The 116,370-nt window shown below is 41.0% G+C and overlaps 5 protein-coding genes across 8 annotated transcripts in view; 2 read left to right on the top strand and 3 right to left on the bottom strand.

Annotated features, from left to right (window-relative positions):
• Nucleotides 1-771: 771 nt before the first annotated feature.
• On the top strand, nucleotides 772-22,651 carry XG (Xg glycoprotein (Xg blood group)). The gene is made up of 9 exons (XM_068395287.1): nucleotides 772-832; nucleotides 12,391-12,432; nucleotides 12,771-12,827; nucleotides 16,660-16,695; nucleotides 19,330-19,395; nucleotides 20,291-20,347; nucleotides 21,007-21,045; nucleotides 21,333-21,452; nucleotides 22,635-22,651. The coding sequence occupies exons 1-9, from the start codon at nucleotides 772-774 to the stop codon at nucleotides 22,649-22,651; spliced, it is 495 nt and encodes a 164-aa protein (XP_068251388.1).
• An 11,961-nt stretch (nucleotides 22,652-34,612) lies between these two features.
• GYG2 (glycogenin 2) lies at nucleotides 34,613-45,243 on the top strand (the record flags this gene model as incomplete). Its single annotated transcript, XM_068395286.1, has 8 exons — nucleotides 34,613-34,761; nucleotides 36,518-36,692; nucleotides 37,324-37,486; nucleotides 38,050-38,176; nucleotides 39,086-39,308; nucleotides 40,469-40,609; nucleotides 42,832-42,942; nucleotides 44,859-45,243. Coding segments are annotated over 8 exons (1,251 nt in total), but the record flags the coding sequence as incomplete, so codon positions are not given.
• An 8,367-nt stretch (nucleotides 45,244-53,610) lies between these two features.
• On the bottom strand, nucleotides 53,611-74,734 carry LOC137675984 (arylsulfatase D-like). Of its 2 annotated transcripts, XM_068422406.1 has the most exons (11): nucleotides 74,649-74,734; nucleotides 73,657-73,726; nucleotides 72,625-72,765; nucleotides 71,692-71,813; nucleotides 70,647-70,769; nucleotides 68,697-69,120; nucleotides 67,489-67,625; nucleotides 65,520-65,654; nucleotides 62,321-62,483; nucleotides 61,144-61,265; nucleotides 53,611-54,391 (listed from the first exon to the last, which is right to left on the bottom strand). In XM_068422406.1, the coding sequence occupies exons 2-11, from the start codon at nucleotides 73,707-73,709 to the stop codon at nucleotides 54,021-54,023; spliced, it is 1,791 nt and encodes a 596-aa protein (XP_068278507.1). In that variant the 5' UTR covers nucleotides 73,710-73,726; nucleotides 74,649-74,734; the 3' UTR covers nucleotides 53,611-54,020. The 2 variants fall into 2 exon arrangements, with proteins under 2 accessions (XP_068278507.1, XP_068278498.1); XM_068422397.1 differs by lacking the exons at nucleotides 73,657-73,726; nucleotides 74,649-74,734 and adding an exon at nucleotides 73,049-73,230.
• Nucleotides 74,735-80,029: 5,295 nt separating this feature from the next.
• On the bottom strand, nucleotides 80,030-98,261 carry LOC137675559 (arylsulfatase D-like). Of its 3 annotated transcripts, none has more exons than XM_068421702.1 (10): nucleotides 98,175-98,261; nucleotides 89,393-89,542; nucleotides 88,161-88,282; nucleotides 87,162-87,284; nucleotides 85,240-85,663; nucleotides 84,219-84,355; nucleotides 83,871-84,005; nucleotides 81,859-82,021; nucleotides 81,072-81,193; nucleotides 80,030-80,612 (listed from the first exon to the last, which is right to left on the bottom strand). In XM_068421702.1, exons 1-10 carry the CDS (start codon nucleotides 98,177-98,179, stop codon nucleotides 80,245-80,247), a joined length of 1,749 nt encoding a protein of 582 aa, XP_068277803.1. In that variant the 5' UTR covers nucleotides 98,180-98,261; the 3' UTR covers nucleotides 80,030-80,244. The 3 variants fall into 3 exon arrangements, with proteins under 3 accessions (XP_068277803.1, XP_068277811.1, XP_068277796.1); XM_068421710.1 differs by lacking the exon at nucleotides 98,175-98,261 and adding an exon at nucleotides 94,342-94,402 and having other exon boundaries at nucleotides 89,393-89,491; XM_068421695.1 differs by lacking the exon at nucleotides 98,175-98,261 and adding an exon at nucleotides 94,342-94,401.
• An 11,830-nt stretch (nucleotides 98,262-110,091) lies between these two features.
• LOC137676068 (arylsulfatase D-like) overlaps nucleotides 110,092-116,370 on the bottom strand; it is a 16,057-nt gene continuing 9,778 nt past the window's right edge. The window contains exons 6-11 of the mRNA XM_068422585.1: nucleotides 114,556-114,979; nucleotides 113,683-113,819; nucleotides 112,276-112,410; nucleotides 111,479-111,641; nucleotides 111,080-111,201; nucleotides 110,092-110,462 (exon numbers count right to left, since the gene is read on the bottom strand). Coding sequence (XP_068278686.1) covers nucleotides 110,092-110,462; nucleotides 111,080-111,201; nucleotides 111,479-111,641; nucleotides 112,276-112,410; nucleotides 113,683-113,819; nucleotides 114,556-114,979 — 1,352 coding nt within the window. The remainder of the gene's footprint in view (nucleotides 110,463-111,079; nucleotides 111,202-111,478; nucleotides 111,642-112,275; nucleotides 112,411-113,682; nucleotides 113,820-114,555; nucleotides 114,980-116,370) is intronic.

Genomic DNA, 116,370 nt, shown 5'->3' with positions numbered 1-116,370 from the left:
TGACAAGACAATGTTTACCTTGTGAAGATAAGCATCTGCCAGGGAGCTGAGCAGGCTTCAGTTCAGTAGTCTGACATCACATTTTAAGTTTATAAAATTAGGGTTGTTTGTCATCCCTCTGTAGACAATTCCCAAGTCTCTGCAAAGCAGATTCTTGGCCACCACTTCCCTCACTCAGTGTCTTGAGTTAGCAGTTAGGACTCTGACAGGATTGCCTTTATCAGAAGTTACTGCTCAGCCAAAACTTAGCAGGGAAGCAGCCCTTTGAGGACTGAGTATATCCAAGAGATTTTTTTCAAGTACGCTTCAGAGAAGGCCGGTCTCCTCTCACAAGCTGCTTGAGCTCCCACAGTACCACACCCCGCTTTGAAGGCGAGGATGTCAAACAGGTTGGCTTTCCCTCTGGGAAAGAGGTGGGTGCAGGGCGCGCTGGCTCCCTCCTCATTGGGTGCTGCTGCTGGTTCCCCAGCTCTCCATGCTCCCTGCCTGGGCGATAAATAGATCTCAGAGGGTGGGTGGCACCTACGGTGCTGCTCACGGCTTGGCCGTAGTGGGATCATCTGCTTTCGTTATTTGTCTTGTACAAGAAGAGGTTTTTAGGCACTTCTCTCTCTTCCTCGGTGCTTGAGTGTAATGGTGAGGGAACTCTTTGGACAGAGCTGCTGATTCCAAGCGTCTCCCTCAAACCTTGACACTGCAGTTGCAACATCTACATTCCAACATTGCTTGGAAAACACCAACCTGTGCAATCAAGGCAGTGCATAGAACACCATGGGGAAATTCAGAAGTATTCTTCTTTTGTGCCTTGGCTTTCTTCTAGTCCATGTAAGAGGTAAGTGACCTTTGCGTTGGCTTATTTCTAGGGCATGATTATTAAAAATGCAAACAAAAAAAACCCTAAACCTCAATCCCTAAAAAAATACACTTGTTTATTTAGAAACACTTGCTGGTGGTTTTTTTTTGCTACTGTTTCATAAGAAGCATTCAAGAGTGTTTAGATAAGTACTTCTGCAGTTTCTGAAGCGATGTGTACCTTTTGGATGATTGCTCATAATAGTCATGCTAGTTGGAGTTGCTTGTTATAATTTCTTATTTTCTCTTTAGTGTTGCTACCCTAAAATTATTCACAAGCTTGGACTTGAGAATAAACTTTTTAAACAGAAGCTGTAAAATGACATCTTCCAGGGGAACTTTGGAAACTTGTCCAAAGAGATCCTTAGTCAAATACTAACTTCTTTTTTTAGAGCTTTTCTTGGTTAATGATATTTTGAAACATATTAGTTACATTGTAAAATCCAATTGTGATTCATTTTAAAGGTGCTCATGGTTTAATATTGGTGCTCATGCTTCAATAACTGTAAATTAAGAATTTATTAACCTTAGCCAACATATTCCTGAATATATAAAATCCACACACAAGCATACTTTTTTTTTTTTACATGCAGGATTAATGAAGAATTGAATACATTTTGTATAGATGTTTTGACAAATGAATAGCAGTTGGGATAACGTCCTTTTGCACTGAGTCTCTGTTCTAACATAATTTTCTTTTAGTAAAACATTCTGTAAAACTTTTTTTGATACCAAACCAAATAGGATCATCCTTGTGTGCATCTGCCATGTAGTGTACTTGTAACCTTTTCTTTTTTGTATGTTAGCATTACTTCAAAAACTTCTAGCTCATTGTTTGGCTGCAGGAAGAAAACAATCATTAACCAGTAGTTCCAAAATAGCTGCTGCTGCTCATCCTCCCACCACCCCCGATTTAAATGGAGTCCCTAGGAGGTCTTGCAGTAATGAGCAGTGAAAAAACCTTGCCTTAGATTAGTGCTACAGTTCACTTTTAACAAATGAGGAATTATTTGGAGGTCTTCAGCAAGTAATGTGACATAGAAACAGCAGAGCAGCAGGACTGTGCTGGCCTGGCCTGTAGTATGTTGTGAACAGCAATGATTCACAGGGGCTCTCATCACTGGCACGCAGACTTTCTTGTTCTGGAGGACTCTTGTATGTTGAATATTTCTGTTCAAACAATTTGAGCACGGGCAAGCCAATCTCCATATACTCTATCACTTTAATTACAAGGATAGTCAGCGTAAGCATTCTTGCTTTACACATGTGGTAATTTAGAGCCAGTTCAGACCCTGCTCTGGGGGAGAAGTCATTGCTGAAAGCTGCTGTGGGCTTTGGGCACAATCTTAGAACTATGGAAACTATTTAATCCACTTTGAAAAGCAAAATAAGTATTTTAAGTCTGTGGTAACAGCTACTGAATTTTATCATCAAAGTATTTGCCATCTTTCAGGGGATATTTACAGGAACCACTTCTCAGTTCTAATCAAGACATGATGTGAGAAAGGCTTAGCCATGGTGGTGAAAAGCTGGTCCAGCTCCTTATGATAGGAATGTCTATGGCATGATTTACCGTTTTATATGCAGCCTTAATTCTTATCTAAGCTGTAACTATCTGTGATGATAGCTCCTAGAAACTACCATGCCACCACGGCCAGGCCAGATCACATCACTCCCCTTACCATCTAGCATTTCCTTTATTCAGTTAGTTGGCTAGACTACCTTGATGGACACATCTCAATAGAAGCACGGCATAACCAAGGACCACATTGCACAAGGAAAGTGAGACGTGATACAGTTCAGAAACTTACATGCTTACTGCAGTTTTCCATACTTTTAGCTACGCCCTTTGGCTTTTGTTATTTCCAAGCTTAGGCAGGTTGCGTGAAGTCTGCTGCAACAACTAATTGTCTGAGTGGCTTTTAGCCCAACCCAAATGAAAAAAACTTCATAGAAGCTTCTTCCACTGAAGTTCATGCTAACGTCCCACATCAGTTACTGTGGCTCAGCTGACCTGTGACAATTCAGCTTTGGCTGTGTCTACACTGCCCACTTAGGATGTGGTAAGACACAGCTTAGGTCCTAGTCCCCAGTAACTGAGATCATGCACCTGTTTGAAACACATTGTAGGTCCAATTTGGGCCATAGACCTCAGTTTTGAAACATACTGCAGGTTCCATTTGGGCCGTACGTGTGTGTGCATACCTGCAGAGGGAAAGAAGTGCAACCTGAGGGCTTGCTCCTATATGGAGCTGGAAAGCAGCTGAAACTCTCACTCAGACCTGACTGCTCAGAAATGCTCCTCAGGTTCCCAATATAGATATATTCTACGTATCCATGGTCTTAAGACCAACTGATACATCACATGCTTAGGCAGTAACAAAGCGCAAAGGTTGATGATGTTTAAGACACATTAACTTAACTGCATCAAGTATTGCATGATATGCAGGTAAAAGGAACAGCATTTATTGCTAGCCAGTAAACCATGTACCAGTGTCCAGCTAAGGCTTACAAAGATGTTGACTCAAAACTAATTGTATTCTCAGTTAATTAGCTAGGCACTTTACGGGGAGAACATTACAGACCTGTTTGGATTTGAGACACTATGTGACTTAGTTTTATGAATAATGTAGTTTTTTGTAGTTAAAAGACAGAATGGGAGAGATTAAAAACACAGTCCTGTTTTTCTTATACTGCTCCATCAAGCTCCAGTCCTTGCTGTCGCTCCGTGTGAGGTCCCTGTGTACGTGCTGAAGCACTTGCGGTATCAGCAGGGATATATCAGACAATGAATTCTCTTGTTGCTGGGCGCCAAAACTATTTCACTCCCAATACCAGAGCTGCTATCATCTGTAGGCATGTCAGCGCTATGACCCAAGGGTGTGATGGCAGCTTGATAAACGGACATACCTGGCTGAAAAGCTAACAACAGCAGAGCTGTTGCAACATCAGAGCAGCCTGGGAAGAGCAAACAACCGGTATGGTTACTCAGCTTCTTGGGTTCACTTTTCAAACAGTGCTGCCACATTTCAAGCCTGGTAGCAGTGCCCAAACTGCCTGTTTTCAGTATGTATTCTTCCCTCATTTGCATCAGCGATTGACAATCCCTTTCCATCCCATTGAGGCTAATAAACAAACAAATAAATGTCATAATTCTTTCAAGATTAAAAATAAATAAAAATATGCCTTTCTGTGGCATTTTGCCTCGTGGTTAGGAGGAGAGAGATTCAGATTGCTTTGATCAGTCTTCCTTCATTTCCACAGTGGGGCTGCCATCTATGAATGTTATGGGAAAATACTATATAAAATCTGATATGTAGTACAATATCTCATGAAGGCAAATAAGCCATCCCATTTGAAAGAAAGGGCTTGAATGGGTTATGAAAATATAACAGTCCCACTTCCACAGTATAAGCTTTGCCTGTCATCAATGCATTTTTTAATTCCTGAGGAATTTATTTAAAAAGGAAAATCACAGCAATATATTTTCAAAGGGCAACAATGCTCCAGATTAAATGAAAACAAAGGCCAGAGTAGGCACAAAGATTAGCAGACAAATTAAAGCAAAGTTCTTCCTTACACCCCAGGTCTTATAACATCAGTGGTGGAAGAACCAGGGGCATGTAGTCCACAGAGGGAACAGTCCTGAGTTAAGAGCAATGAAGCTTCCCGGATCACAATATATATCACATCAAAACTGCAACTCTGCCTTGAAGGTTACCATCTGCAAGGAGCAGAAATTGAGATACAAGCCAGATATTTCCATTGACAAAGCCAGTACAGACCATTTTGTTTCCTATAACAAAAAGATGGCTGGGTCTTTGTTCAGAAAGATTTGCAGAGCGTTGTGCATGCCAAGACTCTTGGTTTCTGTTCCCTCCGAAGGCTAAGCCTCCAGATCCTCTCCTGACCCTCCTGCTTTTGAAGTTCCGATACCAACTGATGCTCTATTACCCTTTGCCCACGGTCATTCAGAGAGGCTTCTCTGTGCACTCCGGCAGCATGTGCAGAGGCTTCTTCAGCTCTGCAAAGGGAGCCTAATTGCTTTTCTCATTTAGGCCAAATGTAATGAGGTGGTGGCTTCTGAGACTCCGCAGAGACTTTGTTGCTGAGCAGACCTGCTTGCTGATGTCCTGCAACTCTTTCCAGCATTATTCTTTTATAGAAAACACGCTCTTAGTGGCATAAGACAGAGAAGATGCAGGCTTTGCTTCTTTACTGTCTTGTATTGTAAACACGCAAGCAAAGAATGTGTACGAAATGCCCTGATCATCCACTTCGACTTGGCAGTATTACGAACCCCCTTGGAAGCAATATAAATAATTATGCCAAAGGGCTAGCATGACTTCAGGGGGCACAGGGTTAGTTACACAACAGAATTTCTGAAACAAATTCAACTTGATGTTAGTTACAGAACAGCACTACTGAGATCTGTGCTACCCATACTGAAGAGGTAAAGGTTATTTTGCATGTATCTTACCAGCATACTTGGGATGAAGGTGCTCACTCTGTGAGCAACATAAGTAAAAAAGCCTGGCATCTCCCTGACCTCCTCCATTACCTTCAGCTCCCTCTGTTGTCTCCAAACTACCAGCTGGGGAAAGTGTGGATTAGCCAGCTGGTACTTAGGCAGTGAGTGGTCACCCAGAGAGCCCAACACAGCTGTTGCTTGTGCCATGCTATAGGGTTTCAGTAGGAACACTCATACAGGTCTCTTGTTTGAGCCTAGCTACTTCTACAGTTCTCATGTAACGTGACCACCACTAAGCCTGACAGCCTCAGACCAAACGGCTGAAAAGGGCTGACAGCTTCACGAACCACACAGCAACAGAGAGCAGCTTTGGCTGAACAGCCCACACCGTGGCCTAAGCTCCACTTCCTCGTGACACAAAGCTGAAAATCAAAGTTTCAGTAAGATGCGTGGGCATATCATGCTGCTTCATCCGAGATCCCAACTCTTTTGCTCTGCTTATAATTTTACAGCACACACCAGCTTCCTCTGCACTCACTCTGAAGCAAAATATAGAAAATCATATATGTTTTATTTTAGGTATGCAGGGCATATCACATCATAAAGAAGAGCAGCTACCTTTGAACAGCTGTTGTTTGGCCACAGCAAAGCAAACACCATTGAACTAGAAGATTTTCTTTCATGTTTGATGAGACCATGCTGCACAGACCTAAAGCAGACTGCCACTCTTGCTTTATTAGTCCATCTTACTTGCTGGTAATTATTTAAATGTGTTCTTGTATGAATAAGCGAGAGAGACCTTTTCACTTCCCTTGAATTCAAACTATAAACAGAAGTGGCCTAGAAAAAAACATGAAGCCAATAATCAGGTCCATATGCTGTGGTCTATAGACTGGAACTTAGATCTTAATTACAGATTTTAAAGCATACTCATTTTCCACCCTAGCATCAGGAGCTGTAATGGCAATTGTTTACAGAACGAAAGGGCCATGATGGAAAAAAACAGCTACAGTAACCTCACCAGGAAACATGGATCATGAGGGTATTACATCAAAGAAATAGTATCCACTCATTGAGATTTTGTCCAAAGTGTCTGTTCTGGGGTGTAAACCTTTATGTTCACCCACAACTTTTCTTACATGAGTAATTTCCTTTTAACAAACATAATTGTTTCTTCCTGAATAAAGTTGGATCAGTAAATGGGTATGTTCTGAATCACATGCCTGGGAGAATACATTCCATTTTCTCATTACAGGGGAAATATGTCTCATGATTGTATAATAATCAGAAATTATCTGCGCAAAGAATAATTTACCAATTCAGCTAAAAAGAACATAAAATGAGTCCCATGAGCAATTTTGATAACATATTGTTCCTTCTTAGAAAAATTTTGTTCCCATTTGTGAGTCACCCACTTCTTCCTCAGTCACTGCCAGCTTCATAATGTTTTAAGCTCATTGTATTCACAAAACAATTCTTACTTATTTACACTGAAGAAATAATTTTTGGTCTTGTTTTTAAATAGTGTAAAATCAACTTATTTTCCCTTTCTATCTAGCTCATATTTCTAAGTTAGTTGCTTCTGATTTATTTGTAACACAGGTAATCTCATCCCAGTCATATGACTGCTAGCAATGAACTCAAAGCCCATTAATTTAATCATATTAATGACAAAAGGATTTATCTAACACACATGTGCATGTATGCATTTAAGATCACAGAGTCATAGAAACACAGAATCGTTTTGGTTGGAAAGGACCTTGTCCTGGTTTGGCCTAAACCAGGCCGATTTTCCTTTCAGTGATCATCGAGTCCAACCATTAACCTAGCACTACCAAGTCTACCACTAAACCATGTCCCTAAGCACCACATCTACTCGTCTTTTAAATACCTCCAGGGATGGTGACTCCACCACTCTCCTGGGCAGCCTGTTCCAATGTTTGATAACCCTTTCGGTGAAGAAATTTTTCCTGATATCCAATCTAAACCTCCCCTGGCGCAACTTGAGGCCATTTCCTCTCGTCCTCTCACTTGTTACCTGGGAGAAGAGACTAACACCCACCTTGCTACAACCTCCTTTCAGGTAGTTGTAGACAGTGATAAGGTCTCCCCTCAGCCTCTTTTTCTCCACACTAAACAACCCCAGTTCCCTCAGCCGCTCCTCATACGACTTGTGCTCTAGACTCTTCACTAGCTTCATTGCCCTTCTTTGGACTCGCTTCAGCACCTCAATGTCTGTCTTGTAGTGAGAGGCCCAAAACTGAACACAGTATTCAAGATGTACATCCACACACATGTATATACACATATGAACACATTTTCTCATGCATCTTAGCTTCTTTTTTAACATTACACAGTGCATATTAAATGCCTGAGAAGTTAATTTCATTTGTCGTATAACCTGATTCTCATTTGGCAATGTTCATGCTGTCTTATTTAAATGTGCGTCATTTTAATGGCCACAAGCTATGTTCATATGGATCCAATGCAGGACTGAGCCTACTTAGGGAGATCAAAAATTGCAGAGTGATGCCACGGTAGCCTTTTGTCAGAAAACTTCTGACTACAGTCATAATGATGAACGGGTAACATCCACCTGCAGAATCCATCCTTGTTCCTCATAAATCCTCCTCAAAAACTATGGGACCTTGGACCCTTGTGATCAATCAGCTATACAGCTAAAGGGTGATGGATCCATTTAACATTTAGGTCACAAATTCAACCATAGGCAAAAGATGCTCCTTTCTCTATTTTAGTGACTGAATATTTCGGTCATATTTTCAGAAAATTAATATGGGCAAAAGTTTGTGAACATTAAATGCACGTGTGCCTGAGAACACGACTTTGCAGGGGACAGCTGTGGTGGGGTAAGATGATGTCAGCTCCATGATGCTTCAGCAGGATGTGTCTTATGTTCAAGGGAACTTACTAAAAGCTGGCTCAGTATCTCTGTGGCAAACAGCAATCATAACAGTCTCCGTAGTAGAGCAAGTGGACTGACGTGGATTTTGTATCACCAGCCTTCCACACATGATAATAAAAAGGCTCATAGAACATATGGACATTAGTGAAAGCAAATGTCCTACCTGGAAGATTCATGCCTGTAAAAATAAATGTAGTAACTTTGATATTTAAGCTACTATGTTTTGATGCTGGGCTTTATGGGGTCTATTCTCCCCTGTCTGGCTGCTACAGAGAAGCCTACTGTTAGCTATGTAGGTCAGGTCTACACTTCAGATTTTTACTGGCACAGCTACATGTGTTGGGTGGAGATGAGGGAATTACATCTCAAATAAGGCTGGCTGTTAGTAGTCCTGCTGTTAGTATAGTTCATTGTGTTTGAGCAACTAGTATAAACATAATTAAAGCAGGTCCTTTCACGATACAAACTGTATTATCCATCTGGAAAGCTTGCTTTCTTAGCTTAGCATTTTCTCTTTTGCAGATAAGGACTGTATTGTGGTGTCAGGCAGGAGTTTATAAGCATTTTCTCAAATTCTCTGTTATGAATCATTGCAGACCACCCAAAAAAAAGCACTATTACAATAATTTTATTTCTATGTAAAACCAGGGATAATCCCAGGAGACAGGCTAGAAGTGATGCCAAGAAATAGCATACTAGCCCAAAGCAGCATAACAGAGATAACTCTGAGATAATGCCTCCTGCATAGCTAAACCTCTTCATAACTCTATCCAGGTTAAAAAACAAAACAAAACAAATCAAACCCAACAAAAGCCACACACAAAAACCCCCAACCAAATAAAAAACCCCAAAGGAACAAAGCTGTTTTCTCCCCACTAAAATTTCTTTCATTCTTATTTTCATCAGAATATTTCCAGCTCTTTCTATTATGGAAGCTGATAAAAAAAAAAGGCCATTTTTATATGTGCAAAATTAATTTTTTTCAGTCTGTTTGTTCTGTGAAGAAGCTTGACTAATTTATTTCTGTTGTAATTTATCTTCAGAGTTCCCTGAAGTGACTGCAGTTCCTATTGAGCTAAATATTCTCTGAGTCTCTAATGTGTTTTTGTTTTTAGACCCACCATATTGCAGATGAAATCTGGGCTGTTCAGCTATTTAACCATCTGTTATCCTCCCAAATTAGATTCTTAAAATGTCTAGGTGCAGCCTCAGAAATGGTAATGAGCATTTAAAATTCTGCTCCACAAAATCTTACTCCTTGAGGTCATTTGATGTTGTTATTGGAGGAAGTCGGGATGGAAGTCCAAGCAACCTTTTGGTTTATTGGAGTGTCGTTCACCATGCTGCACAGATTTCCACATACAATCTGCCTATCTGCCAAGCTTTATATTTACACAGCCAAAGAGATTTCAGCGTAGATTCCTGTCTTACTCCCAGTCAGTCACTCTGTGTTGGTGTCTGTTTATTTTATCACTTGGTTTATAATGAGAAATAATTAAAGAAAAAATAAATCCGAATAATTTCTGCAGGGGATTTTCAGGCTTCTTTTTTTATCTTCTTAAAATTTCTATAGTTGTCTTCTATTTCTCCTTTGCTGTCTCAAAAGAACACCTCTTGTCTTTTCCCACTTTTTCAGTAAGAGAGCAGACATGCAACAGGAGAGGGAAACCCAGGTATTGTCCAGGAGAAGGGTAGATGTTAGTAACTGTTTCAGTATGCTGTTTTGCTTTGGTTCTCATGCAATTGGAAGCATCTGCATCATCTTGTTTGAATTCCATAATCTCTTTTGATTAGATTCCTCCTTCTGGTTTTGTCTTTTCCCTAACTTCAAAGAAATATTATACCTGGAAGTTTTCCAGAGTCTTCCCTCAGAAGATGATTTTGTCACCTTCTCTTTACAGCATTAGGACCTTGGTAGCTGCTTTCCATACAGTTAGTTCCTGCGTGTCAGGACCTGTAACAAAGGAGACAACAGCTCTTTGGTGTTACAAAATTATTCCTGATGACTCACTCTGATGAGAAATGGTTTGAATCCTGCCGGCAGTATCCTGCAGCAGCAGGGATCAGGTCAGACAGCCTCCTTCGGCACTCAAGATGCCAAGCAAGAATGAAGATTTATCCAGAGGACAAAAGCAAAGGACAGTCAGACTTAAGTTGCTCGTATTGTTGGCACTGAAGAAACGCTTCAGAAAAATATAATTTGACCATATAAGTTGAGACCATGCCAGGATGTCAGCCTGCGGGTAGGGCTCTGCATCCAGATCAACTGGTCCCACACTGGGCAGCAGCATGTCTGTGACAGCCCACAGGCAGGGCCTCAGGGCCAGTAAGGGCTGGTGATGTCCTCAGGACTCTGGCAGGGAATATCTTCTGAGAAAGTCACTTGTTAATTTTATGTATTTATGTATTTTAATGGATTCATATTAAAAAAAAATAACCTGTCAGGGTCTTGGAATATTATCCATCTAAGGACCCAGTCCAAAGGTTACTGGACTTAGCTATGCTGGCTGAGCGGCCAGGGCAGGGGAAGGAGAGGTGGTCAGAGAAGGTGACACTCCAAGATCAGTTCAAATGATAAGAGCTAAAATACTACTCTAATAACATTAACAGGAAAGCCTTAGGCTGTTATCTGCTTTTCCTTTCCAAACACAGGTTTGTCATAAGATTTTATGGGGACAGTTTTGCTTTAGAAGCCTTTCACTATTTTGCATTCCAGCCTCGTTTTATCTTTTCCATCAGACACCAGCTATAATTAAATTTACAGATTTACGTGAAAATCCTCATGGGAATCAAAATGTTTCAGCTCCTGTGCTGATTTTTATCTGAAGATCACAGTGTTTTACCACTGATTAATAATCTTTCCAGGAGCTCTTTGACACAGGGGAGAGCTGTTATTCAGGAACAGTGGTTAATGTGAAGAATGCCATGCAGACGCACAGCACCTGTCGAGAAGAGAGAGCTGAGCTGAACCCAGAGTGCTGCCGTGCTGGAGAACCTCTGACGGCCTCTCTCTGTTCCTCAGTTTCCCCACTTGAACAATGATGCCTTTCTTGCTGTGAAGTGTTCAAGACTTACCAAGAAAACCACTTCACCGAAGAGTTAGTCATTAAGCCTTTTAGACAGCATAATAAACAGATGCAGATCAAGAGGCTTACTCAACAGAGCACAGAGTAAAATGTTTCAGCTCAGGGAAGCCATGGCACGTCCTGACTTTTTGCGGGTTTGTGCAGGTTGATCTCGTATTTGGTGTGCAAACACAAGGACGGTGAAGTTTCAGTCTGAATGAAAAGTAATGGATACACACTCTGCAAAGAGGTGATTCATGAAGGCTGTGTATTAAAAGGAAAGTGGCAGATTGTAGAGAGTGGAAAGTAAAACTCACATGAATAACTGTGTTTGTTCACTTCAAAGTCGTATGCTTCAGTTTAATACATTTTAAACATTTTCCAGTTTTACTTACCTGCTAACTTCAAAGGTCAGGATGCTAATTGCCCTGCTGTGACATTTAACGACATCACTGTCACCTAACACAGAAGAGGAAGGGTTCTTTTCTTCCCTTTCATGTTTTTTAAGGGAAACAGCAGAAACTAAATTAAGTCAACACATCTTTGTATCTTTTACTGCTGGCACATGTTACAGGAAGAATTAAAAAAAAAAAGTTGATTCATGTTACAAGTGATCACAAGGCAGGCTTGCCAGGAAAGCTGCTCTCTGAAGCTGAGCTGGTAAAACAGTAATCAAGATATTAAAATTTCTCTCCTAATGATTCTGATTTGCAAGTACTGTGCTGAATGCTACTTTCAGCCACCTCCTAGCAATAGCCCTCGTGTCCTGTAGCAACCTGTGTTCTTCAAAGCCATGTTTGCACAGTGGCTGAATACGGCTAGCATGAGAGAGAAGCTTCTCTTTGCGCTACCTGAACAAATAGCTTCTTGGAATTAAATGAGCCCATCTCACGTGGTCATGCAGGACCGGACAGCGCAGGGACAACAGCTGACAGCTTGCTCTGCACCTGCTCCTGTTCGGATGGATTTTTCTTTTGCCTCTTACTGGTGTTCCGGCTCTGTCCAGAGCCCTCAGACATGGAGGTCATGGAAACCTGCCCACTGACTTAGTCCCTTTCCTTCTGTCACCTTCCTTCTAGGTCAACGTGATTTTGATTTAGCTGATGCTCTCGATCACCCAGGTAAGTAAATCTCCTATCCTTATTTTACCATGGCATCTAGACCCAATAATAAATCTTAAGTCCTTTTTCTTGAGGACTGGAACATGAAGTGGCTAGTACTTAAGTTAAAGATATACAGAACTGGGAAATGTTAGATTTCAATGTTTCTGTCATAAAATTAGAATTTTCCTTAAAACAAAAAAAAATGGTTTTGAAAACATATCCCTTCATGTTTAGCTTCAGTCGTGATACGTAAAGATTTATTGAACGCAGCTCTCTAGATTTGCAGATACCTTCTTTTGATAAGTTGAACAAGTTTAAGCTGTTATTGTTTATTGGTATGTCATTGTGTCCCACAGATGACATAATTACCAGGAACCCTATAGTGATCAGAAGACCGACAAGGCCTGTGCTGAGTGAGTAATGAAGACAACAGGTCATAGCTGATTTTAGATACGTAGAAACTGTCTCCCATGAGATTCTTGATCACATTTGCTAATGTACTGTAGCTGAGGTCACTTGGGTGAACACTAGCTGTCTTCTGTATGTAAAGTAAGTGGGTTTTGGACAATTACCAATTACATGTCTTTACTGCTTCCAGTAAGGCTTTAGAGCATGACTGGCCACTGATGGCATTTTATTTCCTTCTTCACAATTTTCCAGCCTATACTGAACTCCCTGGGGAGTATAACCATGGGTAACTCTTGCTAAAAATGGGTAACAGTTCTTCTACTTTTTTTTCCATTATCTTTTCTTTTAGCATAAATATTCATGATGCTTGATAATGGACTTGGAAAAGAATCAGAAGGAATTTGGGTATTCTTTCCTCTCTCTGTGTATTTACTTACTATTATGTAGTATTGATTGCTACAAAGACCTGTGTCAGAAAGGAAAAAAGGCTCTGAACAGCGGAGAGGACCAAAAGGTTTTAGCTGTAGTCCTGAGGATGACAAAGAATGATTTCCAATGAACACTTGTTATTGCTGAAAAAACCCAAGCCCCAAACAACAAAACTACACATGCATTTATGATGGAACATTTTATGATAACACAGAGATTTTTCAACTAAACTACACTGAAAGAAATTTCTGGCTATCAGACAAAATGTTTGAATCAGGAAATGCTGGATAACATTAGCCCACACAACAACTTTCATTCTTTTTCTGGATAAACGTTGCAATAAGTCAACAGGTACATGAAAGCAGTTACATTTTCCACACAATTCTCTGGCTCCCTCTTTGAACAAACAGGGCAGCATTTTGCAAGTGTGGTAGCTGCTAAATCCTGTAATGGTTGCATTCTTCCCTCCCACTGAATTTTGCAAAGAAAGCCTGTGTTTGGCCTAATTAGAAGTGTCTGTTGTAAAGTCCTGCTAAGCCACTGCCCTCCACTTAGCTAGCTGTCCTGGCTTCCTTTAAAGTCAGTGGAGAGAAATCAGCATGTCTAGGGATGGTTCATATCACCCTAAATGTGAATTTGTTCTCATCCTAATATAGACATTTCTAGCAGGCTACTTGAATCATGCCCTAAAAGACTCTGTCCTCAGCCATGTTTAAAGATGACCTAGGGATGCCAATATCTACAGTGAAGCTGCCTCAGTCAGGTGAAAGGAATTTGATTTTTAGGGACTCCTAAATCTGTTAGAGATATGACAGTCAGATGATTATCTGTCTTACCTGAATCAACTTCACTCATTCTTGGGAATTAAGAACTCCATGTTTTCCAGAGCATTCTGGAATCTCTTTCAGGACTGAAGACGGTTGCAGGGAGTTTAAAAAAAATTAAAACTAATTAAAAAAAAAAAGTGTTAAAAATAAATTACTAGATTTGGAAACGTACAGAAAGATGATACAAAAGTGTCTCCTAACATCTGCCTGATGCTTCATCTTAACCTCAGGGTTTCCTCTATGTCTCATTCAGCCAGTATCATTGAGAAATGAGGCTGGCTGACATGATGATTTTGATTGAGCTGGGGCCAATTACTGTACAGGCCATGCCCTCTGGGCATCACTTCCCACACAGAAACCTCTGCCTGAGTTGAAGCTCTGCTATAGGCACCTCCCATCTCACATAAAAAAATTCAACACAAAATTTAATGGAAGGAGAAGACGGCATTTATTTACAAAATCTCTTAATAAGGTGATTTTACCCACTCGCATTCATCCTGCCATTGATTTAATTCAGCCATATGCTCAAACTGCGTACTCATAAGCACCAAGACGGGTGTGATCTGGTGAGCATCATGTGCAACATGGGACAAGGTACGCCAGCTATTAAGTCCTCATGCTGTCTCTGTGGTTCTTATAGATCAGAAATGACAAGCTAGTTTACGTACAGATCTTTTATACCCTTTAGGAGTCACCAGCTCTTATGGAGAGGTCCTTTGCCTCATAACCTCGCTTACTTCAGTCTCTCTGAACCCTAGGCCAGGTTGCTGCCCTCTATCTGGTTTTGCTTGTTTGGGGTACACAGACTACGTCTACAGTCTATTTTCTGGGTGGGCAAACAGGAAAAGTAGTGGAATAGGTGATATGCTGCAACCTTTGGCTTTAAAGTGCCCTTATGCTTTTCCTCTGCTGACAAGTCAAGATCTGTGCTGTCTTCTTATCGGAGCTCAGGTCTGCTGGTTTTGACAGAAACAACACATTCCTCAGTTTTACTGCTGGGAACAGTGACCTTTATTGTCTGTTCCTTTAACCCTTTGCTCTGCTGTTTCTTCTGGTCCCTGCAGACACACTCATTTCCATTTGCATTTCATTTGTATCAACCTTAGCATTTCTGCCACAAAGCTCTGCATGAACCCTCTAGAGTGTAACGCTGCCTTTTAATTGAATTCTTCATCTCAATAATAAAATGAGTCCAGTTTATTGCTTCTTACAGTGTTAATATTTGACACATAAAGGTATTTTTGAAACGCAACTCTCTGCTGGCCGGACACAGAGAGGATCAACACCTGGCTTGACAAGAACAAACTGGTTAGTGTAGTATGAATTCAATTATTTTCCTGCCAGATTTCCTGGTGACATCAAAGCATTTCTGAGTTGTTACACAAACGAGACTAGATACTGTGCAAAAGCAGCTTCCACTCCCTCTGGGAATAAAGAACACATGAAGGCACATTTCTGCATGGTGATACATTTGGATGGATTTTTCCAGGTTTCGGAAATACTGACACAATTATAATGGAAAAAAAATATATTTGAGTGCCTATCTAATTTTCTGTGGCAATAAGCATTGGTATCAAAATTTAGGTAGATTTTGCTGTCCCTTTTGATTCATTCCACCACTCCACATTTATAAGGAGCAAGAAAGGGATCCTTGGAGTTACAACATCCATCTAATGTATTTCTGCCTGTTACTCAGTGACTTTTCAGAGCTCATTGTCATTCCATACACACCCTAAAACATCACCCACATACTCATATCCGCACCTGCACATTGGAAATAGAGTTCCTCTTGTTTATGCATCTGCAGCTCACTGACAAACTGTTTATTGGAAGGAAAATTCCATCCCAGGTACAGCAAGATACGTGTACGGTGCTGGGGGAAACAGCCTGTTGATTCACTGCATAACATGGACACAAAGGCATTTAAGTATATTTTAAAACCTTTATAGCTCAGCCAAAGAAAAACAGACCACCACCCAACCTCAGATAGGTGCGTATGATCGCTTGAAGCAAAAATTTTTATGTCATCATGACCCTTACATAAATTAGTTTATACAATACTCTCTCCCTAGGTAGGTTTATTACTTCCCAGTATTTGTTCTTGAAATGGGTATTCAGGTTTTTGCAGTTCAACAAATTACACTTGAGCCAAATATGCATGTACCAGTTTTAACCACAGACATAAATGTTAATAAGGAAGTATATTTTAAAAATAGATACATTTTAATATGTTAACATAGCTAATTTTATTTATGTATTTGCAAATATATTAAAGAGGTATTGATCTATTGATCTTGATTCCATTATGAGATTTATTCTGAGCTTATTTAAAGCAGGAATAAATCTTTTGTATTTTGAGTAGAAAATACTGTATCATTTTTCAATTATTGTGTGGGTAAATATTAAATTCTATAAGAGCTTTCAAGGAAAGTGTAATACCGTATTTGAGCTTGTGGGACTGATCTGAAAAAGCTGCTTGTCAAACATTCGGTTGTACATTTTCTGTTAAAACTAACATCTCACTTCCCTCAAGAATTGTGTGTAACTCACTTCTCTACATCTTCCTCCTTTTCATTTTTAGACAATGATCTGCATTTAGGAGATGCTCTTGGTGGGGGTGAGTACTCCCTTCTTTCCTTCAATATAATGGTTGGGTTTTTTCATAGTCTTTTGCTGAAGTCTGCCTAATTTGTGAAAAGAGATTTCAAGACTGTAAGAGGAACTGTACTAATGGGAGTCATTACAACTCATGTACATGCAGCCCTTTTGCCAGAGGCCATCATGCAGAGCAGGGACAGCAGGATGGGCTGTGTCTGGCTGCCAGCTATGGCTGGCCTACCTGTCTGAACTAAGTCAGCTGTGGATTACATTACCATGCCAGGCTACTGCAGTCATGGCTGGGGAGAGGATATACTGCTCATTCAGCTGTGATGGTTCAGGGTGGTGGCCTCTGGCAGAAGATTGAAGACAACAGGTGATGGTAGAAGTCTCCTCAGCTCCCAACAATGAGTCTGCCTAAGATTAGGAATCAGAGGTAACAATGGATAGAGAGAGGTGTGAGCTTGTTGTTCCTAAGATTAGGAATCAGAGGTAACAATGGATAGAGAGAGGTGTGAGCTTGTTGTAGCTCTATTGATCCCAAATCAGAAATGCAGGAAGGAATGTTTCAGAGATGAGTACTGATGGACATGATACAGCTTAAGCTTGAAGCAGTCAAGCTGTTGTAACCTGCTATAACTGCCAGGTATTTCTATAACATCCAGAACTGACTCAGGAAATGTTCACTATAATGTGCTGAGCTGTGTAGACATGAAATCCTTGACTTTGGGAATTTTTGCACCACATTTTGTTAAGTGTGTTTAGAGGTATACCAAAGATATTAAATACTCTAGAAAGGATCTTGCACACTGAAAGTATCTGAAATGCAAGTAGTATTGAATCAAAGCCTAAAATTTCACTTGAATCAAGGCTACACAGAAGAAAAATTACTTCTCAGCCCATTGCACAGAACCTCTGAATTACGACTCCAGTCACAGTGGTCTGGTTTACTCACGTTTCAGTCTTAGAGAATCATCACTTTTATATTATTCTTTCCCATTTCCAGGGCTTTCTGCAATTCCAGGTTCCCCTGTGGCATTTCATGCCTGTGTTCGAATGACATGTTAGCCCACACTTCATAAAGTTGAATCTAATTTTGTTTATAATTCCCATGTTCATACTGTCTTTTCTTGCCCATATTAATTGTTCCATTCCTGCGAGTTTTTAATGGGTACTTTTATGAGAGGATGGGTTTAGTATGTTGATTAAATTATTAATGAATAGCTTAAGTATCTTCACTAACACCCACCTTTTCATTCAGAGGATGGCAAATGATGTTTCCCTCAGTTTTTATTTCTTTGTTCCATTTTCAGTTCAGGTTCTTAGTTGACATTCATACATGGTATAATTAGATTAATGATAGGTACCTCATTATCAATAGTTCTGAAGACACTGTTTTTTCACTAGCTATGCCACAGAACATATCTTATGCTTAGAGAAGACTGAATAAGTGCAGCATCATAACAGAAATTAATAATGGAATCAGTAGTTTTCTGATTTTTTGCCATGCTGAGTCTTAGTTCGTTACACACAGCTCTGGAACAGAACAAGCATCTTCTTCTATTGAATAGAATTAATTGGGCAAAGTCTGATTCAGCAAAGCTTTAAGACTCTACCTAAAATCCATTGACTACAGTAGGCTAAACTCGCCTAAAGTTACAAATGTATCTAAATAATTTGACGAATCAGAACCTAAATGTTACTCACAAACAGAGGCATTATATTTAGCAGCTAGGCAAGAAGAAAACATGATAAAAGGGCATCTGATGTGTATTTAAGGTGAATGAAAGATTTAAGGAGAGGGAGGGAAATTGGTATTTATTTCTGTGTCCTAACTTTGATTTACTCAGAACTAAATTCACTGTCTGGCTATGAGGACAGTTAAATATGGGACTGAACTGGTTGGAGAAAGGAGGGCAAGAGGGGACCTACCCCATAGACACAGAGCAACAGCCCTGGGCATTAACTTTGGCAGGTTTTGACCTGAGTCAGCTCTTGCTACTTCAGCACTGTACATGCAGTTTGGAAACTGCTATTAGTCATCAGATCTCCTGCTCTATCCAATGCACCTCTTCCTAATACTTCTGCAAAAATTAAGGCCAAATACCAGCACAAAGTCCTAAACAACAAAGCTGAAGTATGAGTTCATTTTGCACTGTTCAAGAGTAGAAAGTTCATCATGCAATAGATGAATTCAACATTTGTTAGATGAAAATAATCTCTAGATTTTAGTAATACCTGCTGATGGCACAGAGATAATCTGTTACCTTCTGCCCAACCCAGAACACCAGCTTCTCTGTCGGCTCTACAAAACTGCACCACTGACACCTACAGTAACACACTGTGCTTCCCAGCTCTCAGCATTAAACAATGTTAGCACTTGCCAGAAATACATGAAACATTTTTCTTCAACATTTTTGTAAATTCTTCTCTCATTTTAATTTTGAAAATATTCCCTTTTCACTATCTAGTTAGTTTTAGTAGCTAGCTATTTGTTGATATAGTGCTTGAGACTTAACTAGTGACAAGGTCCTTTTCTTAATTCACTGGAGGACAAATTAGAAAAAGGTGTCAAATCTCAGGTTATCATAGTCCTTATTTACAGCTCTCAGTTTTGCCTGTCTGACCATCTAACAATATTAATTATCAATAGGTGACATCCCAAGAAAACCTTTATACCCACCTCTTCCACCACGACCGGGAAGCCACAGTAATTCTGGTAAGAGTATCTTCTACAAAAATGTAGCACTATGAGCTGTTCAGAGCAGATATTTTGAATAGTTTACTCTTTTATTTCTTTATTAATAGTCTTTATCATCCCTTCCCTCCATCTGCCTTTTGTAATCACTGTTCCTGACCCAGTGTTTGGAAAGTTTTTCTGAGATTTAGTGTTGGTACCATAAAGCTTTTCTGTCTGCCCAAAATGTGGGATGTGGACTCCTAAATGGCATGAGACTAACACTCATCTTGTTTGCCTTTTCATTCTGGGTATGTGTACACTGAATCATGCTAAGGTTCAAGTCTGACATCTAGCCACAGGGTGTGGATAAGCCTATGTTCAGATCCATACTGAGATGTGCATCTGAGATGGCCTTGGGTCATACAACAAGTGGGACTGGGGAGATGGATGTAAGCCTGTGTTGCTTTTGAGTGTGGTCCCAGATGCCCACTTAAATAAAGGGGAAGTGGCACATCTATCCCAGCTACCACCATGTATCCCGTATTTACTTCTGGTGTGATTGTAGTGGTAGTCCTTCTGGAGTCTTTCCAGGAAAGGACCCACTGACTTCCTGCTCCAGGAACCACTGGGATTTGAGATGTCCATATTATATAAGGATTTGTGCTACTGAGAGCTCAAGCCTACACATTCCACAAGTGCCAATACGGATGCAGAACAGGTAGACACCAACAGTTTTAGTACTCCAGCTTCCAGGTGAATTTGAATAGGTGACCATTCGGTGCAAGACACCTGACCCACCTGCCATGTCAAAGTTGACATTTCGAAGGTCCCTCACCCCTCCCTAGAACATTACAAAAACACTGGACAGGGGAGCTGAAGGGGTTACCATCGTTCAGACAGTTTTGCAACAGAAATCCTAATCTTTATCTTGCAGGAGGCTTTGATGACTCAGATCTCCTTGATGGGAAGCCTTTACCACCGCACATAACAGGTAGTATTTGCCAATTCTCCTTGCAGCTTCTCCCTAATGCTTGTAACTCGGAGATGGCTGGTTTTCTTTAGCGGTAATCTATTTGTCACTGAAGGTATATGACAAGACGCTGCTGTTTTTATTTAGATTAGTTATCCTTCTCCACAAACCATGGCTTTGAGCCTGAAGCTCAAACTTGAAACATATTCCTAAACATTTTGTAGCGTTCTGGCATACGCCAGAACCTTGCAGGATTAATCCCTTTGAATTCAGATAGGACAGTCCCAAAGCAAGGGGCTTCTGCCGAGAACTGGAAGTAGATGCACCGGGCCTATGATCTTAACTTAAATTGTTGATAAATCATCTGATTGTCTGGCAGTAGAGAATAGCCAGAGTATACAGGCCTCCCACTATCTGCGAAATCAGCTTGATGTAGACTGCTAAGTATTATCCTTTTTTTAGAAGACAATATTCCTCTCCAAAAATGAAGTGTCAGGAGGATGCATGGTTATTCCTGTGGCCACTACAGCTGTCAGTCAGGACTGGAAGGGATGCTCCTCTCTCACAGTCCTGCTGAGCTTCCCCTTTTCACCTTCTGTATGAAATCACGCTGTGCTGAGTAAAGACTTTGTTGTCAAAACAAGATGAAAATCTTAATGAAACTTCACCCTCTGTTCCAGGAGAAGAGGATCATCATTTCAATCAAGGAGGAAACACGGGTACAGTAAATAATTTATTCTATAATTTGTTTCCCATCATCATAAAATAGTAAGAAAATGTTAGCCTTATAAAAGTAGTATATATACTAAATAAGGCTTTAAGACGCCATTTTCACACCAGCTGTAACGTAACATAATTTCTAGTCTTCTGCTTAATTCTATTTAATGAATTTCCAATGCTTCACCAAACAATTCTCATAATTCGGCAAAAGCAAACCTTAGTAGAGAATATGCTTAAGTCAAACCATTTCAGTGCCTCTGAAAAAAATCTCTCTCTTTTTCCACAGATTCAGGATTAATAGCTGGAGTTACATCTCCTATAATTACTGCTTTTGTAATATTAGTTGTTGGATCGATAGCGGCCTACTCCGCTTATAAGAACAAGAGGCTTTGTTTCAAACCACATGGTAAGACCGCATTGGTTTCCAGCTTTCCGAGTTGATTTAGTGCTGGAGCAGATGGGAACTCTACAAACATTTTCAGTGGGGGCAGAAATAGGTCAGGAATGAGGGCATTTGAAAATCTCATCCTAAACAACCTCACTACTCTGTAAGAGATACTGGTAATTAACGCTCTTCATCAAGGACAAGTATAGGAAGCCATAACATGCCCAGAAGATGGATGTACGTCACTTTATGAAGGAAATTACATGACATGAGGTCTCTGCCACCACAGAGGTGACTGACTGTTGTGGCCCCGTGTGTGGAAACCAGCCTGCGTGGCCCAGATCAGCCTCGCCTGGGGCATCCCCATGTATCCTCTGGACGGGGCTCCCATTTCAGCTCTGGCCTGGGTGGGCCTCGTGCTCCGGCCTGTGCCACATCCCTGGCACGCCTGCCCTGGCCATCAGCCCAGATGGCTGGCTGGGTTTCCTGGCTTGGCCTTGGGTGGGCTGGCTGCTTTGTCTTCATCTCACAATGGCTGTCCCATCTGGGGCCTGTTTGCCGTCACTGCCCCTCTGTGCGTGCCTGCTGCCGGGGAGGCGATAGCCTGGACTCCCCTGAGGCTGCCCTCGGCTCCCAGCTCTTTGGGAACAGCCCGGCCCTGGCCCTTAGCTGCCACAGGGCTCAATTTAAACCTCTAATTCATGTTATTTGTTCCATAATGGGACTAACAACTAAGACATGAGTGAAACGCAGGAGGTGTGTGGAGAAGCTTCTGAGCATTTCTGGGCATTTCTGAGAAAGCCTCGGCCTGGGGCTGCCATAGCGACTCCAGGGCCACTGCTGCTGGCTGGGCGCTGCGGAAGGCTTGGGCAGGGTTACACAGGGGAGATCCAGCCACAGCACAGCACGGGATGGCCTGGCGGAGGCTGGTCAGGGCTATTAAGGCTGTTTGTGCCCTCAGGGTCTGACAGTCACTTATTTTCCTCTGTTTCTATGGGTGGGGTGTAACTAAAGCAGCAGGTCAGTGATCCTGCATCCCTCTGGAAACAGGGAGCGAGACAAATGGGGAAGGCTTGCTATATGTCTGTGGGGATACAAGGTTCCCACACGCTGCCTCAAAAGGACTGGAGCTAAAAAAGCCTGTAAGAGCTGACAAAGGGCGTCCATGGTGGAAATGCTGAATGTTCAATCTTCATTTTTCAGGTGGGGCTACAGTGTAAGCCGCTGAAAGAAGAGTTGCCCTCTGATCACAGGCTCCTTTAGTTGGTGACATTCAGCCCACAGATTCAACAAATTTTTCTACTTTATCATTCTGACAAAAAAAAATCTTCCTCTAAGGAAAGTTATGTTGAGACTTTGCAATCCTACTCTCTTTTAACTGACGTTGCTCTTGTACCTTTAGCTTTACATCATCAAAGATGTGCTTAAAACATCTGGGGATGGTATTGAACTATCTGACCTGCATTCATAAAGGTTGGATACGCATTTTGATTCAGAAGTTATTTTAAACAACAAAGAAATCAGGTTTAATATAAGCTAAAAATGGAAAGATTTTGGTTTGTGAGCATTTGAGTCACCGAGCAATTTTTTTTCCTCTTTTCAAACTTAGCCAAAATACGTAATCCTTCTGATAGAATAGGAATAAGGAAATTGCTGTTTCCATTCATACATGTTGGGTTTCTTTCGTATATTTCTGTATTGCCTACAATGTTTAAGGAAAACATTAAGTTGTACAAAGGATTAAAAATGTTAATGCCTTTACTTTGTATATATGTCTGAATTCTAGTAAAGTGAAAGGAACTATAGATGGAAAATTCATTCTTAATTTTAAAATATAGCATGAAAAGAACATGCACGTTGACAGATCATTGTTTACAAAAAAAATAAAATGAGAGGAACACATGCTGATTTTATTTATTTATTTATTTATTACTGAAATGGTGTTTAGCTCTTCTCAGGAACTGGAATTTGATGTAAATTTTGTTTCTCTTCTTGAAAACTTAGGTCCTGCTGTAGGAGCCTTTAAAGGCATTAATCTGGCAGGCTTTTTTTTTTTTTAAGAACCATATTATTCATAATTTCTGTAAAGGGAAAATAGGTACAAGTTTTCAGAATCATTTAGAATGAGTCTGTTGACACTTTGTTCTATAAAATCTATGTCACACCAACTTTTAAACTTCATACATATGCCGAGATATGGTTGATACAGTTTTGCTAGCAAGGCTGTTTCATCTTTTTCCCTTGTTTCTGATCAACCTTGCTGTGCTAACAAATGTCCTTATGCAGACAAATCTATCAAAAAAAACTAACACTTTTCCAGTCTCTCTGCCTTCATTTAGCTAACTGAATACCAGCAAATGAATGAAACGCAGATGAAAGCTGCCAAAACTAGTAGTTTACTGACATAATTCTGCAATAGAGCCATTTTAGCTAACTCTTTAAGGCATAGAGGAAATCTGGGTGTTTTTGTCTTCATCTTACATGTGAAGCATGCTTTTTCTTACTGAAATTCCATGTAGATGGAGGTAAACATGATTTTGTGTTTATTAAATTGTTGAGAGAAAGACATCAACTGAAAAAGTACTCTTGTCATAAAATATCATACTATTGTCTCTAAATTATGTTTGAAATGGATATATATCAGTTGCTGAAGAGATTACCATAATCTTTATTTTGATCCTGAAATGATAATGTACGTCAGTTTAAATACACACAAATGAATGAGCACCTTTGTGGCTATCACTTTCAACCTATGAATAATAACATGTTTTTAATATGGTTTTCAAGGACACTCGATATTTCTTTAAAAATACTAATTTTCCATGTTAATAGTTAAAACACATTGATATATATTTTGCCAAGTGGACATAAATTTTGGATTAATGAAATGTTGAAGTGTACTGTGGTTACCACTTCAGTTGTTTAACAATGAAAATATGTATTTTGCTTCTTTCTCTTGAAAATTTTCAATAAACACATACTATGTTTTATCTAAGTTGATCTGAGTTTTGTTTGTTTTGTTTGTTACTTTCTGGGACATATGCCGGATGATACTTTTTATATATAAATTCATCTATGTCCCACTAGGGAAGAGAAAGAAATGCTTCAAATTAAAGACTTCAGGGAGAAAAAGAAAACAGCTTAAGAATGGGGTTTTTTTCAGGAGCAGTGTCCAGAGAAGGATCTATGTGCATTACTAACATTTTTGCTTTTGAAATATTATTACAATTTATTTAAATTTGTTCATAGTATTTTCAAAATAATTTCTTACTTGTGTTAATATTACTAGCCAGAAAGCAGATTTTATTACGGAGAATTTGAGCAAAACCCATGAACCTGAATTGGTAATCCCCCCCCCCAAGTGTTTAACCCTCTGAAGCTCTTTAGTCTAATTACATCAACATACGACCAATACACTGGTGTGCAGGTGCACTTTTCGGTGTTAATTTCTCTTTTAACTAGGATGATGATGATAATCCTGTAATTATTGTAATAATAATTAATTATTATTCTTTCAGATAATTGGGGGGTTATGTAGGGAAGCTCTAATGTATTTAAACCTGGAGGGGAAGGAATATAAACTGGCTGTTAGACCACCAGAACTCTAGCTTGTATTATTGGCTCTGACACTTAAAATCTATTCTATACTGGAAAAAAGTTGCTGGCGCACCAGTAAAACAGAAAATCATCTAAACGTAGACATCACTTTTATTACCAAGAATTGATTATAAAGTCCCACAGCTGAAACAGATCTGCCAGTAAAATTATCATCTACAATACCGATTTTGCTACTCATAAGCATACTGCTTCGTTCACCCGTCTATATAAGCAGATGATTAACACAGTTCCTGAGAATTTTGTTTCTGCAGGATAAGTAAAGCCTAATTTCCTACACATTTATGTCCTTCCTTCCTTAGAACACCTCGCCACCACCAGATCAATGACATCCTCTTCTCCGGTGCACCTTTAGGATACTGCCAGTATGTGAGAGGACAAATCATAGAATCATAGACTTGTCTTGGTTGGAAAGGACCTGTAAGATCATGAAGTCCAGCCATTAATGTAGCACTGCCAAGTCCACCACTAAACCATGTCCCTAAGCACCACATCTACATGTCTTTTAAATACCTCCAGGGATGGTGACTCAGCCACTTCCCTGGGCAGCCTGTTCCAATGTTTAATAACCCTTTGGGAGAAGAAGTGCTGCAGCTTGGAGTGGCAACACCGATCACTTGCAAATTGTTGGAAATAAAGGTTTAAACAGTTGAGTGGTGTGTGCATTTTCTTTGGTGACACACTGTCTTAAATCGTTGTCCTCTGCTAAGCAGTTACTGATGTTCATAGAACAGTTAGATGCAACAATGCCTCGGCTGAACCATGTCAGCCTAAAACTACCTTGCAGAGACATTGTGTGGCTGAATCACATGCAACCTCACTTCTACGTTACTGGCAAAAACATGCTGTGCGAACATATGTGCATTTATACGTATATTTGTGCAAATATATACAGCACCCTGAATAGCACAAGCTCTCTGAAAACGTTTATTTATTTATCTGGGTGACAAGTTATCAGACTGTGTGCATCCATAGGGGTTGTGGTGGCTCCAGAGAAGTTATGGGCTAGACTCCCTTAACTCGCGGTGAATCTCGTGTATGTGGGTTACCATAAGCCACGCTGGAGTCATCGTACTCGTGCTCAGAGATTTTTCCACACTCTGCCATCTTCACCATCGGAGACATTGACGTTTCCCTCGGGGGGCTGCACGGCGGAGCCTCCCCCAGCTTCTCTCTCTTCCTCTCCGTTTCTGCACAGGAGTGCGTGTGGCGGGGAGGCTGCGTTGCGATCGAAGGAGCACGGGTGATGGGACGCGGCCCACACCGCCCCCGTTTTGCCAACCTGCCGCCGTGACCCCCCGGCCCCGCAGCTCCCCACACCAGCGGCCGGGCCGGGCGGTCCCCGCTGCCGGCGCGGCGGGTGCGCAGCCACGGTGCGGGGCGCTCCGTCCTTCCCACAGGGGCTGCTCTTCTCTTTAATGCCGACCTGAGCCGCCGCGCAGCTCCGCAGGGGCCGGCGCCCCTCGCCCGGGAGCCCCGAAACAACGGCGCGGGGTGAAGGTCCCTTTCCTTCCCCAACGCGCCCGGGCAGCGCGCAGCAGCCTGCGGGGCGGATGGCCCGAGAGGAGGCGCCTGAGGGAGGTCCCTGTGGAGGTGCCGCCGGAATCCAGAGCCCCCGAGCGCAGCGCGCAGGGGACGGGACGGGAGGGAAGAGGAGAGCAGGGGAGGCGAGGCGACGCCCCCGACCCCCGCCATGACGGGGTGCTCCACGGGGCGCCGCCGCGGGCGGGGTGGGCGCTGTGGTGTGGCGCCGCCAGGAGTCGCCGTGGTGCTGCCGCCGCGCGTGGGGGAGTGGGGGGCGGCGGGCGGGCCTGGCGCCCCGGGCAGGTGCGGGGCTGGTGTCAGACGGCGGCTGCAGGGGCCGAGCTCTGGGCTCTGCCCTGCCTCGGGGACAGGGCGCTGCGGGGGCGCACGGCGGGGCAGGGGGCGAGAGGAGGATGGCCCCCTCGCAGTAAAGCCCGCGCCGGGAACGGGTGGGGCGGGGTGGGTCGTGCCAACCCTCCCAAATGGGCTCTGCCGCTAGTGCCGTGTCTGTGCTGCTGCGCAGGAGTCCCTGCGAGCGCAATTCACCCACCACTGTCTTCAGCAGGGAAGAGGCTAATCCCGTTCCGCGGTGTACCGGGCCCGCCGCCAGCAGGTGAGGCGGCGGTAGAGGTGGGCGCCGCGGGCCTGGGCCCTGCCCCTGCCCCTGCCTGGCTGGCCCCCGCCTGCCGCAGGATGTCCGGTGAGTACCGCGGCTCCGGCCGCCGGGCCCTGCCTGTGGGGCTGCCGTCGCGTTTCGCAGCACCCCGCTTCGTTTGCGCTCCGCTGCCTCCCGGGGGCGGCAGGGCTGCACAGGCCGGTCCCCCCGGGGCCTTCTGCCTGCTCACAGCCCGGTGAGGGCGAGGGTCTCTGCTGCTTCGTTATCGGCGGAGCACCGTGCTGTGGCGGGCAGTCTCAGATTAGGATTTCAGCCGTCTGGCTGGTGGGGTGGAAGAGCTGAGCTCGTTTACGCATTCTGCTCGTAGGTACAGACTGGCCTGGCCAGGCCTCTGCGCGCTTTGCCGCTGGGTCTGCAGGGCGACAGGCTGGGGTGGGCTCCCGCAGCCCGAGGCGGCTGCAGAGAAGCCTTCTTCTGGCCCTGCTTACGTAGCAGCGGTAGTCCTCCGTTCAAAGTTATCCTTGAAGCTGTGAGGGACTGGTTTAGGGCGAACCGTACAGGGTGGGTAAGGGTCCTGTTTCGCTTCTTGAACGTGCTCGCAAAACTGAGGAAAAAGTTGGGCGGCAACGCCCCAAAGTTGGGTTTGTTGGACCGTTTGAAGGGTGTCGCAGACGTCCCTTCCCCAGGCATTTGGCTTGGTGGATTCCGAGTTTGAATTCCTGTATGTGGCACCTCAGTGCTGGGGGAAGATGCAGAAAGGGAGTCTGCAAATTAGATTAGAGGATCGTGAGGGTTTTTTTGTTTTGTTTATTTTGTTGTGGAAGGAGGGTGGAAAGACTGGAAACAACTAACTTAATGTATCAAGTCCTCTGTGCTGTCTTGGGATTGCTTCAGCAACTGTTACTCATTTTTTTCTAACTGGAATGTTACTATTGTGGGACCAGCTTTGGGTACTATGCGTTATGCTTATTTGCATATTATAATATTGTTGCATTTGATGTTTCATAAAGATCATTTGCTGTCTGTTGAATAACAAAATTGTAGGGTCTTAAAGCAGAATGTAACTATTCTTAACTGAATGATATATAGTAAAACTAAACAAAATGAGAAACAAGTCCTCCTTCTGTAGCCTCCAAGATAACAGACGTAATCCTGTCTACTAAAATTCAGTATTGTTTTAATAAAGGATGAGAGAGAATCTGGTTTTGGATCAGGCAGAACTTTGTTAGATTACGAGAAATATTTCATGCCATCAAATGTCAATTTGTATTCTGTTATAGAAGGTCTATGTAAAGGTGTTGGTTGTGCCATCTTCATCAGTAATGTAAATGTTTCTACTATTGGACTTAGACCGAAGAAGCATGGGAATTAAAATTGCCAGCTGTCATTTGTTTACTACGGCAACAACTGCCTCTTTGCTGAAAAACTTGCATAATAATTTCTGATGGTGGTCTGACATAGGTTATTGGGTGACGTCATTATTCATTTTACCTACTTAAAACAAAATACTTCTTGACTGCTTTTAAGGTTGCGGGTGTCAGCTGGAGCAGAGCTTTCTGTTCCAAGTGCTTCTGATACGGTTGTGCCAGGTCAGAGAAGTGAGAAGGCCTGTAGCTTTCTTTATCTTTGCAGTAGTCTAACACATCTTCACGGAGACATGCTTCTCAGGAAGGATGCATAGGGACATATGTGTGGGAGAGAGAGTAACAAAATTGTTGTTAGAAAACATGATGTGAGTTGGGGTTGTGTTATGTCATTGTCGCTTGGGATTTCAGAAAGGTGCTTTGGGCTCAGCGGGCACAAGTCCAGGCTGCCGCCTGCCCATCCTGCAGATTGTGTCTGGAGTAGACGAGGGGAGGTGACAGAAGAGCAACAGATGGTAGGTACCAGGGAGGAATTTAAGAAAGCAATGATACAGCATTGGTTCGTATGAATGGCAGCACCTAGTGGGGACCTAACCAGCCTATCGGAGGCTTTTAGCTATTGTTTTATCTGCTCTTATTTATATGCATGAGATGACAATGTGTTATTTAGAATATGCTTGTAGGAAAGTTGTAGCATATGAGTCTTTGGTCTCCTATTGTAATTTTGGAATGGGCAACTTGGCAAATTTGAGTTGTTACTCTAGGAGCTGCAGCTAAGAGCACATTTATCCTTTCTCTGTCTGTCAAAAGAAAGACTGAAATATGTTTAAAAAGCCATGTCTAGTGGATTACAGAAAAAAAACCCCACCCTACTTAAACTTGTCTTGAATCTGTCAGGTGCATGTGGTTAGTATCATAGAATCGTCGAACAGTTTGGGTTGGAAGGGACCTTTAAAGGACATCTAGTCCAACGCCCCTGCAATGAGCAAGGACATCTTCAACTAGATCAGGTTGCTCAGAGCCTCGTCCAGCCTGACCTTGAATGTGTCCAGAGATGGGGCATCTGTCACCTCTCTGGGAAACCTGTTCCGGTCTCTCTCCACCCTCATTGTAAAAAAATGTCTTCCTTATATCTTGTCTAAATTTACCTTCTTTTAGTTTAAATCCATTACCCCTTGTCCTGTTGCAACAGACCCTGCTAAAAAGTTTGTCCCCATCTTTCTTACAGGCCCCCTTCAGGTACTGGAAGGCTGCTGTAAGGTCTCCCCAGAACCTTCTCTTCTCCAAGCTGAACAACCCCAACTCTCTCAGCCTTTCCTCACAGGAGAGGTGCTCCGGCCCTCTGATCATTTTTTGGCCCTCCTCTGGACCTGCTTCACCAGGTTCATGTCTTTCCTATGCTGAGGACCCCAGAGCTGGATGCAGTGCTCCAGGTGGGGTCTCACCAGAGTGGAGTAAGGGGGAGAATCACCTCCCTTGACCTACTGGCCACGTTTCTTTTTATGCAGCCCAGGATATGGTTGGCCTTCTGGGCTGCAAGCGCACATTGCCGCCTCATGCCCAGCTTTTCATCCACCAATATCCCCGAGTCCTTCTTCTCAGGGCTGCTCTCAATCCCTTCATCCCCCAGCCTGTATTGATCCTGAGGATTACCCCGACCTAGGTGCAGGACCTTGCACTTGGCCTTGTTGAACCTCATGAGGTTCACATGGGCCTATTTCTCGAGCTTGTCCAGGTCCCTTTGGATGGCATCCCTTCCCTCAGGCGTGTCAACCGCACGAGGGTGTGGCACCACTCAGCTTGGTGCCATCTGCAGACTTGCAGGGACCTCTGAGGGACACCACTTGTCACTGATCTCTATCTGGACATTGAGCCATTGACCACTACCCTCTGGATGTGACTTATCCACCAAAGAGTCCACCCATCAAATCCATCTCTCTCCAATTTAGAGAGAAGAATGTTGTGGGGGACTGTGTCAAAGGCCTTACCAAAGTCCAGATAGACGACATCTGTAGCTCTTCCCTTGTCCACTGATGTAGTCACTCCATCGCAGAACGCCACTAGGTTGGTCAGGCAGGACTTGTCCTTGGTGAAGGCATGCTGGCTGTCTCAAATCCCCTCCCTGTCCTCCATGTGCCTTAACATAGCTTCTAGGGGGATCTGTTCCATGACCTTCCAGGCACAGAGGTGAGGCTGACAGGTCAGTAGTTCCCACGGTCCTCCTTTCTACCATTTTTAAAAATGGGTGCAATGTTTCCCTTTTTCCAGTCACCAGGGACTTCACCTGACTGCCATGACTCTTCAAATATCATGGAGAGTGGCTTGGCAACTACATCAGACACTTCCCTCAGGACTGTGGGATGCATCTTGTCAGGTCCCATAGACTTATGTATGTTCAGGTTCCTCAGGTGGTCACGAACCTGATCTGTTACAGTTGGAGGGACTTTGTTGCCCCAGTCCTTGCATTGCAGTCCATCCACTCGAGGCGTGTGGGAAGAGAGGTTGCCAGTGAAGACTGGTTCATTCAGTGCTTGGTATTAGGAGTCACTCCTGATTCTCAGCGGGTACCTGGTGTTTGTTCATTCCCTCTCTCTTTTTTCTTTGAACATCAAAGTCAGCACCACCCTGTCTGCTTGCTGGTGTGGATTCTAAGTTAGGCTTTTAGCTGCCCTAGAATTGGTTTTCAGGCCTGTTGAAGAATTTTGCTTCTGGCAGTGTTGTCAGATGCACTACTGCTATGAGTAAGTAGCATAAGAAGTTGGTGATCTCGTCTAACAAACTGTAACAAGTTTCACATAAAATCACCCTGACTGCAGCATTACTTTTGCTCTTTTCTGTGTTGCTATCTGTAGCTGCAGAGCAGGCTCTAAAATAAGTCACCAAAGTTATTAGCTTGAAAATACTTGGTTTGTTCTGAGAAACTACTGTTAGGTGTTAAAACTGAGGAGCCATTGCTCACGATAATGATTTCTAAATTTGCATCTGCATGTGCTGTGTGGTAATCCAGACAAGAGAAATGAGCAGATTTATAAATTCATACAACATGGTTTTAAAGTGATTCTAATCATACACCTCCTTTTCTCATAATTCACTGAGAGTCAATGGTATTAGACATAGGGTTCCACAGCTTGAAAACAATTTGCCTGAAAACTTAATACTGTTCACACTGAGTGTTTTCCTTGAAAAATCCTATTGTCATTCAGCACAAAATTATGCACATTCATTCAAAGTTATGCATAAAGCCACACTTGACCCTTAAAAAAAAAAGAAATCCAGTTTCAATGAATTTTAAATACCTACACCCTTGGCCTTTAAACTTAAAAGATCAAATCTTCTTTTGCAGCTTAAAGTCAGTTGGTGAAACCCTGTGTACATCAGATTTAATGCAGCATTGTTCTTGATTTCAATTAAATGAGAATTTTCAGGTAAAGGGTTTACTTTCATAAGTTTATGCGAAAATCTGATCCTTAGTTTTCAGTTACAAAAATGAAATATTTACTTGTAGGGACAGAGTTCCAAAGAACTTTCTAAACGAGGCAAGTCAAGTCACACTTCTTCCTTGAAAACAGGGATTAGATGAAAGAACAGGTAATGATATAAACTTTTGATTTTAAACCCCCTATAGATCCTTAATGGATTAGTGATGCCCCTGTATGATTTATAAAAAGCTTCTTGCTTTGCACCAGAAATATTTTAATATTGCATGGTTTCAGTCAATAGTTTGATTATCTATCTAATAATCTCTGTAATGATTCACTCTATTAAGAAGGCCATAATATGTATCCCACATCTGATTCTCGGAAGAGACAATTGGTTTCTTTTCTCTGTGAGGTATTAGCAAGAGTTTCTTAGAAGCTGTATTTGTTTGGCAGTTTGCTTCCTTGTGATTCTGGCCACAACTTTAGCCTGAGAGTTACAGGGCATGAAAGCGTATGTAGGATGTGGTAATTTGCCATACCAACTTGCTGAACTATTGGATGAGTAGCTTGTACATTTTTAGCTGTATTATTTATGTAAAGATTCAGGTTCTGTAGCTAAAAGAATTTGCAGAAGCAATAAGAAGATTATGCGTTCAGGTTTGTGGTTGTTATTTAAAACAGTATTTTAAGATCTAAACTCCCACTGCTTTCCCAGTTTGCTTTTTTTATTAACCTACCCCCCCACGTTCCTCTCAGTAGTTGTTTTATTACCTTTATTTGGCTAAAGATGCCTGTTGCCTAACACAAAAGTGCTTTTCTTTGCTCACTCTTTGTGTCTTTCGAGAATAATTTTATTGCTAAAGTAGCCTTCAGTGTTTTTTTGTTTTGTTTTTTATTTTTATGTATGCTTATATTTATTCATTTAACCTCTCGGAAAAATGCAGTAGTTTCCAATTCCTTTTGGAAAATTCACTTGCACAACTGTCCTTGTAAACCACTCCATGTAAGCAACTCGGTATTCGTTTTCTGGAACACCCATAACTTGCTCGAGCTGTTATGATAATGGGAGATTTGAAAGCTCCTTCTTTCATTTGCTTCTTCTGGAAATTGTGTTTAAAAATGTTATTGGAGTTTGCTTAGCTGAAGGATCTGCTATTTTAAGTTTGGATGGATGATTCAGGTTTTTTGGCCAAGTTAACACTACTGGGATTCTCATGAGGTGCAGGGATCTGTTGCAGTGTCAGCAAATGTAAAGTGTATGTGCTTGATTTGAATTCAGGTCTGGCTGGAGATGAGGTAGGGCAAAAAGCAGGGAAGAAGACAGCACACCAGTGAGTCTGTGCTTTGCTCTGGATTTGGAGGACACGAAAAATGAAAATACCTACTACCTGAGAGCTTGTCACTGGCACCAACCATACTTCATTGCATACCTTGTTGTTAGGTTAGAAGTTTGGACTCATTCATTTTGGCAGCCTCTGGCTGAGGCAGCCATGAGGTCATTTGTTGGGTTCTCTGCAACTAGTTCTGTGAGATTCTTTCCTACTGTCTCTCACAGAGCCTGGAAACTGTATGACAGGGTGTTTTTCTTGTTGTTATTCTTTGGTTGTTTTAATTTATTTAACATAAGTGCTTGTCCCTTAAGATGATGGTGGTTTTAAACAAGTAGTTCAACCCAAGTATTTATTGAAGCTCTGTAGAGCTCAGTGGAATTCCTCTCATCTGTGTGACCTGCTCTTCTTGTTCTGGTTAATTTTGCAGCCTAGAAAGCTGAGGTCTTCCTTCTGCTCTGAGGATGCTGCTCACCTTGCTGAATCATAGGTTCTGGCTCTCCCCAGGTGAACCCTGATAACTCTGGTTCTGTCACAGGGCAGAGCTGAACAAGCAGCCCCTGGTGATACTGTCACAGGCCTGGTATCTCGACAAAATACATGATGTCTGCTATTGTGCAGGAGCGCAGCTTGCTTTCTTTTTTTATTGTAACTTTTTTCCTATGTGTTTCTTGACAAGGAGAGACATTCCTAATTTTCTTGGAGTTACTTGAGGTAGAGATCCTTAGCTTCTGGGAGGTGTACCAATCTCAGTAGCAATTTATCTGCATGTGTTCAGCCAGCACCAGTTACTCCTGTGCAAAGAGGACAGATCAAAGAAGAATGTCTGTTAGATTGATTCAGTGAGGTCATGGAGAGAGGGACATTTCTGGCTAGGACTCAACATCCTGTTTTTTTTCCTTAGCTTTTGGTGCTGTATAAACAGGAACATTTTCCTTGTCGGTTGTATTATACTATGTTAGTTAAATGTAAAATCTAAATATTTACAGATCGGCTCTTTTGATTGACATTATGTTTAGGCAATAACACTTGGGGAATTATTTGGTTAAGGCTAGTCCAAAAACTTCATACCTGTTATTATGTAAATCAGGCAAACAAAAAGTAAAAAAAATTGGAAACATCCATTCTGCAGTCATGTTCACTGGATTTTCTATTCAGTTGTGTCTTCTGGGGGAGTTTGGGAAAGAAAAGAGCTTATCACAGGAACTGCAGGTTGTTATAAGCTTCAGCCTGTTGGCTAGCTGGAGGAGGGAGATTGTAGGAACCTGCCAAAAGAGCTTATGTTAAAGCTGTAAAGTGACTCTTTGAATATTTGCTCACAGTAACAGATCAAGCCTTTGTGACCCTTGCTACCAATGATGTGTACTGTCAAGGTGCTCTGGTGCTCGGACAGTCGTTGAGGAACCATGCAACATCTAGAAAATTGGCGGTACTAATTACACCAGAGGTTTCCAGTGGGATGAGGTAAGGATTCTTGTATTTTCGGACATTGATAACACAGAAGAATAAACAACAGCATGAAAGATTTTAATAGGCTTCCTCTGGATTTCAGAGCATTATGTCTAGAAGCTCCCCCTTGGCTAGTGATTTCTGAGACGAGTCCCAAATAACATCCATGATAAGTTCATAAGCCTAGTAAGAATTCACTCACAAAAAGTAGAACTTGTGACTGGAAGTTGTCTTAAACCCATAATTAGGAACATAAACTGAAAGTTTAGGAACTAAGGTTTTTTAGTGTCTTGCTTTTGAGCCAAAATAAAGGCACTGCTGTTTTTTTCTCCAAGTGTTTCTCTTTTAGAAAGAGCAAGATATGTGACCACCCGTGACATCAGAACTCTCCAGAAACCTTAGGGGCTCAGTTTCAGATGTCTAATCTTAAAATACTGGTGCACAGCTATCAGGATGATAAATTAATTTATTTTTGCTTCTCTTTTTTTTTTTTTTTATCACTTTCCAGTTTGGGTTGTGATTCTACAGGCACTACAGAATTGCATGTACAGAAATCTCATTGGATCTGTTGAACTCAAGCCCTGTTATTTGGAGGACTGTGTTGCTTATTAAAAGGAACATGACATGCCATAGCTCCTTAAACTCTTAGTTCTGCTATGGTTTAGGAAGTGTGCAAGCTCCTGATTTCTGAATACCGTGTGAAAGTATTTGCAGTGCATCTGGCTCAAGAAGCATATTTTCCCATTTCTGCTGTGATTAGATGTACAGAAATCTGTTTTTACAGGTTTTTTGAACTATGGATTTTTGTCAGAAAACTGTAACCTTCCTGAAGGAATACTGTATACATTTGACACCTGGGTGGATACTAAGTCCATCATTTTTTTCATCCCCATTCAGTGGGGGGAAAAACCTTTATAATATATTTTTTTTAATCAAGGATAGCATTTTTAAAAAGTACATCACTGAACTGTGCTTCTAAAAATCTGTACATACTCTTAATTCATTCCCAGTTAACTCCTGTACCTTGAAAATCAGTCAAGTAAAAGCTAATGAATCTGAAATCCAGATAATGAGCACAAGCTTTTATTTTTCTGTGTTTGTATGACATCCAGGACTTTGTCGTTAATAGTGTAATGTAAATAAATAAGATGTGTTTAAAAGACTCTTTTCTTGTGTATTGAAGGAAAATTACCTACTTTGGTATCACCTATAAAATTCTCATGAAGGATATGCATAGAAAAAAGATGTCTTCCTTAAAGTCTCATTTGAGATGATTTGTAGTAGTGAGCAAGTATATATTGCTTGTTTTAAAAGGTGCAGTGTTGAAGCTGCGTTTACTTGGGCATAATGGGGGCAAATGACTCTGCTGACAGTGTGTGCCACATCCTGTGCAATGCACAGGGAACGCAGTATGGTGCGGTTCTTCAGAGACAACTGTGCAGGATGGAAGCTGCTTCAATTTCTGCTGGTGTTACTATAGGAAATTAAGTAACTAAAATAAGGATTGGTTTCTCCTCCATGCAGCACGTGTCGTTTTTGAGATGTGCTGGTCCCGTAGTGGAAGAGGTGATGGTTTATGGCCTGATAGCTGCCACTTCAGCAGACAGTTTACAAGGACTTTTCACTTTCATCTTCTCATTCTAACCAATCAATCTAGCCTTTGTTATTGTCATAAAAATGCTGTACTGTGTGCCACTGTTTTCATGCCAGAAGTGAACTCTGATGAACCTCTCTAAATTCCCTTCTTTCTCTCCACTGCTTACTCTGGTAGGTCTGTCCTCCGCAGTGTGTTTGATGAAGTAATTGTGGTGAATGCGCTTGACAGTGCTGACTCAGTCCATTTGGCTCTGATGCAGAGGCCAGAACTGGCTATAAGCTTCACTAAACTTCACTGTTGGACTCTTACTCATTATACCAAATGTGTCTTCATGGATGCAGACACTTTGGTGAGTAGACCGGGAGCCATGGAAAAGTTTGTGTATGTCTTAAAGAACTACTCTGAGTGTGGGATGCTTCCTTGTCAGGCAGCCTACTGGCCTATGAAGTGACCAGATTTGCTGGTGGTCACAAGATTGCAGGAGCTCCAGCTGGCATGTTTTGGCAGTGCTCACAGTTTTGCTGGCTGCATAGAAATAAATGCTGTTCTGAGAGTAGCTTCAGGACTGTCCTCAAAAGAGATCATAAACACACTCTGTGCAAATGGGCTTCTGACAGATGTTTACAATAGATCTCTGTCATATACTTTTGTTTGAACTTATTCTGGTCAGGAAGGCAGGCCAGTTTTAAAACAGAGGTATTTAAAGGGACCTTCTGCCATGTGTCTGAGGCTCATGAAGTAATTTCACAGGGTTTGTGCTTTCACCAGAGAAATCATGGAGAACCACAATTAATGTTGTCTTATTATATTAAAAATAGAGGTTCTAACCCCTAGCATATTTTGCATTGCCGCTGCTTTTATGCTCTGCAAGCTATATACTTGGCCAAACTAGCAATTTACTCCATTGGTACTGATTTAGGTACTCATGTTCTAGAAAAACATTTGCTCTAACAAGTGTTTTTTTTCCTGCTGTCTCTAAGGTGCTTTGCAATGTTGATGAATTGTTTGATCGAGAAGAGTTTTCAGCAGCTCCTGATTCTGGCTGGCCTGACTGCTTTAATAGTGGTGTATTTGTATTCCAACCTTCTTTGAAAACTTACAACCTACTGCTCCAGTTTGCTGCTGAACATGGCAGCTTTGATGGTAAGGGGCAAGGCATAAGGAATAAAGTGCAAGACATGAGATTCCTTCTCAGTGAGCTGTTTTTCCATAGCTTCCATGCTATCTGGCAGAATGGAGGAAGGCAGGAGTTCTCTGGCTTTACGTAATTGTGCCCCCACAAAAATTTAAGGTGCAGGCCTTTGCCTCTTACACTGTACTTACGATCTGTTGACTTATTGTGGACTGTGCTTCCCAAAAAACTGCAATGAAGGGACATTGTGTCTGAGGCTCTCTCAGTAAGTTTTAATTTTGCTGTCTGGTTTAGGAGAGAGAAATACATCTGATCGTCAATCTTCTGCTCTGAGGGAGACCAAAACACTTTCCTACTCCTTTCTTCATATATTACAATAGGACTCCATTTACACTGAACTTGCATCGGAGCAGATCAGGTATTATTCACTTGTACCTGCTCACATGGCCATATTGTCAAGTCCAAGCTGCAGTCCCACGAACACACCAGTCTCACTCCCATCCATGGACGTGAAATTTTGATGTATATTTGAGTGTACATGTAGTTATGGTAATACTGTTTTATATATTTTTAGGAGGTGATCAAGGCTTGTTGAATAGCTTCTTCAGCACCTGGGCAACAGCAGATATTGGCAAACACTTACCTTTCCTCTATAACTTAAGCAGCAGTGCTGTATACACCTACGTTCCTGCTTTCAATCAGTAAGTAGTAACACTTTTGACTGACTGTAAACCTCTGTAGTTTAAAAAACATTCTATTATAAGAGAGAATAATAGTGGCACATTGTGTTGATTATAAATTACAGTAGTCACAGATGATGTTATGTAAAAATCATGCAGTAGAAGCTTAAATGCAATATGAATGTCTTGCATCTGGGTGCAGAGAGAGTCCCAGAGCTGGCTACACTGTGTCATGTGTTGTTTCAGAGAAGCTTTTCTCATGTTTGAAAAGATGTAGATTACTTTAGCAATAGGTTCTGAGAGCTTTACTTTGAAAATTATTCCCTTCTTTTCCTGTCAGTTCTATGGGAAGCAGTTGTTTTTTTTTTTTTAATTTTTTTGAAACCATTTCTTAGGTTCTTCTGTGAAACAAAATTTGTGCTAGTAATTATATGACTTCAGACAATGCAGTTAGAGAAACTTTTCTGGAAGAAGACAAGTTGGATTTAAGGTGTCATGAATTACTGTTCCAGTTGCACAAAGCACTCTTACTGGAAGGTGAATGTAGGATGATGTATTTATTAGCAATTTTTAATATGGGATCAGTAATAACCAATTTTGTTGATTCTATGTTTGAAGTGGTATTTATTTGTGAGCAGAGTATGCAGAACTGGAAATGGTACTGCATGAGCCTGTCATTTTCCTTCATGAACTTTTCTGCTCGAGTCAGCAGCTGGAAGCAAAAGGCAATGCAGCCTTTTGTTTTCTGTATGATAAACTAAGATACCTTCGACTAATAAGATAGAAAACATATTAATATATATACTCGTATTGAATGCGTTGCTGTTGCAAAATGTTGAAATTACCTCACCAGTGAGAGTAAGCTTGTTTCTTTAGCAGTTTATATAGGCTAAAAAAATATGTATAGACCTGTATGTTTAATCTGTACAGTTTTGGTAGAGATGCCAAAGTTGTTCACTTCTTGGGAGCAACAAAGCCCTGGAACTACACATACAACCTTCAAACAAAGAGAGTTATGCAGGATGGCACCACCTCTGGATCTTTTCATCATCTGTCATTTCTCACCCTCTGGTGGAATATATACAGTGCCAGTATATTGCCTTTGTTAGAAAAACTTCAAAAGATGGAAGAATCAGAATCTGAGGAATGCAAGGTAACTAATAAGGAGTTAGTGGGAATATGCTGGAATCACAAGAAAAATTCTGAAAATGATGTGTTTGTTAGAGGAAGGAACTAGATGAAGAAACACAATATGTGTTAATTAGTAGTAGCAGTGATTGCTTCTAGAAGCATCTAAACTAAAGCAGTTTAGGAAGGATTTTCAGTACTATTGGCTTTCCAGAGATTTCCCCCAGCCCCCTTCTTAATTGATGAAGAGTTTGTATGGGAATGTAGTGTATAGATTCTGCAAATTAAACACAAAGTAGGATACGAATTAGCCAGAGAAGGTGATATCTGGCTATGAAACAAGTTGACTACTGAAGCTAAGTTGATGTAGACCATCAAACTAGCCCTTGAACTATAGTAAAATTTATCTTTTCAGAACTGCATTATAACTTATTTTATGAGGGTCACAACAAATAAATCAGATTTGCAAAGACAACGTTAATTACACTTAGGATGTTATATTCAGTACGTGTATGTATGTCATCAAGCTTTTACTGAGCTCTTCACACTTTTTTTCCTTCAAAGGAAATGCAGCAATGTATGGTTTCCATGAACAGAAGAAAAAATCTGTTGATAAATAGGTGATTTCTTGGAGACCAGCAGCATAAAGTAATGAGTAGGAGAAGTACAATTTTTAATTTTGTATCCAGACATGACAATTTAGATCACTTTTATGCATATGTAAATATTTTCTTATTTTTTTTAAATGTTAGACTATTACCATCATTGAACTAATTGCATAGTACTGTAAGATTGGTTGGACAATTACCATCAAAGCCCCAGAGAGGAATATGGTTTGTTAACCTCATGACCAATTGGAAAGCAGAGGAAGGAATGGGTAGTTTTTGATCTCATACTTTAACATGCTTTAATTTCTAAGAAATTGTGCAGTAAAAAAATATTTCATCCACGGTAACATGAAGGTGGAAATACCTGTTAGATTTACTTCCTGATGATGCTGGCATATTCATGACTGCAAAAATCTAAATTGCAACAGGCTCTGAGTCTGTGACCACAAACTTTTTTGAATTTATTAACTTATTCCTTTAATGCTGAGATCCCTGTAAGGAAGTGAAACTGTTGTAAATAAGATATTAATTTCTGCAAAATTGCATTTCAGTGGTGAGATGTTCTTTTTTTTGTTAGCACACTTTCAATGGAGTTGAATTCACAGTGAAGAAGGTCAGTCCTTATGTGGCCAATTTGCTGCAAATACCTGTGCTTCCAGAGCAGACATATGAAATCTATCCCACAGCATATTCACCTGAGGAACTTGCTTTCAAAGCTGTAAGTATGTTGTATATTACTATATGCAGTAACAAAGTAAAGTAATATACTAAAATAAGTTTTTTTAATTATAATCTCTCAGATCAGAAGCATATCTTCTTCAGTTTAGCTGTAGCTATTGAATTTTCTTGCTAGCATCAGAAATAGTCTAGAGAGTATTTATTTTCTTTAATCTTTAGTCACGCATGCACAATGTGTCTGGAGGTTGAATGAGTTTGCATTGAATTTTATGAAGAGATTGCTTATTGAAAGTTGTCAGGTACTTAATAAAGTGTGATATAACAAAATTCTGTTACCAAAGTAATCTTTTGAATATTAATACTCTTGTGAATGAATATATTTAAAACTAGAATCCTTTCTATCACTCCTCTGTAGAAATTATCGTTTCTTTTCCGGAAGCGTAGATTTGGAAAACTCTTCCCCAAATTTGTATGACTTGGGCAACAAGGAGTGTCTTAAAAGAATCCACTGATGAACATCGCAGGGGTCCTGGTTCTTTTGTCACTCTTCTTGTATTCGGGTGTTTCTGTTGCACTGACTCCCCTTATTTTATGCAGGAATTGAGTTGGGCATAATAACACAATGTTTCTGCAGGTGCAAGTCATTACGTGTTGTATGATAAACCATGCTACAGCAAGGTACAATTGGAAGAAAATAAAATTAATGTTCTAATGGCATCTGCTACTGTAACTTGTGGACTACTCTCTAATAAGATAGGGTTTTTATTATAGAATGATATCATAGAATGGTTTGGGTTGGAAGGGACCTTAAAGATCATCTAGTTCCAACACCCCTGCCCCGGGCAGGGACACCTTTCCACTAGACCAGGTTGCTCAAAGCCCCATCCAACCTGGCCTTGAATGCTGCCAGGGAGGGGACATCCACAACTTCTCTGGGCAACCTGTTCCAGTTTCTCACTACCCTCACAGTAAAGAATTTCTTCCTAATATCTAATCTAAACCTACCCTCTTTCAGTTTAAAACTGTTACCCCTCATCGTATCACTACATGCCCTTGTAAAAAGTCCCTCTCCCGCTTTCCTGTAGGCCCCCTTCAGGTACTGGAAGACTGCTATAAGGTCTCCCTGGAGCCTTCTCTTCTCCAGGCTGAAGAGCTCCAACTCTCTCAGCCTGTCTTCATAGGAGAGGTGCTCCACCCCTCTGATCATCTTGGTGGCCCTCCTCTGGACTTGCTCCAACAGGTCCATGTCCTTATGTTGGGGGCCCCAGAGCTGGATGCAATTATGTTCAGTGCTTCATCCCTTTAGACTATAGTTACTCCATAAAGTAAAACTGTAGTCTTCCTTCCTTTCTTTTCCATCCTGAGTGTGGAGGGGCTGAAGGAAAATTGCAAACCTTCCAGCTCTATATCTTAAGAATAATTTATTTGCAAAAGATATGTTATCTTATGTGTGTCATGCATCTGAATCCATTGGCAATGCTGAAACCAAATAGGGACACATTTTCAAGACGTTTGTTTGGGTTAAAAAAAATCATAATGTCCACTTAAAGTAGTGTCATTCAAATTTAAATTTGTTTTTTCTTTACTAGGATTGGTTTATCAGAAGATCATATTAATTAGAAATGAATAGCCTGATTTCTTTTCTTACTTAGGAACACCATCATTCCACTTTTTGTTGCTTAGCTGCAGTAGTCTTGTGGGATTCTTTTGTTTTTTGTGGAAGAGACTTCAGAATGGGGTCTGTCTACTCATTTATGTTTTGATATCTGCCAAAGGCAAACATTTGGAGCAATATGTTTTGGGCAATCTATTTTACCTCTGTTTTGGAATACGTTGTTCTGTTCTCATTCTATGCATATAAAAAGCTCATGAGTTATAGAGCAAGCTAAAATGAGCATTTTCTCGTTGAAGTTTGGCCTTGTGAATGGTAGGCATCTACTGTAAGCTAGCTTTTTGGGCTGTGTCTGTAGTCACTGAAGAATGACAGCCACTCTTGAACCTCTTTTAGGATGAGATGAGCTGCCCTCTGGAGGTACATATCCTATATTGGTTATAGTAGGAGCTTAGATTCAGTGCCATTTTGACAGCTAAAGCTGGGTGAGACGAATTTTGTCCTTGGTGATAACGTGTTTTGTTCCTTTTCCTCCTATCCACTGCTTTCCCCTACCCCAAGACTGAAATCGATTTGTATTGTGTGAATTCTCATGATAAGGAAACTATGAAAAAATATGCTCCTAATAAAACTTCAATGCTGTATTTTAGCAACCTGTACGTGAAGTTGAACAAAGCAGTTCTAACGTCCATCTCTCTGAGCCTGACAGACCTTCAGAACAACTTATATTTCATCCTGCGTTTCAGGAAACCTCGGAACCGGTACATGTAGCTTTCTGTATTGTACATCTGTTGATAATTGCATGCATGTCTCTGCTGCCGACATAATTTTGGGAAATCTCAACTTATTGTAACGCAATGTGCAAATAAATTCTTTGATCTTTTAGCTATGTAATTCCTTAACTGCTTCCAATACTGGGGTATGATCCCTTTCTAATTTTCTTTTTAAAACTTCTAGTTTTTAAATGCATATTTTTCTGTGCTAGCCCACAAGTAATAAATGCATGGTGTTAATTTTAGCTCTCCAGTACTAATACAAGCAAAGCTGTTTGGGCTTTTTTGTTCTGTTTGTTTTTATTTTTTTTACCTGCTGAAGTGATGTTTCCAACCAAATGGAAAATATAACGTACAGTGAGTCAGGCATGGAGTCTAAGCTACTGGGCTGCCCTTTGTGATCTTGCACTGCATTTCTCTCTGGGCAGTGTGACAGCAGTGCCAGACTTGACATTGATGGGGTGCCAGGGTGTCAAGGAGTTGTATCGTGTAAGGTACACAACACAGCCGTTTTCCTCATGAGGCCTTTTGTTTGATTGTGAAACACTACGGTGAAATACTTTTAAGACTGAGAAACAAAACTAGGTGGAACTGTAGCTCCTGTGCAGCCAGGGGTGTTTGGACCCTAGCTAAAATTCTTCATTTCTAAATACATGATGATTCCTGTCATCTTGTTAATGGCATCCAAAGCTGTTGATAAGGCTTGCCAATGGTAAGGAAAGGAATCTTCATGCATTACTGCAGTTATGTGTATACAAAGCCTGAAAATTAAATACCAAGTATTGTTGCATATTTGCATATATAGGGAGCAAGCATGCTCTTTAGAGTATTTATTCATGTTTCAAGCCATGTACAGAGTGGGACCCAGGTGGGGATACATATGGAAGGATGCAGTTGCCTAAGCATATAGTGTCATGTTGGCTATTTGAAATACCTTACCTGGTCTGCAGGTGCAGGTCTTGTGCAAGTCCTGTACCTTATCTGCCCCAAATCGGCAGATGCAATGGATATTCCAGGGCGTTTAAGCAGTTTAAGCCACCAATTCCTGCCCATTAAGTTCTATTCTGAAACATTGTTATATTGAATTTGTGAGGGCTTCACTGGAATGTCATTCTGGTTGACTTCAATTTTGTTTATAACATGAGATAAGTTGTTTGTCTTGGACTAGTACTGAAAGCAGGTTTTCAGTAGCTGCCTTGATTAGTCCTTGTTATATTTCATCTTCATTACTGGTTATAATTGTTGGGATGTTCTGGTTTTACTGGCATCGCACAATCATGGACACAGTTTTTCTTTTATGTGGTTGAAATTATCACTAATAATGTGTCTTGCATTTGTGTACCTATGATAACTTGATCTTGAACTAGGATTCACAACTTTGGACCATCATTCAAAATGAACTAGTTATTGGTATAATGAATAGTGTCAATCTTTTGAGTTAATTTATATGGGTAATGTGTCTCGCATCTGCTAAATAATACTGATCTCCCTGGAGATCAGATAAAACAAATGACCAAAAATTCTAGGAACTTATGTTCATATGAAAGCCTGTTGAAGACAAAATTTGCGTAGATACATGGTTGCACTTTATTGTAGGAGAGATTCTACTCTAAACAGGCTCTATTTGTAATATTCTCATTATTTGTTCCTGGATATGCCAAGGTCTGAGTTAAGGCAAGTACAATAAATGTTTGGTATGTTCAAAGATGCTATGACAAGTAGTAAAATCATGGGAAAATGAGATCACATATTCAAAACAAGAATGAATGTTTGAATACTGTTTGTTTTATTGTTTTAACTGGGACTTTACAAAGCAGAAGTTTGACATTTAAGGTTTAACTTCACAGCACTGAAATGAGAACAACCAAATGACTGTCTTCCCGCTGTTGTGCTTCCTCCCCCAGAACGAGGTTGCACAGTCTGTTTCAGAGCTGTCTATTCACTTCAAACCAGAAGAACCAAGTCCAGAAGATGAACGGAGAAAATGGGAGGAAGGGCGTATGGACTATATGGGGAAAGATGCTTTTGAACGTATCAAAAAGAAATTGGATGCATTTTTACATTAAGACAGAGTGTACTGTAATGACCATCATGATCTATGTTGCTTCTATAAATGCAGTCCTTGAATACTTGGCTATTTTCATAGTTTGATTGACACCAAAGTTAGAGGTAGATATAGATCCTCATATATTCTGAGGGAAGATTAACAGATACAGACTCTTGTTTTATGACTGTTAAGTGTGTCTCATCTTTATTGTTATGTGTGTCTCATCTTCATTGTTCTCCCACAGTGCCTTCTGAAGTATAATGAATTATATCCTCTGAGTTCAAACTTTCTTATTTATCACTCTTCACTGTTCCTCCCCATAGCATTCTGCAGAAAGAGTCATGTGTGTGAAACATGTTGGAAGTTGAGATTATTTCACAAATTGAGATTATTTCAAAACTACTTTTACCTTTTAGAAGATGCTATAAAACTATTTAAATGAAAACCATATTCTTGAAACCAAGTTAACACTTCCAAGGGCAACCATAGTTTAGACTTCAATATGAGAAAAAAGTGAAGACATTAAATCCTGGCCTCATAGAAGTCTGCAATAAAACTTTTTAATTTAAGTATACTTGGGATTAGAGGAAATTCAGACTTTGTCTGAGATCACTAGTGGATATTCTCCCTATTTACAGGAAGCTGCTCAGTTTCATCACTAGTGTGTAAAATTCTTAAGATAGACTGATAATGTATATTAACCTTTTATGTTGTTGCTATAGGATACTGTTGTTTTTTAAATATTGTTAGCTTTACTTGCATATTCAGAGTTGCACAGTCAGGGAAAGAAATGCGGACACTATGGTGTAAACCTGGTGCTTTATATCAATTTGTTTACAGTACTCCAAACTGCAGTTGACAAAGGCATTCTTCTCTGGCATGGTTGCCCCTTATTGCTGGCAGTTTGAGGGCAACTGAAAACACAATTGGCACTTGTTTTAGTAAACAGGCCCTTTGAAGATCTTTTAAACAATAGCTGTGTGGGGGATCTAATAAATCTACTGATGAGAGCCATTATATTAAGGATACTTGTGGAGGATTGCTTTGTGACTTTGGGTATTTAAATTTGACTAATCTCAGCAAATTTGTCTTAACAAACTAGGAAAAAGAAAGCTTTGAAAGAAAGAAGCTTGACAGGCATGCTAATATGATAACAGATTTCACACAGTTATTTGTAATACCACTCTATTAGAATAACAATTCTGCAGTGCTGATGCAGGACTTGAAACACGTTTCAGTCTTAATATGTCACCAATTTTGGTACCGATATACCTAATGAAATAACTTGCGAATTCTGTTTAAAAAGCAATGATGTAATGTTATGCATCAGAGGGATTGCCATAGATGCTAGTGGAGAAAAAGGCAGGGTAGGAGGGAAGGAATTTTTGTTTCTTTTTACTCCATCAAAAAGGCGGTGGGGGGCGGGGAATAACTTGCACAAATTAGGAAAGGAATGAAAGAGTCAAAAGGTCCCTTAAAGGAAGAAAAATTATCTTTGAGTATTTTAGAATTACTTTCTAATATTCAGTATAGTGGATTTGCTTTTGTGGGGTATTTCTGATTTTATCTAGTTCTTTATTTCTCATTTATTCTAAGCTCTCTTAAAGTGAGAAGCTCTTTGGTGGGTCTGCTGAATTCAAGCTTCTAGTTCAAGTTAGATGTTTAGGGTTTCTGAAATTGAAGTGAGATACGTCCAGAAGATGATTCTTCTCTATTTCTCCATTGATCATAAAGGGACCCTTGATAGCCTGCCCCTCCTGGGTAGGTACCTTTGCATGTTAACACAGGTCAGTGCTTTCTGCCTCTTGCTGTGGCCCAGTGCAGCACTATGCGGAGATTACAGCAGCTGCATCGTGCTCTTACTTGTGTGGCATTTGGTCTGCTGATTACCCCTGTTTCTTAGTGAACCTGTGCACTTCTGAGAAGGTTCTTTGTTTTATAAGCATTATTGCAAATATAATACAAACAGTTTCTCAAGACTATATAAAACTGTAGTCAACAATGTGAGCTCATCCTTCATGCAGCTGTACTTTTTACAGTAGCTACTAGATTTTACTGGGTACATTAATTAGATCATGGGAGAAAAATTATTGATGCAAAATCAGTAACCGAAAGGTTTTAAAATAGTCATATGAATGTAGTAAAAGGAGCTGTCATGGAATACATTTGAAAGTGCTAATATGTAAAATGGTACTGTGTGTGGATTATACAATGTTTTGCAAAGAACTGTAGTAGTACATTAATGTCATGGAAATAAAATAGAAATGGAAAAGACATATGAAGTCATGTGCTTATCAGATGATGCAGAGTTACAGGTTGTTTATGTTGTGCCAGAGAGTATTATTTGTGACAGGCTAGTTACTTTAATATGTTTTTTAATTTTATTAAATTGCTTTTGAGACATTAGCACTACCTGCTGAGCAGAATTAAAAGGTATGAGTTATAATCATTTCTACATACATACATAATTATAAACTTTAGGATCTCTCAAGTTAGCACAACAGTAGTTGGTCTATTGTATTTCATGGAAAAGTATAGCTGTGGTTAAAAACCTGGCCCGAGTTTTTTGTGTACTGTCTTCACACAAAAAATGTTGAACTAGTTACAAGTAATGTAGTGTCACAGTGGATTGTAGCACAGTACTGTTGTCACCAGGGTGTGAGAAGGGAAAATCTTGTGAGTGAACCCAGAATTTGCAAATGCTGTGCTTTGGGCAGCGTTCTTTGCTCTTGTGGACATCATTCTGAAATCCTGGGGCCACGGGCAGGTCTGGGGGGTGTTACGGGCAGCATGTTGCCATGAACCCACAGGGCTGAGGTTTGCTAAGCCTTGGGACTTAGCAAACTTGGGGAAAAAAAATCTTCACCTAGAATTTCTTCCACATTAAAGTGTAATACAGCCTCAGGTATTTTTAGGGTAAAAAAGTTAAGAAATGTAGGCTTTTTGGCAGCACCATTCCTCCCTAAACAAGACATATTTTCACTTTGGCAATTTGGAAGGCACTGTAGAATAATAACCTCAATGAAATATAAGGGGAAAAAAATGGCATGGTAAAATGAGAACCACCAAAGATCACACAGCTGGTCTGTGTGAGTGTGTGACTGAGAGTTTTGTCAGTATTGTTTAAGCCCTAGTGACCTAGAGAAGCGGCTGTAAGGATTTTGAAAGGCCAGACTCTGACCTATTGCTGTGTGGCAGACTCTGTATTTAAAGAGGACAGCTTGTGTTTAAAACAAAACATGCTGATTCTTCTGTCATGTGCTTAGAGTTATTCACAGCTAGACTTAGAGGGTAATTTTATATGCCATACAACAATTTTATTGGGTGCTCTTCACGTATAAACAGGATGTAGTGTGGGTGTGCCACAAGGAAAATTCTTGAAAATTTTAGACAGGTGGGTTAATGCACTTTCCTAGCCTACAGGAGAAGGAGATTGTTGTTCTTGAAATACCACTTTACTCACTGCCTGGTGTCTTGTGAGGACCTTTCCAACTCGTTTGTTCTTGGGGAAAGAAGTTGTTCTCTTTATTTCTCTAGTTCAGTCAGCTCACTTGAGTTGTTTTGTAAGGCTGGTATTTGAAAAAAAGCTTAGTTATTTTTTTTACCTTGTTTTTTCTGTCCATGAATGGGAGTCTGGGTTCGTCGCAGGTGGCTTTATAGATTTGCATGTCTACTTGTTCGACAGGAACAAGTCTGCAGCATGCCTGTTTTTTCCTTTATGGGTCTGATTCAGTTGTTTTGCTAATCTAAATTGTTTTGATTCATATGACTTTGAAAACAACATGAGATGGGCCTGTTTTCTTAATTCATATCTCTAATATTTTTACCTTTATATAAAGGTATTTAGGTCAGTCTATGGAAAAAATGTCTTACACATTTTATTGTTTTTTTTTTCCCCCTGGTTTTCTCTTCATAATTTTGGGATTTTATTTCTGTGGTTTTATTTTTTTTTAAATCAGCCTTATAAATGAGATTAAATGCATAGCAGGCAATTGTTAAATAGCCTACAAAAATACATGCCAGTTAATACTGGTCATTGAAATAGTCTGCATTTTCAGTCTCTTGGTTGCAAAATTCTTCACCTGAAATTCTATTCATCCTGAGTTGGCTGGCTCACAATTAATAGTTTCTTTGGTGCTGACAGTTAAAAGGAGTGATGCTTGAGCAATACGTTACATCCTGATATAAACTTTAAACTTGTTGTAATAATAGCGTACCATAATTTTAGCAAAGGTAGTTAAAAAAAGAGACAGTGATATATAATTTACTTTAAAACATTACAAAAACTAATTGTTAGAAGACTGGCAATGATATACTATGAATACAGTTCATGATATACTAAAAAACACAGTTGCAAGCATTTTTCCTGAATTTTACTTTGACTGTTGTAAGAACCCTTTCAACTTCAAGAAACTGGAGGGGAAAAAAAAATAAAATTCCAAGAGAGCCAGGATCCAGCTTGTGATTATTTTAATACTTTTGCCCCTTCGGGATACGGGATGTTTACTGCCTTGGAATAGTGGTTGTTCCCTTCTGTGGTACTGTACAGCATTCTGAACCATAATAAATGTAGGTGGTTTTCCTTTAGATGTGTTATATCAGAAACAAGTGATTTGTTTTATTTTAGAGAACTATGATTTTCAAAGCCTTCTCATAGTATTAAATACTTGGAACAAAACTGATTGCATGTGATGGGTGGGCACCCATTTTATGTTTTATTTAGTTTAAAGACTTTTTTTAAAACCTCCTTAAATTTTTTGTGTTTCCAAACCTTTTACTTACAGCTTTTAGACAAATGGCAGAACAGAAGCCAGGGTCATTTGGAACCTTTATTATCCCCATTTGTCTCAGAAATGTAGGGGTTTTTTGTTTTTTTTTTTAATATTTTTTTCCTGCTTTCAAAAAATCGTAGTAATGCAGTAGTACGGTAATTCAAAGAGAAACTAGGTTTTAATAATTTTGATTTTTACAGAGTGGTTTAAATGTAACATTACAATCAAAACATTCTACAAAAATCCTCCAATGTTTTATTCACACACTGTATATATGTGTGTGTGTATTTTAACCCACAGTCTGGCAGTGAGCAAAAGTTTTTTGATATTTACTCCTCCTTTTTTGTCACTTACGTAAATGCTTCTCAAATATTCTTAGGAATTTCAAACTGGATAAACTTTGAGCTCAAATTGCTTTTCTCAGTTTATCTGTTACACAATTATTTTGCATCCTCAAATGATGGCATCTTGTGATCCATGTGCTGGCATTCCCTTGGGTCCCAGCAGAGAGCAGAGTGATGTGTCTGATATTTAAACATGGTGAAGTGAGGTCTCTTAGAAGGTTATTGTCTCACTACTGTGAGACTTGACAATTACTTTGTTGAGTCAGTCTAATGCAGCGATTCCAAATGTCATTTAATAATGATCAAACTATTTAGATGAATGTCAAACATTTATACAGTTCAGCCACAGCTCTTTCAGTAAAAAAGAAACTTCATTTGTTATGGACTAACGCTTCCCTCTCTATGGCGTCTATATTTAACCATGTCTAGGCACATTCTCCTGTGGTTAACCCTGGCTTGGAGATTTGCCAGTTGTCTCAGGTTTTCTCAACAGGCCATTTTATGTGGTGTTTGCTCCCTTCTATGAAGGGGGAGACTTCTATGAAGGGGGAGAGACCATGAGAAAAGAAGGGAGAAAGCATACAATTTAGCTTTTATTCTTATATTTTGCAAAAGATCATTATAGATGATTTTTCAAGCAAACCTAGGTAACTGACTTAAGAGTTTATTTCTTTCAGTATTATTCAAATGCAAACAGTTTTTGTAACAGCTTTTTACCTATTCATGCATTTTATGTGGAAGTGTGCACCAGGACAACTCTTAAGTACGATGTTGGGTTGGCCTGCCTTATGAGGAATATACATTTCCCAGGAGATCAGAACAATAGCTTGTGCAGAGCTTATATGCTCTGGTTAGGGTGTGTACAGACGAAGAGATCAGCAACCACTCCGTGACGAGGATCTGCAGGAAACAGGTAACATAATTTACCTCCTTCCCCTGCTTACCACTGTCTCCTCAAAATTTACATCTTTTAAGATACATTTAGCTTTAGACAATGAAAGGAATTTAGGACTGAAAATAGCCTTCCCTCCTGCCCCCCATGTCTTCTGAAGTGACGTTGTATATCCTGTTCAGTGATTTCCCATGACTTTATTCTTGTCACCCGTGGATTACCTCTGTGTGTACTGTCTGCCCTCTTCCTCTCTCTCTTTGTGGGGAGAGCCCATTTCCCTGTGCCTGGTTGAGGTCTCTAACAGTTACTTGACAAAAACCAGTTACTCTATGCTGCCAGGCCTGTTTCTCCCACCTGCTGCCCAAAAGCCCCTCTGGCTTTCCACAGACGCCAGCCAAGGTGTGTTTGGATGTCAGGAAGGCAGCACATACATTCACGTGAGTCCTTAGCGTCTGACTCTATGGCAGTTTAGTGAATTTACCTTTCAGAGGAGTGAGGTGTCGCACAAATGTTTAATGTTTACTTTTATATGGGTTGATTTTTTTCCTGTGAGGGGAAGTGCAGGCTTGCATGATGGATATGGTATAAGCCAATCCAAATGCACTCTGCTCATGTTGCTAGCTCTTAGCCTGGCTTTAAACTTGGGTCAAAAGCATTCGTACTGTGCTTGGAGATGGAGTTCAGGGGTTTTGCTGATGTACTGGACTTCCCAGTCTGTCAACAGGAGCTTGGACCTATGCTTACATGCTGCGTGGGTGCTTGAACACCTTCCCGTCTCCTGGTAAATGCTCTAATCGTAGCCTCGTCTGTGACTGGGCATGTTCTTGTGTATAAAAGATGGGGAGGACAGTGAGGTGAACTGAGAAAAATCTCATCCTCATGCTTAACGGACAATGTAGATGTTACTGAACTGACCAGCTTGACTCTAGAGAACAGCTTTTGGCTTTGTTGCCCACTGAGCTATAAGATTTCTCCTCCACCTCTAAATCGGCCAAACTGGCATTAAAATTCATGGTCTTTTATGCTTTTCTTTCTGCATGAATCCAGCGAAATGCAGCTGCTCTGGTTTCAATCACTGTCAGCCACAGAAAAATGTCGAATCTTCTGACAAGTTCTTAGGAATGCTGATGTGGATTTAAATCCTATGAAGCAGTAAGAACAAATGTATTTTTAGATACTTCTGTCAAGTCTGACATTGATGTGTCGTATCAGTTCATTGTCAGATTAGCCCTTTGATTTATGTGGAATAATTTCCACATAACTTGTTTGTTGACCTTTTAGAGGAAAGGTAAAATGGGAAATAACCTGAAGAAATGCCCAGTCAGCTTTTTGGAGGCTTGTGTTTGGTGCTGCATCACGGTCACAACCTGGGCTGTTTAGAGCAAAATAACACAGTGGCTTATCACACCAGTGACACATTGCGGGGGTAAGTCAGGAGTTTGCCTGAAAACACTGCAAAAGGTGTATAGTCCAGGCACACACACTCTTTTGTCCCGAGGCTGGTGAAAAGTCTGGGACCTGCTATTGCAGTTCAAGAGCTGAGAGAGCAGTGAACTGCTCTGGGATTATCAGCTGCTGTGGGCCTTCTTATCTCCTCCCGTTTCTAAAAGGCAAAAAATGATACACAGACAACCTTGGTGCTGAACAGAGCTGCACTGGCGTGGTTCTGCAAGGCGGCTAGCTTTAAGGAAATAAGTCACCTGAAGCACCTGCTGTGCTGCTCTTACAGTCCCTTGTTACTTTTAAAATCTTGGTGACCTTTAGCTGTGTGGTAGGAGTGAGTATAACAGTGTTTGGGAAGGCTTAGAAGTTTGGATCTGAGTCTCTGGCACATAATCTACTTTTTTTTTAAGCAGAAGATGCAGGAACCTCCGCTTAAAAATTAGATTTGGCACAAAAACCCTGCAAGAGCATGGTTAGGATTATATATTGAAAGATGAATTTATTTAACCTGCAGGCAGCAAGAGAGGATTAGATATTTTAATTCCCTCCCTTTCCCTACTGACTGTACAGAGTGCTGACACTTGTTTGGCTTGGAGATGACCTGTATACTGCAGTGATTAGTGTGCGCAGGGAATTTTTAACACCTTTTACTGAAAACAAAGTGCTGTCTCACAAAACAAAGCACGCTTTTCATGGGGCATAATAGCACTCTTATGAAATCAGAAGCATTATCGCTCAAGTGGGACACGCAGCTTAGGAATTGGTCTCACAAGATTGTGAAATTTGGCACCTATCTTGTCAAGGCAGCTGGGCGATGATTTTCAACGCTCACACAAGTGAAGTTACTTAACAACGTGGAAAGTGTTTGTCAGTAGGAGTTGTTGTGGTTTAGTATTTCAGAATAGTTAGATACTTCACTGCTGAACTTGATATTATAACTTTAGCTACCTAATTTTTAAAACAAAGTTGTCAGTTCCTTTTTTCCTAGGAATTCTTACAAGATAGCTAAATGAATGGACAGATGAGGCAAAAAATTGCTGTAAATTAGTAGGTATTTATTTCTTAGAGGCCAATGTGTTTTGGAATGTTTCCAAATTAAATGTACTATTGTGCTTTTAAACACAGAAGAGTTTTTTCATTAAAAAGATAAGGCCTGAATAGAGATGCCCTTTTGGGCTCAGTCCTGTTGCCTTAACAAGCATATTACCTGTATCAACAGCTGTAATTAAAGTTTGCTCTCTTATCATTCATAATTTACCTGAATTGAAAATCGGTAAGAAAAGAAATTTTGATCATTTGTTTGGGTATTTGATCCAGAATTATGCACTTGAGGGACAGATTATACAGGTGACCCATAGGTGGAATATTGTTTGGAGAATTTTTTATTTTCTTAAAACTAGAGGCTTATTGAATTTCTGTGGGTAGAAGAAAAGGTTGAATACAAAGCATCAATAACATCCCTTTCAGTCATTCCAGTGTAATTTGACCTGTATCTCTGTATGACTGTAGTCATGTGAATGTGAAAACTATTACCTTTTTTTTAAGCTAACTGTACTTTGATTTTGGTATTAAACTATGCCATCTGCTTTGTTGTTTTCCTCATCACACCAACAGAATGGGAACACGCCACAGCATGGCTGCAGCCACGGCTTCCATATATTATTGTAAGGAGACAGCTGCTGTGGGACTGGAGTCAGCGTCTTGTGATGCTCTTCTACAGCTACTCCTATTCTTCTCATTACAGTGTCAAACAAGGGCTCAGTGTCAGCAGACAAAGGATTTGCCTCAGAAGGGTCTTGGGAGAGATCAAACAGCAGTGGAGGGTCATGATGGGTTACACCATCCCCGAAACATGGGCAAATTCCTCTTCCAAAACAGGCCCCAGAGGCTTCTGGTTGGAATACTGGAGTAGCATAATGAGCTTTCCATATGGAGCCACCTGTCGCAGAAGAAGCACATTTGAACAACTTAATGGCATTAGGAGTCAGGGGAGGTCCCTGAAAGACTGGTTCACGTTTTAAATCACCTGCTCTGTCATTCCTAGGGCTTATGTCGTGGTTCTCACATATGGGCAAAAGGCTCTTTTGGGAGCTGGCAAGGATTCAGAATGGTTTTCATGGCTCATGGGCACACCTGGGCTCTGGGTATGTGCAGGGCCATATACACTAGGTGGATGGTTAGGTCTAATATTTTGGGTGCAGAGGAAGTCTCTGCCACTTTCTCGTGTCCATTTAAAGCTCTACATGCCTCTTGGGAGGGAATAATGGAGAATGTAGCCCTCAATTTCTGCATGCAGGTACTGGTAGGTGGTTCTTCTGTTGGCTCTGTACATCTGAGCCAAGAAGAGCGCCTGGGCAGAAACTGATCACAGCTCATTTCCATGCACAGTTTCCAGCACACTTTCAAATAGTGTGGTAGTTGCAGGCCATGAAAACAGTAAAATCTGGAGTCTCATTTTTAAGTTAACATGAGGAAGGCAACTAGTTTGTAGCTTTAGAGCATGTACTTTATCAAGCTCTTGTCCTGACCACTGGCTAAGGTGGAGGTCTGTAACTTGTGATGAAGAAATGATAAATGACTAGGACTAAATCTGAATGCAGTTCAACAGGAGATTTTCCTTCCTTCTCCCTCCTCTTTCCCCTATTCCTCACGCTGCATTTAGAAAGCACTATGCTGAACTCAGAGGCAAGGATGTGCCCAGCAAGAAGACAGCAATTAGATACGATATCTGAAAAAGGCAGAGGAGAAGAAAGGGGACATTCAACACTTGGAGCCACTTCTGTAATGCATTGAGCACAAATAGCTGACAACTGCATTGTCCCTATGCGGCATTGCCTTTTTGGTTCAATGGAATCAGCTGAACTTTCCTTCCTTCTGTAGTCCCTGGAGCTGTTCTTCATGACTGGGAGTCTCCAGCTTTATTCTTCTGTCTCTGTCGTGTCACTACTGCTAGAACATATTTTGTTAATAAATAAAATTTAAAAACTTCTTAAAAGTTGAGGAGGAAAAAATAACAGATATTAAGGCTCAGATAATCTTTTAGCTTAAAATCTCCAGTTTCTGTCTCGTTGGCTGGCTGGCTATGTATTTCCACCCCACGGTTTCCATGTCCTGCTAAGCTACGCTTCTGCGCTTCTGTGGAGGGATGATGTCTCAATGGATTTGAAATGTTTTGGTATAATACATTTAGAAATGTTACAGATTTTAGATATCTCCATTTCTGAAATTGTGAGAGAAAGGATGCAGAAGGTGGATTTCTTAAAGGAAATGTGCTCACTTCCTGATGGCTTACAAAGGACAGGTATTCCTTAGCTCTCTTTGGGTGTGTGCTTTGCTGCTGGCTGGGATGTGCTCTATGTCCATCTACTTTTCCCTGTCTGGTGACTAAAAGAGCATTTGTCTCACGACAAAAACGCAAGTATCCTCTGTCACACTGGGGTTCCCCAAGCATGGGATTTGGGCCCTGTGTCTGTTGGTCAGGGAGCATAGATACTTGTGAGAAGGAGTTAAGTAAGTGCTCTCTGGGGCGTATGCATTTTCTGATTAGCTGGCTCCTGTCAGAGTGCTATCGGGATATTGCTAAAATGACCATTTAATAGATAAATATGAGATGGACAGGTAGACTTACCTAGCTATATGTAGGAATTTATGTGATCAGTGTTCAGAAAAACCAAACTAAGTAGTCATTCTTTTCCATAAATACTTGAGCTGAGTTCCGTGTAACTTATATACCGTACAGCAATTTGGAGTAGTGAGCATAGAGTGTCTGAGGAGAATTGTTATCATTCTGCAAAATTTTAACATTCACTTTTCACAGCTGCAAATAATTACTGGAGTTGCAGAGTGGGAGAAAGCCAGGTCCTTTTTAGTTCATTCGGAAGGATACAGTGAGGCTGATTGTAATTAACCTGTGTTGGTGAGATGAGTAGACAGCTGCATTACAGAAGGATAAAAGAAAAAAAAAATCAGCACTGATGGAAGCAGCAGGGGTTTCAGTCATCTCCAAGAGGCAAAGAGGGATATGCAATTTGCTACTGAAGTAGCTCTGACAGAATTTGAAGGATGCGTGTGAATTTTAGGGCAACATGTTAATATAATATGTCCAAGGGAAAGGAAACCTGCTTCTTCAATCCAAACATCTCTCAAACCCATCTGGTAACAATCAATCAATTTAACGAGCAGAAAGAAATGGCCTGTCACTAATAAGCCTTATTGTGCTGTGGTAGAGAAAAGGACTCTTTAACATACGGACAAAGGATTCATTCTTCTGGCTTCGGTGAAGGGCTTAATTGATGAGTCCTGCCTGGGTGACATCAAGACACAATAACTTCATATCTAGCCTGTCCAACAGACAGAAGTAAACAGGCAATAAATATGTAACACGAACGTGATACACTTGTAAATGAGCTAAAACAGACTCTTAAAAGTCTGCCAGCCCAGAAAGAAGTAATGGCAGTTGGAGCAAAGAATCAGAATTTCTGGCTTGGCTGAAAGCTGAGCCACAGGGCAATACTGGATTTGCCAGTCTTTCATATTCTGAGCATCCCATTGTTTTCAACTCCCTTGCCATAAGCAGTTGTGGCTCCATGGGAAAAACTGTAGAAAGGCATGCGCAGGAGATCTAGCTCTGCGTGTGGCTTCCTAGGAACACAAAATAATACACCTTGCATCTGCGTATTGTATCTGTGTTTATGTTACAGGTAGTGTGACCTATTAGAAACTGATCTGTAGAGCAGAACAGTTATTGATGGCTTGACATTCATGCTGTGTTTGGCTGAGGGTGTTTGTTTGACTGGAGGCTAACTCTTGTCTGGTCCATCTAACAAATCTCTTAGTGATGAGAGCATATTAGGTATGATCCTAGAGCCTGTTATACAGTTTAGTTTCATATAAAGTCATGATCTCCAAGCCTACTCCACAATGCAAACCAAAGCACAATGAGTGGGTATGCTCAAGAGGGTTTTGCTTCAAAAGCATGCTTCTGATCTGAACTAAAATTGTGGTGTAGACAAACCTTACATAGCCTAGGAGAACAAAAGGTGAAAGCTAGGTGAGGAGAACAGCAGTTCTTCAAACTAAAAAGCAGTTCTTCAAACTCATCCCTTGATGGAGTATGCATTTAGCCTTTCATTAGGGAAGTGCAGCATGACTCCTCCAGCAGGAATTTTCTCCAGGAGTCTCTGCAGTCAGACAAAGCTTTCTCTGCCCAGAAAAAGTACGTATTAAAAAGAAATGAAGAGAGATCTCTAAGAAAGAAATGAAGAGAGATCTCTAAGAATAGTGATGGATTTAGAGGCATAGGAGATTTAAGTTTCCGACTGCTGTTCTGCTTTAGGTACTGCAAACGGGTGAATGGGCTCAGGGTTAGATGTGATCAAGCCTGGAGCTACTGGCAGCTCTGAGGTGGGAGCAGCTTAGCACGAGTCTGTGTCAGGTGAACTGTGGCCTCAAATCTCTAGTGGCAGCTCCAAGAGCTGGACTGTCATTGTCAGCCTCTAACTCCCTGGTCTGCTGAGTATTGCATACAGGGGGAGAGAGTTTCAAAGCGGTGACTCCCGCGGTTCTGTCTGGTGTAGGCTGGTGCGGGCTCCAGGCGCAACAGTGCGGCGCTCCTTGGGGCACAGGCCATGACCCGCTCTGCTGGTGTGCTTTGGCTCAAACCTTTGGCCTGGAGCTCAGGGTGTGCTTCAGGTGGGCACCAGCGGTGACAATGCTTTGGAAATGAAGCCACTACACACGGCGGGGGCCTGGCGAGAGCTCCCGGCGCCGTGAGCCCGGCTGGGCCCGGGGCTGCCCCCCGCCTCCCGGGGGCCCTGGGCAGCGGGGGGCCGGGCCACACTCCCTGTGCATGCCCACAGGCGTGAGCGGCCTTTCACACAGGGCGCCTCGAGATGTGAACTGCAGAGCGGAGCAGCCAACCGCGCCGAGGGGCCGGGCAGATTGCACTTTATTTTTCACACCCGCCTCCCCGCAGCGTTCCCGCCGCGGCTGGCGGGCGCTGCGGCCGGCGGCGATGCCGCGCTGCCCCCTGGCGGCGGCCTGCCCTGCCGGCTCCGCGCTGCCGGGGCGGGGAGGCCGGCCCCTCCACCGGCGGGCCCCGCTGCCTGCCCCGCTGCCGGGGCGGAGGGCCTTGGGGAGCGGGACGGTTTGGGGAGCGGGGGGTGAGCTGCACAACACCACGCCTGCAGCGTTCCCCTGCGAGGCATTTCTCTCCGTTGCTGGAGAGAAATCCCTACCAGGGAAGGAGCACACCAGTCCCTCCTTCTGTAGTGCTTTTTCTGTATTTTAATCATGTTAATGTGCTTAATAAAAAAAGAGACCATGACAGCAACGGAGGGAGGTGATAACCTCTAACCAAAACCGAGTGTTTAAAGTGTTAGCTTGTGGGGTTGGTTCAACTAATCTTGATTTATAATTACTGCAGAGGCCCCATTTCCACAGGAAGAGCAAGGATGGAGAGTAGTAATTTACACAGGTCACTTAGAGAGGATGTATTTTGATTGTACGCAAACGGGGGAAGAATTGAGATCTGGTCTCCTTAGATAAGTAATTAGTTGGCCTTGAGCACTTTAAGTGTGGTTCCCTCACTGGCACCACCTCGTTTCATGGCCATGGTGGTAGCAGGTCACTCAAATCCCCAGCCCGGGGGAAGCAGCAAGGCAGAGAGCTGCCAGAACCAGGCCCACCTGCTCGTGGCTGCGCCAAGCACCAGCTCTGCAGCAGTTCTGCCCAACTGAGGCAGCCCCGGTAGGGTTGTGAAGGCCTCACCCCTCAGCTACAAGGCAGAAGATCAGCAGTTGCAGCACTATTTCCCTTTTCTTTCTTTCTTTTTTTTTTAATGAACAATCCCTTTCCTAGTTCTTAGACAAAAATGTTATCAGCATTTGTATCTCTAGAGAAAACAGAGAACGAAGATTCCCAAGAGAAACTAAAAAAAAAAAACCTACTTAGCGTTTTCTACCATACAGCTCCTTCAGCAGTGTGCAGGTTGCTCTGGATCTCACCATGAAGGGATTAGCTCCTCAAGTACTGTATGGCTTGTATAGCTTACACATTTTTCCTTGAATGAAGTACCTAGATTTATCGTTGGGGATCAAGAAGCTAAAAATAAAATTCTACCACAGCACCTGGCATCACATCCTCACATTTAGTCCTTAGTCCCTTTCCTCCATGTTTCCTGTCAGAAGAGTGCAGTGACTTCCTGCCCAGGAGCCATGCTTCTGTCGAACGTGGTATGACTACACGGGCACTGACCTCAAGGTTAAACTGGCAGCATGACTGAAAGTTTGGTGTTGCAACTCTGGTATGTACTTATTTATGCCAAAAAGAAAGACAGCAAAGTTCTCAGCCATTATCCTGATACTCTCATGTATCTAGGGGAGCAGAGAAGTCAATTTCGAAATATTTGCAAGTACAAGTAAGTTTCGTAGTCTTCAAGTGTTCACTGAGCAAGCAGATTCTTGGCTTGATACTAGCTATACTTGGTACTGTCATTGTATCAGAAAGTATCATAAAGGAAATGTAAATGGGCACGAGAAAGATCACCCAGTTAACACTGTGACATAAGAAGGATGTCCGGCTGGGCTGCCTCAGGTTATCTCGCCCCACGGCCCGCACTCAAAGTGCTCTGCGAACAGCCAGTCCCTTATCAACGCACCAGCTGAACGTGAACAACTTCTGCTGGTGGAATGCCCTGGCATTTGTAACTGTTATCTAATTGCATCCTCTCAAGAATTCTCTCATCATTCTTCTCTCACTTCACAGGGAAAGCAAAACAAAAATTAAAGGGGCTCATTCAAGTTTCTAAAGGATGGGAAGATGAGTGGGCACAGCATACTCCATTGGCTTCTGCATTTTTCCAGCTGTGCAGAATAAAAAAAAACTGAGAACAGTATCCCCATGAATTCGTCAGCTCACTGTCACATCATCTAGTCACAAAAGGCGCAATTCATCTCAACTAACAATATGAGGGTGTTTTTTATATCTGATATAGTCAGTCGCAGCTCCCTTTTTAGTCAGTGGAGAGAAACAAGCATGACTGATCTAGTCCAGATGTGTCAATCAAGAGGTGAATTGCACTCTGTAAACATCTGCATCTCTTCAGTGACTATGAAATAAGCAGCTCAGATCCAGGCACCTGCGTTTGGTTGCACAAACGCCATCCTCCGTTCTGAGCAGGAATAAGGACACAGCTACCAGTCACTGGCCCGTTCTCTTTTACACTTTAATGGAGGGTGACATCAGGAAAGATAGGGTGCTTGTCGAAAGCCTGGGAAAGCATTACAGCTGCAGTCATCTTGCCTAATGCCACAGCTGACAAAATGAAACAAGTAAGATAGGCCTATTGAAAACAAACTACTGCTTAAAGATCGAGACCTTACGCGTGCAGTTCCTTTTTCTTTAGTTTTTCACTAAAGCTGATACCAAACGCTTTTGCAGCAAAAGCAATAGAAACACTGCAACGACAGGGAGATTCCTGAAGCTATGGTACCCAGGAAGCCAAAGCCTTCATCTCGGGCAAGGCAGGACAGCTGACAACAGAGTCTTTCTGCACCTTGCAGAAGAACTGAGAGTTTGAGGCAATAAACTTACTCCAGTTATATGTGTGTATGTTTTTACGTGATACTCTATTAGAAGCTGGAGGTCATAACATGACCTCTGATCTGCAGGAGGGAGGATGTTTATACTCACTGTCCTTTTGGTGCCACCGCACTGCATGCAGAAACACACCACAGTAGTGAAACATGAACTCGTGCCCAGAGTGCTGAACTGTCCCCCGCAGCAAAGGCAGCAAGGTGTGCCCATCGATTACCCTGACGGAGAGGACAAGAGTCACCAGACTGCTTAAGATTTTCAGTCTGCAGCCAGAGCATGAGCAGTGCTCACTCTCCGTGTATGCAGCATTAGGATTTCAAGTGTCATTTCTAAACCAAGCTACTGTTTAGCTAATGAGCCCTGAGATTTTTAATTGTGTGGATGGGTGGAGACCAGTGATTAGCAGCTACTAGCAGTTTTTGCAGTTCACACACCCTGCCTGGGGAGATAAGTTACCATTACTGTAATTTTCCTGGGAGTAAGTGATAGCCATAGTGAAGGCATGGTTCACAGCTTTTAATTTTGCTCCCTGAAATGAAAGTCACTGAAGTCACTGATAGCTCTGTGAGCTCCAGGCTTCGTTTAAAAAAAAAAAAAAAAAAAAAAAAAAAGAAAACCAAAAAAAGCAGCTGCTGACTGCATTGACTAACAGGTGGTTTAGTTACACACCACCAGTACTTCTATGCTTTTTGCTCAAATGGCTTAGCCACCCATGCTTTCTTGTGTTCTTTAGAGGAGTCCAACATAGATGCTACAAACTGTTTACTATTGAGGAAGCTACTTCTCTGTTACTGGCAGCCAAATGCAGGCTGTGTGCCATTTTCTCTACCTTCTCTACTCACAAAGAACCAGGCTTTCTAGTCTTGGAAAGGGCTTGTCCTAGTACCCTAACAGGACCAACCAGCTTTGTGAATATCTGTGGATTTTTCACAAAAAGTAAGATTAAAAGAGGGTTTTTTTTTTGTTTGTGGGGGTTTTTTTTGTTTTGTTTTTTTTACAGTCATCCCAGTGTCCCAAATCAATCAGGTTGCCTTTTAGTGATTAGAAAACTGAATTAGCTAAATGACCCTTGATAAAACATACTGTTTTCCTTTGCCTTTTCCGTATAAGCAGACAAAATTGGGGAAAACTACACAGAAAGAAAGCTAGAGAATTGCCTGGTGAAGAAACAAACAGAATTTAACCTGTGGCTGTTAGGATGCTTGACATATATAGTCAGATTCTATCTAAATCAATAAAAGAGCAAATATGGTTTATGAAGCCACCTTTGTACCTGTCCTGAGGCACTGCCCCTCCAGCCAGGTGAACCACTGTTGGGAAAATGTCCATAAGGCTTGTCAGTTCATTGGTAACCGTCCCTGCAGGCAACACTCCTGGCCATCTAACTATTCCTGGGACACGGATCCCTCCTTCCCAGCCTCCCATTCCTTTTCCACCTGTTAGAGAGGGGGTGAAAAAGTACCAAGAGAGGTGAAAGAATCAAAGATATTAGATGTTGATTATGCATGTAAAATAAAAGGTTTTAAAACTTTTAGACTATTCAAATAACTTGGATGAAAACACACTAAATCCTGGAAAACAGTAGAATGACTACAATGCAAATTCCGTTCTTCAAAAGTACATATTATTAACCTATTTTACACTACTTTCTTGGGTAGCACATATAGCAATCCACTACTAAGCAGTATTGTTGGCAGAAGAGGAACAATTCCACCCTCTGACACCTGAGAAGACATTCTGATGCATAATTTTAATTGAATGTCATGTCTGAGAATAATCTCCACACTCCCTAATAACATGCCCAAGAAAAAGGTCTGTTATTAATAAAAAGCAAAATCTGACTTGGTGTCAGTGGAATAGAGGTGCCTGAGGAAAGGGGATTAACACATGGAAACCTGGTTGTCAGACAGTTCACAATCAGAGGCAGCAGGAACATTACAAAATGATTTGCAGTCCTGGAGAGCAGTGAGGGGAATTAGGACAATGTTTGGTCACCCTCCAGGAGTTTACAGTCCCAGGGATGCTCTGAGGTGGTCCCAATTGGAAGAGTGCAGAACCTGTGCAGTAAATAGGGGAGTGCTCTGAATATGCTGCAGTGATGAAGACTTTCCACCTACATTTCTGTTGAAGTTGTCTTGAGGCAATCCAAAGAGTCTTTCTTAACTTGGTTTCTCTTTCATTCCTCTAGTCTTCTTCTAAATTCTCTCCTCCATGCATTGGCCCTCTTACAAGTCAAAATATTCATTGTTTTGAATAGTATTTCAAAGTGAGAACCATTAACTAATTACAGATATGAATTACAGATGTCAAGGATGGCGATATTAATGAAACAATGTGTTTTAAAGACAGAACTCTAAGATGAGGGTCCAGTTAGAAAACAAAAATTGCAAAATGTTGAAGCTCAGGTACCTGTATGACTTTTGCTCTGTTATTCCTCCTATCAAGGGCAGAAATGACAAGTCATTGCTGGAAAGTGTTGTAGGAAAATTGGCAAACAAAACTTGAAGCTAGCTTATTAGCTCAGCTAATAAATCAGCAGCTGAATGGTAGTTTATACTAGCCTGTGGCTTTGCTAAGTAATGTCAGACTTTGCTGTGGAAGAGGTGTGCTCATAGTTACAGCTGACAGGCAAGGTTCCCAGAGCTTGGTTTTAAAGGCTGACAAGGTGACATGATGGATTATAAACAGGGCAAGTCCAGCTTCTTGTGCAATAATCTTTGTGCTATGTAAGGTAACGGTATCTCATGTTTTGTTATTCACTAGCAGACGTTCTCATTATTCATATGTGTGGCTTATCTATCTTCTTGTTTTTAATGTCCTGTTAGCAATAGCAGCAGAGTTCTACAGATATTTATGAATTAAACTAAATTTTTTAATCTTGTGAGTTAGTTTCACTGGGATGTCCCCTGTTCTGCAGTATGTGGACATAAATGGGAATGCCTTTCTGTTATTAATACCTAAACTGATATTATATCTGCTCTTGTCTCCTCTCTAAGCAGGCATGATTTCATCATTGTCCTCTCATACTGAAATCTGTCTAATCACATTCACCTTTCCTCTCCAGACTCTCCTGTTACTCATATACTTGTGTTAGGCGAGTAGAAGTGAATTCCCTAGATTAGGTTCTGAGCTATTCAAGTGAGCCCGTTGGCCTTTTTACATCTGTTACTGGTACAGAAACTTCATCCCCAGAACTGAAGGCTAATTTAGCATTTAGGACTGTTCCTGGGTGAGAACCCAGCTGTATCAAACATTGCTTGTGTGGCTCATCAAGTAACCTACTATGTACATTTTGATGCTGAGCAAGGTCAAGGCACCAAATCTTCTGTAGGGAAATAAGTAATGGGAGCAGTTTTCAGGCTTCATTTTACAGTAAGTGCCAAGCTGCCCGAGCTGTCACAGTGGCTTTTCAAGGCTTAGCGATCTGGAGCGAGCATATGCAAGAGATAGATACCATAAATCTTCATTTCCATAGAGCTTTTGACACTGTGTTGCAAGCCAGTCATAGAAAGAGAGTCTAGATGAAACATCTATATGACAGATGAGAAACTGGAAAACTATATCAGGAAAATAGTCATCATGATATCTGCCAGTGTTGACATAGATAATAGTCTACTGTGAAAAACAGAAGGATGTTTCAAGTGAGACTCCAAACAGTGTGTTCTGGATCTGCATCACGGGAAGCTCAAACTGGACATTAGGAAAAGGTTCTTCTCTGAGAGGGTGGTTGGTCACTGGAAGAGGCTGCTTGGGGAAGTGATCATGGCACCAATCCTGTCAGAGTTCAGGGAGTGTCTGGACAATGCTCTCAGTCATATGGTTTAGTTTTAGGTAGTCCTGCGAGGAGCAGGGAGTTGGACTTGATGATCCTTATGGGTCCCTTCCCACTTGAGATATTCTATGGTTCTATGATACTACAGCACTTTCTAGTGCTTTGGGTTATGGATTAGATAGTATGCTTACAATATTTAAAGACAACATGGAACTAGAAGGGAGTACAAGTGTACTGGAGTCTAAAGAAAGGATGAATGAGGGGGAACATAACAGCATTGAAATACATGATGACCTTGCAACAACAAGATGTTGCAAGGAAGAAAGGAAGAATCTCTTCTCTGTAGATTGGTGAACAGGGCAAGATCCGTTGCTTAAACTGCAGCAAGGAAATCCAATGTAGGTACCAGGAAAAAAATTCCAGTAGCACAGACAACGAAAACTGGATTTTCTGGGGAATCACTGAAGGTCTTTAAGGATAGGTTAGACAATATAGCTTTCAGGAGTAGCTTCAGTGAAAGTGATGCTGTCTGAGGGCTGAAAGATGAATAGCTGATGCTCTGCATTTGCTCCAGCCCTGCAATCCAAGATTATCATCCCAGAATATAGCTTAGTAAATATAGTCTATCTGGATGTATTTCATTCTATCATTTTCTTTTTAAGAGGAAGTCTTGTGCATGTACACACTAACAACATTTTACCTTTATAGATCCCATTCCATCCACCCAATTGAGCATTTCCTCTGTGAGCCTCTAAGGATCCTCCATGGTCAGATGCAAAATAAGTGAATGTGGTATTCTTCAAGCCTTCTTTGTCAACAACATCCAGAAGCCTGCCTGTAAACAAAGCAAAACATCATAAGTATGTCCAGAGATGCAGTCAGATTTTTTAGGCCTTGACTCAAAATTCAGTGAAGATCAAGTCTTTCCATTTACCTGAATGAGTTGTTATGAGCTACAACAAGCAATGCAAAGAGTAATCCTGAATTACAGAAATAATAAGAGCCCAACAGAAAGCTGCTGAATGTGTCCAAAATTTGTTTGTGGTGTCTATAAAAACAGGAAAATAAAAAATAAAACCAGCTGGAAAATAATTTAAATGAACAATTCTTTTATTCAAGCTACTCAGAATACTCTGTCAGCTTTATGCTGTAAATTCTGAGTCAAGGACTCTATCCATTGCACAGCCTCAAGCATCCTGAAAAGCTTAAATAATAGTGCTGCCTAGATTCCTAATCATAGCAAACTGCTGTGTCTCACCAGGAACTGAACAGGGATTCTGAGATCAGGCTGCATACTATCAACCAAAGTCTTCTCCTGATGTCAGTGGGAAAACTCCACAAAGTGCAATTCAAACCTAACTTCATAAGGAATGTTTTCAGTACCAGGAACATCAAATGTTTATACAGAATATGATTTATCTTTGATTGCTTGTCCTCATCACCTGCTGCATCAAATATATTCACCAAGAACAGCTTCCACAACTACAGAAGCGGCAGCAAAATCTGAAGTACGCAAGGAAAAAGCATAAGCCAGCGATTGGCTCTCTTGCTCAATCTCTTCTCCTTTACGGACTTCCTGTGTCTCCTTAGTCAAACTACTTATTGAACTTACCTAAAAATAGACACCTGCCCTCAAAAAAGAGTTTAGATTGAGTCTAGGCATCTTGGATCTGAATTAGACCCCAAATCTCTTACTTAGCTGTCCAACCCTGGAGACTTCTGTCTTCACTAGCTGCCATCCTGTTTGGTCTATGCAAAGCATGTTCCTTACGCCATAGGACTTCTGCTATCCAGCTCTGCTTGTGTAGCTTGTGCCTGAAGGGGACTGGTGCCAAAAAGTTGCAAGAGGAGCATGGCAGAGTCCTCTGGTTCAACTGGATCTCGCAGAGGTTCTCATCCTGCCCATCAGAAGCAATGGAGCTCCTCTCAAAATATAACTTTATAAACATGGTTATTGGAGGAAGGAAAGGTTCAGGGATTGAATCTTGGCCTGGACAGGAGGTAAATACTTTGTCAATAGGGTCTTCAGTTTTAATTAAATACAAACAGGAGCTACCTCCCTCCCACTGAAGCAGAAAGGAACTACTAAGTAAGGCTTAGGTCTAAATCTAGGCTCTAGCACTCAGAGCCTAGATTTAGACCTAAGTGAGACTTCATGATATACTGACTTCACACAATTTATTAAGTGAAACTCCATAGCTTTTTAACGTGGCCTTTTGGCTACGAGGGAGTTCTGGTTTCTGCTCCAAGGATTAGTCTTTGATGAAAACAAACAAGTACACAAAACAACCACTGTATAATGTAATATTCATCAGCAGCACCAGTTATCTCTTCTCAGACTAGAGAGAGCTGGAGAAATGTCATACATTTTGATTAACAACATGATCAAGCACATATTTGATTATTTGAATGCATTTAACACTGCAGCACAGAAGTATGGCAATTAAAAAAATAAAAAGAACAAATATTCGCAAGAAAAGTTTGGGCTTTCATCTTCAGAAAGAAAAGAAGTGGTGTGGTAATGGAATGACAATCTCTGGAGCTAACTGTGTATCCAAGGCAGGTTCACTGATTTTTGTCATATGCAAAAAGAGAGCTCTGTGACCACCCTTTTAATTTCTTTTCCACGTTCAAATAAATTAAGGCTTTTCTTCAAGAAGACCACTTACCCACCATCCAGTCCATCTCCTCTATGTTATCTCCATATAGGCCATGTCTGCTTCTTCCCTGAAACTTCTCTGTGGTAATGAGAGGGGTGTGAACATGTAAAAGGGAAACAAAGAGAAGAAACGGTCTATGCTTGTTTCTGAAATAAAAGAAAACAATAGTCATTTCTCTGCAAACTGTCACTTAATCCAAAATGTAACAGTGGCATGGTAGTGACTATCTCAATAAAAATTATTATTGGGGTCTAAAATAAAAATTTTTGATTTTGACATCTTCTCATTTTTAAGGTTTTGGGAGACAGAGGGGATTAAAACACTCCTCAAACATTTTGGTTCTGTATTAAGATAAAAACAGTAATGGGCCTTTTCTTTTTCTGGTTCCAAATTAGACATGTAGTCCATTAAATAACAAATTTCACAGCCAAAAGACTGACACACTCTCAGAGGCAAGGAGAATAGGACTCACTTGCTTAAACTTAAACATGGATGTCACTGAGCATCTGAGACATCCTCATGGAAGAGGCAGATATGACACTGCACCCACAGGGGAACCATATCCCTTCAACACGAGGTCAGGCAAGATATCCTGGGAACTTGAGATTATCTATGCTCAAAGTTTTACAGAAGGGATTTATTTTACCTCCAATTTCCCTTAAAAAACCCAAACAACCAACCCCTCAACACTGAGAGAAATAGTATAATCTTATTCAGGGATATGCCCAGACTTGACACATGAATACTTTTAAAGACTTAGTGGCTTGTTCAATGCCACTTGAGGCTACTGATAGTATTGTAAATGAAGGACACCCTTGAAGAACAAAACAAAACTCACTGTCACCCTCCTCTTTGTAAAATATTAACTTCATATGACACTTTCTATGACAGTCCATTTATCAAACTAAGACAATTTTTCTGTTCCTACTGGCAGAAGGCCCAGTCCTTGGCCAGGACTCCTTCTTATTAGGTGAACAAAACATAAATACACAGAAAAAAAGTCAACTTCCTTTTCTTGAGGAGATGACAAGGTATGTATGAGACAAACGACAGCAGTTGGATGCTGACAGGTAGGAGGATGCCAGAAAACAACAAATTACTGGCCAGCATCAGGACGGGTAATTCAGCATGCCAGCTGCCTAACGTAGTGGTGTATGACACAGTAATCATATTATTTTTAAAAAACCATAAAATGCCATATAATTTTTGTTGGTTACCTTTCAATGAATGAAACTGCCTCCTTCAGCATATTAGAAGCAGTTTTTTCTAGATTCATCGGTTGTTCGGTGATATCATGGTTTCTCATCAGGATACAGTTCCAGTACTTGGTGAAGCCATAGCTGGAGAACCAGGAGATGAAATACAGGAGACCACAGATGGCCAGACATATGATTATTTTCCATTTTACTGAGAATAAATTGGCAAGTTTTCCAATCAAAAGAGTAAGCACTGCAAGGATGATCATCTGTGTGTAAAGCCAGTATGTATCCTGCAAAGACTTTGCCAGTTCAGGGTCATCTGTGCCTTGACACTCATTCAAAAGGGTAAAAGGCATGCCGTAAAAATAATCAAAGCCATGATTTAAAGGATGGTGGCAGTGGTCACGGCGGGATTTGCAGTTCACACCCATATGCCACTTCCCTGAAAATATAAAGCAAAGATCTTAAATCCAACATCGTTACCCTTGGATGTGTCTGCCTGTATTTCTAACAGGTTGGCTGTACTCCTCAGTTAAGGTGCAGCCGCGGGAGGAGCTGGTGTGGAATGGGGACAGACTGTCAGGAAACAGATGTGCACTGGCACTTTATCTGCCTAGAACAGCTGCTTTTCCTCACCTATCTGTTAAAATTCCACACAGGGCAATGGCCCAGCTCAGACACCTCCCTGAATAAGAAGAAATGGAGTTGCAATGGTTGGTGCTTATTATTTTTCACATGATAAAGTACCTATTCATTAATGGGTAGCCTGATGGGGAGAAACTAGAGAAACCCTTGTGCCAAAAGAAACAGATAAGTGCAAAAATATGAATTAATTTACACACAAGTTCCATCTGGCCTTCACAGCCCAAGAACAAATTTCAGGAAGAAGGTGTACTTATTGGCTCTGTGTGTCTATATTCATCCAAAAATAAGTAGCAAAAATAGGCCATTCCAATTATCCTGTACAATTGGACACATCAGAATATGTCATACACTGATAATGAACCTTAATGAAGTCATATTACAGAGCAGTGTAATTATCCTGACATTGAAGGACAGACAGTCTATAACCATGGGCCTAGAGGCTATTAGCTAGACAAATAACTTCTGAGAACTGCTAACCAGCTCTGTGCTCACGTACGTGAATGGAGTTCACAGTACAAGCTATATCAGACTGCAGTGAGCTAGGGAAAGTTCACCCCTTTGCACAGGCTTGTGTGCTGTCAGTACATCACTCAGACTCAGTTCAATTTAGGAACTAAATGACACCGAAGTGTGCTGGAGCCGAGCAGAGGTGTGAAAATCACAGTAATTACAACTAAGCACAGGATACCTTTCACTACATCAAAAAGAGGTTAGAAGTGAGAGATGCTTGAAAGACACATCCTTTAATTGCTGTTCAGGCAAAATTAGCAAAGAGGTAATAGGATTTTCTTTCTTGAACATGTATTCTGATCCAAAACCCACTGAAGTCAATGGGACTCTCTCAGCTTTTTTGCAGAGTTGCTTTTGCAGAAAATGAAGGCGCTTCTAGGGCCTTAACTGTGATAATAAGCAGAATGCATCCATAACAGAAAATCTAACCACCAGATACAATTAAGACCACTGTGGTGTCTGGGTACCAGCTGTCAGACAACATTTTTCTGTTCTAATAGATCAGTGAATATCTCTGTTGGTTCTTCCTAAAGCAATCTGTACTGGGCAAACAAGATTCCTTCCTTTACATTTACTTCTGTTTGCAGTGTACATTTATGTATTCCATACATCATTTTGGATTGATCAGATACACTGTGCTGACACTGGGGCTTCTGGATGACATTCTAAAAACCCTGCTGATTTTGAAAGTTATGCATACAAGAAACTCTAGTTTAACTGATCCTAGACATTTTGGCAAAGAAAAATACTTACAGAAGCAGCCTCATTTGAATAACAAGCAATGAAAAGGTGGCAAGTTGCTATGTCTCATACCTACAAGTGCTGTAGAATAACCTTGCTGGTGCAGTATTCTGGCGAAAGTAGTTTCATTTGGTGGGAGCCCACCAGAACACCCGTTCCAAAAGAGAACCTGCCATTGAGTGCCGGATGCCATGCCTAGAGACCAATAACAGTCTTTAAAATAAAACAAGTCAGATTTCAGATTTTCAGTCTTCTCAGATTGTTCTTGCTAATGAATTGGACTCAGTTGCCTAAGCCTAGTGCCCTTTTATAAGGCATTTAGTAAGCTCTGGGATATTCTGATTGACCCCCAGAATGATGCCTCCTCCAAGTCCCATGTCATCTGCTAGTCCAATGCAGATGCCTCAGTCATGCTGGGGTGTCTACAAATGGCACTAAGATGCCTATGTTTGGACATTAGGCAACCTCTTACAACCAAAGTTCTATCAAAATATAATGTTAAAAAAATAAAAGGGAAAAAAAAAAGAAAATAAGTTTTATATAGAACAAAAGGCTTACAGAGTCATGTGTACACACTCCTGAAACATACAGTTCATGATTAAATTTCTCCTTTAGGAAGTCAGAATCACATCAGGGGAGCTACACTGATTATTACTGCCTTATGCAGTGGCTGAAGTTTTCTATAATGAATTTACATGGCGAAGTAAATCTGTTTTAAAACATTATTGTTGAGAACTATTCCACAGTCTGACACATTTCACTATGAAAAAGTTTGCCAGGATATTCAAAATATTACACTTTACTTAATATAACCTTTATACCACTGAACATACAGTGTTCACACAATTTTCTTCTTCATGTTTCTACCTCTGGGTGCTTTGTGCTGTTTGGATTTTCATCCATTTCTGAGTTATGATTTAGCCACATTAAATGTACTTTATGTGGGGATTTTCCCATAGAAATCAATCACTAAATCTACTCATCTTTATTTTTGCCCATCTCACTGAGACCCCCAAATCCTTAGATTAACTAGTCTTTAAAATGGTTTATTTAAGGGGATTTTTAAGAGCAATAATGGCTAGACAAACTGCAGTGAACCATTACAGAGAGACCTAACCTGATCTGATGGGGTATCTGCCAGTCAGGAAAGCTGCTCTGCTTGGAGTACAGACAGCAGCTGCAGCAATGTGCTGAGTAAGTCTCACTCCTTCCTTTGCCAGGCCATCAATGTTAGGGGTCCTAAAGAGAAAAATCCCATCTCTGATAAAAATGTACTACACAGAAGTTCATGGTGTCCTGCTCCTCCTAGTTTTGTCAAGGATATCACCATCAAATATCCAAACCTCTCTGTTTATCTACAACTCAACTAGGAAAGCTCTGTTTTATATTTTTGAGATACCTTGACCCCTTAGAAATGAATTTGCCATGGATAAATGTGGTTTTATTAATAACTAAAAAGAAAAAAAAGAGAAAAGGTATTTCAGATCTATCCCATATCAAAAGCTCATGCTGCAGAGTGAAAAATGTTCCATTAATAGATACAGGCCAACAAAATTTCCAGGACTATAATAGGTTAGAGTAAACACAGGATATACATACAATCATTCTATCAATCAACCTATATACAGACTGATAACTGCACTAGGGATGAATACATCACATAGACTGAGCTGTCATTTCATAACAAGCCTACTAGAGTTGTTAGTGGATATTAAATCCTAATCTCAATCCTTGATATTTCAACCATGGAGTTGTGGAAACTTATAAATTATGCACATGCCTGACAAACACAGTGCACAGACACATTTGCAAAGTTCTGACTGTATATGCTGAAAATCAGAAATCCAAGGAAGTTGCTCAAGCATGCCTGTGTAATTATTACTCCAGTAGGAATTACTGTAAAACATTCATTTTGTACATGGTTTGAAAAGAAGTGTATCTAGATAAACTAATCCATAATAACGAATTTTCTAATACTAAGTGTCATCAGTGGTTTTTCCACTGAAATTCACCAGGAGGGGACAATTTATTTCATAGAATACGTTCGTACCTTATTGTATCATTGCCATAGCAACCCACATCTCCAATACCAAGATCATCAGCCAGTATCAGTAAAAAATTGGGTTTTGAAGGATTTGATACACAGGTTCTTGGAAACAAGCATAAAATTAGCCAAATGTTTAGGCAGCTCCTGAAATTAAACGTAAAGAGGTAATATTACAAGAACATTTGTAAGCTTTACAATAGACTTTAAACTATTATTCTTAAAGTTTTACGAGGACTCAGTGCAAATGCAAACAGCTACCAAATACTGCCAGCAGATGGAGCTCCGGAATATTTACAAAAGTTCTTGAGTTTTCTAAAACTAGTAATATTTTTTTATTCGCACAGGAATTTTGTGTATGCATTTCTTTATTGAGATTTGCACTGATCTCAGCAGATGCTTCCAGCAGAATGACTGGTCGGATGGTTGCAAGTCTCCTGAGACACCCCTCGTATAGGGGTGCTGGACACTCCTGAAATGAGTGGGACAGGAGCATGGAGGTGGTTGGTGTGGAGACACGCTGGTCGTGATGACAATGGCTTGACTATTGCATCTACTGCATCCAGTGCTACACACAGCATCTGGAAAGTGCTCCTTCAGCCATGGGACCATCTGCAAAATCAAGGTTGCAGCAACAGGCTTAAACTCTATTATCTTCCTAGAAGACCCTAAGAATATCTCAGCACGTATCTTAGTTGCTCAAAGTGTTTGCAAGAGGCAGCTTGCAGATGTTCACCTTAAGTAAAATACATATGTTAGAACGTATCAACTGACTGCTAGTTCATTAATAGATACTACAATGTGATAAATGCATAGTAAATGTACTATACTATATATTATATTATATATATTCCTAAACCTCCATGTCCTATAAAAGTAGGATGAAAGGCCTTGAAAGACTAATAGTTGTAAACCTGTATTAACTGCTCTTAGATTCTCAATAAGTTTCTAAAAAAAAAAAAAAAAAAAACAAACCCAGATCTGTTTAAATTTTCTTAAGCACAACAGACAAGACTCTCAGTGAATGTCTTCCCTTACCATTGTTTTCCCTGGTAAACTTTGTGGCTTCCCCATGTATGAAACAGGTACATAGTTGGTTACATAAATCCTGGTGGAAAAACAAAATAATAATTAAAAAAAAAAAAATCAGAGCCCAGTAGTTCTGGTGATCTTGTCTGTGAGGTTAGTCATTAACTGCCCTGCATTTACGGCCATCCTATTGCCACTGCCTGCGGCTGGCTACAACAGCGGTGGGCTGAACTACTAGGGCTTGATTACCCAGGTCCTACATTCCTGAACGTGTGCTTGCAGAGCGCTGTTGAAGTGACACTGCGAGGCAGAAAGGGCGCTTCGGCGGCCAGGCCAGGTCAGACAGCACGCCACACCGTTGTGCAGCATCTGGACTGTTCCCAGGCGCCGATAACTCCAGGGGAACTTGTGAGCGCTTGGCAAGAAGGCTAAATGCCCACAGCTTTAAACAAGTGTTAAAGGTGGCAGTTACTCAGTACATGCACAGAACTGTTGGTGCTCACTGAAAGGAAGGTTTTCACCATTTTACAAATGAGGTAATGATAAGTAAAACTAGTATCTCACTTTTACTTAACCTCAAATTATCTTTAAGTTCCAGGAAAACAATCTAACCCTTACTGTGAGCTTAGAAATTACAAAAAATACCTCAAAGAAAAGCCATCCTGGAAATTAATATTTACAGTGTAATTCTTAGGGAAGAGACTAACATTCTTAGGTTTGGATGACATCTAGTACATTCAAGGAGGTGTTTCTATCTGAATGTTTCTAAAACCTGTCCAGAAACATAAATATCATTATGATTATTTCCTCAAAGACTTAAAAGCTTAATGTCATTTATAAATTTAACAAGACCGTTTTTCTACCTGCCAACTCTATGAACTCAACTTGGACTTTAAAAACCTAGAAATAACCTTTCAGTTTCTAAATATTTGCTTTTGTCTGGCCAGGCAAATTTTATGAGTGGAAGCAATTTCCTATGCTTGCTGAAACAGAGAGCACACCTAGTCGCTTTGGACAAAGAATGGCTTGGGAAATGCACTCCTTTTCCTTGTGCATGGCCACAGACTAAGGGATCTGCAGAAAATGTTGCACTGGAATCGTGCAAACCGTCATGCAGAAGTACACGATAAAGCAGCTCCATCAGGGACTGGCATACGCTCGTCTTCGTGGTGTGCACTGAAATAAATTAGAGATGACATTCATTCCTTCACTGTGAAAAGAGATAAAAATCCGAAACATCCCCTTCATGCAAATCCCTGTTTGTCCCACACTTCTTTCCATTTCAAACCAGCACAAGAACGAAGATGTTGTCAGCTCTATTAAGGAACGGATTGAAGCTAATAATATTTACTTTCTGTAACAACTAAAAGCACGTTTGTAAACATAAAGTCACTTCTAAACACAAAGAACTGAAAAGTTCCATGTTAATGAAAGACTTGTGTTGGGTTTGGTTTTTTTTTCCCGACCCCCAAGATTAGCATGTTCTCCAGTTGGAAAAAATAGCATTTTCCATGAGAACTTTTTTTCTGCCTTTTTAGCACGAGTGTTACAGTTACCTTGAATGTCTGAGGAATACTAAACTGGCCAGAGCAGAGTATAAACATGCCCTATGCATTTCAAAGAATGAGCCATAGGATAAAAAAATTTGCAGATGCTGTTTTTCTGACCAGGAAAACAGAGTCAGAACCTGGGGTCCATTGATGATTTTCCCAAGTAACATCTAGGTGCTTGTTTGTGGCTGAGACAATATGGCTAATAAAAATTAAAAAAAATAGTAATAAAAAAAAAGCTTGATCTCTATAGATGTGGAATTTTCTGTAGGGTTGATGACGCTTCCCCTCTCTATTGGCAAGATCCTGAAGGCAATACTGAGAGCTCATCCTCCCTGCCCACTGGCTGAGTCGGAGATTAATGGGAAGCAGCAAGATCCCTCTGACCTAGTGCCTTGGCTGTTTGAAGCAAGACTTTACTGCGAATGCAGATGCCAGAAGCCTAACATCATGCTTTGAAAAGCAGGCTGTATTAATGTGAAGCAAAGGACTTACTACTAGGAGCTCAAATCTGTTATTTGTATGGCTGTAGTGCCTCAGAACCACAGCCTGGGAGCATTTCCCCCGAAGCCCTGATGAACTATAGCCCCATAGGACAGAGCTGAGGTGATGATCAGGCAAGTGCATAAAGGCATTAACCTGCAAGAAGGAAGGACTAGCAATGGCTCTGGTCCTTATCTATAATGGGAGCTTCTTTATGGTGCTTTAACAATGGAGGCAGAGCTCTGTCCTCCCAGCACCTGGTAGGCAGCGTTGCATTTAAAGGGCTTGGGGTACATGATTAAGCCAAAACTATTGCAATGAAAATGTTCTCAGCCTATGCCGAGTAGCTGAGGATCGTCACAGCCTTTGTGAGCTGTAGCGGAGCAAAGGAACCAGACAGATCTGGACATCTAAGAAATCCCTTGGTTTCCCGTGGGCGTTGGTAAGCTTTCCAAGCTGGTACAACTGCTCTGCTGCCTTCCACTTTCTCCACACAGGTTCATGCAGCACAGCCAGCTGGCGATGGCAGGCACACTGGTATTTAGAGAGAGACTTTGTACAGCCCCTCAGGAAAGCTGTGAATTTCGAACCAGGGAAGTGCAGTGGTGGTATTAAAAGATATTTGGGTCTTAATACCATTGGCTGTGGTATGATTAAAATTAGTGCTTCCTGATTGACTGCAAGCCATTTTAGGAGCACTACCCTTACTGAAGGACTAGAAGAAGTACCAAAATTGTTAAAAACAAAATCAATTTAAATATGCATATTCACATTTCTCTATTAGGGACTGATTCCTTCTGAAAGCAGAGCTCTCACTGACATCACTAGGATGTGAAGAGCCCATTACTGGGCCCTAGGATTTGTCCAGTTTCCTTAGCTGTTAAATGAAAGAAACAATTCATAAATCTAACACCAGCCTCTAGAAAGCAGCAGAGTTACTTACAGAAATCCAAGAAAACATCAGTAATTCCCTCTGTAAGCCAGTACGCCACAATAAATGATCATCAAGATTAATAAAAAAGGCCAACCCCTTTTAACAATATGGAAAACAAACCCTTGTCTCAATTACTCTTCTTGCTTTGAAATCCCTTTTGCTCCTTGGTGTGCTGAGCAGTCCTGATCCTCCAAGACGTGCATGGGAGGAAGCGAGCTGGGACTTGCTCCTTCTCCTCCCACTCCCCCTTCCCCCTGTCTCCAGCACAGACACCGCCTGGGATCCCCGCCAGCAAACTGGAACCGCTGTGCAGGTTTTACACGAATTCCAGGCAAAGTACAAAGTCCTTATTCTTGCAATACTGGCACAACATGGCTACTGCCTTTCTTAGATTCCCCATCCAGTTAATTCTGCACAGATTTGTATAAAGCCTGTCACTGCTCTATTTCAGTGCCTCAAGAGAGATGCTATAAATAACAACAACAATAACAAGAGATGCTAGAAATAATAACAATAGCAGCCCTAGGGTTTTGTTTCTCCCATCCTGCTTTTCCAGCCTTCCAGGCAGGGTAACAGGACTAGCTTGTCCTCCCCTCATTTCTTCTGTCATGTTTTCTTTTCTTTTTTGTTGCATTTTCAGGAAAGGAACACCTACCTGTGCTGAAGATATTGATTGTACTTTCATCCCCCACTCCCAAGAACTGAAAGTTTAGTGTCCCCCTGCTTCTTTCAGAACTTACCTCTGTTATAATGCATTTTACCCTTCAAAAGGTCTTGAGCAATTACGTGGAGGAGCTCTCGTCTATTCATTTGCTGACATTTCAGTTCTCCAAGTTACTTGAATACAGTGAAAGCTGAATATCACACTGTGTAGCGAAGTCAGTAGGAGTCAGTGAGGCGGAAAGATGAAGCAGCTTAAACTATCAGACTCACATAACACATTGGCAGGGATAACCAGGGTTGGAGGCAGTTTTTTATTTGCTGATCTCCTTGCACTTACGACTATATTCAGTTATTTTTATAAGAAATAAGCTGTCAAATTGGGCTACTTTTACTCATACCTATTTGACTATAATACTAATTTGTATGACTACTTAACAGCTTGTGATGCTTCTGGTGCAAAGATTTTCCTTGAAAAAAATTATATTTCTCAAAAATTACATCATGTTTTGGGAAAGGTGGATCTTTGAGAGTTGCCAATAACATAAGTATTAATTGCTACCTGTCTTGGTCCAAATTATGACTAAACATTTCTTTCAGCCTTTCGAGACTGTTTACACCTTTCTCACCATGTGATCACTACGGAAGATGTGCTCATGCTGCTGCTGGCATGCCTTAAAAAAAACAAACTCCAACCCCCCCCCCCCCCAACCCCCCCACATTTAAATTGTTCCCTGATAACAAAACTCTATCTGGAAGCGGAGGAGGAATTCTGCTAGCACAGACCTTGCATCCTGTTCCTCACCACTAAGTTAGAGACCCAATACAGAGGTAACAGCTGCGATTACTTATTGTCTTCAACAGAACTAAGCTTTAAACCAAGACCTTTTTTTTTTTTTTGAAAAAGAGCTTTGTAACAATGAAGCAGAAAGGAGATTATTTTTATCTGCATTTTGAGCCCTGCAGTATTTCCTCCTCTTCAGATGTTTTTTTTCACTGCACCTGAGCACGGGAAGCTGCTGTTTACTCCCTGCTGCGTACAGGCAAAGTCTCTGCCAGCAAAAACTTAATGTTTGAGTGATTGTGTGCTTTATACTGCCACTTTCTATCTGTCTTTTCGCACATGTCTGATTACTAAAAGCAAACACTGGCTTTGATGTTGTCCCTTCTATCTTTTACAAGTTTTCTGAGTGAACTTAGAGTAGTGAAGAACATAAATATTGAAATGACACAAACAGAAATTTGTAAAGTTGTTTCTATGTCACAATTAGGAAAAACCACTAAGAGATAAGAAGAAAAACGTTGATCAACTAAACTGGCCGAGTAAGTAAAATGTTTGCAGGGGTATTCAGGGTGGGGAAAAACAACAACAAAAAACAAACTAAAATAATCTTTTTCCATGTACTAAATTCAAACCCCAATTTCTCTAGAGTTCTAACAGCATGCTTATAATAAACTCACTTCATCTACTCCTGCAAAAATACAGCCGTTAATACAGTTCAAAGCCCTAAAATCTCTGCAATTTCACTGCAAACTTCAGTGCAAAGTCATGTCTCCTTAGAAAGTCTGGCTAGGGTCACACCACTGCAGGGATTTTTGGTTTTGTGATTTTTTTAAACTAGTATTGGCAAGATCCCTTTTTACAAGTTGTAGTTCGTAAACCTATATATATTGCTACCAAATATTTTTGAACATTAAATCCAATGTGACTCTCAAATGAACCTCGTTTTTCTAGAAGTGATGCTGAAACAGTGCAATCTATTAATCCAAAGCATTTTTTATTGGCATCTTCTATGCAATAAAATTACTTTTACTAATTTAGTATGCACCAGAACCTTTTTCTGAAGAGCAAAATGCTTCTCTCTCTTCTGTAACTGTTGCAGAGGCATACTGCACATGAACATTTTTGTACTTTGTACTGTCTGTGATACATGATATTGTTACCGAGCTAAAGCTGCACACCTGTTCAAAAAGCTATTCACAACCTGAGGATGATTCCACAACTAAATCAGATTCACTCTGTCTCAGGTGTTGCTCAACATCTCAACAAGATTACTGCAGAGATACCCGAGAACTACAGGAAGCAATAAGGACACAAACTACTATGTTTGGATAGAGTACAGCCATGATTTGCGGACTACAGGGGCGCAACTGTGAATCATAGAATCAATCAGATTGGAAGAGACCTCTGGGATCATCGAGCCCAACCATTGCCCTGACACCACCATGACAACTAGACCATGGCACTGAGTGCCATGTCCAGTCTTTTCTTAAACACATCCAGAGATGGTGACTCCACCACCTCCCTGGGCAGCCCATTCCAATGTCTAATGACCCTTTCTGAGAAGAAATGCTTCCTAATGTCTAACCTGAACCTCCCCTGGTGAAGCTTGAGGCTATGTCCTCTTGTCTTATCGCTAGTTGCCTGGCAGAAGAGGCCGACTCCCACTCTGCTACAACCTCCTTTCAGGTAGTTGTAGACTGCAATAAGGTCACCTCTGAACCTCCTCTTTTCCAGGCTAAACAATCCCAGCTCCCTCAGCCGTTCCTCGTAGGTCATACCCTCCAGACCCTTCACCAGCTTGGTCGCCTTCCTCTGGACTTGCTAGAGTTCTGAGTAAGTCTAGTATTTCTTACTGCTGCCTGCTCAGCACCATAGACTAGGCTCTCTGCAGAGTTCTCCAATTCTCTTCTTTGAGCAGGTATAAATTCGGCAGAGTTTAGGCATATACCTCTCTCACACACAAATCTGCAAAACCAGTGTCCATTCAAGCCCTTTACCACACCAGACAGGATTTCCTTAGACCTTTGGCTAGTGGTGAAGAATGAAGGGGAAAAAATCTCTCACCACATTCCTTTTCTTTATTTTCATCCACTGTGCTTCCCAGAGAGAGAAAGGATACAATTATTTTCTGAAAGCTTTGTCAGCAAAGGATTCAGTACCACAGGACATGTTAGTAGACATCCATGTCAAAAACTTAGTGTGCTGTCACCTTCCTTATCACACCAACAGAATGGGAAGGTCCCACAGCATGGCTGCAGCCATGGCTTCCACATGATGTTGTACAAGGACAGCTGCTGTGGGACTGGAGTCAGTGTCCTGCGATGCTCTTCTATGGCTCTTGCAATCTTCCTTATTACAGTGTCAAAGAGGGGCTCGGTATCAGCTGACAGAGGTTTGGCTTCAGAAGGGTCTCGCGAGAGATCAAACAGCAATGGAGGGTCATGATGGGTCACACCTTCCCCAAAACATGGGCAAATTCCTTTTCCATAACAAGCCCCAGCCCCAGGTGGATGAAAGACAGGGGTCACATAATGAGCCTTCCAGATGGTTCCACCTGGCAGGAAAGAAATCTCATGGCACAACTACAAGACAATAGAGGAAAATGGAAAGTGCCTTCAAGCAATAGAGTACAGCTGTTTATTGAGGAAACCTCTTCTCACACACCCTGGCATCCCCTCCACCACAAATCAGATTCTCTCTATGGAGTACTGTTGTTGAAGATGAAAAACACTAGAAATATGAAGAAAACCACATTAAATTTCTGGTGTAGTAGTAGACAGCCTGTATGCCCATCACACCTCCTATAGGTTTGTTACTTACAAGTATTTCTTTGCTCTAAGACACGTCCAGCTAGCCAGAGTCACTGGTATGTCAGGCACAACAATTTCAAGAATTTCCAAGATCAGTACTCATAAACACCCATCATGCAATAAATTTGTCAATTAGCAAGATGACTATCAAGAGGAGACAATCCCTGTTTTGCAGTTACCACGGAACAAACATTTATACTTACTGTCCTTTTGGTGCCACCGCACTGCATGCAAGTAGGACCCACAATAGTGAAACAGGAATTCGTGCTCCGACTTTTGAGCTCTTCCTTGCAATAAAGGTACCAAGTTTCGTCCATCAATCACCCTAATGTAACAGGGAGAAGCGTATTCAGGCGGCAGCAAACCTGACAGTGAACCACATACTTATCACTGCCTTTGCATCGGCTGCACCAGCGCTTGAGACAGCATACGGAATAATTCGGTCACAGATTTAGAGCAGCCAGCAGACTGCCAAGCAATATTTAAATCCCTAGATTTTTTTTTTTTTTAAAATAGCTGGGTTAACTCATTCCACTTAGCAATATGTATACAATATTTAGAGCTTGGTCTAGCAGAAAAAAAAGTAACTTATTCAGGAAATCAATACCAATCTCAATTGTTTACATTTTGCAATTTTCAAAGGAGCTTAAAAGAAATCTGTTGAGCAAGGATGGGTTTAATCACTTTAGGAGGTATTTGTAAGTGCCCATAATTCAAGTCAGTTAGTACCAAAACAACATCAGCCTCCAATTCTTTCCTGAATGAGGATGAATCTGTGTTTGAAACTAGCACACAGTCTTTGGCAGAAACTCCTCTGGCCATGAGCACACCTGTGGGCATATATGGGAGAGTTTGTTCACTAGTTTAAAACCTCAGACCAGGCTTAAGGCTAATCAATATTTGTGGGATCTCCAAGGATGGTAAGAAACACAGTAAATTCTTAGCAGTTAATTCTTCTATCAATCCCTCCTGTTGAAAATATCTCTATACCTGTCTTGTGGCAATGTTCCTCCAGCCAGATGAACAACTGTGGGATAAATATCCAGAAGACTCGTAGGTTCATCAATAACCGCGCCTGCAGGTAACACCCCTGGCCACCTAAATACTCCTGGGACACGGATTCCTCCTTCCCAGCCTCCCATGCCTTTTCCACCTGCAGTGAAATGAATAAACATATGGCAGTTCAGAGGTAAACACAAACCTCTTCATTGGCTTGTTGCATTTGAATGTACGGAAAAAGATGCAGTAATACACTGCTTATCCAACAGATTTGACTCTTCATTTGCATTGAACTTCACGTACTTTAGGAGGCCTCAAAATGTGACACATAACTCATCCCAACTTAGGAAGATAGGGGGAGGCAATCTGTATTTAAACTTTGACCACAGGTGAGATGGAATAATAAATCTACTTTTGAAAATCTATGTTCAGCAACAATAAAACAGCTTCAGCCTTCTGTTATCCTCCATTTCATGGGTTGCCTGCATTCACCTGTGTTACTGCAGAGCTTTCCAGCAAAAGAAAAGAGGAGGAACTGGAAATTGGAAAGACTCACAAGAGTGAAGAAATACTTGATATTCTCTTTAAACCTACACAAGACTTACTAATTAGTATCCTATTTTAATAAACAGCTGAAAAAAATTCTCTTTATAGCCATGGATTCCCTTCAAAATATGTGTCCTTAACACTTATATTTCCATATGCCTTATGCATCTCTTCCTTTTTTTGAAATTGAGATTTGGACCTTACTCTCCCAGCACTTAATGCAACATCTTTTTACTCAAAGCAAAAAATCTGAATCTATGAAATTGTACCATATACACTTTACTTCAAATGGCAGTGAAACATCTTTTCTCAACTTGCTACTAACAGAAACTAACCTAATAAAGCATCCTGATGCTGGGTGTATGAAAACAATATTTACCTAACTGCCAAAGCAGAAATCTGTTTTAATTCATATATTCAATATGGAAAAAAAAAACATTGTTAGATCCTATCAATCAGGCTTACGAATCAAGTCTTATAATCCACAAAAAGCACTTTCTCAAGCAAAAGCAGGGAGTGAGACGGAGGATGAACAGACTAACTGAAAGCCCTTCCCTTTCACAAGGGCCAGCAACAGAGCTCAGCAGCAGAGCATCCACCTCATGGGAACCAAAATCCCATGTCTTTGACCTCTGCTGTGCCCTGTGGAGCTGCTCAAGAAGGTTTTGAAATGGAAGAAACCTGTTTCAGGAAAATAAAAACATCAAAAGTTTGGGCAAGAGATGGATGGTTCATTGGTGATAATAGAGGCTAAGCCCTGACACATGTTCGTGACAGGTCACAGATGAGGTGGTCTGATGACACGGGGCTGTTGGGGGAGGTGGGAGAAAATGCAGTGAATGCACATCCTTTTGGCTTGAAAAAAGCCACTGCACTGCTCAGCAGGTTGAAGAATGATTCATAGCAGAAAGGAATGAGCAGGAGGTAAAGAGTACGATCCTCTTAGACCACCAAGGCCATTTGGATTTTATGCCAATCACTGATTTTGGGTGGAATATAAAAGCATACGGGGAAGAAATTGTTGCTGCAAGTCATGACGCAATGTGCCCTTACCCTGTTCTGTATTGATTAGCTGTGCAGCAATGATTTCTGGCACGTAATGAGAAAAACAAACAAGTAAATCAGGAAAGAGTCCTATTGAGGAAAGAGGCCAAAAAGCCAGAGAGAGAGAGAGAGAGTTCAATATAGAGAACTATCACATTTTTTTCCAGCGCCTTTTACTTAAGAACCCCAAATAATTTACAAGTGTCAAGCTAGACAGTACCTTTGTCAAGGAGATGTGTAATAATGCTTGCACTTTCTGAAAGCAAAGGTGACTTTATGATTAAAGCACCTCTGTATGTCACCTATATTTCAAGCTAAAAATGCAACTCATTCCAGCCTTGATAGCTTCAGCCAGGCAAATTCATTATGTTTCCGCTTCTAATGTTCATGTGAAGTCATAGTGTTTTTCCTACCTTTATAAATACCATTCCAGCCACCTAGCTGGGCAGATCCATCCTGAGCCTCCAAGTGTCCTCCATGATCAGAGGCAAAGTATGTGAACGTATGATTTTTCAAACCTTCTTTGTCAAGCGAATCCAGAATTTTGCCTTAAATTTAAGAAGAGAGACAGCAAGGTTCCTATTAACCAACTAGAAAGATCAAGCCACATTTATAATGGTTCAATGATAATCTTTTGCAAGGGCCTGTAAGAAGTTTTTAATAGCTTAGATTTCTGTAGGTATTTTGGCCTTATTAGTTTTCCTGCTTTAAAATACACAGGTGTACATGTCTGAAACAAATCCTTCATGAAGAATACTTACCCACCATCCAGTCCATTTCTTCTACATTGTCTCCATATAAACCATGATGGCTCTTCCCAAGAAATTTTCCCGTGGTAAAGAGGGGAGTGTGAACGTGTAAAAAAGAAACAAAGAGAAGGAATGGTCCATGCCTGTTTCTTAAAAACAAACCAAAAATAATAACACTTTTTGTTGTGTATTTGGAATATTTTGAAAGATTTCATATTCATCCATGCACAGACACATACATTGGGTCTAGACTGTACCCACATCTAGTGCATCCCCATTGATCACAGTTGACAGTTTCCTTTTTGTATGAAATATGGGCAAGAAAGATCCTTCTCAATCAGATTATTTTCAAATTCCAATGTGTAAACAGGCATAGCATTTGCACAGTGCTTAAATGAATCAGATACCTAACTGATGCCTTTTTAATTAAATGCCTTGTGGCTTTTCTAAGATGGCCACTTACAAGTTTCAGTATATTTGTTTTCACAAACTTTAAGAAAATAATAGTTATTTTCCCTGTTTTACAGAAAGACACTTGATGCACAGAAATATTACAGAAGGTTGTACAGGCAGAACTCGAATCTAGAAAATGAATGATCTTATTTGGCTTCCTCCTCAATCCATAAAAATAGATTGAAAGTGTTTTGAGATTTTCACATGAAATAATTTTGTGCATCACACACATTTTAGCTACGTGTTTTGTAGGGTTTATGAAAAAGAGCACAAATGAGGCTTATAGAGTGAAGAGTAAAAATTAGGTGGTAATCTTAAAGCAAATATAGTAATTACAGATTACGGGGCACAGTGAGAAGGTCATGTATCATTTGGTTAAAACCCATCTCATTTTCTGTAGCTTCCAATGTGAGACAGTTGCAATTAACATTTAAGTGCGTTGGGTTTCTAAATAGAGAACCTGGATATGAGTTTCAAAGCAGTTATCACTATACAGCTACAGTTACTGGAGAAAAATACTGGATTCCAAGCACCTAGAACATCCCGGCCCCTTTAAAGAAAACTACAGACAATCATTTACCTTTTGATAAATGACACTGCCTCCTTCAGCATGAGGGAGGCTGTTGCCTCTAACCTCATCGGCTGCTCAGTGATGTCGTGGTTCCTCATGAGGATACAGTTCCAATACTGCACAAACCCGTAACTGGAGTACCAAGAAATGAAGAAAAGGCTGCCCGCCAAAGTAAAACAGGCAATTATCTTCCACTGGATGGAAATCAAACCAGTCAGTTTTCCAGCAGTGAGAGTGAGCACAGCAAGAGTAATTATCTGACTGGAAAGCCAAAGCTTAGCTTGAAGGGCTACATCCAGCTCTGGAGGTTTGTTTTCTTGGCAGTTGCTTAGAAGTGTGAAAGGCATACCATAAAAGTAGTCAAACCCATGATTTAGAGGATGATGACAATGATCATTGAAGGATTCACAATTTACACCTTGATGCCACTTTCCTGAAGGTTTTAAAGCATGAAAGAAATTAGAACGTTAAGGTAGACAACTCAAAAGGAGCTCAAGGTACATCGTCAGCGTCTATTTGGGAATTAGGTGAGTCACTCCATTTTTCAACAGGGTATCGATGCATTCTCCTAGTGCACAGTATGCTGGGTGAAACCAGCGCCTGATCAGCTGAATGTCATATCGTAATGGGTGATCCCCTAACAGACACAGGATAAACAGAGAAATTTGCAAGACTCTCAGCTACTTAGCTAAGAGTCACGTAAGGATGGGATTTCATTACCTTTCAATGAGGATCACGGAATTAAGGTACTCTAACTTGTGGGCTGCTTTAATACATTCCCTTCCTTTCAATTGTTTACTTGCAACTTAATTTTAATACAAGGTTACAAATTTACTGGAATATCCAGTAAACTTTTGGCCAATGTTAGCAGGTATCCTGATCACCAGACTCAGGAAGATTATTTCTCAGGCATGTCCCTACTCCATATGAAAAGGAGAAAAGGCTGTAAACCAACCTTTCACTCTATCCCTGCCCAAAATAGAGCAAGTAGACAGATGCTGTTGTCTGCTTAGAAAACGTGCTAAAGGACCCTGAGGCTTGCTGGGTTACGTGATTGCCAAGTAATTACAGATACAGCCAGGAAGACTACAGTTCATTAGCTCGTGATTCAACACAGCCACATCTATTTCCAGCACCAGGATATGACAATGAATTTGGCACAGCTGGCCCCAAACCCCCTGGCTTTAAGGGACACAGTGCTTACCCTACGTACACAGGTAGGGTGCAGGGATCCATTGCAGGAGTGCCTGTCACTTGACAGTAATAAAAGCAAATGGAAGGGAAAAGAAAGACTTTACCAGTTGATTTTAGAGATATTTGGCAAAAGAATGACGAATCTTGAAACTGTTGAGGTCTGACCAAAGTCAGAAGGTGCTCTGGGACAGTGTTTCCATAGCACCTTTGCATTTTGGCTTCATCTGAAGAAACAGCCACCACATCATGCCTCTTTGGGACCTCACAACCTCATCTGTGAGACACTTGTGCTTCATCTTCTCCTCCATGGGTACAAATGTTGTTCCTTTCTCTCCCTATCCTCCTTTGTTTCTCTGCCTCTTGCCTCCTAAAGGCAGATGAAATACTTAAAGATATGGTTTTGTTGGAATCAATCTCTACATTAGCAAAACTCTCACAGTGGACCAAGCTTTGAAAAAATCTTAGGCCAAGTAAAATAAATGGTCATTCATTATAATCATGAGACAGCTTTTATTCTTCCTGTTTCGGGTGCCCTGTACAGACATGACCATTGTCACAAAACTCTTTAGATTGCAGTATTTTTAGTCTTGCAAATAAGAGGGGTCCCCACCCCCTTCAGTCTTTTAGAGAGGATTTGTACCTATGACTAATGGACCATTTTGGGCAAACACAATCCCTAAATTCTCTTCATATAATTAGCTCATTCTTCAAGGTCATGCTGAAACATTTCACCTTACCTATCAGTCCAGTGGTATAGCCTTGCTGCTGCAGCAGTCTGGCAAACGTCGTTTCATTAGCAGGGAGCCCTCCTGACCCGGCGTTCCACTGCAGCGCTCGGTACCTGTTGCTGGATGCCATCCCTGACAGAAACAGCTCCGGTCATTCCTGTGGGCCTTCCACGCTCTGCTGGCAGAGGCTGGGTGCTCCTGCCAACCTCCACGTCAGGTGCTCAACCTGAAGCCAGAGTCCCTCACAAGACATAAAACCAAGCATATCTTGTAGGCAGTCACGTGAGTGTGCCTGAGTACTTCAGGTAGTATACAGTAGGTTTTATTTTCTGCCTTTCTGAGTAACTGTGATGATTTAGTCTCTCTGCTTTTCATCTAAAATGAGAGATAACTGTTGCATTTCCCTCCATCAGAGGGATGTTGTATCAGGTTAGGTGAGATACAGTTCACCCAACATACACACCGATTCTGCACTTACTGCTCAAAGCAGGCATCTAATTTTCCTATATAATGTCTGGTGAGAGATGAATATCTATAAAGTTGTCCAAGAAGCGCCTTAGGTAGGTGGGGAATGGATCCGACACTCCATTTTCACCAGCATTTTGTGACTTTCTGCACTATGTTGGCAATGAACTTGCCCAGTTCTCTTGGGAGCCCTGTTTCAACCCCTTACCTCTAACCATCACCATTCAAGAGGAATTCCGTCAGTTTGCCCCAGGCTGCATTGCTCTAAGGAAGTGACAGATATCACTGCTGTTGGCATTTCTCCATACCTATCTATTTTCATAATATAGATATCCCACATCCTATAAAGTCAGGCTAAAGCTCTGTCAGCTGGTGAGGCAGTGGTTCCCATTCAGAAGTTACATACAGCAAGTTTGAGCCTCAAGCACTGTATTTTGTATCTCAGGTTGAGGAAATAGCTGAATTCTCCTGTTCCAATATTTATAGGCTATTGTAGTACCTCAGCATTATGCACAGAAATTTGTAATTCAAAATGGGTCCAACCTGATCTAATGGGGTATCTGCCGGTGAGGAAAGCTGCTCTGCTTGGAGTGCAAAGCGGAGCTGCGGCAACGTGCTGAGTAAGTTTCACTCCTTCTCTTGCCAGGCGGTCAATGTTTGGGGTCCTAAAAAACATTTTAAAGTTTAATAGAAGCAAGGTAATCTGAAACTTATTAAAATAAATTGCCATAGAGAGCACTTGGCAACATTGAAAAGAAACCTAGGCATTGTTCGTACTGTTTATTTTGAAAATAAAACTGAAACAGAAAGAATTATCTAAGAAAGGCTGATAGTTTTCTATTCCAACACTTCCAACAGATCATTTTTGCCAGCACATTTAGACTCTGAATTTCAAAGCTCGTTGAGCCAGGGAATCTCACACTGTGTCTGAAGCTCCTGGAACCAAGACTTTCTGTTACAGGTTTTTAACACGTGCTATTTATTTGATAACATAGTGATATCTTTACATAGTTATGCTTGCATGGGAGCCTAGCTCTCCCAGAATAATGGAGTACAACACCACAAAGAGTGAAAGAGGCCTCCTCCCTGTCTTCACCACCAGCAGAGGAGGACAACAGAGTTCTGCAAGCACATTCCCATTTCTCTGTACAACCCCACCAGCATCATGTGAGGGAGATGCACCCAGAGGATGCCAACAAAGTGTCTGTGCTCCACTTGGAGGACATGAGTTGAGGCTTGTAAGATGTGCTCCCAATGCCCATTCAGTTCTGCTTTGCCTTTTTAGTTTTGAACTAATGTAATCACTAGTTTTGAAGGCACATTATCATGTAATAAATTACGTGCATCAGTTCACATGAGTCTGGATTGGAGTGTTTTGGAGGAGATGCAAGCAAATGGATGGGGATTCTGGGAAAGCAGTTGGGTGGATAGAGTAAGGCTTAACTATGCATGAAAAGAAACAAAGAAAGAGAGAAAGCAGTAACTGTAATACTAAAACAAGTGCGCCTGGGGAGTTAGTGTGTGGAGGAGGGGATGGGAGGAATTCCCAGAAAGAACTTCAAAAACAAGAAGAAAATTGGTATTTTTTTTTTCCTTTCACTGCACACTGTTTACTTAGGCCCCAATCCTGTGTGCATATATACAAGTACTTAAATACACAATCACCAGAGCCTTGGATTAAGAGGTTAAGAACATTTCTTATTTTACAATTAGGCTTAATTACCCAGGATATGTGTTCTATAGTGTTAAATATATTGTACAGAGAGATCTTTTACCTTATGGTATTGTTCCCATAACAACCTATATCTCCAATGCCAAGATCGTCAGCCAGAAACAGAAGTATATTGGGTTTGGAGTCCATAGCTGCACTCAAGCTAAACGTGTTCCAGAATAAACATGAAGTCAGTGCCATTAGGAGGTACCTCCTGGAACATAACAAAATATCTTTTTACATACATGACTTGTAAGGATTGGAAAATGATGGGAAGCCTCTGGCAGCAGATCTGAAGCATGAAACACAAAATAGTGGGAAACCTAGTTTCCCAGCCCCACTTTCAGTGGGAAGAAGGACAGAGTTTTATTGGTTCCATTTCTTCCATCTCTACCACCTAGATCATGTCAGAGAGGCTGTAGTAGCCTTTTTACAGCCCAAGAAGCAAGGACATAAGTGAAGGCTGTCATCTTACCAGTCATCTTGAATCAGTTGCATAGATTTCAAAACATATCAACAACTTCAGAGCTGAGAAAAATTAGCATTTGTGTTTCATAAATTCTAGGAAAATTCATGTTATGTTCCAAAGTCACTCTGGCATTTTCTGAATATCTTGTCTCCAGTGAATAAAGAAGTTTTAATTATATTTGGAAGTGAAGTGGAAACACCTAAACAAACTTTCCCCTCCAATTCAACCACACTTGAACTTGAAGCCATCTCCTCTACCACTGTTCTAAGATGCCAACCAGGCCCCATACCAGCATCAACTATATTTAATATCTGCAGAAAACAGAATTTACATTTTTACACATACATACCATACTTTTTATATAAATATGCCTAGAACATTTGAAGCTATGTGTTCATCCAAGTAAGTATTGCTGATCAATAGTCTTAAAACCTAATCCTGGATTGATTTTTCAGTTGGACAGAGTTATTGTTACAATATGCACTAATTTTGCAGGACATGGGGCAGCAGCAACTCTCTAGCACAGACTGAGAAAGCTCCTGCAAATCATTCCAGGATTTGCAGTTTTGGTGTGAAGATCTTGTACACAAATACATGCTTTTGAATGAACAAGTAACCACCACCTCTAAGAGGGAAACACAACACACAGGACTTTCTGTAAACAAGACTCTGAACTCCCAGTTGTAAATAAGTAACCAGTGGTTATGGTGATTTAATTACCCAAGAGCAAAGTTCCAGCTGGGTTTTTTTTTTTTTGTACATGCTACTGCTAAGTTGCAACAGTGATTTAGAGAGTTGTGGTGAAACCTTGCTTTAGAAGCACTGTGGGCAATTTCCAGCTCTATAGTTGGATTACTCATTTTAAGGAAAGGAGAATTTTCTATTTGCCAATGTTCTATCTCCTAAGAGTTACAGGGCATTATCCTAGTATAGTGAATCCTTTCAGAGCACTAATACATTCAGTTAGAGCTGCAGGGGAAGGTCTCTAAAGGACCCTGGAAATAAGCGGCCTCCAACAGCCCATTTCAGTCACTCAGGCATTCTTCTTTCCAAGCTGGGGACAAGACTAGTGCTATCCACCTCTTTCTGTTACATTAAGAAAAAAAAAATAGCAAATGATGAAATCTGCTTTTACAGATGTCTGCAGCCCCATCCTAGCACTTGGTTTTCTCATGGTGTTAAGTGCTGGATATCTGCTGATCCCTGAGGTAATCCTGCTTGTGGATCAATATAGGGTCAAGGACAAATTCCATCTCAGGTAACCTACTGCTTATAGTTCCAAGTCTGTATCCTACGTTGTCATGTAGCATTACTGTACATTGTAAAATAACTGTGCTTAGAGCTCTAAGTGATCATCTTTCAGCAATACACGGAGGAAGAGTGCAAGAATGTTTAGTTAAGAAACACTGATAAATCTTGAAAGCAATAGGGTTGAAAGACAGTAGAACATAAAACATGCATATAGGTACATATGTATAATACAAACCTTTTCAGAATTACCTAGAAAGCTATTTCTGGAAATGATAATGTTAAAGGCATAGCCAGAGACTTCCACTTGGGAGACAGATCTCACTGATTAAAAAATGAGGACATTAAAAAACTATGTAGTTAATATGGTCCTAAAAATCCTTTGGCAGCTAATCACAGAATCAACCAGGTTGGAAGAGACCTCTGGGATCATCGAGTCCAACCATTGCCCTGACACCACCCTGTCAACTAGACCATGGCACTAAGTGCCATGTCCAGTCTTTTCTTAAACACATCCAGAGACAGTGACTCCACCACCTCTCTGGGCAGCCCATTCCAATGTCTAATAACCCTTTCTGTAAAGAAATTCTTCCTAATGTCCAACCTGAACCTCCCCTGGTGAAGCTTGAGGCTATGTCCTCTTGTCCTACCGCTAGTTGCCCGGGAGAAGAGGCCAACTCCCACTTCACTACAACCTCCCTTCAGGTAGTTGTAGACTGCAATAAGGTCACCTCGGAGCCTCCTCTTCTCCAGGCTAAAAAACCCCAGCTCCCTCAGCCGTTCCTCGTAGGTCAGACCCTCCAGACCCTTCACCAGCTTGGTCACCCTCCTCTGGACTTGCTCCAACACCTCAACATCTTTCTTGAAGTGCGGGGCCCAGAACTGGACACAGTACTCAAGATGCGGCCTCACCAGTGCCGAGTACAGAGGGACGATCACTTCCCTAGACCGGCTGGCTACACTATTCCTAATAGAGGTCAGGATGTCATTGGCCTTCTTGGCCACCTGGGCACACTGCTGGCTCATGTTTAGCTGGCTGTCGATCAGCACCCCCAGGTCTCTTTCCACTGGGCCGCTTTCTAACCACTCTTCCCCCAGCCTGTAGCGCTGCATGGGGTTGTTGTGGCCGAAGTGTAAGACCCGGCACTTGTTCTTGTTGAACCTCATGCCGTTGGTCTCGGCCCATCTGTCTAACCCTTCCAGATCCCTCTGTAGGGCCTTCCTACCCTCCAGCAGATCGACACTCCCACCCAGCTTGGTGTCATCTGCAAATTTGCTTAGGGTGCACTCAATCCCTACGTCTAGATCATCTATAAAGATATTGAACAGCACCGGCCCCAGAACTGAGCCCTGGGGAACACCGCTAGTGACAAGCCGCCAGTTGGACTTTGCCCCATTCACCACCACTCTCTGGGCTCGGCCATCCAGCCAGTTTTTAACCCATTGAAGAGTCCACCCATCCAAGCCCCGGGCAGCTAGTTTGTCTAGGAGGATGCTGTGGGAGACAGTGTCGAATGCCTTACTGAAGTCTAGATAGACTACATCCACAGCCCTGCCCTCATCTACTAAGCGGGTCACTTGGTCATAGAAGGAGACCAGGTTGGTCAAGCAGGACCTGCCTTTCATGAATCCATGTTGGCTGGCCCCAATGCCCCAATTGTCCTGCATGTGCCGTGTAATGGCACTCAGGATGATCTGTTCCATCACCTTGCCTGGCACCGAGGTCAGGCTGACAGGCCTATAGTTCCCTGGATCGTCCTTCCGACCCTTCCTGTAGATGGGCGTTACATTTGCTAATTTCCAGTCAGCTGGAACTTCTCCGGTTAACCAGGACTGCCGGTAGATAATAGAGAGTGGTTTGGCAAGTTCATTTGCCAGTTCCTTCATTACTCTGGGGTGAATCCCATCCGGGTCCATAGCCTTGGGTGTGTCCAATTGGCACAGCAGGTCACTAACCATCTCCTCCTGGATCCTGGGAGGTTCACACAGCCCCCCGTCCCTAACTTCAGGCTCTGGGGGCTGAGTCTCCTGAGGACAACCGGTCTTGACATTAAAGACCGAGGCAAAGAAGGCATTGAGCACCTCTGCCTTTTCCTCATCCCCTGACACTACACTACCCTCCTCATTCAGCAAGTGGTGGAGGCTCTCCTTGACCCTCCTTTTGCTGTTGATGTATTTGTAAAAGCTTTTTTTGTTATCTTTGACCATAGCAGCCAAATCGAGCTCTAATTGAGCTTTGGCCCTTCTAATCTTCTCCCTACACGACCTGGCCACGTCCCTATAGACCTCCCAAGTTACCCGACCCTTCTTCCACAGCAAGTAGGCTCTCTTTTTTTCCTTAAGTTCTAGCCTAAATTCTCTGTTTAACCAGGCCGGTCTTTTTCCCCGATGGCTTGTCTTCCTACACACTGGGACAGCCTGTTCCTGAATATTTAGCAATTCCCTTTTGAAGCATGTCCAGCCTTCCTGGACTCCTTTGCCCTTCAGGACCAACTCCCAAGGGACTCGGTCCACCAGCCTCTTAAACAGGCTAAAGTCTGCCCGGCAGAAATCTAAGGCAGAAGTTCTGCTCTTGCCCCTTAGTAATATAACTAAGTGATTCTACAACATCTGCTTAATGAATCAGGTAAGTGCAAAACATTAGGAAAATACAGGCCACAAATTATGTAACTTTTATTTACAAGACTTAATATGGATTTACACCATAATTGAGCTCCCATAGCTTTATTGACAACTGTCTTCTGAGGACAGGTTACAGACCACTGGCACAGTCAATCACATGTTGAAAAAAACTACTGAACTATAAAACTTGGTGCCTGTACTTGCCTTAGAATTATTTTCTAAGATGATACTGCTGTGCTTAGTGCATATCTAGAGAATTATGAGCTTTATGAGATTATAGCATCTTTCTGTTCAAGAAATCTGCTCCTCCCACAAAATTTCACAGGGAAGTTATATCTGTGTAAGAGTCTAGCACCTTAAACTACTTCTCTGAGGGCTTGTACAAAGGGAGACACAGCTTTAGAACAGTGTGGGGCTCACATCAGGGAGGAATTAAAAAAAAAAAAAAGGCAGAGGGGAAAGAAAATTATGACATGATTTTTAATGGTTGAATTTCCTACATGAGGGTAAGGAAGGGAACAACAAAGACTTAAAGCAAATGAAGCATCAGGAAAAGTGATTCATTTGAGCCCACGGTTGCTTGGGAAAAAAAGGTGGATCAATTCTAACAATGCAATTTTAATTCTGCCAAGTAGAAACAAATACATGCAGAGAGGAGCCAGAAATGTGTTCACCTGAATAGAATGGCAGCAATGGCGTTGCAAGGTAGCATTGCAATCATCTCCTGGTAGGCAGCAATCCTGAAAATAAGTTAAGCTTATAGTAAGCAACAAATTGAGCACAGTCACCAGTGTGATGCTGGGGGAAAAGAACTCAATTAATCCTTATCTGTCTTTACAAAGGAGGGACTACAGAGATTATTTTACCTCAAAGACACGAGTACCGATGGGATCAAACTGTGTACTGACCAAAAGTGGACTGTTTTCAAAGTGAAGTTTAAGAACTGGAGACGGGGCAGAAAACCACATATAAACAATTCAAGAGTGGGAAAAGATGTTTTATATTGAGAGAACAAGAGCTCAATCAAGAACAAGACACTAAAACATTAATTAGTGCACAAATTCATGGGGAGAAAACACAGGTCTTAGAAAGCTCATCAATTTTGCTGAGACAGAGCCAGTATTTGGAAGATGAAGCCAGACAAGCAGAGCATGCATTTTCTACAAGCAAAGCTATTTATTAATCAATCATGTTTCCAAGCAGAGTGCAATATAATCATGATCATGTACCTTAAGTGGAAGAAAGAAAAGTATTGTAAAGAAACACAAGTTATAGGACTCCTCCAAAGAGGCGGTCAGCTGAAATTTAACAGTTCACAGTAAACGTGATCAGAGCAACAATCTGATATCAACTCCATAGTATCTTCCCAGCAGCCATTTCATGAGGCATCTTTTTCTAAGCTACTTAAGGGAGTTCAATTAAAGCTAATTTTAAGACTCTTACCTAAAGAGTTCAAATAACCCAAAGAAAGTAGCCCTCGACTTGAAGAAACTGCTTCTCATCAAAACATTCCTTTTAATTTCCAGGTTGCTCTTAGTTCTCACACTAATAAGCCTCCCCACTATATAAATTCTTCTGGTTCATATAAACCTAAAGTAACCTTAAAATACTAATTTTATAGATTGATTAGTCTTTGTATGGACAAAGAGAACTCTGAATATATGTGATGATACTAAATTATTCTCAGCAAAAGTCTCCCCAAACAAAGAATCACTGGAGGCAACTGTGGATTGCCCAAAGTCTAATTGAGCGGATTATTTTCAAGCTGATAGCAAGCAGAGTCTTGCCATTTAGCACTGCTGTTACTGCTTAAGTTCAACTGATGAGTTCTCAAATGTCATTATTAACTAAAAACATTGTTACTTCGTTTACAACCAGAAGTACACAGCATCAGTTGTTCCGCCTGGTACCTCCACATAAAAAGTCATAGGACTCTATAATAATTCAGTCTAAACATTGCTGCAAAATGTGTCCAAATCCTACAAAGCCATTAACAGCAGGAACCAGCCAGCACACATTTGTGTGGACATATTCCCTGTAGTTAAGCAATTTTAATTGTCTGTAAACCTTATCCAAAACTTACTGTCTTCTGCAGCTGATACTACACATGACTGCCCTACCCCTTCCAAATTTCTCAGCCATTAACAAAGGTTTAATCAACTTACAATACAATTCATTCAACCTGCCAGGAATGCCACAAAGCCTGCAGCTGCCTCAACAGTCACTTGAAGAGATTTAGCAAAAGAAGCTTTTGCTTGGTTTATTAAGTGGCTGAATTAGGTGGACCTAACTCAAATGTATTTGTAGTAACTCCAAGTAGTGTTATATAGCTTTTTCTAGCCAGCTGCCTTGTGCAGACCCTGGGTTTTTTTTCAGCTTTGCTTTACAGAAAGCAAGCTGCAAGCCTGAAACCCCTAAGAAAATTACCCTTTCTTCCCCTACTGCAGCTTGGCTCCAGGCAGTTCCCCCACCTTCCAAACATTTCACTTGAATATATTCCCAGATTAGAGTCTTCTTGAAGTCTTACATAGAAGAAAACAGACAAACCTCTGCTTCAAAAATATCTGTCCGTGGCTGAAATATTTCTTGAAGCCAGGCATATCTCACGTTTTACCCTCATCCCCAGAAGACTGGCAACACCACCACTCGCTCTGGGAATCCACCAGAGCTAAAAGGAACTTCTCACTCTTAAAAATGTTAAGAGAGGCACAGCTCCAATAGAAAAATTTGGAATAAGCTCTTGTCAGTTAAACAAAAAAGTCAGTAATTGGACACAGCAAAAGAATTTGCTTTATTTTTGCTTTCTTTATCTAACTTCAGATACTGAAAGAAATTATTTGCACACTGAAGCAAAACCAAAACCAAACGAAACCCCAACCCCTTTACCACTTTAATTTAAATATAACAAAAGTGAATTATAAGTATTAGGACAAATGTTTTCAAATAACATGTAGAGGTATGTTGCTGCCTAGCTGTCACCCAAAAATAAACACTTGCTTTCTATAAAAGTATACTACACAACAGGTTAATCACATTCAACAGTATATTATAATGTAATTAATGAATGTTAATTTCAGCTTGCATTATGGCTTTGGAAGAAACACATGCAACATACCATATACAACATACTGTTCCACCTTGTTGTCCCTTTCCTCCCTCTTTCCCACATATTCTAGGCATCCAGATGTTCAGGATGGGAGAGGCAACAAGTGAAACAAGGAAGAAAAAGCTTCCAGCTGGTGTGAACACAGTCATTTGCTCAATACTTGCAGCTGGTGAGCCAGAAACAGGTGCTGTTCATCAAACAGAAAACAAGGGATGTCCTTGCAAGAAAGCTAAAAGCCAAACGTCAGGAGCTTCTCAGTGGTTTATCTTTTTTCCTATCTATTCTGCATTCTCAAGAGAATCAACTGCAACAGTGCTCACTGGGGGGGATTTAGTTCGTACTGACCTGGATAATATCAATACTTGTTATCTGTTACCATGATTATAGCATTGTATTACCATTTAGTGTTGTGCATTGTCAGTAACCAATCCTCTAGTGGCACGCAACCCAAGTTTTTCAATTTATTATGGCTACCCTGTTCTGGCCTTGCTACTGCACAGCAGCACCCTGCCTTCAGAGCAACAGCAGCAGGGAATAGTCGGGCCCTAGGCTTTAAATTAGCTCATGCGTTTTCGCATCATGATTAGCACTCCCTCATCTAAATGATCTAATTGTGCCTTCTGGCTTCAAACTACTCGGCTAGGAACCGGCAGCTTTCCTTTATGGCTGGGACAAGAGCAATGCACAAGGGTGGAAAACTGGAGACAGACACAGGTAAAGACAGATAAAAAGAGCAGCACATGGGAGCACAGCTGCTAGAGGAACAGTGCAGATCACACGGAAGCAATCTGGAGGCAAATTATTCTTTTTGCACGCCATTGTAAAGCCGCGGTAACTCTAGCAATAATAATAATAACAAAAGCAGAATACCGGCCATTCACCACCTAATCCTCCAAAAACTGGAGTCTGGTTTGAAACACTTTAAGCAGGAAGGAAAACGGGGATTGTTAATTATTGTGACTCCTCCTCCTGCCACGCTCCAACCCGCTCACAGTCGTTTTTGCTGTCTATGCCGCGGTAGAGCCGCCCCGCTGGCACAGGCCCGGCCGCCCGCTGCGCCGGGCTCCGCGGAGGAAGATGCCAGCAAGAGCCAAGGACAGCACAGCTCTGCAGGGCGAAGGGCACTGTTTCTGCACGGCTTCCCCGTAACGCCTCGCAGGAACGGGGCTGGATGCCGCCCGGGGAAGCCCCGGCCCGGCCCCCGCTGCCGCCCCGAACCCCGCCGGCAGTGCGTCCCCGCCGCACCCGGTACCGGGGCTCCGCGCCGGGGCAACGGCAAATGCGCCCCCCGCCCGAAAGGCGTGTCAGGTTTGTGTAAGGGAGGGAGGAAAAAGCCCTCCCCGAGGGAAAAACAGAGGAGACTTTTTTTTTTTTTTAAAAAAAAGCTAATCTTTTACTTACTCCATGGTCACTCACTGGAGGAGCTTTGCTCTCGCTTTCCTCTTCGTCTCAGGCTTCCTGATCTTTGCTTCTGAAGAGGGGGTTTCCAAAAGCACGGCTTGTATTCCTATCAGAGCAATTAGTGGGTGTCGGTCTCCTTTAAAAAGCTGGTCAGAAGCGTTTCATCCCGCCCCTGGCAGCAAGCACTCGATAAGGAAGAACGGTTTTAAAGTAGAAGCTGGAAATGCAGCTCCAGTAACAGCCAAGGCCAACAGAAAGAGCTTTAGCGGTAACTGAGTGGAAGATCACAAATGACGCGCAGTGAGACTGCAGGCCACATCATGCCGTGTGGAGAACCACCCTATCATAGAATCGTTTTGGTTGGAAAGAACCTTTAAGATCACTGAGTCCAACAGTTAACCTAACACTACCAAGTCCACCACTAAACCATGTTCCTAAGCACTGCGTCTACTCGTCTGTTAAATGCTTCCAGGGATGGCGACTCCCATCACTTCCCTACGGGTAGAAGCAGGATAGCTGTGGCTAATGAGAGAGTGAGCCAGCTAGCCCCCTTGAGATCGAAGAAAATCAATCATCATAGTGTCACATTGATGTACACATACCAACTCTGGCAGCCTGGCTAACCCCCCACTACGTTATTACAGTTCCTCTGTCTGTGAGTTCTCTCCTGTGCCAGCGCCCATATTCATGTGCTTGCACAATCTGGCTTGCCATGCAACTTTGCAGGCCCATGTGGTCGCCAGACCCCTCGTTTTACTGGCCACGTGCTTATGGTGGTTTAAAAAGAGGATACAAATGTGTCATGTTGTAATCCACTGAATAAAGGCTTTATTCAAAGAAAGACAGAAAAAAGGATAGAGGTTCTTGGTGTAGACATATTATTGCTCAGAGGCCAAAATAAATGTTAATACAAAATACCATGGCAAGGTGGAGAAAACAATCAGAACTTATTAACTAGACCTTGATAAATACAATGGATGGATACATTGTCCAGTGGAGGGCTACAAAGATGATTACAGGACTGGAGCATCTCTCCCAACCTGGTTGATTCTGTGATCTCTCTAACGAGGAGAGGCTGAGAGAGCTGGGCCTGTTTAGCCTGGAGAAGAGAAGACTGAGGGGAGATCTTGTCAATGCTTACAAATACCTTAGGAGTGGGTGTCGAGAGGATGGGGCCAGACTCTTCTCAGTGGTGCCCAGCAACAGGACAAGGGGCAATGGGCACAAACTGAAACATGGGAAGTTCCATCTCAATATGAGGAAAAACTTTACTTTGAGGGTGATAGAGCACTGGACCAGGCTGCCCAGGGAGGTTATGGAGTCTCCTTCTCTGAAGATATTCAAAACCCGCCTGGACGCAGCCCCGTGCAACGTGCTCTAGGTGAACCTACTTTGGCAGGGAGTTGGACTAGATGATCTCCAGAGGTCCCTTCCAACCCTAACCAGTCTGTGATACTGTGATACAATGAGATTCATAGCATCATCAGTGGGTGCAGTGCATGAGTTCCAAGGAGAACATTAGGAACTTAAATGTTTATCTGGATATAGCAGTAGCAATTGCACCATTTTCCTCAAGAACCAAGAACTTCTGCCTGAAGAAGTAATTGGTAGAAGTAATTGAAGCTGGGAGAAGCTCACAGAGTGGGGCAAAGAAATGGGAGTGCAAGGAAGGAGCCTTCCGATCAAATTAGGACAAGGACATTCCTGAGGAGAGAACGATGCTTGCATGCATCAAGGAGTGGATATTAAAGTAAAGCTTCAGAAATACTAAAGAGAAAGAGATTTTTTAGGTACTTGAAATGAACTAGGTGGAAATGGTACAACTCAGGAAGCAGCAGAAATTTTCTGGGTTACAAACCAAGACTGAAGGAAAGAATCCACTCTGCAAAGACATGATGAAGAAAGTAGGGATCTGGTTTTGGCCCTTTTACTCCAGTGCAGATCTGATCACACTGCTCCCAACTCTCACACCTGTGGAAATCTCACTCCATCCAGCCAGAAAGGCTCTTCCATCTTGTCTCTCTGACCACCTGCCATAATCAGAAGCAGGGTAAGGTAATGTGATGTTTTTTCCTTGTCAACAGCATCTTCAATTTGGCCCCCAGAGAAAGACTGAAACATTTTTCTATTTGACTTTTTTCTCCAATGTTATTCATCACGTCTGTATAGGTAATTTTGGCATTTTTGTGACTTTAATACTTTTAGCTTGGGGTTTACAATAAGGCTGTTTTATTGTTAGTCCTTCAAGCCTATCTGTTTGGCAAGCTGAGTCACATGATCCCTCTGAATGACATGTGGATCCCCAACATACAGGAATAACCAAAGACCAGCTTCAAATTCAGTCCCCCCCAGTCATCCAGATGTAATGGATGGCCCAGTTGCACAGAGCCTAGACATCAGTGTTTGCAGGAGCTGTATTTTCAATCACAGCTAAAGCCTGCAAGTGCCAAGAAAGAGCACTTTCTGAAGGGAGCTCCTTGTTAGCAGTGTCTTTGCTGCCATATCTAGAGACCCAATTCCAGACCAAGACCCTGTCACACAATGCAGAGACAGAGAATGGGCTGTGCCCCTAAGTGTTAAACAATTAAAATTCATAAACATTTTTTTTTATTTGAGAATGTTCATCAACAGTCAGTGCTCTTCTGAATATTGAAGACTCACAGGTAGTAATAAGGTTGAAATGACGTTTGTCTATCAGTTGTATCAATATTTAAAGAGTCCCATCTAGTACTATTTAAAATCAGAGCCTACTGTGTGAACTTGTCTTGGTACATTCGCATATCATAGCAACTAGACAGTTATTGCACTTAAAGACACTTATTTAAGAAGTTAGGTACTTTAAACAAAATTTATTAGCTATAGTGAAAATCTGGTAAACACTAGACCACAGAAACTGGAAGAATGAAAGCTATAAGAATCTATTTGGTCTCAGAAAGGGAGTAACGGAGCAGGAGGAACAGACAGACAAGAGCAGACAGGCTGAAGTTACGGATGATTCATTAAACACTTTGCTTTTACTCTTCCCTGTTCTTTTATAAGCAACTGCATTTTTCCTGTCTATTTTGACCTATGTAGTAGGTAGTTGAAGACATGCCCATTTGACATGTTTTAGTTTAATCACCATCCAGTCCATCTTGTCTGCACTGTCTCAATATAAACCTCTGCTGCTCCTCCCGAGAAAGTTCTCAGTGGTAAAGAGAGGGTTGTGGACATATAAAAGGAGTTAAAAGGGAAAGAACGGCTGCACTGGTTTCCAAAGAAAAAAAAATCAAATAAAAGAATACCTTAGTTTACATGCCTATTATTTCATTTGACTTGTAGTCTTCTTCAAGGAGAGAGTTTATATTATTAATCATTAGAGTAACAAATCAGTCTCTGCTCTTCAGCAGAGCTGTGTTGGTTTTTCACTGCAATTACAGGTGCTGTGATAGCATTTCTTGACACGTGACTGGAAGACAAAGGAGAAAAGTTTAAAACTTCAGAGACACGTGTGATTTGCACAGCAGGTAAGATTCGCTGGCTTTTGATCCCTTACAGAAATTAGTGAGATTTGTTACTGGCACTTAGGCATCTGTCCTCAGCAGTACTACCAGAAGTGGGAAGACTGGAAGTTATGATGTGCCCATGTTTCCAAGGCAAAACAGAATATCTCTGGCCTTTTTAAAATTCTGCCAGCTTTAAGAAGTAGAAAAGAAAATATGTAGTAAGCAAAGGATAAAATACCATTCTCGTCTTACCCCTATTGTCTAGAAAGAGATAATGAGATTTCATGGAGCGAATGCACGTAACTGGTTTATAAATAGTTTATTAATTTTAGCAAATATTAATAAGAAATAAATGAACTGCCTAATGGCAGAAAGTCAACTCTGTAACTAGCTCATGTGTTTGGGTTTTGGAAGTATCCCAGTCTTCTGCTGAGACTAGTAAAATCCTTTATGAGAAAAAAAAACCCTGAAAACATTCCTGTGAAGCATACTGAAGTGTGCAAGAGAAAAACACTGAAGCACCAATGAGAAAACAATGCTAACTGAAGTTGAATCCTGAAAAGCAGGTCAATAAGTGTTTGCTCTTTATATCATATTACTAGCGATTTACTTAGGGATATTTTTTTTTAATTACTATTTTTAGAGAGGATAAAAATGCTTAGTTATAAAATACTATGTTATGATGTGACACTTAATGGAAATTATGAGGCAACATTGTGTCCATTCCAGTGTCATGGTACAGACAGATGCTGTATGAGCTTTTTTGCTTATAATCCTGATTTTGACGTTTCCAGGTACTGCCATTGATTGCTGGTATTTTGCTTTGCCCCTGAGATGCTATTTGACAGAAACCATCAGTCTTGCTTGAGATATTGCTCAAGCATAGACATAGAATCATAGAATGGTTTGGGTTGGAAGGAACCTTAAAGATCACAGGTACCAACTTGTATGTTCAAGGACAAAACTGTTAATCTGTGGGGCCAGCCAGATTCTCAAAATGTTGCATCGTGGTCTCCACAGAAGAACATTTAGCTTAAAATACTGAAAACTATGTGAACTTGTTGGTGATTACATGCTGAAGTCAAGCTGAAGCACTTGACCAATGTGTGTTCAGGAGAGGTCAAAACCATCTTAAAAATATTCCTGTTATTCTAAAGAAAAAAAGAAGATTAAATACAACTTAAAAAAAAAAAAAGGTAATAATTCTTTTACTCTTCTTTAAGCTTCAAAGGTCTCCTTTTCAGTAAAACAGGCAAATATTTTATGGCTGATTTTTAAATGAAGAGAGATCATTAGATTTTCAACAGCTTAATTTGCATGATCAAATGTTGCTTGCTACTGTGTTTGAAAACATTTTCAGTATTGAAATTTAGATTTTAGGAGTTTTGTACGATGCTCTTGAAATCCAGTCTTGAACACTATCTACATCATCTTAGGCTGTGGCCGGTATAAATGCAACTAGATGGAAACTGTTTTGTGACTAAGCAGTAAAAATCAGTCATTGCAAATCATTTGCGCTGAAATAGTAGTGCATCAATCAGGCAGAAAAAAAGAAATGTGAACAAACCGATTAGTATTTGACAGCTAGGAAGTTTCCAAATCCTGCTTTTGTATGATCCTCTAACTTCTGAAGAACCTTCAAGTGGTATTTCTCTTCCTGAAGGGCTAAATCTACAAATGGTGTAATTTCATACAGTTACATAGATTTAATTGTGTATATATAACCTGAAAGTATCTTTTTAAAACAACTTATGCACGTGTGTTTATACAAGAATACTAGATGAGACAAGTCTTTCATTCAACAGCAGTGAGATATTAATTAAATCAGGCATTTTAAAGAACAACAGAAGGTCTGGTTGCAGAAAAGACTGGCCAGCTGCCTGGCTCTCACTGGCGTCTTCAGCTGATGTCAGTGGGAGCTGCTCTCAGCATGGGAGTGGAGGGAAGCGTCTGCTTCACTCCTTCAAGGATGTACACGTTGAAACCATTACAGTACCAGGCACTGGGGAGCTTCTGATAGAGTCGTATATAGTTATCTGTTTTTCGGAGCTTTCTGAGGATTTCAGTTTGACAGGATAGCTTTTCTTGAAAGAAGGAACTTCAGGAAATAATATAGTTGTCAAACTGATGGCTGTTTTATGGGATGAACAAAATTTGCTACATAGCTAAAAGAAATGGTCCTGTAAGCCATCTGTCCTGCCTGTAATTCTGCCTGAAGGGAACGAGTGTGAGTCTGCATGGATTTGTTCAGTTACCTGTAGGGCTAAGTGATGTCACGCTTCTGAATTGGGGTTATCTGTTACAAGAAATAATATCCATGTTTATTCACATTTCAGTCTTTGTTTGCATTTTTGAAGGCTGCATATCAGCAGAGACTACCACTGACTTCAATGTGTAGGCTATCTATCTGACCTTCACCTGTTGTGACTGACTGTGCCAGCAAGGCAGCAATTAATCTTCTCTCCCTTCGTGACTCACCATTGGGTGTTCTGCAGAAAGTGAGCAGAAGCCCATCACAAGGGACATGAGGAGTTTCCTAGAGCTGGAACAAGAGCAAGAACTTCAGTGACTTAATGGTGATTCCTTGAAAACTAGTCAGATGCAGGGCCTGGCCCCAGTTTCATGAAGAGTTTCAGAGGGAAATAAATGAGGAAAGGAGAGGCAGCACAGACCAGACTGGGGACACATTGTCTCTCAGTTAGTTCTCAGATATGGAAGTGGAATACACATTTGTCGCAATGGGGAAAAAATTTTTATCTCGATAGATGCGAGGCTCTCAGAGCAGCATGCTGGTCAGTGCAGGAATGTGCAGAAGCCTGCAGAGCTTTCAATGAACTATTTTTATTTGGCTGAAGAAAGCTTCTCATGAGCTGTTTATCCAAACTATCATACATAGACCAAACCTGGGAGTTATACAGTCTAAAGGGCTACTGCAACACTTGTAACATGGAGCAAAACCTCACTTACAGGCATTCTCTACCTTTGGAGGCTACTTAGTCAACCTTTTACCAGTCCCAATGTAAGTATTTAACCTAGTTTATAATTAATATTTTTTCCTCCTTCTTTTCATGTGACTGTTTCGTTCTGGCACCAATATTGTTGATGCACTTTGCAAAGCTTCTAAGGATCATTGGTCCAAGGACCTGTAATCCAGGGTTGTTAACAGCAAATCTAGTGTTACTAAGAATGAATGTAACCTTGAGCAGTGTAGAGCTTGGGAACAGTAGTATTCACTGGTGGTGTTTCTATCTAATGAAATGTGGTAGTTATACAAGGCATATGATGCCCTGTCTTCCCTCGTTATATCATGACGGATGGTTTGACTCAGGGAAGGAGTGTGTTGTATATGTGAGGACCCAATTTATAAATTCCTTAAGATAGCAGAAGTCATATGATCTGTTTTCTATGTATGAAGATTGTTAAGCTTACTTCACTGAGGAGTGAATAGGGCATTTCTCTTTTTATCTATATATATATATTTTTTTTTTTACTACCTGGATTATTTATTTATTTATTACCTGGATTAATTTCTACTGCCTGGTTAGCTCACAGCCAAGAGCTCAAATGCCTCACCTGAGATTGAGCATTGTTGGTCTTTCTAAGACAACAGGAAATTCTTATTCTATTTCTAATAAGATAGTAATAAAGCAGTTCATACTACTTGGCCAAGAAAATGAGTTGATAACTGGTGAGACTGGAACAAGTTACCCAGAGAAGTTGTGGATGCCCCCTCCCTGGCAGTGTTCAAGGCCAGGTTGGATGGGGCTCTGAGTAACCTGGTCTAGTGGAAGGTGTCCTTGCCCATGGCAGGGGGGTTGGAACTAGATGATCTTTAAAGTCCCTTCCTGAAATGCCACCAAGGCGAGGAAACCTGAGGGAGGCCTTTAGTTTGTCCTTCCTGGCTTCTCTGATGAAGGCAGAAGATCTGTCCACATGGAGGATAGAAAACTCAATATTCCTCTGCACTAAATTTTACCTGGGGTGGGGTTGAGAACCTGACGTGGCACTCTGCTACAACTCAGCTCTTCCCCTGGCGTTCTCCATTTAATAGAGAGAGTGCACAAAACTTGTATTATTTACTCCAAACTGCTGTCACAGAGAGAAAAGTACAACCCCTCCTCTTCTAGCCTTTTCTAATTCTCTTCAAGCTTCTCAGAAGTACTTTTACTCAAGCTTGATACTTGACATGTAACGCAATGTGAAAGTACTTTATTTTTATGCTTTGGCTTTGACTTTATATTTTTTTGGAATTAGGCTGAAGAGTTATCACTGATACTTGGAAAGTCCTCTTTCAGTTCTTCTCACATCAGTTTACGCTGCTACTGATACAAAAAGACTAAGAAAGGGAAGCAGAAAACCACCTATAAGCCACATCGCTTTCATGTTTTATAGATCTTATATTCACCCAACATTTTAAAGTATTTACAAAATATGTGACATATAACCATTTATGAGATACTTAAAATGACTACTTTTATCATACTAGTATGGTAATATAACTAATAGCAGTCTACTTCCAAATATGATAGAATGTTATTTTTTTCCTAGAGGGCTTTTTTCTTATCCACAACATTTTATTTGCTATGTACTTTCAGAGTTCTATATCTCAGGATCCTGTAAAGCAAGGGGGAATAGCCTTGTTCTTTTTTGCAACTCTCTGTCAGGTGTGGCAACAATAAATAAATTAACAATGTGTAAAAATCCTAATCTCAAATCTCCTGAAATTGGAAGTTTTCACTGGTTTTAATGAGATTCCAAAAAGCTTAAAATGATAAGGAATGGGGGAAAAAAAGAAGAATAAGCTCAAAGCACAGGTTGCACTATGTTAGTAAATATTAACTGTTAGATCTTTCAGTTTGCAAAATGAATCTGGATGCTCTCTCAACGTGGGAAAAAGCTGGTAGCCCAGCTGTGAGAAACTGCAACTCCTACTGCCACAACAGCTGTCAATAAACGGAAAAAGAGGAATAGCCTGAAGGTGAAAAATTACTTTGATAAAAAGGACTTTCAAACAAAATGATGACAAGAAGAGGTTAAGAACAGGAAAAAGAGAAACAGTTCCTGTGGTATTTATAGAATGTACAGGAGGTGGTACGTTCTTTTTAAGTGAATAAGACTACCCTAAAGAACTACCTGCCTTAATCGTACACTTCTTCTGCAAATGGAAAACAGCCTGAACTCCTAATAGTGGCAAATATTTCTGTGAAAATGGATGTTCGTTATACTTACTATCAAGGAGACTATTTTGATGCACTATTTTGTTTTTATCTAAAAAACGCATTTTTGAGTCTATCAAAACTGCTTGTAAGCCTATGCCACGTTCCTCAGACTACACAATATATGTCAACACAATCCATGGAGACAGTGACTGGCTGTGTCAGTGTCCTCTGTGTGTGTGTCTGTGTCCACGTCTCTGGGTCTCAGCTTTGCCACGGGTTGAACCTGCAAAGGGGAAAGCAGCAGCAGTGTCCCCCAGCCTGGGCAGAGCCCTGGGTCCCCAGGCATGGAGCTGGACTCCAGCAGCCGAGCAGGAGGGTCCTGGGCCAAGGTGCTGGAGGAGGCAGCCGTGCTCCTAACATCACTTAACATAGGCGAAAGTAAGGTTAGAATTCCCAAAGAAAAGGGAAATCAAAAGAATTTAAAAAGTTGTTTTTCTGCTGCAGCTGCATGAGAAAGCAGGTTGCCATCATCTGCTGACTACCCAAAAGAACAACAGTACGGTTTTGTCAAGGCAGCCTTTATTATTGCCCATGATCGTTCCACGTGTAATGTCCATGTTACCAAGCCCTGAACATTTGCTGATCCCATGGCATTTTGCATATGAGCAGGGGCTGATAACTATGCTTTAAGGAGCAAACACCAGTGTCCAGGACAAATTCTAGCTCAGATGTCTTCCTGTACTCTCTGTCTCCCAATGTATATCCTACAGTGCTATGAAATATTTCTGTGCAAGAAAAACTGGTTCAGTCATATGAACAGGTATTACATCCACATATTTTTGAAAGTGTTGAAAAATTGAGAGGATGTAAAATGCCAGATACTAAACTGGCTTGAGAATGGAAGTGAGATCTTGGAAAATGACTGAGAAAATTGAAAAATGCCAGTCTGATGACAGTAATTTCATGTAAAGAAAACACTGCATATTGAATGTGAAAGGACCTTTAAATCTAGCCAAGAAAGAACCAGTGCAATAAATACATTCAAATGAGAAATAAAGCACACACTCAACAATGGAGGAAATTAAGCAACAATCCAGTACATGTGAAGTGGTGGATTCACTTTACCTCTTGAAGTTTTCACAGTAAGACTGAGTGCGTTTTTCATCAGTAGCACTGATGGAGCATCAGGGTGAATTATAAGTCTATGAAATGCATGAGGTCACAGCGTACAATAAAACTTTGCTTTTAAGCTGTAGGCCTTTGTTTACCCACAGAATTCCTGGTGGCTGAATTGCAGGAAACAAGAGGGAAAATAAAACCAAAATAAACCGAACATTTATCAAAGGAGATGAAAAATTGAAATGGGTCCTAACACAATAGTTAGAAAAATAGTAACAAATGTGAAATAAATTGAATGGGCAAATAATTATGTTCTCAGATGCCTACATATTCAGATATACCAGTGTAAACTTCTCCGTGTGAACAGATATATATTGTACCCTACAATGAAAAGCATTACCTGCAAGACCACTTTAATAGGAACAACTCTTTTAACACAAAGAAGGGAAGAACTGAATTTACAGCAGCAAAGGAGATAGATCTAAATAAATCTAGCTGCTTGGTGGGATGAAAATTTAACTTGTGAATCAAAAAATACCTTAATTCTGCATTTCTTTTTTAAATAGCAAATTAGAGTTTATTTGTTTCCATAATTAGTATTGGGCATCTTTCAAAGAGTCTTTTCCAAACCTACTACTTGTTATCATGAACCGGTTATGACTGAGGTATGGGCGGCAAGGTAACTCGTGCAATCCTGTGCCCAAATGACTGAATATCAGTGTGGCATTTCTGTGACCATCAATGCTGCTATGCCCTTGCCAGTGCTGCTTAGGGAGCTGGGTGCAGTGGGAGCTTTGGAAAGGGAAAGTCCTTTCCCTTTTGTGTTTTCCATCAAAAGAGGCTGACTCCAATCAGAGGAATCCCATCCTTCTCAGAAAGTGCAGACAGCCGTTATCCAGCTTGTCATGTTTCCAAGCTTTATGCCTCACCTGGGCAGTTTCTCCTGATCCAGAAGCCCCAGGCTAACCAGCTGCCATCTTCACTGATGCTGGAGGGACTAGCTACAAGGAAGGAAGGAATATACTTTTGAAGGAGATTCTATGAGGAACTGTGAGCAAAATTGTTTTGGAATTATTTTGGAGGCAGTAGTCTGCAAAAATTTTTTATAGTGGCACCTTATGCATCACAAGAAGGCCAATGGCATCCTGGCCTCTCTTAAGAATAGTGTAGCCAGCCGGTCTAGGGAAGTGATCGTCCCTACGTACTCGGCACTGGGGAGGCCGCACCTTGAATACTGTGTCCAGTTCTGGGCCCTGCACTTCAAGAAAGATGCTGAGGTGTTGGAGTGAGTCCAGAGGAAGGCGACCAAGCTGGTGAAGGGTCTGGAGGGTATGACCTACGAGGAACGGCTGAGGGAGCTGGGGTTTTTTAGCCTGGAGAAGAGGAGGCTCAGAGGTGACCTTATTGCAGTCTACAACTACCTGAAGGGAGGTTGTAGCGGAGTGGGAATCGGCCTCTTCTCCCAGGCAACTAGTGATAGGACAAGAGGACATAGCCTCAAGCTTCACCAGGGGAGGTTCAGGTTAGACATCAGGAAGCATTTCTTCTCAGAAAGGGTCATTAGACATTGGAACGGGCTGCCCAGGGAGGTGGTGGAGTCACCATCTGTGGATATGTTTTTAAGAAAAGACTGGACATGGCACTTAGTGCCATGGTCTAGTAGACATGGTGGTGTCAGGGCAATGGTTGGGCTCGATGATCCCAGAGGTCTCTTCCAACCTGATTGATTCTGTGATTCTGTGATCAGTAAGGATAACAAAATTAAGGGACACCTCAGTCCACGAACTACTTAGAAATTCAGAACAAAAAAACGAAGTGAAGCTTCTAAGTATACATTAATAAAAAACAAAATATAAGTTATATCATTACTTGTACAGCTCTAATCTTGGCCTGCTTCAGTGCATTTGAACTATTCATGCAGTTGTCAACAGATGCAAGTTAAAACATGCTCTTCAGATCGTTCTGTCTTGCTTGCTCCCTGAGAGTGTCCAGCCTAAAGCCACTTTTACCAAATACTGGGCCATTCACTGGAACAATTCTCATATAAACTCCATTAAAACAAACAAATAAACAAACTGCTCAGCGATCTACATCCCCAAAGACAACACTCTTGATCTAAAAACACTTTTGAGGAAGTAACTTTAGTTCTTTCCTTTATAAGTTGGCAAGTTTATTATCACCTTCCTTATCACACCAACAGAATGGGAAGGTCCCACAGCATGGCTGCAGCCACGGCTTCCACACCACATTGTACAAGGACAGTTGCTCTGGGACTGGGGTCAGTGTCCTGCGATGCTCTTCTATGGCTCTTGCAATCTTCCTTATTACAGTGTCAAAGAGGGGCTCGGTGTCAGCTGACAGAGGTTTGGCTTCAGAAGGGTCTCGTGAGAGATCAAACAGCAATGGAGGATCATGATGGGTCACACCTTCCCCAAAACATGGACAGAATCCTCTATCATAACAAGCCCCAGCCCCGAGTGGACGGAAGATGGGGGTCACATAATGAGCCTTCCAGATGGCTCCAGCTGGCAGGAAAGAAAGAAGTCTTGCAATGACACTGGTGGTTATCACAAGGCATTAGAAGAGTAAATGTTTTTCTAGAGTTCGTTTCTGGTTACACTTCAGCTCTACACTTATTAGTTGATATGGTATTGTAATTTCATTTAAAATTTAAGTGCTACAGAATGAAACCAATAATGTAAAATGATTTCTGATGTTTTGAAATTTCTCCAAAATTTTCAGCAAGTATAAGTTATCGCTCACTTTGGTTTTTATGAAGACATGAAAAAAAGATTTGAGGTTTCCATAACTTGCTTCCTTGTTAAAGCAGCAGAAGGACAGACAAAGGGCTGAGGCAAGGACTTATCCATGAGAAGGGAGTGCTTGAACTCCCCAGCCCTTGCATTCAGACAGAGACGTGGGTGAGACCCATCCTGAGCTCCAGTAGCCTGCCTGGCATGCCATATGCCTTGAAGCCATGAACAAACACTTTGTGCCATACAATACAGGCAATACTAGTAAGTTCTTTACCACCTTACACCTGGAATGACTTGGAAAGCTTCAATCCCAGAAAAAAAGTGTTAGACAAATGTGTCCTCCCATAGATTGAAGCTAATTCTTGGGAAAGAAGTTCTATACTCACTGTCCTTCTGGTGCCACCGCACAGCATGTAAGTGAATGCCACAGTAATGAAACAGGAACTCGTGCTCTGAGTGCTCAACTGTTCCTCGCAGTAAAGGCATCAGATCCCGGCCATCAATTACCCTAGCAGAAAAAACGGAGACCATCAGACTGGGGTGAGCTGTACAGGACTGCGTTCCTTCTGCACACCTCTTGCTGGAACTGGCAACTCTGAACAAGGAAGATGCTTGTAGAAGATTGCAGGTGGGTGCTGAATCACAAATGTAGAGAAGAGGTGACTGAGATGTGGTAACATTTATGTGACTAGAAAAGGAGCAGGAGTGAAAAAGAAAATGTCAGACTCTTAGAATGTGTTTCCAGACTAGATTTTAAGGAGGAATAAAGACACTGGTGTTTGTACCTGTCCTGGGGTAGTACACCTCCAGCCAGATGAACTACTGTAGGATAAATGTCCATAAGGCTTGTGGGTTCATCGATAACTGTGCCTGCAGGTAACACTCCTGGCCATCTAAATATCCCTGGGACACGGATTCCTCCTTCCCAGCCTCCCATAGCTTTTCCACCTTTCATTAAAAAAAAAAAAAAAATTAAAAAAGTTTCATTTAAAATAAAGAGAAATTTTAGACAAATGTTATTGTGTTATCCTAAATTAATGTTACCTTTATGAGCCTTCTTTACCCTTTTGTTTTTACTGCTAAGCTCCTTCTCAGCATCAATGAAAGTGCGTTCACTATATCAGACCCCTCGAATGACCTTACACACTTATTCCCTTCTATTGTGTTACAAATACGTTGCCCTGTTAGAACTCAGTGTGGATAAAATTTCCAGGCGTAAAGTGATTTCCCAGCCTGGTCCTCCTCTCTCTTCTACAATCTTGTAACACACCTGTTGTAGTTAAGGCAAGGGTTCAGATGTAAAATGCAACTAATATTTAGTGACAAGTTACACAATCGTAATAAAAATTAACTTGTGATCAGTTGCCTCATGAGGAAATGACAGTTTGAGAATTCATGCTTATAAGGAACACCTGCACACGCTAGCATTGTCTACTTTTTTAAATATCTAATTAGAATGAGACAAATTTGCTTTGATAAAAGACTGTTACTCCTTGGGCGTACAGTCTTATCTAAGCTTTAGGGGTGTCCTGAGTACTTTATCAGTTGTTGCTGGGTTGTCACCATCCCTGACAGCTCTTACCTCTGTATATTCCATTCCAGCCACCCAGCTGCATTGTGCCTTCTTGTCTTTCCAGCCATCCGCCATGATCAGAGGCAAAGTAAACTAGTGTGGTATTTTTCAAGCCTTGCTTGTCAATAGCATCTAGAACCTGGCCTGTAAACACAGGAATATGTGTGTATTAAAAAGCAAAAATGTGGCTTACACTACATAAATTTTAGCCTCTGACTTGTAAACATTCATCAATGTAATTTCTTATGTATGTAGGGCTGCTCATTGTTTAAAAGAAGAAATTTTTAGGATCAAGATTTGTAGTTGTGATTTCACTGTCTATAAAAGCACAGAAAATTTGTGATGTGCTGTAACCCCTTTACCCCTTTATTATTAGTATTATAACAAAGGAGTGCAAGAACCGCAGTCACAGACCAGAAGCCTGTATTGTAAAGGGCAGAAGTGCTGTGTGCTGTAAAAATATGGAAAGAAAGCGTGATCCAAGGCCCCAAAAGGTTAGATTCTGCGTCAGTGGAGGCCATCGTGAGAAATGAGGAAAAAATGTAATGTACCTTATCTTATATTGCTTAGACCACAGTTAGTATTTGTATTAAATTACTGGCTGGATATAAAGTGCATTAATAAAATAGTTCTTTTTTTATTTAAAAGTTGTTCTTGAGCTGTTTCTGATGTTCTTAGTTATATTTGTGGTGTTTAATTGTTTGACAGGTTGGTTTGAAAACCAGTTCTTTCTGTATGTGTACCTGATTCTTATCCCTTTTGCAAATGTGACTAGTTTTCCTCCGCCATGACTAGGTGATAAATAATTCTCCTTCCCCTCCAAAAAACAGGCTGAAAAATAACATGAATCTAATTTCTGGGGGCATACCAATTAACATTTCCGAACATTTCTGGATTTATGAATGAGGCTGAAAAATATTCAGTACTCTGCTGAATGCAGCAGTCACAGAGAAACGGCCTGCTGGTTTACACCTGGAATTAATTGGCTTATCAGCTATATCACCTTCTGATGTGTCCTACTTAGAAATAGATAAGACATGACCACAAGAGGCTGAACTTACCTGATCTTTAATAATCATAGAAAACTAAATAATTCTCACTTATTTAGTAAGAAGAGCGGGAGAGCTCCTTGACAGGAGCCAAGGGGACATAGTTAAAAGTGGTACACACTAGACCAGAAGAATTGAGTTGATAGAAAGACTCATTTGGTCCAAGACTGGAGAAAAGAAAAAGCCAACACTGTAAGTTAACAAAGCTCATACAAGATTGACAGATGTTTGTGAAAAGCTTAGGACTTTTTTCCTTCTTGTTTTTAATTCTGTTCCTTGTTCTTTTAATAACAACTGCATTTTTATTATATATTCAGACCTGGATATTAGGTAGTTGGAGACATTGTTATTTGCCACGGTGACTTACCCACCATCCAGTCCATCTCCTCTACATTGTCTCCATATAAACCATGGCTGCTCCTCCCAAGAAACTTCTCTGTGGTGAGGAGAGGGGTGTGGGAGTGTAAAAAGGAAAGAAAGAGGAGGAAAGGCTTGTACTTATTTCTGAAAAAACAGAAATCAACACTTTGTTATTAGAGAGGAAGGTTCTCAATACATACAGAGGTCATTTGTAATGGAAAATGGTATTATGATTTGCATATATACATATTTCAACAATCACATCAGAAACATCTCACTTTGCAAGGTATTAGAACACAGTGATTAGGATCTGTCTGATAAAATAATGTTTGGCTTATATAAAATGACCCTCTTTTTTCCGTGAATCATAGATAGAAAAGTTCCAGATTGGAGCTCCACTTTCTGCTCTGCAGACCACCGCTGCACTACTGAAACGAAGGCAGCAGCTTCATCTACTGCCAGCTGTTGCCCACTTATCAGTCCGTACAATAACACTACATCATAGCTCTAGTTCTCCTTCCCTGGCCCACACATGCATTTCTGCCATTAGCTGCTACACCTTAAGGCTGTAATGTTGGTCTCATTGATAGAAGTACGTATTTCCTCAATATAGCCTAGAAATATTCAATTCAACCCATGGAAATTTGGAAATGTTATGAGCTTTAGTGAAGCTAGGAATAACAGACATCCTTAAGCAGCAGCTGATTTCTTAGTTTAATAATATGATATCATTATTAATAACTAATAATTAATAGGCATAATAGTACTTATAATCCTATATAATATAAAAATTATAAAACTTCACACGGGAAAGTGCTGTTTAAAAGTTGAAAGGCATGCAAGAACCAGAAAAATTGTGATCAAAGGAAACACACTTTACCTTTCAATGAATGAAATGGACTCTCTCAAGATAAGGGACGTAGTCCTGTCTGTCACCATTGGCTGCTCAGTAACTTCGTGGTTTCTCATCATAATGCAGTTCCAGTATCGCACAAACCCATAGCTTGAGAACCAGGATACAAAGAACAGGAGACTAAACCCAGCAAGGCAGGTCAGCGTTTTCCAATGGACTGAAATCAAGCCGGTCAGTCTTCCTAGGGCAGCGGTGAGTGTAACAAGGCAAATCATCTGAGTATAAAGCCAGAGTTTCCTTCTAAAGACTCTGTCCATCTCTGGTGTTTCCGTTGGTTGGCAGTCACTTATTAGCGTAAAAGGCATCCCATAAAAATAGTCAAACCCGTGTTTTAAAGGGTGATGACAATGGTCGTTGCGGGATTCACAGTTAACACCTTGATGCCACTTCCCTGAAAATACAGATTATTAAAATGTAAAGAGATAATATTTAAAAACGGGCTTTTCCTCATATAAAACATTTCTCAAAAAATGTTTTTTTTTTCCTACTTGTGATAACTTCTTCATCCTACACATATATACCGAGTATGTAGTGATATAATGGGATATAATCTTACAATTGATGAAAGTAAACCTCTACAAATTATAAATATCCATCAGAGTTATTGATGCTTTGTACACATATTCATGCCCTGTAGCTTTGATCAAACATAAAAAGTTGGACTATAAAGCGAACTAGAAACTGAGAAAAATTCAGATTTTCAGAAACGAGCAAAAATGTACAGCCTTCCTGGAGACCTGTCAGGTATGAAATAGGAGGAAGAAGTCCTTTTGTAAGCACATGGCAAAATAACATTGTTCTGTTATCTCTTGACCTTCAAGGTGCTACACAGACTTGTTTCTGGAAAGTTTTGAACATCTTGGTGTCAGGACTATGGCAACACTCAACAACGTGTTGGTGCCAGACTGATGAGGGAAGCAGTGGATAGCATGGTCAAGTAACTGGCAGCTCATCAGTGGGTTTGGCAGATAAACCACCAGATCCAGAAGAACTTGAGCTCAGGAGATCAGGATTTCTCATGAAGCTGTACATATGTAAGTAACTTTGCTGATAACAATATCTCCGTACACTGGATGAGAATAATAGGCTTGGTTTTGTAAATATTTTTGCCATTTATCTGTATTTCATCAAATTTTAAAAAATTAAAGCCACCTTCTTTTAAATACTGAAGTCTTCATATATCAAAAGCAACATCTCAACCTTTTGCAATACAATTTGTTCTTTATTATCAACATATGTCCTCTATTATGATGAATGGCACATCAAAACCATGCTTTTGCTTCACCTCCAGTCTGTTCAAACAAACTGGTTAGACACTTACATGGAGACATAACAAGTTGGCTCATTTGGCTCAAACACTGAGGCATGTGAATATCTGAATCAAGTGACCAAAATCTAACTCTCCTCAGAGAGATGCCATTTAATTGCATTTTATGAACGCTGATGTAATGCAGGCCTTGGATACCAGATCTACAGATAAAAATGAACTTTTAGAATTTTACTTGAAAACTAATTTGCGACTAGTTCTTATTGTGGAGTAAGGAATGGTGCAATTACAGAATGATATTATCCTAAACAAATGGTTCACTGTGTTGCCAATACATATACTAGCAGCCAACCCTGAGCAGGTTTCAATAGAATTGCTGTGCATTACAATAAGAGAAGAAAAAACTGCTACAGATGAAAAAAAATGCTGCTTTTTGGATATAAATATAAAGAAAGAGTGGAAGTTCTATTCTTGGTGGATGAATTGCTTTCAGCTAAAATCTCTACTCAGTTTAC

Source organism: Nyctibius grandis, chromosome 2 (genome assembly GCF_013368605.1).
Source record: "Nyctibius grandis isolate bNycGra1 chromosome 2, bNycGra1.pri, whole genome shotgun sequence".
Lineage (NCBI taxonomy): Eukaryota > Metazoa > Chordata > Aves > Nyctibiiformes > Nyctibiidae > Nyctibius > Nyctibius grandis.
Note: the sequence above shows the minus strand (reverse complement) of the source record. Positions and strands in the feature narration are given on the sequence as shown.

What these genes read in the sequence shown, in the direction of transcription:
- XG (XM_068395287.1), top strand. Translation starts at nt 772, where the DNA reads ATGGGGAAATTCAGAAGTATTCTTCTTTTGTGCCTTGGCTTTCTTCTA. An exon ending in GGGAAGCCACAGTAATTCTG is followed by an intron (nt 19,396 to 20,290) that starts GTAAGAGTATCT and finishes TTTATCTTGCAG; the next exon opens with GAGGCTTTGATGACTCAGAT. An exon ending in CAATCAAGGAGGAAACACGG is followed by an intron (nt 21,046 to 21,332) that starts GTACAGTAAATA and finishes CTTTTTCCACAG; the next exon opens with ATTCAGGATTAATAGCTGGA.
- LOC137675984 (XM_068422397.1), bottom strand. Translation starts at nt 73,230, where the DNA reads ATGGTCCCATGGCTGAAGGAGCACTTTCCAGATGCTGTGTGTAGCACT. An exon ending in TTATTCTACAGCACTTGTAG is followed by an intron (nt 69,121 to 70,646) that starts GTATGAGACATA and finishes TTATATTTTCAG; the next exon opens with GGAAGTGGCATATGGGTGTG. An exon ending in GGGGCAGTGCCTCAGGACAG is followed by an intron (nt 61,266 to 62,320) that starts GTACAAAGGTGG and finishes CCTCTCCGTCAG; the next exon opens with GGTAATCGATGGGCACACCT.
- LOC137675559 (XM_068421695.1), bottom strand. Translation starts at nt 94,388, where the DNA reads ATGATTGCAATGCTACCTTGCAACGCCATTGCTGCCATTCTATTCAG. An exon ending in ATTGCTGCCATTCTATTCAG is followed by an intron (nt 89,543 to 94,341) that starts GTGAACACATTT and finishes GTTATGTTCCAG; the next exon opens with GAGGTACCTCCTAATGGCAC. An exon ending in GGAACATTGCCACAAGACAG is followed by an intron (nt 81,194 to 81,858) that starts GTATAGAGATAT and finishes CTGTTACATTAG; the next exon opens with GGTGATTGATGGACGAAACT.